This window comes from Phalacrocorax carbo, chromosome 1 (genome assembly GCF_963921805.1).
Source record: "Phalacrocorax carbo chromosome 1, bPhaCar2.1, whole genome shotgun sequence".
Lineage (NCBI taxonomy): Eukaryota > Metazoa > Chordata > Aves > Suliformes > Phalacrocoracidae > Phalacrocorax > Phalacrocorax carbo.
In genome coordinates, this window is record NC_087513.1 from 30,108,368 (window position 1) to 30,252,546 (window position 144,179).

Consider the following 144,179-nt stretch of genomic DNA (forward strand, 5'->3'; position numbering starts at 1 on the left):
TGAACCCCTTTGCTCTACCACTGCACCTGGGGTTTACTTCCCCCACTTTCTTAACTTTGTAAGCAGTTTTTGTGCAGCTCTGTCTCAGGTTCACATAATATTTTTTTCCCTGCTTCCTTCATGCACAAGTGGATTTCCGTATAAAAGTCTGCCAAGTCTTCAAAAATCCTCTGAAAATTCTCCTCCTCAGCAAAGTGCATGTCAGTATAAAGGTCTGCAAAGTTTTCTAAAACATCCTAAAACTTCTCCTCCACAGTGATGCCCGCAGAACCCAGATGTGCAGCTGGTTTGGCCAACAGACACATCGCTGTCTGTCATGCTAACTAGTATTTTCTCATTGCCACCTTGTGCTCCCTGCTCTTTTTTATTTGACTTCTGTGCTGTGCCTCATCTTACACAGAAACTGTTTGCTTCACAGGACAGGGGCTGAACTTCTGTTGTTTGAATCATACAGATTTAATACTTGGGTTTTCCTATCCACCGTTTCCTTATGCCAAAGGGAGTGTACTCAGATCCTTCCCTTTGGAGGAAAACAGGGTTTGTGGACCAAGCTCAAGGTATGTTTGAAAGGACAGTTAGTCCAACTGAAGGCTCGCTTATACTGTGCCTGGTTTGAGAGGTACAGGGAGATCTGCATTCACTCCCCTCATGCTTACCCCAGTGGCAGAAGTGCACAGGAAGAGCTGACATAGCTGGACATGAGCCAGCATAGCTCTGGCTTTAGACTAGACGCGCTTGACTAACATGGGCACAGCAACAGCCTCAGACAGGGCTCCAACAAAGAGGTGCAGATCTCTGAATTCAACCAAATTGCGGTAGTCATATGCTGCCCTAAATTCACCATCTTATTAAAATTAATGCACCATACTAACATATTTATCTAATACCGGTAGTCTCATGTTGCCAGTGCTGTCATGAGCAGGAGGAAAAAAGGCTGTAGTCAAGAGAAACCCTTTAGAAAAGTGTACAAAGGGGATCATATTTCTTAAATGTCATCACCTTGCTCTTTGTAATGGTTGCACTCACATGCCCCAAAATGACAAGAGAAGAAAACTGGGACAAAACTTCCCCAGAGATATGCCTCCAAAGCACTGAGATATATTCCTTTTCACTCCGTTGCTGTGTAGGAAACCTGGCTGATGCCCATGGCATTAGTGCCAGGTCAACCAAGCACACACAACAGAAGACTGGTGTCCCAAAGCTTCCCCAAGCCAGACTGCTTTTTTCAGAGCTGATCTTTGTGATCCAGTTGCTCTCCTGCTTTGGAGTTTCTAGAAATGTTGACATTCACCCTGAGCATGTTCACAGATCTTCTTATAATGTTCTGTACTTAATACTTAAGAGATCTCTGGAAAATTCATTTTACTTTTCTTCCACGTAGCCAGGCAGAGCTGGAAGATAAGTTTATGGCTACAACTTCTCTGCTTCTTGGAAGCAGCCTGAAACCACTTCTGAAATTTCCAGGGCTGCTAGTGCCACCACATGCTCCCTGCTAAAGCTGCCAAGAGCCACTTGTGATTGTACACAACCTCTGTTGTGACCAGGAGAGTGTAAGACACAGATCGGTCTAAAGGAATAAAGACTAATACTTCAGTGAGGGAGAGCTGCATGACAAGCCCAGCTCCGACTGGACTCTGCCTCTGCCTGAAGTAATGAAATTCTTGTCCCAAGATCCTCAGCTACAAAACAGATATCTGCTCGCATTGGGCTGATGTGATACTCACAGCACAGCATGAACAGTGTAACCCCTCTCATACCCCTAAACAATTCCACTGACTTTATCACTGATGTATAAGGTGTGAATCATAGTGGAAATTAGTTCAGTATTTCTAAATCATTACAAATACTGAGCAGTGGAAAGAAAGGTCATGCCTGACCTCAAAGAGGCGATGCTACAGAGACAAGGGCCTTTCAAGGTAATGTTACTAAAGTGGAAAGGAAAGACAAAAGCAGGAAAGGGACAAGAAAAAAATAGTACAAAAAATTAACTAAGAAATTAAAAAAGCCAAGAAAAGGAAAGCCTTTCCAGAAGAGAAAAAAAAAAAAACAAATTAAAAAGAAAAAAAAAATAGGTTGAGGAAAACTAAGACTCAAACAGATTTAGAAAAAAAAAAACCACAAAGGAAAAAAACAGAAATAAAAAAGTCCTCAAACATTTCCAAGAGGTCTTCCCCACAACACTACTCTTGATTCTTCCCGTTATCACTTCCTGCGCCTTCCTAATGTACTTTTAAAAACACAAGACCTCATTAATCAAATACGGGTATAATATGGATATCCTCCTTGCTAAAAAGCCCAGGAAAAATACCATATAAGGTCTAGGTTAGGACTGTTATCTCCTTTCCTCATTGGCCCCATGGATTTGAAAACTAAATTAATAATGTCAATACATAATGATTTTATTCCTTCTTATTCCCAACTGATCATCCATTAGAATCTGTAATATATTTTGTAAGACACCACACTTAAGATTTGCAACACTTGACAAAAGAAGATATTAATAGCATTTAAAATACCACTATGAGATTAGTCTCAATTTTGAGGCTGTTCTCCTTTATGATTGACAAGGTTAGCACTTCCATGGTCCCTCCTCTTTGTTCATATTCTGATTGGACTAATGACTGTGACATGACATAGTTTTTCTTGTCCTACTTTCTACTTCAGATGGCAATTCGCTTCCTCCTCTGACAATTAAGACACATCTTGGAAAATTACTGTTCTATACACTACACTGAACATAAGTCAAAACAATTTTCAGTTCAGTTTGCAGGCCCCAGAGGAAAGTGCTAGCATGTGCATATTGCACCCTCTATAAACGAATGCATGAATTATACATCAACATTATATGTCTCAATTCGTTTTAGATTATAAGTTGTTTATAGACTGCACTAAAATTATACAGAATTTAACATGCAAAGTGACCCAAAGCCTGTCTCGTTGAGTGCATAATAAAGGTACCAGATCGCATCTTCAGAGAATATAGTTATGCCATTTACAAAAAAAGAAACAATGTAAAGCTTCAAAAAGCAAAATACAAGGAATTCACCAGCATCTCAGAAAGGCTCCATGGCTCCACCGACAGACCACCAACAGAAACCAGAAAACATAACTGTATCATCGTAGGCCTTAAGTGCATGAGTCAGCACCATCTAGTCTAGTCTATTAAAAGATCTAAAAATCTCATCTTTCCCTGGAAATCTGTGAAAGTTGGCATTATATGTGGGTTCCCCAACTGCATGCTTTTTCTAGTCATGAGTCAAAGCTAGCGTAAAACTTTGAGAAGACTAAATTACACAGGCTACAATTTTATGATCCTGAAATCAAAGATTTCAAGCATGGAAGAATCCACCTTTTTAAAGAACTAACCCCAAAGATCACAGATTTCTTGGTATAACATGAAAACTTTTGTGGCTATATGCCCCAAAGTGAATTTTAAGGAATTCAGAAAGAGCAAGAACATTAAAAAAAAAAAAAGGAATCCATGTTAGTAATGCTGGGCGAATGGGTAAGAGGATTATGAAGAGTTTACCAAGTACATATGTGAAAAAGTAGGTCTAGGACTGGGGCAGAAATTAACAGTGATTCAAAAATGACTACAATATTGAACACAGTCCGGAAGTCTAAGCATGTGGTAAGAGAAGATGAGCCACTAACACAAGTAGATACATACAAGCAAAGGAAAACATGAGGACCTTCACATTTGGAGGAAGTGCTGGGAAAAAAGCGTTAGACAGCTTTTTGCACTGCTCAGCATTTGGGGAGACAACCAGTGAAAGGAAGAACCAGAAAATAAAGCAAAAATATAAAAATGGTTTTGAAAATTAACATCGGATGGAAAAATACACTTTCAAGCTATGATCCTCAAAAGCCTATTTTTAGTATTCATAAAAAATACTGCCATTAATTTACCAGCACAGTTAAAGTAAATGGATATACTGAACACAACACTAGAGGTAGAAGACATTTTCAGTGATCAGAAATTATGGTGAGGAAGGAATTACAACTGGGCTGAATTAAGTGAATAATTTTAATGCTTTTTTAATTAAAACAAGTTTTATTCCAAAATTACATTTTCATTTCCGGTCACAATGATACATTTAACACAGAGTAAGTCCAAACAATTTTACATCTGATTTTTATGCTTGCCTCATGACAAAATCCATTACTCATACAGGTCTGGTAAGTACCTTTCATTCAGACTAAAGCAAGGAGTAATTAAATATTCCCATGTGTGATGACACCTGAAACAGAAACTCCTGCCCAAGGTTAAAGCCAGTATGGTAAGCAGTTAAGCCAGTTCAGCCAATAGGCTTCTCTGATTTCTCATTTGATTGCAAGGCAATGGGTTGAGGCATAGATGTTTTTTAGCTCTGCATTATTAGAGGCTGAGGGAATCCAAAGGGCTAAAAGCAACCCAGCAGACAGCGCAAACTCTATTCATCAGGAGAAAATGTGGGGATTAGTGTTGTACAGGACCAGTTGGAAAGTCAGACTTGGCTACCGTAAGCTAAAAAGTTGGTTGTGAAAGTCTATTTGTGTACTGTGTTAGGGCAATTAAGCAAACAAAGTTGCAACAAACAAATACCAAGGATGATCAAATTCTGCTATTGATAGAAAGAAGCCAGAAGAGCCTCCAAATATTGGCAAACCATTTGTTCCAAAGAACAAGAAATTACTATGAGGCCAATGTTCAGGAAAAAAAAATCCATATGAAAAGGCACAAAACCAATGAAAGAGAATCTTGCAGTACTCATCTGAACTGGCCTCCCAGGGCACAAGACCCTCATGAAAATGAACACTGAGGGGGGGGAAAGACATCTATATACATAGAAGATATTTATACATATATATGTATGTATAAAACCCTTACTACTGTCTTTGACCAGACCTTTGGAAAAAGACAATTTGCATTAACACTAGCCCCGGCTATGCAGCACCATTCAGGTTTCTACGCCATTTTTCATGCCATGCTCTCAAATCATAACACAGAAAGAAAACAAAAGAAAAAAAACCCCACAGCATCTGTCATGTACAGAGCCCATCCTATTTCTCCTGATAAAAGTTGCATATGCGTTCATTCATCATCAAGCCTGTGAGTGTTTATACATGAAGGCAGGCCTGGAGTTCCCCTTCTACCTGCCACAGAGAGTAATGAGATCAGAAGTGATCCTGAATCAGTCTCCAGGAAAGTGCTGCCTCATCCACTGACTTCTCTGTTGTGATAGTCAGATTCATTGTACCTGAGCTGACAGCTGCTGTCTTAACCCAGATGCATACCATAAAATGTCTTTAAGGGCCTTATAGAAGAGGAAGGTGATCTTGAACACAATATTACATTCGTTTGGCAGAGAGAAGTGTGAAGGTAGGACAGGTCACGTGGAAATTTCATGAAAATTTCTGTACCTGATGAGGTATATTTGTGACAGCACTGAAGAAGTCAGGAGAACAACCCAACCTGCATTACAAAAGGCCCCCCTGTCTGGGACTCAGCCATCAGCAGGGCTGGAAAGGCACCTCAGGGGCACAAACACTGAAGAGCAGCAAGGCTCTTTACTCTCTGCAAGCTCCCACTCGTATCACTAAAAACAGACCTTTCACGTCATTATCCCTGGCTTTCCTGTAGCTTGTGTGTAGTAGATTAAATGCTAGGAAAAGGATGGCAGTCGAGCTTGAATACCTCTGACCCAGCCTAATGTTGCTTCTTTCTACAAATACCATAAAAGAAAGCTTATGAATATGTTCATAAATAATTTTTCCCTCAAATATCCTTAGAAGGAGCAGTTAGTAACTGAAACTTTGTTTGGCTTTTCAACTTTGTTGTCTCATGTAGAGACCCATAAAAATAGTGTCTCTTAATTCTCTCATTGGATATTTAATACGAGTTAATAATTATTTACTAACTGCTTATGCCTAGAAGCAAAAAGTTTTACTTCCAGTTATCAACTCTCTCAGCTACTTAGTCTCCCCCTGGTTTGGAGGAAAACTGGGTTATGATATCATGCAATTTAAAGACTATATGTTTTTCTTGGCATTAGCCACACAGCCTCTACTCATACATTAAAGCAGCATTAAAATGTACCTGACATCCTGTTGATATTTGACACCCACAGTGTTTCTATCTACAGACGATGAGTTAAAGATGTCACATCCAAGGACAGAGATCAAACTAGGTAAGGGTCTGCTTTTCCCAAACTATTTGTAAAGCAGTTGGACAAATATAGAGATCAGCTAATTCATACACATGCTTATATAAATTAATGATGCCCTTTTTTTTTTTTTTCTCACGTTATAGACAAATCCAGCATTTTTATGCAGCTACGTACTAAAAACACCGTAAACAAGCAGCCTGTGAAAACTTTGAAGCTCTTTGGAGTTAGTAGGTGCATCCACTCTGGCAACTCCTAACTACTTCATCAGCTGTTTGCCTGTTTTTAATCCAGTATCTTCACATCTTACTATACTAAGAAAATGGCCCAATACCTTGAGCTAGCAAACATATGGGTCTGTAGTAACCTACCTGTCTACTAATACTTACATCTAGGCTCATGTTTTTTAGATAAAGCACGTTTCATGAACGATATACTGATATCCCTGTGCATGGCTATACATGGAAAGAAATACGTATTCTTCATTTAGGTTTGCTCAGAAGTAGTAACTCACATGCTGTAAAATTCTGGAAAAGAATAACTTGTATTTTTAAGACATGCTGGTGGACCAGCTGATATGGGGGATATTAGTGCCTACCACCATCCTGGTTTTGATGCATCTGACAATCTTCTGTAATGCAGGAAATACCTCACTGGCCTATACCGGTACATAAGGCAACTCTTGAAACAGGAAATCACCAGAAGCTCATTTAGAATTAAATAGCAAGACAGTTATTTTGATTTCAGGACATTCCCTTGGTTTTATATCAGTAATTATCTCACATGACTGAAATATCATAGGTTATTCCAGGCTGAGGAACAGACTGTAGCCTCAGATTTTCCTTTTTAGACTTAAATTCCTTTGTTATTTCAATAGGAATGATTCCCCAGAACCTTAGAATTACTGCCCACTGCCTAGGATTCCATCAAATTTTCAAAATATTTTTAAACCTGGGCACAGTATTCCCAAGTGTAAGCAAAACTGTACAAAGCAGAATCATTTTCCTGTCCTTAAAAGTCATACCCTATTTATATACCTGGTACAGTCCTCATTTTTTTGCAACTTCATCATACTGTGAACTCCTGTCTCATTTGCTCTCCGTCACCCTCAGGTCTTCCTCTGCATTACTGCATTTTAAAATTTATGATTAGGGAACTGGTCTTAAGTAAAAATAACCAATTCAATCACCCCTTAACCAGAATTTTGAGAATTCAGGCAATGAAACGGAATATTCCTCTACTCTCCTAACTCCATCTTCCCTAGTCACACTGCAAATAAGCACATTTACTTCCACCACACACTAATCCTATTACGATTACTTCTCAGAAAACCTTTGGCGTAGGTTGAGAGGAAATGGAGAAGAAAATAAAAAAACTGTGCCAGAGGCTCCAGTCCTATCAGGAAAAGATAAATGTTCCTTACAGCACCTGGTGTGAGCCTATCACTCTTTACACCTGAGGGTGGAAACAAGAATTGCCGCTTTGTCATAATCACCTCTGCTCCAGCATCTTTTCATTAGCAACACCTCCCTGAAACATTTCTCTAGCATTTCTGGGTTCCCTCAAAGCTCCTCACAGCTGGAAAATTCCTGCTTGGTGGCAAGTGGGCATTTTCTTCTGCTTGGCAAAGGGGCTCCAAGATATTAAATATGGGAGTATGCTGAAGTCACATTTTACATTACATTTCTGCAATCAACCACTAGAAACTTCCACATGAAGCAGAGTAAGATGACATTCTTAGTTGATATGATTCTAAAAGTTGACACTTCATGAAAATCACTGAAATAAAACAAAAACCATGCACCACATTACAGCATTATTAACGCTGTATCAACAAGGTTAACTGCTGCAAAATTAGCTTCCTGATTTGAAAGACAGGTCGCTCAGCCTCTCCTCAGCTGATTGCATTCCGGCCAAGCAGCAAACTTGTGCAAAAGGAAAGCCTATGGTCGGCTTCTGTTTCTACTCATGTTACGCTGCACATACATACTGAGAGAGGCTAAGGGACATTCATCCCTGGAATTTTGCCAGTCTCGGCTAGACAAAGCTGTGGCTGATCAGATTGAGTTCCAGGATGAGTTCTGCTTCAAGCAGGAGATGGGGTAGATGATGTCCACAGGTTCCTTCCAAACACTTCTGGGAATCTGGCCTATGAAAGCAGCAGGAAAGACAGCTGTATCTCTATGCTTTTTAGATGTCAAATACTGAATAAGGGAAGAGGAGAAAATGCATCTAAAAATAAAAAGAGAGTCAAAGGATGCCTTGTTTTTCCTGTCTCACAACAGCAACAAGAGCCAGGAGCAGGCAGAAAATACAAAAGATCTTTTTCTCTCTGGCAACTTGGACGGGTGACTCACAGCAAGTAATGAAGTCTCTGCATACTGCTCCTGTCAGTGCCGAGAGAATTCGCCTTCTGAGTCCTGACCTGGGCCATACTGCAGATAGAAAGAGGGAGCTTGGCTTCTTCCTGGCAGTTTTGTCAATAAGACATAATGCCAAGGACAGCTGAGAACAGCAATCACTGAAACTTAGACTTTGCAAAGCAGCTAAAAACCAAGCGACAGGAAAGCAGGTTGAGAAAATCCCAGCCCTCTCGCAGCCCACAGCGGCTCTGAATTGCAGTAAGCTCAGCCTCTCCCCAGACTTTTCTTCTCAGAACTCAGAGTGCCTTTGGATCTCACTAACCTTCACACCTACCTGCTGCCAGACAGAAAAATTATCATGCAAGTTCTTGTACTTCTCTATCAGCTAAATTCCCCACCAAAAATTGTAGTTTTCCTTGTGACTTCTAACTTGCAAACCGAACCTACAGATTAAACACAGGCAGCATTTTCATGTGGGGAGCAGGAAACAGAATTTGGGGATGATTTTGCAATTAACTTATTTTTGTCTACTTACTGTATATTGTAAATGTTTGCGAACACTGAGGCACTGATGACATATTTCCATGCATTTTCACAGTACTTATATAGGCAGAGAGCACCGTTCATGTTCTTCCAGAGTAACAGGAAGACAAAGTCTTGCAGTAAATATTTGTTTTTAAACTTTAACTTGCGTTTTGCAGAACCAATGGATTTGTATATCAGCTAAATTTGCTATTACATTTATTAGACCCAGAAAGTTGAATTGTATTTAATTCGACCTTCAGCTATGGAGACTAAATTTTAGTCTCCATAGCTCAGACAGCACTATACTAGTGCCTTGCTTCTCTACGTAAATAGGTTTTTTCATATATCTTACACCTAAAGGCAATGAGCATTATGGCTGTGACATCTGCTGCCAGTGCAGCTGTGGCTCCAGCCGTTTTTCTCCCCTGGAGTAGACAATACTTAGATTCTGAAGGGGGTTTAATTTATTGTAGACAATATCATCGTAATCACCAATCATATCAGTTATTGTTTTTGAAACAAGTTGTTTCACAAGCAGTAAGATTTTAGACGCATTCCCAAGATTTCTCAAGCTTGAGAATGGCCCACCTGGTTTTTCTTGTCTTTACTGTATACAATGTGTTACTTCTTACTTGTACACCAGGCAGAACAAGAGCATCTTATGCCTGCTTCGCACACAGCTCAAGATTAAAAAGAACCATCTCCACATTGCACAGGCTTTACGACTGGAAGTTTTTCCTGTTGAATTCACCAGCACAAGGACCAAAGTGACTGTTAATATTAAATGTAGGGTTGGTGGAAGCTTTCAGGTTCATACCCTGGGAACGGATCCTTCCTGGCCACGTCCTAGAAATGACTCAGGAAGTGGCAGTGCACCTTCCTCCTTCCTGAGGTCTTCCTCCTTTATTTTAAAGAATAAAGTCCTTTGATACTGCAAGAGGTACTTTTATTCCATGCCTAAACAGTCATTCCTAAGAAGTCACTTCCTCCCTTATGCTTTCTTACCTTCCACTCCAAGTCTAGTTTAGTTCAGTTTCAAGTGCAGAGAACTCAGAGTTGCTTGTGAAGCAAGATGATTTGTGGATGCTTGTGAAGTACACACATATCACAGGATCTCCTGTGACTGTGGTGGATTAGTCCTAGTGAACGTGGTGGCTCCCTTCACCACTCCTAAAACAACCCACAGATGCCATCAGTGATCTAGCTGCCACACAGGCACCTGTCCATTACAAACTGTCCCTGACAGAGAAGAAGCTAGTGGAAAGCAGTCATGAGAAATTAATTATATTTCATTCCAATTAGGATATATCTGAATCTGTGACTACAGGGTGAAGAAGAATGAGTCTGTGAATGAATCTCCTGCCGTTGGATGTCCTGAGGAAAACTGCATGATGACAAGAGTCGACCCCTTTCTGACAGCCAGTTTCTGCTCAAGGTCAGGTAAGGGCAAAACAAGTGAATGAAAAAGTAATTATTTAGGGAAACAAAGAGGCAACATCAACAAGACTTGGAATGTTAAGTGACACGAAAGGAGGTTATTCTTATCTTAAAGATGCAAATGTTGTTAAGTAAACACACTTGTTTTCATTTGAAGATAGAACCATTGATCTGTTTGCCCTTACTCTGTTGTATAATTGATCACCTAACTGCCTGATTGGATTAAAATGTGTTCCTTTTATGTGCCCTTTCCTCCTCTTAGTTTCTATTCCCTAAATTTTTAAAGCATATTAAAAATCAGTTTACAATTCTTTTTTTCTGATTGCCGACCGCCCTTATACTATCTTCTGATATTTTAAACACACTGTGAGCTTTAGAAAAATGTTATAATCCTCTGCTATGTCTCTCTCTCTAAGTGCTGTATTTACTTGGTCACTTCCCATTTACTGGTAACTGGTTTCTGTGAGTAATCTACACTTTTTCCTCACAGGAAATCTGCAAGCACCACAATTCAGCTTCACTAGTATAAATCAAACAATCTTTGTAAGACTGCAATCCTATAGATATTATCTTCACTTAGACTATAGCCTTAAAATAGATCTGGTGAAATCTAGAAAGACAGGTATTTACTATGTTTTAATTTTTGCTTTTCTTCTGTGATTCATTAGGTCACGTCCCATCACATACAACGAATCTTGTATAGATTTTTAAAAAAAATCAATACTCAGCTAAAGTTACCATTTCAAAATATGCAGTCTTCAAATGAAGTATTATTTTGCAATTAAAATAGCGAATTGGGAGCCAGGAACCAAACAGTGTCAAGACCAAAAGCCTGACTTACAGCCCAGTTCTTCATTACCTTGCTCTGCCTTAAGGGTCTCTTGACAGACAGCAACTTCTTTCTCAACCCCTCAAAGACGGATGGCTCAAAACTTGCAGTGCAGGTTAGGCCCCTTGGTTAATTTTGGAGCGTGACCTGGGAATTACAGGATCTCTGTGGCACTCCAGCAGAGGCTACCCTGTGCCAAAATGGCTGAAAGATGAGAGTCTTTGCTTCATCTCCACATTGAAACCAGACAGCAAGAGGAACTTAAGGACTTAAATGGTCCTCTGAAATAGTAGGTCTAACACCCTATATAATGCAAAGGGTCGTTTTTCTTCTTAGCATGCAAACTGTGACTTGTGTGAGTCACACAAGTGACTACACAAAGTGTGTACCTTGACAAGAAACACATGACTCAGTTCTCGAGTTGTAAAAGCTGATGGAACTGGACCCAGTTCCCCCCTGGTTACTCTTTAAGAGATCTCCTTTCTTAAAAGTGATATTCTGATCAGCATTAGCTTGAGGCATAGATGCTGCAGGCCAATTTACCTATGGCTTGTGAGATGATGCATTTGCACCAACATAATATTTTCTTAGAGAATATATAATTTAAAATATGGTCTTGCTCTTTATTAAGAAATTCTTCAAAGTCTGAATCAAACAAAATTAACGATCTGTGATCTGATCTTTTGCCTGGAAATAATCTCAAAGGACAGTACTGAAGAGGGGAACTGCACTTGAGCTAGGGCTGTAGTGTACCTAGAGCCCAGTTTGCCCTGATCCTGGTCTAGCTGTAAACCTCGGTTTATTCATGGACCTGTCAGATTTTCTAGGTTGTTTGTGACCTTCACTTAATGGGTCTTTGCCTCATGCTTGCATTGGTATCCAAATTTCATTAATTTACAGCACAGTGCTTCCCTTCCGTGCTGGTAACCTCCATGCTAGACAGAGCTGTGCAAGCTGTGTTTGCTGTGCCGGCATAAGAGGTGGTGGAGCCAGGGAGGGACCACAGTAGGATGGCAGGGGGTCATCCTTCGGTGAGGCCAAAACCAAAGAATTCTTGTTACACATCAGGAATTCTCCCTGAGATGGGAGAGATGCCCATTTTGAGGCTTATGAGTTGCTCCTACAGCACTCTCAATCACATTCAACGCAATTACATGAATGGTAAAAAATAGTGTAACTTTCCAATTAATTTATAGATAAGATAAAAAAATTAGTTCCCTATTTTTGGCTTTATTCAGTTTACAAATCTCTCCTGGTCTTATTTAAGGACTCAACTCTACAAGTATGTTTAGAAAGAAATTTACATCAGACTTCTACTTATGAGAAATTATAAAATCACACAAGAAACAGTGAAGGACTGAAATGATAAAATAAGTCCTCTGAGCACATTGACTACTATTCCTGCAGCCAGAATTACAGCCTGTTCCAAAACTATTGCAGCTATTTTGCTCATTTATCAATCAAGATTTGCATGTTTACATACCAGATGCCAACATGCGATCCAATGGCCATTATTCTTTTTGTGTTAGAGAAAAGACAGATTACATTAGGCCAGAGCCAACTGCAAAACTATTGTAGAAAGAGTATATGCAGAGTAACAGTGATCACAAATCACTTACCTAGCGTATTCACCCAAGCCTTGCCACTAAGTTTAAGAGATTCAAATTTAGGCCTGATAAGCAACTGCTGTCAGAAGTGGTAGCCACTAGTGGTAGAATCATAGAAGATCCTGAGCTGGAAGAGACCCACCAGGAACATTGAGTCCAACTGCTGTCCCTGCACAGGACAACCCCAAAGTCACACCATGTCTCTGAAGGCGTTGTCCAAGTGCTTCTTGAATAGCGTCAGGCTTGGTGCCATGACTGCCTCCCTGGGGAGCCTGTTCCAGTGCTCCACCACCCTCTGGGGGAAGAACCTTTTCCTAATATCCAAACTAAACCTCCCCTGGCACATCTTCCTGCCATTCTCTCGGGTCCTGTCATTGGTCACTAGAGAGAAGAGATCAGCGCCTGCCCCTCCTCCTCCCCTTGTGAGGAAGCTGTAGACTACCATGAGGTCTCCCAATTTTGTATCATCAGCAAACTTAATTATTATTCATTTCAGTCCTGCATCTAAGTCATTTACAAAGAGATTAAATAGTACCAGCCCCAAGTGGATCCCTGCGGAACCCCACTAGTGACTGGCCACCAGCCTGATGTAACCCCATTTACTATGACTCTTTGAGCCTGACCCATCAGCCAATTGCTCACCCATTGTATTACATGTTTATCCAGCTGTATGCTGGACATTTTGTCCAGGAGGATACTGTGAGAGACAGTTTCAAAAGCTTTACTGAAATCCAAGGTTACATCAACTGGCTTTCCTTGGTCAACCAGGTGGGTGACCTTGTCATAGAGGAAATCAAATTTATGAGGCAGGACTTTCCCCTCGTGAACCCATGCTGGCTAGGACCAGCTGGCTGGGTAGATGTCAGTCATCTCTGAGACCAAGAAAGCACACGTGAACTCAGCAATCCCCAGCAGCATAAGAAGACTTCAGACTACAGCCATTTGCTTGTCACCTTCATTTAGGTGCCAGGTTCTATAGGAAGAGGAGTCTCAGAAACATTCACAGATGACCTGGTAATTTGAAATATCAGAACAGCAAGTATTATAGTCACTGAGCATTTACCCCAGAGAGGAGAGAATGTAGAAGATAATTTATTTAAAAATTTATTTAAAATAAAATTCTATTAAAAACATGACTCAGTGAGGATTAGTTAACTCGTTTGGAAGTCTCTTACACCATATCAATAACAGGTATTTTGGAAAGCCCCTCTCTTCACAGTTTCAAAAACCTCAAGTTGCTCAGATTGCAGAATGGAAACCCTAGCACTTCTACAGAAGTCTCAGCAATGTAGAGCTTTAAAAGCTCACCTTTGTGTTGGTATTTTTCTTAATCAGGATAAAAGAGGAAATTATGCTGGAATACAATTCAAAATAATAACAGGATCAAGCTCTGTATTCTTTCTCAACAGTCCAAAGATTACATGGTCCCATTAATTTGGGATGTGTCAGAAAACTCCCTAGTGTGCAATTTCCAGCTAAGCTTCTTCAGGAAGAAATCTAGTTCCTGTCCTCCAAAGCCCTTAAGTGATGAAACTTAAAGAACATTAAGCATAGCAGATTCACAGGTAAGGGCGATTCACATTATAGAAACATTTATGTAGTGCTCTTAACCGCTAATGAAGGCAGACCCATTCAATCCCCAGGAGCAAAAGGTTCTTCCAGCAAAAGAAAATTGGCCGGGGTCCCATTCGTTTTCATCTGCATGAAGAAGCTATTGCAAAACAAACAAGCCAGCTATGAATTTAAAGTACAATAGCCATTGTCTTGTTTCTCACTAGTGCTCTGGCTCCAGCAGGTTACACTGGGGTGGCTACAGAAGCTGCTGTTTGCAGCTGGACATGTGCCCCTTGTTCAGAGGTTTCTGTCTCCATTACAAGGGTAGTTCATGAAGCAGCTGCTGAGCTGCCACAAATTACAAACTAAAATTAAGGAGAACCATCAGGCATAAAATATGACCAGGATGACCTTATCCTAGGCATCCTAAGCAACATCAAGGCCATAGAATAAATTAGACTTGTAGGTAGCCTGAAAAAAATCTGTCAGCAAGGATTCACAGGATGCCCGGTGCTGGATCTGGGAACAGGGTGAATTTCCAAGTGCCCCCAGGAGTCCTTGTCAAACATGATTTAAATATAACCAGTCCTCATACCAAAAACAATGCCTTTCACACCCTTTAATTTGAGCTGCTTCTCTCATAAACAAGCCTTGACAGACCAACAGAATTCTGTTTGTCCCACCCAATTGGGTTTACAGGCAACTTCTTTTGAAACAGTGAATTGTGTAAAAACAACTACACACATGGGTATCCTCCAACAACTGTAAGGCCAGCTAGATCTTTCTATATATTTGTGGGTCCTTAGACTTCAGCGTCAGTGGCAAAAAAATGGAGGTAGCCTTTTACCAAAGGGAAGTACAACCTGAAATACTTTTAAACCAAAAATTTCTTCCCACCTTTTCACACAGGCTTTAATATTGCTCAGGGGAGAAAAAGTTAATGAAAAGGCAGACTTTTAATTTTAAATTTTTTTTTTTATTATTTTAATTTAATTTAAAAGACTTTTTAAAAAATTACTTTTAAAATTTATTTTTGGTCATGCTTTTAGTTCTGGTTCGGGGAACTTTAAGTAATGACGGGTAAAGTTCACCTTCATGAGTACAAATAGAGCTTGAAAGGTCATGAGTTATGTAAGAAAACTGGCCACAATTACTTTTTTTGATGCTTCAGAATGATTTCTATGTCTCCTAAGGAAAGGCTGTTTCTATTTATGTAGAAAAGCCTCCAGGAGACCATTCTAGCTTCTGAAAAGGCAAGGACAGCAATGCTTCAAGTACCTGTTAGGCTGTGTGCAAAATGCCTCATGCTGCATTTTGCTGATCACATCAGGCTCCAAGAGAGGCAAATATTATAACTTTATAATATGAAATTGTGTTCCTGCTGAACATATGACCTGGGAGCTGACAGCCATTTCACCTGGATTTAAAGGAGTCATCCAGCAAAATCCACCTTTCACGTTCCAGCAAGCAGGAGTTCTGTCTCTGGTTCTTACAATCTTCCTACTTTACCTCCTACGGTATAATTTTCCCCATTTTGTAGTATGTTGTCATTATGGCTTCCAAAATGATGTCTTTTCCTTGGTCATCAGTGCAGAAAAGCAAGTAGCCTAAATAGACATTTTTATTATAAAAGCATTCTTAATGTAATTTCTCTGTAATGAAGCCATGAACGTTTATAAGGAGTGTTTGCACGAGTTTGAAAACTTTTCTGACAAAGGGTATCTACATGCTATGTGTTTCAAGGAAGAAGTCAAAATGACAAATGTGAGCACACCAATACTGGATCCCCAGCAAGATTTAGCTGCTTTTGAAAAGCAGAATTACATTTTCTGTAAAGACATAGGTTCCACTTGACAACCACAACCCTGAAGAAATTAAGTATTTGTAGTTAGCTCTTCCCCTTCCCTACTTTTTTAATTGATGAAGAAGACACGGCACCTTTAGGGGCTGAAAAATATGTTGTGGTTGTAATTATGGAGCTATTCTGGGATTCTGCCAAAGCCAGATGAAGGTGCAGGCTGCCATGTGGCTTGGAAGTGCTTCTTTCCCCTCCTGTTAGGACACCAGTGAGATTACAGTCATGCTCTGAAACATTTTGAAGCTGCCCGGGGAGAAAGCACAGAAGTTCTGTAGGTCTCAGACTCCAAAGGTTCATGCTTTGTGGTGGCTACCCTAACTTTGTGTGCGTCTGCATGCGTGCGTCTTCCCCGTGGTTTGCTGGATGTGTGTCTCAGCCTGCATTTCCACATCACCCCATCCTCCCCAGATAAATGAGCCATTCATGTTTTCAGCGCTGCCAACTCTCCTGACGGCAGCAGTTTGAACCTTGCCATGAGGCAGATGGGAGCTTTTCCTCAGGTTTCCTCCTTCCTCAACATGGCTGTCACCTTCCATTTTGGACAAATGGGTTAACAGCAGCCATTTCACCTCCGTGTTTCTCTGTGTGGAGAATATGGTGGGAGCCATGCAGGACCTGCTGAGGGAGAGAAAGGGTGGCAGAACAGCAAAAACTCCGCATGACAGCCCCTGGTCTCGTGTGGGACTGGGGCAGAGGTGCTGCTGCAGCCCCCTGTGCATGAAACAACCAATGGGAACTGAAAGAAGGGTGTTTGAAGATAGATATTTCCTTCCTTGCTGTTTGACATTTTTTTTTATCCTGCATTTAATGTGCTGATTTATACTATATGTAGCTCAAACACACATATTTTAAATTCTTATTGAAAAGTTTTCAGCGTGTAAGAATTCATTATTTTAACAAGACTTAAGATTGCAACCCTAATTATAGTACCCATTGAGGGAAGCTTATTAGTCTAAAGTTTTTCTAGGAGTTAACAATATGGTTAATGTTCAAGAAAGCTCTTACACATAGAGAGAGGTTATAGACATTTTTATTAGCCAGAAATCTGAAAGACTTCTAGTCTTAACTCAAATCTGAACACCAGTATGAAACGTATGTCTCCATTAACTGCCACAGTACCTTTCTGTTCTATTTCCTGGTTTCTGAACATAGCAGTTTATCAGTGTATCCTCAACAAATTGAAATGGTTATTTAATTCTATCACGACTCTACCTATCTTTAAATAACCATTTCAGAACTGCTCTCTTCTTCTGCAGACTGTAGTCCCACTCATACCTCAGGGCAGCTGCTATCAGATCATTCTTAGTCCATAGTAATAGGAGATAAAATTTTTAAAAAATCTAGTGTGGAGAATGTTCGCTTCATGGTATTTGTGTCACAGTTGTTTTATCAGATGTTCTAGAGAAGAAAAGACAAACCATTCTTCTAACAGTAGATATTCTTTATCTGTGATGCTCACATGGGAAAACTATTGCAAGCCTTTGTGTACTTACTGTCAAAAAATCTGAAACAGCATTAGTATTCGTGGTTTCATTTGTCCTACCACCATTCTTTAGGCTCCCAAGTCCTGATCCTTCAAACCGATGAAGAGAGTACTAACCCTTTTAATTTCATTGGTAATATCTCAGACATTAGCATCACTGAGGTCAGACTTACCCAAACCTAAAACATGAAATGTGCACAAGCCAAATACCGTGTGTGCAGGGTAAGCAAGAGCTTTGGTATTCCTTGCTCTTCCTGAAGTATATTACACCACCTGCAATATGTTGTCCCAAAGATAGGGCTCTGTTTGATGTTGTGTGAATAGACTTTGTTGTTGTTCTCTCATGTTCTTAACTGAAAACTTGACGTGAACTTCAGCAGAGTCCCAAACAAACCACATGACAGCATCCGAGAGGCAGGAGAGATTAAAAGGGGTTGAGTAATCTTTGGAATAGACAAGAACAGTTTATGCATACTAGAGATGTATTCCTTTATAGGGCATATCTAATGATACCCAAAACATCTTCTCCCACACCCTCTCAAGACTTAGAAGGGGAAAGAAAGAGAAAAGGTAAATGATGCAGCATACCCTGCTCTATCCATGGCATCAGAGAAACAGATTATTCTCCATAGATTTCTTTTTCCTGTCTCAAAAGTTCACATGCAGCTTAGTCTTTCTCTCGGTGATTTTTAGCACCCACAACTCCAATCAGACTGTGAGGTCATCTTAGATTATGAGTCAGGCTATCATACCTGCAACACAAGATTACAGGGATACTGCAGTATTTCCCAAGTTGAAAATGACCTAATGTATAGCTACATTGCTGTTGAGCTGAACTGGAATTATACATACCTGACCCATACAAGAAGACTGGAATTTGAATCCCAAGAATTGAGAACATCTTTAAGGCTATCAGGTTCCACAGATGCACAAATAATCAAATATAAAAGCTTTCTACTAGCACTGAAGTTTTTTTAAAGTTACTGTATCAGAATTGATTACTCAGCAAGTTTATGCACAGCAGCTGACAGAAACATGAATCAGTGCTAAAACCACATACTATTTTGACTGACATTGGAAGAAAACCTGTTAGACCTGCTGGATGTTTTGACATCTCTTGCTAAATCAAAGTGATTTTATGAGTTAATCTTTCATGGCAGCAAGAAATCAGCTAAAAAGAAACTCAATCTAGAAAGAGTAGCTAGTAGTCTTTGTTAAAGCAATCATTATATTGACTCTCTTCATTTAATAATTCATACATTCCAAATACCGGGGGAATGTGCTTAGACTAAAATCAATGAAAAAACAGATTTTTAAGGGAATTTGGGATTACTTTTCAATATGATATATTTATATTTAATGATCTTTGTTAATAGACTATTAAGTATGTTTGCGATACACTGCAAAGAAGTTGTACAGTGAAGTACAGCATTTATTAAAAAAATGCATTATCTGTTCTCAGCATTAAAGGATTGTTTAACTTTCTATGCATGCACTTAACATTCAGAATAACTCAGGTATAAAGTACTTTGTTAGTTTTCAGTAAACATCTCAGTAGGTACTTGGAATTTAATTCCCACTTTACTATTACACAAGTGACAGACTGAAGGGGTTAACAAATTCTTAACTTTTCCTTCCTGTGTCAAAAGAAACTGCTCCTTTCCATGGACAGACACAGGTGGTATCTGCTGGGCCCAACAGAGGCTGTGAATGTATTTATCAGAAATGCTGGCTACTGTTAAAATTATTTCTGCTTTATTACAACACAAGCTAACAAACAAAAGACATGATTTCATCAAAAATTTTCTATCAGTTTCAATCAAAATTTTCTATCAGCATCTACTTCTCATCGTCTTGAGGATACATCATTAAACTCCACAATAGGTCCCCCTGTGTGAAGGATTTTTCAGCCTTCTTCTCTAAGTTGGGTGTGTCTGCCTACTTGAGGGGTAACTTTAACTGGTCCTCCAGTAGAATAATCCTCTGTTTTCCAAAAGCAAAATGTTTGTTTCTGTAAATATTGGGACTTCAGATGCAAACTGTAGTCAATACCAAGCCTATTTTTCCACTAAAATACACAGGGAAGTAAGTAAGGGGACTGCTGATGTAAACTTACTTTTAGAGGTGTCAACCTCCAGGAATGGAATCCAGGATCTGTAGTTATAAAATTATTGTTATGGGGTAGCAGTTTTAATTACTATGTAATTTTAATTACTAAATTACTGAAGTGTGTAGTCTGAGGAAATGTAATAGTGGACCAGCTCTTAATAATTATGTCGGTGGAAATTCAGGGATGTGACTCCCACTTTTTAAATCAAATTATCTTATTTTCATGGCTTATAGGACTCCAAAATTAATGAAGAAGAAAAATCTTAAATTTGAACCAAATATGCTATTGCTGCCTGTTTGTCTTACCTTTGGATACACATAGCAAAAACAGTCCCTCATCTAACGAAGAACCTTTTATTCCATTTAAATTACCACAGTGTTTCAGTATTCCATTAAAATCATTACTTGCTTTTGGTAATATTTTTGCAGATTACATTGCATTAGATACTCTTATGATGACGTCATCACACTGGAGAGAGTGTTGCCTAGAAAGGTTTCTTCTCTTTGATGCTGTATCATTTTTTGGTTCTTTTTCAAACAACTGGCATCTATAAGATAGAAGGGGTGAAGAGGCTGAGAAGACTTGATTGTCAAAAGTGCCACTGACATAGAGATGGAAGCAGAGCACTGCTGATCTGCACCGCTCAGAAAGCTTTTAAGTTACTTTTCTTCCACAGTTTCCCTGGGGAGAAAGACTGAAAATATATGCTGCTGCTCTCACCCTTCCATCAGGAAGGAAGAGCACTTCCACTTTGTATAATTTCCTAGTGAAGATGTGGGTTCAGATCCCCTCAGGCAGAGCAGGGATGTGAACTGGTTTTCCTACATCCTTAGTGAATGTTCCAGCCACCCGAGGTCTGGAAAGGGCTGGCATTATTTCTCCTTCTGGCCTGTGAATCGACACTTTTGTTTCTAAGACAAGTAATGAAAAGTGATGGGCACTGAAATATTGCAGAAATGTCAGAAGAAACTGTTCCAGTCTGCCCTAAATCAGCTTTTATTTTATTTTTTTTGTTTAGAAAGTAACTAATATTCAGAAGATTGATTGGCCATTTTCTACATTCATGATAGTAAGTTCAGCTGCTCAAAACAATTCTCTCCCAGATGGCCAAACTCCATTGTCCCCACCAGGACACAGGTAGTTTATTGTCTTATCCCCTTGGAGTAAGCACACACATCCATATCGCTCATTGTGCTCTCGTGCCTCAGGGACAACCACAAGATTTATGTTCATTTTCATTTGTTCTTTGACTCTTCCTGCACTGTGTTCAAGAAATGTATTGAGCACAGATGTTTTTTCTGCACCTCAACAGAGCACTGGGTCATCAGTTCCAGGCCTGCCAGAACCGGCCCTGCTTTAATCTGCCACTCCATCAGGGCCGGTATCTCTATGCAGCACTCTGGGGAAGTGCCTCCTTCGATTGCTTTGCATTCGGAGTCCGTCGCTGGGAGCCAACTCTTACCACGTGTTCTGAGGTAAGTATCCATGTGTCCTGAAAGCATGAAGCCTCTTCCTTGGGTATTCCTTAATTTTTGTTCCTACAAAAACTTGACGTCTGGTAATCACTGTTTACTTGCTTATTGAAACTAAAATTCTTAGTTAGTTCCTTAGGAAGGAAGAATGTATTTTTTTATCTAGGTCTATTTTCATATAGAATCTCTTGTGTTAAAAATTGAACACTTCTCTATTTCCTGTTTTTTCATAATAGATTGTACACCTAGATATGAAAGTAGTCTGTCCATTAAAGTACTGAGTTGGATTTTTCCCTTGTTGACATATTTCTAAAATATCAGAAAATAATAAAAATATTGAAAATATAAAGCAACATCATTAACTTCTATTAAAAGAGGAGAGTCATGTAAAAACTGTACAGTGTAAACTCATAGTAAAAAGTATGCCTAATATTAATACTGTAAGTTTCAAAATCATTGTGATAATTAAAACACTTTGTACTTAAAACCACTTTGTTAGTTTTAGAAAGAATTCCTGAGAACTGAAAAACAACAGTGATAACATAATTCAAATAATTTTTTATTATTATTCTGAGAAAGTATGTTTCACACAGGTGCAATTTCCCCCAATTTTCCAGTTCTAAATTTTCCAAACCACAGAAACACTCATATTTTGATGGTGTACCCTATACTTCTGAGTCTGGAGGCTCACAGCTGAGGGGGGTTGATGCCAGAGCAGTATCTGCTAGGCATCCTCCAAATGCCTCCATCTCTTTTCTGTCACTCTGGTACTCCTACTCTTCGGAGAAAGCTCCCTCAGTGCTCTCCTAGTATCACTCAGAAGACTGGCTCATGCTTTTCCTCTTCATTCTGTGCTTCCCCAAATCCTACACAACGGAAAAGTGGAAAGAACATTAACCACTGTGTAGGCTGCCCCTTAACCAGAAGGTTCCCAGTAGTTATTAATGTAACCTCTTTTTACACCTTCTTAATTCTTCCTATGTGGACTTGCATATAAAGCTAGAAAAAGAAATATTTCAGAAAGCTATCATTAACCCCAGAGTCAAGTCTTCTTTATAATTCAGATTTAACTTCCTGGATCAGTTTGGTGAATATGAACTACAATAACCCATAAAAGAAGCTGATTTTCAGATGTTTTCCAAGTCAAAGTAAAGTTGATATATATTGGTATTTTTTCATTAACACATTAACATTTTTTTCAGTTTCACAAGTAAAAGAAAAATGTAACTAAAAGAATAATTCAGTCACTTCACTTCTCTTTCCTTTCTTAGTGCTGATGTCAGTAGCAAAAATGTAAATTCTCCTTCCATCATTCTCCTGTATTTTGAGAAGAAAACCAAGATGAAACAAAAATACAACAAAATACATAATGGTGTGTAAATATAGTGATGGAAGATCCAAACTACACTGAAGTTTTTTAAGCATTTACTGAAAAATAACAGTACTGAAAAAGCTGGACCTTTAGGCATAATGTGCAACCCACTTTCCCGGTGATGGGAGCAATGCAGTATTTGCCTGCATGGCTCAGAGTGTAGTGAAAAAGGGGTGTCTTTACAGTCAACAACAATGAAAAGCTTTTGTTCGGACATAGCTGTTTCGTTTTGATCATTGCACCTTCAGAAAAAAAAGTTTATCAGAAAAGCAGAACAAGACTGTGCTCTGTGATTAGCTCTAAAGTGTTTTTGGCAGGACTGACACAGTGCTGATAGGGACCTGTTATACACCCCACTGCATAAAGTCGCATGTGTCACTGACTTCTCATTAGGATGAAATCTTGGCCCTACCCAAGCCAGATTTGTCACAGATTTAATTGTAGCCATAATTAGCTCCTTAATGTTTTTTAACATCTTCAGGGACAATTAGCTGCTTCTGGCCAAGTCAAACAAACAAGCAGCTTCATGGCAGATTTCCCTGCTGTGATCCTGTGATGAGTGTGGTTTTGTCTATCCTATTTCCAACGACAACTGAAAGAGAGAATTGAAGTACTTTGGGTTTGGTGTAAAGGCTGAAGCCGGGTAGAGAGAGGTGCAGGCAAAGGTCTTCCCCTGCGAGGGGCAGTTTTGCCGGCTGCAGGTGCTGCTCCTTGTCTGGAGGTGTATTTCCACCCAGATAATGTCAGAAACCGTACTCTGCCAAGAAACAGGCCCAGCAGCTCCGTGAAGACAGCAAAAAGCCTTTACGAAACCGTGGTCTTCAGATGCTCATGTCCACACCACGGACACCAACCTATCAAGCTTTGCTTTACTTTGAGTTCAGTTTGTTTCTGCAAGGTCTTTTGTGGGTGGGGAACGGTTTTTACCACCCTGCTTCAGAGGGATTCACACTCAGACCTTTTACAGGGGTCTCTGGGTTAGTGCATGAGCTGGGGAATGCCAGGGAGAGGAGCCCCCACTGCAGCAGCGCTGCCCCAATACCCTTAGCATGTTTTCCACCTAATTTCTCCCGCTAGTTAATTGAGCGCCACAGGGTGACGTACTCCAGATGTGGGCTGTGGAGAGTTTTGCTGAAAATAACGAAGCGCGGACCACGGAGGCGCGACCAGCCCCGTGCCCTCAAGGCCGAGAGAGGGCAGCAGACGCCCCGAAGGCCCCTGAGGCGGCGGGGGCGGTGGGAGACTCCATTTCCCGGCATGCCCGGCGGGGCGGGGCGGGGGCCGGCGCGCATGCCCGCCCCGCCAAAGCGCCCGGCGCTCACGCCTCCCCCTCAGCCGGGCTGCGCGCGGCGGAGCAGCGGTAACACCATGGAGGCCGTTCCCCAGTCACGGCCCCGCACCGGCGGAGCCGCCGCCGTTGTTGCTGCTGCTGCTGCCGCCGCCGTCCCCCTGCCGCCGCCGCTGGAGCAGGAGCGGAAGCTGGAGCAGGAGAAGCTGTCGGGGGTGGTAAAGAGCGTCCACCGGCGGCTGCGCAAGAAGTACCGGGAAGGTAACCGCGGGGGGAGGGGGCTCCCCCTCCGCGCCGCCCAAGCCGGGCCGCCCCGCTCCCCTCGCTGCGGGAGCCGGGCCGGGCGGTTCGGCGGGGAGACGCCGTGCGGTGGCGGGAGGAGGGGAGCCGCCCCCGCGGGGGGCTCCGCGCCGATTGGGGTGGGTGTCCCCCCACCGGCCGCCCGGCCCGGTCCCCACAGCCGGTGGCGGAGCGGGCCGGCTGGGCCGCGGGCTGCTGCCGAAGGGGGTGTGTCGGGGTGGGGGGGGTGGCCGAGGGCAGCTCGGGGCCGGCTTCCTGCTCCTCCCCGGGCCACCGGGGCTGCTGCCGGCTGTCCGCAGCCCCGCCGTGGAGCCCCGGTCGGGGCTGCCGTTTCGCTCCTTTCCGTGGGCTCTTGGCAGCGGAGACCCCTTCCTGGCTCAGGAGGGCTCACGGCGCGTCTCTGGGGAGCTTTTCCCGTGGGATGTAGGAGAAAGAGGATCGGCGTGCATGGATAATGCTGCGAAGTGAAAACGTGCGCTTGGCTAAAGGTGTGCTACACCTGTGTGTGGGTGGCCGTGAGTCCCTGCGGCCCTGCCTTCCCGCTCCCTGTGACATGTACATATAGCTGAATGAAGAATAGCTGATAGCTGCAACAAGGCCTTTCACCACAGGCGGCTTCCAAGTTGTACAGCAATGTTTTCCAAACTGAGGATCTGCAGGAGTGGGGAGGACAGTAGGTCACGAGTGCCAAGAGAGATTCAATGGTGATCTGGAGAGGGAAGGGTCTTTGTGAACTGTTTATGCCTCCTGCCTTTTAGACGTGGAGGAATAGTTCAGACTGGAGCACTAAGCAGAACAGTTGGGGGGAAAGCTGTTAAAAAATAAATTACTCTAAGCCCTTGAAAAATCTACTATTATTAGTATTAATGTCCTTATGCAAGGTTCTTATGGGTGGTATTGGAATGCTTAAAACCTCCCAGAAATGCTTTCAGATGAGCATCAGACTTGATATTTGTTTGCTGAAATTTGTAGTCTCCTCAGGTTGATTATAATGATCTGCCTAATCTTTACGAGACAGGTTACAAAAAAATCATCCATTCAATCTTCTAATGAGTCCACAGCTCTTTGCTGACCTGGTGCGTACACCTCAAGAAGGACATTTATGAAATGTGAACTTCTCTTGTTGTAGGCACTAGTTCTTGCCTCTCCTCTATGTCTGCACATGACACTTCTGTTAAAGTAACAAGGTCATTCTGCCTTCTGCACTTAAGAAGTCTCTACCAGGAGCCTGTCTGTGGGATATGGGCACGGATATTTACTATGTAGACAGTGATCAAGAATCACTGTTTATATTGGCCTTGGTGAGCCAAAACTGAAGGGAGGATCTCCCTTGTTCTCCTGACATTTAGCTGAAGGAGCGTAGTACATTTTAATAGTCAAATCCTGGCAAAAGAGCCCAGCTTTTGAGCAGTTTGTATTTCTCTGTTATTTTAGAGTGCCTGGAGGTTAAGACAGACAAACATTAGCAGTATTAACTTTAAAAAAAAAAGTGAGCAGTCTCTGTAACAACTCAATTTTTTTTAGATGAGAGACTAAATTACATGGAAGTCTATGTAAGCCTACTTCTCAGAAAAGAGCAAGTTAGTATGCAAGGGTAAGTTGTGTTTTATCTTTAGTTCAGTGTATACTGGTTAAAAGAAAGAGCAAATAGTACTTTTTAACTTACTTTACATGTCCTGTAAATCGTGTGTGAGTGGAAACTTTACAGTGATTTTTCTAGTCACTCTAAATTAGCAATACTGTATGTATTTTCATGGAGAGGGTTAAAACCCAAACAGTTCATCACATTGTGTCTATGCAACAAGGAGAGCTCCACCCATTACCTACCCATCCAATAGTAGGTAGTCTTTACAAGTTCCTAGTGATAAGTAGTCATAGTACTTCATATGTTAGGTTGTTTCAACTTCAGAATTTTATTTTTGGCGTCTTTGATCCCTACATTTCTCTATGCTTCTAAAAGCAAATTTGAGAATCTCCTCCTTAAATGCCTTTAAAGTAATTCTGAAATTGTAATACTAGTACGTGCTTGACTTCTGAAGGATCTTGTCTTGGGTTTTTGTTTGTTTTGCTTTCCAATACACAGAGACACTGAGTGGCAAATGTTACCCTGACAAAATAAAAAACTGACAGTTTACTAAACATAAGTTAAAAAAACAACATATCATCTGTAACTCTCAGTATGAATTAAGTTATAACTTTGGTATGAAAAGGCAGAGGTAAAAAACGCATCCTCGGTTATATGCTTACAGCTTGTTACATGGGGAAAGCCTCTTGTCTCCACAGTGCAGTGCACTCCCTCCATAGGAAGCAGAAACAGAGCTATCTGTACTATTCCAGAATCTTGTATTGTTTTTTTTACCTCTGCCTCTTCTCATGTTTACTAGAGTTCTATGAAGCTGGTTTCCATTCTGGCTAAATAAGCAAACTGTACTAGAATTGCTGTTGCATGGACTTTGGTGCTTTGTCTGTAGATACTAAAATAGAATTGCATATTAATTTTTTTGGTAGAGGAAAAAGCATGTTGATTACCCTTCTGAAAGCTATATGATTATGTTGCACAGGGTAGATAAGCCTAAGAAAGCCCTTGGTATTGTATTGATCTTGCGTTACTGTCTTCTGTTAGAAGTGTTGAAGGGAAATGGATGCTTCCTTGAGACACAGATGTTTGTTGATAGAAGTTATACAGACCTAATTTTAATAAGCTTATTTCTTTGAGAATTCATTTGCCTTGCTGATGTTAGCAAGCCTTGAGTTTCAATGAGCAATTGTAAAAGGCATGCCAGCGTATTATCTGACTTGCTTATGACTGCACCATTGTTATCATTTTGTTTCACTTCCCACAATGGTTGCCCTCTTTTTTTGAAGATGAGCCAGTGGAAAAGTGACAATATGCTTCAAAACTGCAAGCTAACATATTTCTGAAGAAGTTGCATACTTGTCAAAGTGCAGAAGCAATATTTCTTAACTAGGCATGCATCACAACAAATTTTTGCAGTCACTAAGGAATTTAGAGTAAAGTTTAGTCAGCATTATGTCATCTAAAGGATTTGATGGTTTGGGTGTTTTGCTTTTTGTTCACTTGTTTTTTTTTCCTTGGTGAAAAATGCTAACTCTTGAGATTCATCAAAGCTGAATCTTGGCTTCTTTAATTTCTGCGTTGTTTGAACCACTTTTACATGCAAGTATGGTAGATGGATTTTGTCTGTACTTCTGTGCTGTGACTCATGCCATATAGTCCCAGAGCATGCCAGTCTATTTGACAAGCATTTGCCATGTTCATAATGATTCGGCTCAAATTCTTTTAAGTTTGCATTGAAGTGCATTTTTTCTTCAACAGTTTTCACTTTTTTACTGTGTGACTGGTACCTCTTCCTATTTTCAGGATATTACTAATCTGGTATGACTTCTAGTAGGAATATTTTTCTTCTCCTTTTTGATCTCCTTTTCTTTCCATCCTTTTGGATTTCCTTCCCTTCTTATACCCTCTCTGTTCTTAATTAGTAAATAAAGAAAGGAAGCATGTAATCATAAATGCCATGGCAGATTTTATATTTTGAGATTGCAGGATAGTCTTTTTTCCACTATGGATTCTACAGTAGTAAATATTTTAAAATGGTTTAATGAAGTTTAACAAATGATTGTGGTTTTTTAGTGGGGGGAGGGGGGAAATGTATTTTTTAATTAAGGTGATTGGTCCTTGTCCACACTGAGTGAATATGTCAGCTAAATTAGCTAATCTTTAAGAAGTTGTTTCAGACTACTTTAAGGCAGTGGTAGAGACAGACAAAACCTGTCTACTGGTTCCTAAAAATACACATCATTCCTTAGGTTAGCCTATAAACTTTGTCTTCGTGAAGAAAACTTTCTTAGGTGAGAAGAGAACACACTGAGGTGTAATGTGTTCAGAGTATCTCATTATCATAAGACTCGTGTTTCTCTGAAGTTTTACTTCTGTTTCCTGTCCAAATGGATTAGTTTAATCTTAATTGCTTTACACACCAGGGTAAAATCCAAAAGCTGAAACAGCTCTCAAGTGCTCAGTTACTCACTTAAGAGAAACTTCAGGGTTCTGTATGGTTGATACAAGCACTTGAAAAGTACAGAAATTAAGGTTTTTCACAACACTTGAATATCTACTACTAGTCTGTTACAACATGGGAATGGGGGGAAAAAAGTGTTTGGTTTAATCTCTTGCTTTTGGTTCTGTGGCCTGGTACCATAGGTGACCCCAAACTTCATAGTATTTTCCTCTATGCATCTCTTAGGCACCTGCAGCCATGGGCTGGAGCATGTTGTATTGGTTGCACATGTTGCATGTATGCTGATGTCTGTCAGGCTTGACAGACAGGCTTGTAAAAGCAGATTTAGTGGTTCTTAGGGAACTAAACATGATCTGTTGAACATCTGCTATGTGATACTAGTTTGTTTGTTTGCAGTTGCTTGTAGCAGCCAAGTAGGTTTAATTTTTACTGTGATAAAAATCCCTTCCCCTGATACAGAGGCAGCCATTTTTTTTACTGTGTTTATTGCCTTTGTAGTCATGCAGAGCTGTGTTTATCAAGTAAACATGTTCTGTGCAGCATGACCCTCAGTTATAGATGGCTTTGGGTGTAGTCTGGAAAGATAATTTACAGGACCATCTAATTCTGGAAATCCTGTATTGAGTACAAATGGAAAAAAATTGCTGAGGTATCTATAAAGGTATTTTATAAAATATTTTGCTGTATGTTCACCAAAATGTTTCATTTCTCCTTCCATACACCTGTTAAGGCTGCACGGGCTTAAAATCACGTAGGTGGTTATTGTACTGATATCAGCTTCTGTGATACAGTAACTAATAGGAACATTTCTAAGTGGTAGTTTGATTCCTTAAAGAAAGATTTGTTGCAACTTCAAAGAAATGGATGATAACTTTCTTAAGAGGTTTTTCAAACCCAGAAAATTAGGAAGAATTTACAGGACCCTGCCTCATGGTAATAAGTAGCCTGAGTAGGTAAGTGGTTTAGACATTCATGTGAAGTCTTGTTCTGAAGCCAGTTTTTTTTATGGTCTCTTCCTCTCTCATGATTTTTGTGAAAAACCTTGAGAGATCTTAAGCTCTTCCTGATGTGAAACAGGAAACATTTTGAAATAGTGGCATTTTTCACAGGACAGGAAAACTTTCTCACTGAACTCTGCATGATCAGTTACTAGTTGTTACTCCTTTTTGTTAAATATAACTGGCTTATTGTAGAAAAAAGCCTAAGTTTTCAAGATCTCCATTTGTCTTTCCCCACTTGCGTTCATTTCTTGGAAGAGGGGAGTGTTTTGTAATACTGTTACATTTTTAAGCAATAGAAACTAGATGCCTTTTCATTAAAATTTATGCTATTTTATGACATGGGCATCAAGATATGACTGTCCCTTACTGTTGGCACACCAGTTTTGCAGTGAAGCTTTGGTTAGAAACCCCATAGTATTACAGTTTCAGGGATTTAATAACTGGTATCATTTAGTTAGCCCACAGATTTTGAAAACCCACTGGCTATGGCACCAACTTGCATCCACTGAACAAACAGCTATACATAGCCTCATTTCATGCTTCTTATTGCCTTGGTGAGTAAGGTCGCGTTCCTGTTGCAGGGTCAGCATAATGAAATCTGTACCTGTGCCTCAGCTGCTTCTGACATTTCCTCCTGCATTTGCAGAAATTACGAAAATCAGTAGTTTCTCTTAATGTGTTCATATCTGTGCTGGTGTCGGTAAGGTGCAGCACATAGTCCATCCCACAAAGTCAGGCTGGGGGAAGAGGAGAGGGGTGATAATTTCCAGTAGAGCAAATCCAACACCTGGGGGCAGTAATTGCTTAAACTATCACAATTAGGCTCCCCACTGTTTGTGTGAAAGCCGTCAGAGATTTATAGAGGATTGGAGATATAGATCATTCTTCAGGGTGATATAAGCTGACCCCCAGTGAATGCTTTAAATAGCAGATGAATTAACTAATTATTTTTTGTATGTTTATGAAATAAATAGCTTAAATGGCAGTTCCCCCTTTTAACACTCTATAAAGAAATGTGTTTTAAAAATAAAAAAGACAAACAAAAAATAGGATGGGAGAAAGCTTAAAAACAGGTTCTCTGGAGAGAGGAGTTACTGTGGGACTGTCCCACCAAGAATGGCAAACCTGGTCTTCTCACACTGCTGGGGACCTTTGAGATCTTGTAAATAAATGTGGAATGAGGGGAGTCCTTACTGAGCTTGTACGATTCTTTCTTCTTTATTAAAAATGTCTTCAGTTGTTGAAACTTACAGCTAACATTAGGTCTGTATTACTGTTACCCACAGATAAAACTATCTTGTAATTAGGATTATTTAAAAATAACTTCTACGTGCCTGACCTGTTCTCTCTGTGACAGGATTCAGTAACTGCTGATTACTCTGTGGTTGGGTTGGGGGTGTGATTTGGCTATTCTGCAGACAGTATTAAAGTGGGCGGAAATTATTTAGAGGGATTCATCTGTTTTAGGTAAAAGGTGTTGGATTTTTTTTTTATTGCATTGGAATAGGCTGTGTTACAAAGAGCCTACAAGTTGGTCAGTCATTTGTTTACTGACAGAATTGCTAGAAAGAGGTGGGCTTTGGGCTTTTTGTGCTTTTGAAAGGAATAGTTAATCTTCAAGGTGAAGAGTAAGTACTTTATTTTCTGGGCAGTTGTAGATAGAGAGGAGACCAAACATTAAATATTTTTAAAATGATGTCACTGTAGTGATTTGAGAGGCGTGTGAAATTCCTGTTATGAGCCAGTCTTGTCTATCACGCTTTTCAGCTGGATGATGGCGTAACTGATTCCTTGATGGAGATCTGATGCTTATGAAGATCTCTGAAGAGTCGGTGCTCAAAACAAGTTTTAAATCACATAAAAGATGGTTTCCAGGTACATAGTAAGAGTGTTGAGTAGCCTTAAACTTTATATTATGGTATGGTCATGAGTACATGAGATGAAAAGTTTAATGCACAAAATTAACTTTAAGATGTGATTGAAGTTGAGACACTTTTTTTTAATTCCCTTAAATTAGGCTACCATAAACTTCTATTTAATTTACACCATTATGGATCACTTAACGGAAGATTTTATTTATCTTATTTCTTTAGTAACCGTTAGTTTTGTGGTGAAACCTTCCTGCATATTTTACTGCCTCTTTGGTTACATAAGCAACGATTCCTAAATAAATGTTTATAACTCCACTAGAGTTAATGCAGTATTTGCACATGGATTATAATGTATTGTTTGAAAAAATACATAGTTCTGCTGTGTTTGAAATTGGGTAGTGGAAGACCTGTTGTAGTCACTACCTCAAAATCTCAACAGGTAGGAAGCATTATGTGCATTTTCAACTCAGTATTGGAGCATGATTCTAGAATTAAAGTTCCTGTAAATGTCTAAAGTGCCTGTCTATGCCTTCTCAAAGTTTACCCTGGAGAAGAATGGAGGAAAATCACAAGAACAACTCTCTACCATGGTACTTGCTCAAGGAAAACCAGACCTCAAACTTCGTTGAAGGTCCCTGCACAGTGGTGCCAGTGTCTTAAGAAAACCCTTTACCTGCAGTTGTTCTGGAGCTTACATTAATGGAAGGGGAGACAAATGGGCGTCATAACAAACCCTGTATTGACAGTGGGTCAACAGCAGATGCTTAGACAAGAATATATGAGAAGTGCTGCAGGAATATCACCATAGGCTTGCTTATCATTCTGTCTCCATGATTTCATGGTCTAGGAGCTCCTGAGTTAGAAATCACATCTTTGAATATGGGGTTTGTGGATTTTCTTCCCTTAGTTTGCCCAGCCTCATGATCTTTAAGCTTCATTATACATTTGGTGAAGAAATAACTGTTCTGCTTTGAAGCTGCTCTTCTGTGCTTTTCCTGAATGTCTTCTACTCTTAGAACAACCAGAAGTTGTTCCACATTTACCTTTCCTCTGTCAGTTCTGATCTTGTGGAGGTCTGTCCTTTCCTGCTTTCATACATCTTTTTTTTGTCTCTCTTTAGTTGTTCCTTATATGGAAGCTGTGCTGCATTTGTTCTGTGTTGCCATTCTCTGTATCTCTCTAGATCTGTTGTACTGGTAGATGAAAACAAACCAGAAGTACATGCAGAATTGAGTTGATATAGGATGTGTGACAGAATTACTTTGTGATTATTTTTTCACTTTTGTTCTGCATGTCTCTTCCAATAGTCTGTATCATTCAGTGTTATTTTTCTTGTCAGCCCAGTGCCAAGAAGCTGTTACTGTCATAGGCAGCTCAGTTGTAACCCGAAGTTCATGTCCCAGAGTGCTGGTAGTCAGCCCTGGGTCTGCTGCTGTATATCTAAATTTAAGTTCCCTTATCTGTGGGCTCTTTTGCCCCTCATCTGACTTTGAGCGAGAGGTGCAAACCCCTGCCTTGTTCAGAAGGAAATAAGAAGAGTTGCTACGAGAGCAGGATTCAGTGTTAGGAGGCATCGCCACTTTGCTATATGAAAGGACTGGCAAGTTAAGGCAGAGGGGGAAGAAGAAATTTCTAAAGTTTTAAGGGAAAGTGGTATTTGGAAATAGAGTAATTGTTTAAGAATAGACCAAACAAAGGAATGGATTAGAACAACAGCATTAAACTTGGGGTTTGTATTTGTGATGTTTTCCCTCGGGAAGTGTTCACTTGTTCCTTTTTCCTTTTTAATTACTCATGTCTTCTTCAGCTAAAACTTCAGCAACTGCATGTCACTCGAGTGTTCCACAGTTGTCTGGAGCATGTAAGATTCAGAGTACTGTGGCAGAGAAACTATGAAACTATATCTAAATTGGACCAGAATTAATTGGCTATTGAGAATACATTTTGAACTTGGCTACTGCTTTCTGGCTTAATGCTGTGTAGCTTCTGTGCTTTGACACAAGAAGTAAAGATTTGTAAGAGTTATGCTTCATTTGTCCCCTTTGCTGTCTATACCACTTCTTGCTTTCTTTCATCAGTAGAGTATATTCTGTCCTGAATGGTTGTTCCTACAGAAGGCTCCCTCGAAAGCTCTGGAAGAGTGACCTAGAGGTCTTAGCCAGAAACCCTTGTGGGGGCCTGCCTGTGACTTGGGTGTTTCTCTGCTTTGGCAGTCAGTTGGTGACCATTCCAGCACCTTTTCTTACATAGTGTATATATCTCTGTACTTGGATCATTTGGGAAATAATGAGGGATACCACTCAAATATAATACTATATTGTTTTTTGTCTGGTCTAATAACTTTCATATATATGCTTGTTGAATAGCAAGCAGAATATGTGATTTCTTGCATAGCTTTCCTATTTTGTTAAAACTAAATCACATTTACTCACTTCCATCTCAACTGCCACCTCACACAGGGCAGTATAAACACAGCTCACTTTTATGATTCTACAAGTGTGCTAGTTGCATATTTTTGAAGAGGAAAGTTGTTGTGACATCTCTAAACCAAACTTAAATAGGAAGTAACTTAGGTGGTTGGTTTAAATCTCTTAAGTATGCAACTGTCTATACTTGTCCATTGTACCCTGTCTTGCTGTAATTGGAGAAGAGAGGTTGTTACTGCTTTGCACAAGGGGGGGTGGGGAGGTTGCCTCTGGAAGAAATCTGTTAGTTATTTACTGCTGATTAAAACAAAGCACATGAAAGAAATTGCCATGAGTGGGTTAGAAGCAGAAATCTCTTCCTGATATGAGAAGGACAGGTTATACCGTAAGCTACTTGCAGGCTTTAGCAGACATTAAGAGTTAGCTTATCCTTGATACACATTTTAAATATTTCTTTGTAATAGGATAGTGCTACAAAAACTGGTTCTGGACTTGTTTTGTGAAATGCGTATTGGTTCTCCGAGTCAAAGCTTAAAGTATAGCTCTGCTCTTGAAAACTTATTAGCTGTATCAGCCTGTAGGTGCGAAATCACAGATAATTTTTATTCTGCAGATTTATATATATTTGAGATGTGTGCACACGTTTGTGATTAGGAAACACAGGAGGAATTAGTGAAGAACATACCAGTGAGCATGTATTTTTCCTTCTTAGGGCAGAAATGTCCTTTTAGTAAAGTATACCAAGGGTTTCAGTGCTACAGAAACCACAATAGGAATTGTGGCTAGCCACTACTAGCATTTATGTTGTTTTTGTTTAGCAGTACATTATGTAAAGCAAGCTAGAAGTGGATACTTAGCAGCAAAAGAGGGAAAATCATCATCTTTAATTACTTTGAAGTGCCAGAACTTAACCTGCAAGACTTCTTTTCAGCAAGGTGAGGAGCATGGAAATAAATCTCTCCCTAAAGATCAGCAGACAAGTTTATCAGTGATTTCCTGACCATAGTCGGCTTGATTCTTCAGTCCTGTTCTCTAGAAGCTAATTTATTGGGACTGGCTAGACTAGACAGACATCAATGAAGGCTTGAATTCCTTTTCCAATATATACAAAGAAATATATAGTGTGGGTTAAACTTCCATTTCTGCATTTTTGCATGTAGTATCATCCGTAGTATTTGCCAGAAATGTGAATGCTACTAGGAAGCCTTTCAGTCCTTCATTTCTAAAATGTTTGTCATGTTAATGCTCATGCACAGAAATGTGAAAGCAAAACTTCCCAGGGACTTAAATTTCACAGAACAAACTGAACAAAATCAGTATACTGAGAATACTGCTAGTTTCCCAAGTACCCGATAGCCCCTTCCTTCTCCAAAACATGCAATTTTGTGTTTGACTAGAGAAAGGGGACCTTGTTTTTGTTACATGCGGGTAAAGTAATCTCTTGGTGCATTATGTAACTTGTTTTAATTGGAAGATGGGGATTTTGCCATGGAGATAATGAGACACTTTGTATCTAATGTGCAGTTTTTTCTGTTGTTTTGTTTAGTGGGAGACTTTGATAAGATCTGGCGTGAGCACTGTGAGGATGAGGAAACTCTGTGTGAATATGCTGTGGCAATGAAAAACCTTGCAGATAATCACTGGGCAAAAACTTGTGAAGGGGAAGGCCGAATTGAATGGTGTTGCAGGTAAATCTTGTGTATTTGAAAGATGCAATTGCACACTTCTACTTGCAGTTATTTGTAATACAAGGCTTAAGCTTTTTTTGCTTTTTTGCCAATTTTTAATTTTTTTTCTATAACATGTTAATGATTTATTGCTTTCTAAAACAAATACCTTCTTAATGTTCCAACTTACTAAGGAAATACTTTAAAAAAGAGTCACCTTATAAAAAAATCACATCATAAGCTGTATCTGCAACAAACAAGGGGTTTTTTTCCTCAAATACTGAAGCTATTTGCAAGTAAACCTATGAAGTAATTTTTTATACGTTTGTACCTAAACTGAGCAAATGCAGTGAGTGTAGCTCAAGTTTAATTTTCATGGCTTTGGTTTGATTTGTGTGTATAATAGTGTTTGATCTCTAAATGCGAATCTCTGCTGTGTAATTTTCAAGTCTTAATCTTGACTTTAATCTCTGGTGAAACTTCATTTTACATTGGTTTAAAACTTTTAAAATTCCTGTATGACATAAACATGTAATTTTTATTGGGTTGTCATAATAGTGTAGTCATGAAATGAGTTCAGCTAAACTATTTCAACCCTTGAAAAAAATAAATTCCTAAAAGAGTCACTCAGTATTCCAACACACAGTTGGCATTCAAGGCATACCATGGAATCCATAGAGCAGAATAAACCAATATTGAAGTCTGTCTAGGAAGAGAATTTATCAGTGGTCCTGCTCTTGGGAATTACTTTAGACCGGCAAAAAGTAACTTGTGTGTAGGTTCTGCAGGTGAGTGTTGCAGGGTGATGAGCAAAAGGCAGCAAAGAAAACCAAGCATGGTATACTAAATTTAAATTTGTTACATGGGTCCTTTGTGCCCTTAAAAACAAAGAGGGGGGACAATTGTGAAACAGTTGATCTATAGTACATCTTGGTGGCGACTTGAGCTGTTCTGTGGCTTCTGGAAATGGAGCAAGTTATAACAAGCTGTTTTGCTTTTTACCTACAACAGGCACTTAAATACTTGAAAACCATTCCTTTACGTATCAATATTGTATCCTTTAGCTTTAAAAAAATCCAAAAACTAGTTGAGTGTTTCTCTATAGACCTTCTTACAGACATGTTTTGTGTATCCTTATGCCGGTTACAAGGGAGGTGAAATCAGTTAAACAGTTGGAAAGAACTGTGCCCAAAAAGGGATACAGCATTCCCCTGGCCTTGGCAGGGTTAAATAAAATGAAGAAATCTTATTAAGGTTGTAGTAAATTCTTATGCTGCTGACCTTGTTTGGTGGGTTTTCTTGTATTGGTGTGGCATTGATTTATGCTCACTTTTGATCCCCAACTGCCTGTTTCTTTTTTACAAGCTTCTGAAGTTGCTGGTTGTTTTCTCATACTTCTGCTATTCATCACTTCTGTGGAAATACTAATATTTGTACTTCTCTTTACTATATAACACACTCTTGAATCATATTGAATTCTAATATTGTAATTTCTTGCAGCATTTACCCCTCCCCCACCTCAGAATCATTCACAGATCAGTTAGGAGTACTGACTGTTTCAGTGTTCAGGTTATCTGTGAAAATACTAATTGTACTGGACCCAGGACAGATTCCAGTGGAACATTGCTCGATATTTTCTTAGACTTTGATTGTCAACTGATACGTGAAACTTTTTTCAGTAGAGCTGTGTGCAGTTACTTTAAAGTAATTTCAGGTAAACAGTATTCCTTTAGCTTGTGGCAAATTTGTCTGTTGCCATGTAGGACAGGATAGTGTTCCTTGTGGACAGAGGAGGAACAGTTGATGGTCTGTGTATTGAAGTTTTTTTGGCTCTGTCTCTCACTTGGTTTCTGTTAGTAGTTACTACAAGATTTACAAAGTAAACATTTAAAGTGTCTGGGTTGGGCCTTGCAGCATGAACCTCATACTGAAAAGGGAATCCACCTGTTGAGAGATACTAAAATGCTCCGTCTCAGCATAAAGCTTCAATTAAAGCATGTACCTTTCAGTTTGCAAAGTCAAGGGGTCAGAAGTTTAACATCAGTAGAAAAAGAGGGGTGGTTTTCACTTTTGTGTGCCTCAGATTAAACTGAGGCCTGGATGGCTAGATATCAGAACACACCAGATTGACTTTGTGTTCTGCAGTTTTTTTGTTCCTTCTCAAAGGGCCAAGAGGTGTGCCAGACAGATGGCAGGTCCCATTGTTGTTACTCCTCCTTGTGTCTGGTTGTATAATTACATACGGGAGAACTTGACTTGCATGAGACTTCACTGAAAGCTTTTGTTTCAGTGCTTTAACTGTGTCACCATGACAGCAGGAAGGTAGCTGATGTATTAGTTGAAGGTTAATTTGGGAGTGGAATGCTGAAAATACTTGGGAACCCCTGGCTAAAGAAAGAGTCTAAGGTTTTTTTGTTTTTCTTTCAAGGAAGATCTTTTCAGAGATCTGAAGCTGAGAAGTGTTTTTCCACTAGTTAGAAACAACTTTTTTTTCTTCTTTTTCCTTGTATTCTCTTATAAACAAGCACCGGATAAAGTAAATCAGAGAATACAGAAAAACCACTAGAGAAGCCACGTGTACTTCTCAAGATCAAAAATAACAATTTTCTCTCAGTGCTCTCCTTTCAAAAGTCTAGCTGTTTAGTTGAAGACACTGGAAAAATGCTTGTTCTGATGTTAATTCTTAAACCAGATAACTTACTATTTTACTTCTTCACTAGTTGATTTAAACAAGCACATAGCCAGGCTTTAGAAACCTTAAAAGCTGGAAAGCAGTACATGATAGACTGTGCTGATGACCGTGTGCTGCATGGTATAGGGCAAGCTTTTATTGTTTCAGGGCAACAGTATACAACTGTCAACTGGGGAGAGGGGCAGGGGGAACGGGGATTAAAACTTTGTCCCCTTTCAGATGTAGGTTAACGATCCCCTGAGTGGCATTGTAAAAAGCCTGGGCAACACTCAGCTGTCCTTCCTTGCTTTCTTTTTATATCTTTGGAAAACTGAATACAGAGTAGCAAATCATATTTGGAAATTAACACTTCCATTCCTCTTTCATTTCATTTATGTTACAACACAAAACTAAAACCTTGAACCAAAACAGGGTAAGATGATGTCTATCCTGAATAATTGTCCTAACTCTTAATTTTTGCTGGCATGGGTAGGCTGGTGAGCCTTTGTATGGACAATGAATGCTAGCCTGTTCTAGTTCGAACAAAAAAAGCTAGACCAGCAGGTTTGTTTCTTTCTGTTGCTTTTGCATCAGTGTGAAGATTTGTGTTGACTTGGCTATTTTTTAATAACAAAAACCAAAATCTGCACTCCTAACGATCATGACAAAGCACTGTCTAAACCTGCATTTTTTAAAAAAAAAAGTCTTTTGACTGTTTCAAGAGCAAACTGAAGAAATATAGCCCTGATGAAGTTAATGTCAGGTGAGTGCAGAACGGTTTGGAAAAACTTGCAGAGAATAGCTGTTAGAAGCTTATCTTTAAAATGCGATTTACTGATGACTCTGTCCGTGTCTGCCCCTGCATCCATTACTAATCCATATTTTCATTAGCAATCTACTAGAATAAAGTCTGTTTATTAAATTTGCAAATGAGACCAAACAGAAAAGGATTGTTACTCTGAGAGCAGGATTAAAATTAACAGTGTTGTTAACTATACCAAATATTATCAACTTTACAAACATAGGCCAGGGAGTAATTGGTTGTGTCAGTTTTCTAGAAAAGCATTTGGATTCTGTAGCAGGCCACAAGCTGAATATGAAACAGTCTATTGCAAAAGTATCTCATTAAGGTAAATATCATACTGGAGTGTGTTAATGAGATTGTCCACCAGATATGTAAAATACTCATCTGACTTGATTTAGTATTGCTCTTAGCCAAGTTATTACCTTGGCCACTGCGTTTAAAAAATAACAAACAGCTCAACACAAAGACAGATAAATAAATTATCAAAAATATTCTAATTTTTTCCACAAAAGCCTTGGGGTTGGGTTGTTTGGTTTTTTCTAGAAGCTGGGACTGCGTAGTCAAAAGAAGAGAAGGCTAAGTGATCTCTTAGAAGAACTTTGAGAATAACAGGTCCCTTCTAGAACTGTAAAACTGATCCTGTTTGGGTTTGGAATATTGAATTAATTACTGTTGAAGGGACTTCAAATGTTGTTTTGCAGCTTTTTTGATGAATGCAGTCAGTTGAGCAATTACCTTTCTGGAGAATGGAAGTAACAGGGAGGTGTGTAAACAGGAGGAGGGACACCATTTAAAATAGAAGAGAGACTTAATGATCATTATTCATGTTTGTATGACTGTCTTAAATTTTGCTTTTAAATAATACTTTGTTCTGACAAAATCGTATCTGTTTGTTTGAACACCAGAGCTAACTAGAGCAGTGATCATATGATAACTGCTGCCTATTTTCAAGTTCTTGGAATCCTCCAGTAACAAAGGATATCACCTCCAGAAGCTGCCTTGGGGTGAATGGGTAGGCACCACTCTGGAGAAACACTGATTACAGACCTAATAATGCTTCTTAAAAGGAAAATATCTCAATCCTAAAACTGAGACAGAGTATGAAAAATAAAATGGAAAAATGAGAAACTTGTGTAGAATACAATGGGAAGTTTAACAAAATATAATTATGATAATAAAAAAATCATAATACTTTACACTGAGAAACCTAGTGCTCTCACCTGTGCTGAATACAGATTTCCATAACCTAAAGCTGGGTGTGCATGACAATAGCAAAATATTTTTTGGTCCAGAGGCAACTTTTCTGCTCTTCTAGGTATGATTAATGTATATGAGGGAAATTGAGAATTCTTCTTCCTTGATTTTCTTTGGAGGTTGTGGGTAGGTGGGTTAAACATGTAGAAAAGTTTATACTTTTTCAGCCAGCAGCTCTGTCAGTTGACATTCATAAACTTATTCCTCAATGCGTGGGAGGAGGGGAAAAACATTTTGCAGACAAACCATGATGAGAAAGCCACACTTTCCTTCAGCTCTGAAGGGAAATATGTTATTTCTCTGTACCCTTACTGAACTTCGTCTTCAATATTAGGTTTTGGTTAGTAAATATTGTAAGGAATGTAAATCAAGCTTCTCATTATAAAGCAGAAGGAAAGAAAACCAACACAGTCCATCTATCTTGTAAAACTGGTTGCTTGAAACCCTCGAGCACTGATAACAGCTATCAGAAACTGCTTTTTGCCATGATAAAAGCTGACCACACCAGTTTTTAGTCATTCATTATTACTTGATGAGAAGAACTACCTACTGATTGTTTCATGGCTTTGTAAATCTCATGTGGTCAGTCTTTGGCAATTTCACCCTCCTTTTTTTAACTATATATTCTATTGAAACCCTTGGTTTTGGTCAATGTATTTGAAAAAGAAGCTTCTCGTTGCTGGAGAGTATAACAAATGAATATATATTCATATTGGCTTTTAGTGAAACTTCCTGTAAGTATCTGGCCCAAATGGTGAAACAGGAGGGTCAACTTGAACAGGTTGTTTACCATTTGAGATGTGAAGTATGGAAAACAAGTTTCAATGAGGAAACATCTAGATTTCTTTGTTTGTTTCAAAGCAAAGATATGAACTGGGCACTTCACCTGTCTCTGCCAGCATAGTTAAACAGTTTAGAGGTGAAATATTTATTTCACAGTTTATGTAAACTGTAGCAAGTGTTTGCTCAGGTAGCATTTACATTGCACAATTCTTCACAAACATGTATGTTAATTGCAGAGCTATTATTGTATCATTAAAGACTGAAAGCTTAAATGTCAGTTAAAAATGGAGCCATGTCAGTTCTCAGAATTATAAAATAGATTCCTTAATTTTATTTCTCTTTGTAGATAATTAAGGGTTGTTATCTTCATTATGTGAGGCAGTTGTTAAATGTAGTCTTATATAGCGCATGCTCAAAACCACAGTGTGATCAATGATGGCTTTTAATGGCCATGAAGTTAAACATGTGGCTACCTCAAAAAGTTACCATGGGGTAAACTAGTGCGTGCATTATCTCTGGTTAGCTACTGTGCAGTGACTGCCCGCGTGCTCACTGCTACCCCACGTAGGTGTGAGGTCTGCTCCCACGAGGGGAGTACAAAGACAGCTCGTCTGAAGCCACAGGAACAAAGAGAGCAACATGTGGTAATCCTTCCAGAATTGTTGTAACTTCAGAAGGGTGTAAAATGGAGATAACCCTCAGTGGTTATGAAGTGTGGCGTCGCCTGAGGTTTTTTGGTTGGGTGGATGGATTTGATATGGGGTTTTGCTGCCTTGTAGTACTGCACAGGCTTGCAGGCTGGGAGCTGAACATAAAGAATTTTACCCAGTCTTGGGCCTTCTTGTGGCTCTGGTCCTCCCGCCCATCAGCAAAAAGCCAGGAGTAGACGGTGCTTCTCCTTTGACTCCATTGGCTCTTTGCTGACTTTGCTAGTGTCTTATGTGCAGACAAGGAAGGTCAGTTAGGAAGAATATAGAATTATGAGAACTCAGCTGATGTAACAGACGGGTAGGGTGATGGAAAAAATACTGATCTGCACCAGTACCAAGAATGAGGAAGAAGTGGGTTCTCGGTGACAAGAGGGGCTTATAGTACACTTTACAAGTAGGTGATTCTCTTGTGCAACAGCTCATTAAGTGTTAAGCTGGACAACATACAGCTTCTAGTGAATTAAAAAGTTGATAACACCAATAGTTGAGGAAAAAAAAATATGGTCCACTGAGGTTGGGAACTTTTTGATGCGTTCTGACTTAGATGTCAGCATCGGTGGCAGCGCAACACTACTTAAACTGCTGTTGATTCTGGAGGTACAATGAGAGAAAATACTTAGAATAAAAATAAGGACTGAAAGATCCTAACAGAGCAGTAAGGTAGCTGAGAAATGGTGGGAAATATCTTTTTTAGTTTAATTTCTTTGACTAAATGGCACACAGAACTAAATAGTTAAGGAAGACATTATCCCTAAATTGATCATATGCTTATAAACAAATAATACAATATAGTGTAAAATACAACTTTTACTAGCACACCAGCAATAATTCATGTTTTCTAGGGTTCTCTTTTTATTGCTGTTGTTTTTAATCCCTTTCCTGCTAAGTTAAATGACTGACTCCTCCTACTTTAACTTTGTTAATTTCAGAATTGTTGTCTTTCCACATGTGCAGTCTCTAATGGATGGAGTTGGTATGGTTTCACAGTCTATATGGGAATATTGCAGCCTCGACTGCTATTCATGCTTCTGCATGTGATCTTGCTTCATACTGTTAAAATGCGGATTTTATTTCTTTATTCCACCTAGATTCTCTTTGGTCTGAAAATAGGTTTGGTTACTGAGGGTTTATAACAGTAAACATTAAACTCTATAAACTTGTTGATTATAAATATATTTCTCATATGGCTGTGTGTTCTGCTCTAAGGTTACTGTATGCATTTTACAGAATCACAGAATGGTAGGGGTTGGAAGGGACCTCTGGAGATCATCTTGTCCAACCCCCTGCTTGAGCAGGCACACCTAGAGCAGGGGGCACAGGAACGTATCCAGGAAGGTTTTGAATGTCTCCAGGGAAGGAGACTCCACAGCTTCCCTGGGCAGCCTGTTCCACTGCTCTGGCACCCTCAAAGCAAAGAAGTTTTTTCTCATGTTTAGCTGGAACTTCCTGTGTTCCAACTTGTGCCCATTGCCCCTTGTCCTGTCATTGGGAACTAATGAAAAGAGCCTAGTCCCATCATCCTGACACCCACCGTTTAGATATTTATAGGTATTGATGAAATCCCCCCTCAGTCTTCTCTTCTCCAGGCTGAACAAACCCAGGTCTCTCAGCCTTTCCTCATAAGGGAGATGCTCCAGTCCCCGATCATCTTTGTAGCTCTCTGCTGGACTTGCTCAAGGAGTTCCACATCCTTCTTAAACTGGGGGGCCCCAAACTGGACACAGTACTCCAGATGTGGTCTCACTACAGGGGGAGGATAACCCCTTTTGACCTGCTGGCCACACTCCTTTTAATGCATCCCAGGATACCGTTGAGCTTCTTGGCCGCAAGGGAACAGTGCTCGCTCATGGTCAGCTTGTTGCCCACCAGCACTCCCAGGTCCTCCTCAGCAGCCTGTACCAGTGCATGGGGTTGTTCCTCCCCAGGTGCAGGACCTTGCACTTGTTCTTGTTGAATTTCATCAAGTTCCCCTTAGCCCAGCTCTCCAGCCTGTCCAGGTCTCGTTGGATGGCAGCACAGCCTTCCGGTGTATCAGCCACTCCTCCCAGCTTGGTATCATCTGTGAACTTGCTGAGGTTACACTCTGTCCCATCATCCAAGCCATTGATGAACATGTTGAACAGGGCTGGACCCAGCACAGACCCCTGGGGAACGCCACTAGTGACAGGCCTCCATCCAGACTCTGCCCCATTGATCACGACCCTCTAAGTTCTGTTGTTGAGCCAGTTCTCTGTCCACCTCGCTGTCTACTCATCCAACCCATACTTCCTTAGCTTGCCTGTGAGGATGCTATGGGAGACAGTGTCGAGGGCCTTACTGAAGTCAAGATAGACAACATCCACTGCTCTCCCTTCATCAACCCAGCCAGTGAAGCCATCATAGAAGGTTATCAGGTTGGTCAAGCATGATCTTGCCTTGGTGAATCCATGTTGACTACTTCTGATAACCCTCTTGCCCTCTACATGCCTGGACGTGACCTCAAGGATGAACTGCTCCATCACTTTTCTGGGGATGGAGGTGAGGCTGACTGGCCGATAGTTCCCCAGGTCCTCCTTCTTGCCCTTTTTGAGGTGGACTTTGTGTATTTAGTGCAAGAATGCCTAGGGCCCACTTGAGCAAATAAAACTTGCTTGTGCTTTGAGTTACTCCTATCAGTTTTGATCTTGAGGTCCTATAAGCATGCCAGCGCAGAAATGAGTCCAGGACAACTTTTTTCCTCCTCACAGCAAGAATTAGTAACCTGGACGTGATGTGCTACCATAATTATATATTTACTGATTCAAGGTGTTCATTTCATACCAGCATGGAGGAAAGTGACTTTTTATCTGTACCTGTTTGATTGTGTATGTTTCCCTATAAGAAACTTAACTCCAAAGACACCCCCCCGCCCCTCTTACAGAGTGGAGAGGCTGCATATATTTGGTGTATATAAGATCACCAGACATTAGATAAGACCTGTGTATTCAAGTCCTTGTCTCTATTTGTGATTTAAATTCTGGATTATACCAACATGTTCTTCCCTTATTCTGTGATGTGGAGCACTGTTACCTTGATCCTGCTTTGTAGAAGGTGTTATTAAACTACACTTGAGTTTATTTTCTGGAGTGTTTTCTTCAAATCTCTGCAGCTTTGTTAGAGGAAAATTGAGTTTCAGGAAAGCATCATAAAAATGGGTTGTTATGAAAATATCATTCAAATTAGTACTATTTCTGTTAACTTTCCATGCAAATACTTAGCTGGCACATCTAATAAAAAATACTGCTTTGTGCCAGGTGAGTCAGGCTTTTTAATTTTACAGCAACAAATGGTTTCCAATTCTATTTCTATTTTGTGGACAAAATTCAGTTATTCTTGAATATAATATTTTCTTCTCATACACTAATGCTGACTACTGGTTGAAGTGTGCAGGTTCAATTTAACTTTTTTGATAATGTTCATTCCTTTGAACTGGTTAACATTTCTGTTTGAGTATGATCAGATTATTTTGTTCTGGTTCTTACTAGCAAAATAATTAAGTATAGGGAAAAAAAATAAAGCTGAAGTCTTCCACAATAATACAGCTACCACAGATCTGTTACTTAAAAACAAAAAACACCTCAGGCAAACTCAATTAAAATTAAAAACTGGTGTGTATAAGTTAGCCCATAAGCCTGGATTATGTTTCTTTTCTCCTACACTGCATACCTTGCAAGACGCATATATTTCAAAAACGCCTGCATTTAAGGGGAGCTAGTTAATAACTGTTTGCACCTTAGAAGAGAACTGTGGTGCTTAGGTGACAGCTGAAGTTTACCCTCTGGCGATGTTCTGACAAGACTTCTGCTGTTCTGCTCTAAAAGTCTATCCAGATGAAACTATTCTGAATCTGTTTACTCAGCTGTGACTTACAGCCTAATTTCTGGAAATAAAACACCAATCAACTTCAAATGTGTCTTTGGGTGTATTGCATCTTTCTTAAAGCTGATTTACCAAAGCTGCAGTAAACCCCAGATTTGTTTAAGAGCTAACAGCACTTGTATCTTTTAAACCTCTGTCTTCTGTCTTATCTATTGTAATGAGCAAAAATAGCATTCTGTTTTTCTGGGGAATTTTTCTTTTTTTTGTTTGTTTTTTTTAGTGTATGCAGAGAATATTTTCAGAACGGTGGGAAAAGAAAAGCACTTGAGAAAGATGAAAAAAGAGCACTACTTGCTTCCAAGACCGCTCCAGCTTTAAATGTTCCCCAGGCTCCCAAGATCGAAGATCCCTTGCCAAACTTTGGCATGACAAATCATGAAGCTATAACAGAAGAGTAAGTCTTACTTGTCTTCCTGACTTCCCCGCCCCCCACCCCCACCCCTGTTTGTGATAAGACTTACCTGGACATCTTTTACCCATAACATATTAGGTCAGTGTGATGTATTTTTAATAGTTAAGAAAGGTAATTTTCATGTGAATGTATGTACCTGTTTCAAGAAATATTTGTTTTAGTATATTTTGGTGGATGCCATAAAAAAATATTACTTGAGAGTGACAATTTAGTCATCTTCATTTAAGTGTTAGAGCAATTTCACTCTTCTATGTCATTGGTGTGCAATGCAATTTCTATTAAACCTTGAGGTGAAATAAGGGAGACGTTAATTAAGTTAGAATCTAATGGCTGTTCAGCATTGTTGAAAAGTCAATTGCTTATGTAAGTACAAAGTGCCAGATGTAAATATCAGAGTACTTAAAACTTTCTCTTCATAAAAACATTGCAGAGAAACTCTTGATTCCAATTATACACTTCAAAAACCATTTTGAATTATAGCCCTTAATTTTAAATGTGCTAGCTTTCTGATGACTGGCTCTGCAGAAGTTGTAGTATCCTTGAGGTATTTTGGTTTTGACCTTCTCACATAAGAATTTTACTTTTGGCATTCAGGAGTAGCTTCATTTCAATTACAGTCTCACCCTCTTTTTTCCTAAATAATATGGGTCATGTTTATGGCTATTCCATGTGTGATGGAAAGAATTTAATATTTTGCAAGTATAATGGAATAATGAATGCATAAGCATATTATTGTTAAATGTTACTTATGACTTGCTTCATGTTCTTTATAGACTAGTTCCTACAACTGTCTGCAATAATGTTTTTTCTGTTCTGTGAAGAGATTTTTCCTCATTGTACCGTGTCTTCTGTGATCAGCACTTGCTTTGTTAGATACAGTATTAGTTAGTAGCACGTTGCTAATGTTCTTAGATGTCTGTCCCTACAAGCTGGCATCTTTTGTGGTTTCTCATGTTTGTAAAGTAACTTGCAAAAGGCATAAAGGTCCCAAATGCCTATATAGTTGAATAGTTACATGCAAAATGAAAACACTTTCTCCATTGTTGTCCTATTATGACAAGACAGAACAGATGCTTCCAAAATTAAGGTGGTGGCTTCTCATAAGCTGACTTCCACCACCGACTCCTCTTTTTAGTGTTCATTTTGCTAAGTCAGCCTCAAAAGGAGTACCTGTTTTTAATGGGAACTGCCAGGCACTTTCACACAAAGGGCTGATAAGATACTAATGCCTTATATCTCAATAATGCTGGCATTTGTTAACACATAGTCTTAAATAGCTATTTGTTGGTACTTGTTTCAATCAATAGGTGTGATCATACACCATTTAAGCTGATTTGTCTTCAAGTGGACGGCCTTGTCGTGGTAAAGCATTAGCTCTCTCTTTGTATGTGCTCTATCTTCATACTTTGTACAAAGTTTATAATGGCCGTTGCGGAGCTAACTTCACATGAGTTTCTTCTTGCTGCCAGTAGTCTGTAGCCTTACCTTTTGTTCTGACCAGGTGTACAAAAGTAGTTAATAGAGAAGTTTTTATTTAATATCTTTAAAAGTATTTGTTAATCTAGTGAGTGATGATTTTTATCTTCATTCTCAAAAATTTAAAAATACATTCATCCATAAAGACATACCTGGCAAAGGCAAAATTCATAATTTTTACCAGCAGCAAATGGTAGTAAAGTTTAATAGCTGCACAGACCTTAAGCAACAAGGCATAGCTGTTCCAAGTTATTGCCCAGAGAAATCAAAATTAAACTTCTTTCTCTACGCCTTATAGAAGAAATCAGAGTATATCAGAATGAAAATGGATTGTGTATTACACAAAGCATATTTTTCTCCTGAAATAATTTTCTACCGTGTCTACACTGGTGAATTGGTGAAGTCTTTGAATCTTGGTGAGTTCTTGGTACAAGTGCTATGGGGGGACCTACACACACACACTTTTTCAAATACTGTGACTCCATTCTGGTAATGTAACGCTACGAGTAAGGGTGTGGAGTGGTCTATAGGTATGGCTAAGCCTGTGACTTTTTGTTTTACTCCAGTAAGTGTGAAGGCAATATTTTTGTTCTTCTCATATATAATCCTCTCTCAAGTAGCATTAAAACCAAGTTGCTTATGTAGGAGCTCTTTCTGAGCTTGCCTTTACTGGCAAGCCACTGTGTTTGGTAAGGAGGAAAGCTAGCTCAGGAATAAAATGTTCCACAGGTAGTGAAAAAGACACTGGGAGATGTGGAGAGAAGTAGGAAGCACTCAGCCAGTTCTTAAAGGTGATGGTAGGAAAACATCACAGAAAACAGAAGTGCAAAGTTTACTGCAACTCAGAAGGTCACTCAGCTACTTTGAATCCATTTCTAGTTGCTCATATTGCTCACTACTTTGCCATATTAAAATTGGTGAGTCTCACAGAAATAACTAATGTGAACAGTCATTTTTTTACTTCAATCTATATGAAAAGTAATGTATTGCCCACAATACTTCCTTCCAACCCAGAGTGAGGTTTTAATGCCTATCTCTAACATTACAACCGCACCTGTTGCAAAGCTGGACATCAAAGTAGCTCAGTTACACAAGACAGAAGTGGCTGTTATCTGCTGTTTAACAGCTCCTCCCTTCAATAAATCAGTCCCGGCTTTGTTCTCTTTTTCATTATTGTTTCTCCTCTTTTTTTCCATCAAATTAAGAAGTCTTGGTTTTTATCCTTAATGGTAAAAAATCACAACCTTTTTGGTATGGATTCTTCTCAGGTGCTGGTTTGACTGTCTCAAGGTGGAAAATATTATTCCTTCTTTCATATAAATCTCAGCAACCTTGACCTTCCCATTGGATATCTTTACACATCAGTCTTAAGACAGATTTGAGGCATACCAGTGTTGCCAGTCAGAACAAGATGTATAGCTCTGTTCTGCCCTTCTGACAGTAGCATAAGGCTTCTGAATTTTTTTTTCCCCTCCCATCCTTGATAAATAGAGTAATTAAACTGTAAACCAGAAGATCAGCACTTCAAGTGATTAATTTCAGGGGTAACTTTCCTTATGGTCATATAACTGCTATATTTCTATGTACTTCCGAGAGACAATGTCACTTACCTGTACAGCACCTACTTGAACAATAGGTACACTTTTACAGTGGCTAATAATCAAGAGCTGCAGTCCACTTAATAAAGTTCTTGAAATAAACAAATGTGGGGTATTTAAAATGCACTCACTTCCCAGGTTATGAACACTTCTTCACCAGTTCCTGATCTTTTACTATTCACACTTTGGTTTTCTCCAGTGCATTACAGTACAGGTAGAACTGTGGATTCAGGATGTGCTTGGAGATTATGTACAATGGCAAAGTATTTCCCTTGCTTTTAATGTTGCCTTGACTGAAAATCATTATGAAACAGGGTTAGAAGGGTGATTGTCAATGAATTCAGCACAATTACGTGTCTAACAAAGTCACTGGCTGGATGGATCAGTAATTATCACCTAGATTACAGTTTTATTCTCACCGAGGAATCTGACTTACATGTTCAGTGACCGAATCTAAGTGCTTCTGAAGAGCTTCAGAATTATTTCAAGCACCTAACTAGGATCCTGCTCCTACTGATAACTGGCAGCCTGAGAATTGCTACTAAGTGATTCACTGCACCTGTGTCTGAGAGGCAGCAGAACCTGACAAGCAACAGGAAGTCAAGATACAAGTGAGCATCTGAATCTCTGCTACTTTTTACATTTCAAAGTACATTTGCATTGAACTTAAGACTACAAGGTTCCTTGGATGTGACACACCTGTCAGAGTGAATTTGCCCTGCATCAAATGCCTTAGATTTGTTGTCCCTTGGTGTAGAAGAGAGTTTCTGGCTTCTACTCGGCTTGGAATCCAGAGTTGTTGCTTTCCAGCAGTGTGCCCCAATGTGGTGGTAGTCTGAAGTTGTGTTCCCCTTCACCCAGTCAAAAACAACACTGCAGCCAAGAATGCAGGTTTTATAAGAGGAAGACAAAATACATTGCAGTGATTTATTATTTTTTTTGCTCTACTGTAGGTGAAGTGAGCTCTACTGGAAATCAGAGGGTTCCGGGTTATGCTGCTTAATTTTAATCTGTACAAGTATTTCATTGAACACTTTAGATGGAAAATGTTGAGATCTCTAGAGGCTGTGACTCTAGTGCAGATAAAACTCCCTATAAACAAGTCACGTTCCCTCTTGTGTTTCCTGTGGTTTCATGTGCCTATTATATTGCTGTTACCATTGGAATCTTAGGTAGAACACAAGCATACAAACACACATACGTTTTTGTGTTTAAATGAGAAAGAATCTGCCTTTAGTGTCTCCATTTGCTAGATGAGGAGACATGCTGGTCTGAGAAATGTCATACTAGCCTTATGTGGAAAAAGACACCACTTGACTTCAGCCCATGCTTGTGACTTATGGCCACAAGGATCTGAATGGTCTGTCTGCAGTATTCAAGTGCCTGATGTACAGGAGTTGGTGCCACTGTGATTGGCATCCAAGCTCGGAAAAACAATGTTGCTGCTATCTTCATTCTGAAATCTCACTCAGTACTGACTGACTTGCAGGGTAGCCTGGTAATGTGTGTGGTTTTAACTTAAAGATAACTGTTGCACTATTTGCCTTGGTGATGCTGGTATTTTGACAGAAGTAGCCCCTGGATATCTTCTGTTCCATGTAGAAGCGAAATCAAACTTGTCACTATTATTCTGCCAAATGCAACAAGAAATCTTCTCTTGCTCCTCCAACATCCCCTCCATGGTAGATCTCTGAGAGTTAAGGAGGAGCACAGAGGGCCCAGATTTCTTTATCGTTGCTTAAAGGTATTTTTTTTCCTGCAGTATTCCTTGCTGCTTTGTTGTTGCTGTGAGTACATCCATGGCTTTGTTGGACTCCATTGGCCCTGCAGATGAAAGTTGTCTGTCTCTCTAGGGCTGAATCTTTCCCAGAAAGATGACAAATTATATTTTGGAGATATCAATTGGAATTGGCTACAGAAACTTGAAGTGAAAAGCAACATTTCCTTTCCAGAAAGTTGTTATTCTCCTACCTGTGAATTCACTATGAAGGCTGTGAGTTCGTGTTTGTTTTCCTCTATTAATGGATTTTGGGTATTCTGAGATCTTACAAATCATGATAGAAACAATAATATGCAGCCCTGTAAATGATCCAATGGTGGAAAGAGCTCAAACTGTTGGGTGCTAGTGGTGCTGTATATTTCTTTTGTTTTTGATATGTGGATGCACTCCTCAAGTTGTGTTTTAAAGAACAGGTGGATGTAAAGTCTGTACTTGTGGACTTGAACAGAATTGTTTAACTTCACCATTTATTGGTTTGTTGCAATTGCAAAGAAAGCACAAACAGCAGGGGTCTCCAAATTCAGAATGCAAGGAAAATAAAAACCTGAAGAACAATGTCTTTGATTGTAGGACATATTCAACAGCTGAGTCCTTTATATTAGTGATAACTGAATGCAACATTCAAACTCTAACTCTTTTAAGAGGGACAGCTTAACAGGTTAGGGAAACTGTGCCAGGACAAGGCAAAATCTTTAAATGACAACAAGGTACCTGACTGCCAGTACTTCTGTACAGGTGCATTGATCTTATCTGATGCTACGTTATATATACTGGTAACTGTCTTAGTCATGAAGAAAATGCCTATGGTTGCACACTTGAAGACCACAGCATTGGTCAAGGATACGATCATTTGGAAGATAAGAAGGCTTTCAGAGGCGAGGAATTAGTCACTATCCTAAAGTTGCCAGGCATCTTTTTCTCCTCTGCTTTTTAAAACTATATATTTAACTTAAAGAAAAGAGCTTATCTTCATAAAGGCATTTCAGATTGCTTTTGAAGTTGATCACAGATTATGTCAGAGCTTCCCAAGAAAAGAAAAATCTCCTCTGCCAGCCTCTAGAATATCTTCTGCTGGGCTACAATGGGAGCTTTTACCAGTCAGTACAAGTGTGTCCTCTCTCTTTCTTCAGTCTGCTGTTTTCTCTCTGAACTCTTCCAGGTTGTTTTTTTTACCCCAGGAAATTTTGGAATCTGGTTGAGAAGATAATGGGCCAGTTATTCAGTGTGGGTGTTTTAATTTTCCATGGTGTTTTTGAAGGGTATATGTGCATCTCTGCGGCATTCTGGAACTGGGTATTAAAGTGTCTTCATCAGTCTGTCAGCCTCTTTCTATCAGTCCAAGCAGTAAGTCATGACTTCTCAAGTTCATCTCCCCTCCCCATGCCCTTTTTTCTTTTTCTTGTGTGTGTGTAACCATTCACCTTTTGTTGTTTGGTAGCATAGTTACATATTTGGCATTAAAGCCCTTGGCTGCCTTTTCAAGGTGACATTATAGATCACGTAAGGAGACAGATTTTTGGCTTATGTGCTGGTTTCAGCTGGGAAAGAGTTAATTTTCTTCCTAGTAGCTGGTATAGTGCTGTGTTTTGGATTTAGGATGAGAATAATGTTGATAACACACTGATGTTTTAGTTGTTGCTAAGTAGTGCTTACACTAGTCAAGGACTTTTCAGCTTCTCATGTCCTGCCAGCAAGAGGCTGGGAGGGGGCACAGCCAAGACAGCTGACCCAAACTGGCCAAAGGGATATTCCATACCATATGACATTATGTTTAGTATATAAACTGAGGGGAGTTGGCTGGGATTGGGGAAGGGCAGTTATCGCTGCTTGGAACTGGCTAGGCAGGCATTGGTCAGCGGGTGGTGAGCATTTGCATTGTGCATCAGTTGGTTTGTATATTCTTTCATCGTTATTATTATTATTATTATTATTATTATTTAATATTAGTATTATTATCCCTTCCTTTTCTGTCTTATTAAACTGCCTTTATCTCAACCCATGAAACTTAATTTTTTTTTCTTCCCGATTCTCTCCCCCACCCTGTTGCGGAAAAGAGGGGGAAAGTGAGCGAATGGCTGCATGGTGTTTAGCTGCCAGGTTAAACCACAACAGCTTACTAATACATGTAGTATGTTACTAATGTAGTTGATGTTCAGGTGTCTAGAATAATTCCCTACAACTTGAGCAGCCAGTTTTTGAGTTTGTGGCTCTGCATGGACTGATCTAACTCTTTCATAGCATCCATTGGAAATAGATTTGGAGTGAACCTCCAGCATTTTAAAAAATATTAGCTAGCATAAAGCAAATAAAATATTTTAAAATTTTTGCAGGAAATAACTAAATGCTTTCACTTTTAGATATTTTTTATGTTTACCTTGGAATACCATTATATGTTCTTTTGTCTTTATTAAACCAATTATGGCACTTGACTTCAGATGCCCTTTAAAATGGAACCAACAAGTAGGTAGGTCATGGAGTGTTGTCAGTTTCTCTTTCAAACTCTTGAAATTTTAACTCTAACTTGTGTGACTTCAGCATCAATAAAGACCACAAAAAGGTAAGTGGGAAGCACAAAGCAATAGAGAAAGCCTGTCTAGTAGACACAGTAGTTGCCATTTTAGTTTCTTACTAAAAGTACACAACTTACTAATATTACAGCTGCTCTGAATATAAACTCTTCTGCTCGAGGACCATCTGCTTTACCAATGGAGCTTGGTTCTTTAGGTATCTTAACAACTCAAATAAGGCATTCACTTCTATTAGTCACTGCTATGGTGTTCTATGAGAATTTTTTTGCATTAATTGTCTGAAACTGTAATTCAGAATACAGCTTCAAAAATAACATTTGATAAAACTGAATTCTTGCTGCTTCTTAGATTGCTCCACTCCTTGGGGAAGATCAGATTACTTGATGTTGGTAGCTGCTTTAATCCGTTTCTGAAGTTTGAAGAATTTCTGACAGTTGGCATAGATATTGTTCCAGCTGTTGAGGTATGTAATGTTTGCTGAATTTAATACAACTTTGATTCTCAGATATTTTAGAATGCTTCAAATGACAGTAAAAAAAAGCATGTTTAATACTGAAATATGTATCTTAAATATCTGTGCTTTAAAAGGAACTGTGGCCCTCCTACCTCCTTGCCTATGAACAGGCCCTAAGCTGTAGTTGTGTTTTGTCCTAAAAGTGTAATTATTATTCAAGCGTTATGCCTTTATAATGCAGTTGTGAATCTTAAAATTGGAAAATTTTAGTAGCCATCTTTTAATGGCATTTCAGATGAGTCCTTGCATCTTAAAAGATGTAAATAAAAATTGAGTAGGCTTATGCTTAGGCATGAACCTCTTGGAAGTTGCATTTGCTGACAGAAGGAAAAGATCAGCGATGGTACTTGGTGGGTCTTTCTGGGGAGTTTTAATAACCAAAAGTGCACTGTAAGGGGGCTCTTGAGTTTATTGCTAACCCATATTATTGAACTTCCGCAATCTTGAGGACAAATTTATCAGCCACTTCTAGGGTAAATTGCTTCATTTTCTCTAGGTAGTAAGGTTCTCAAATGCATTAATTCTGCTATAATCATATGAGTCTTTTCTGTCTTTTGCTCTTGACCCAACTTTTGTCAGTCCTAATAGCATTTATCAACCAAGCAAAATGACGAAGTAGAATGAAAATGGGAAGATACAGAAAAGAATGCATTTCTGACAGAAAACAGAAAAACCTTTGAGCATATGCAGCTTGACCACTTAGAGTTTAAAATGAGGCTCTATTAAAATCAGTGGCCTATGGTAACCCAGTCTAGAAGAGGAAAGGTGAGAAGTGTAGGAGTACAATAATGCAGTTGACTTGAAAGTAATGTTCTCTTGGTTTTGCTGCATTGTGGTTCACGGTATTTTGTTGTGATCACCAGGTCTGGTTCGTTAACACCTAGTTTACATTTATGCATATATGCTTAGAGATAATAAATAATACTCTTTAAAAAAAGTCTGAGTCTGATAAATTGCTTTTTAAACCAATTCAATGTTAGTTTCATCTAAAACACAAAAACTTTGAGTGGACTCAGTCTTGCTTAATTTGAAGAATAGGCATCAGTTGCCCAAACATGATTTATCTCTACCACTTAAGAGACTGTAGGACATCTCCATGGGGCTGTTGGGTGTGACACAGGATGTAAAGGAGACATGTGCCACTGAAGCGGCAGCCTACAGCATCTGAAATGGTAACACATGGCAAGTAAATTTCTGACTAAGATACACAGAGTGTGGGAGTCCAATGACAACTGCAACATAGAACCTCAGTGGAGATCTATTAAAAATAGTCAGTGAAACCTAAATGTCTGCTGTTTCACGGTGAGGTGAATTGTGTTCTGACCTCATGGGATGTATTAACTGGCTTTCCAGTGACTGCAGAGGGACCCCAGGCACCTGAAGTTACATCAGCTGAATTTAACCATTAATTTTGGGGTATGGATAGCTAATATTTTGTCATCTAGAATGTCATGCTGTTTTCATAAGAAAATTACTTTCGTTCTCATGAAAATCAATCTAAATGTCAGCAACCAAAGCCATTATTGGAAGAGTCCCAGAAATGTTACTTCTCTGGATGTAATGGAGGAGCATGAGTAATCCAGGCCAGACAACAGGAGAAGGAGTAGTCAGGTAGCTGCAATTCCTGTGTACTAACCAGTTCTTCAGGCTCTCTCCCAGTACAAGAGAATTGATAATTTATTTCTTGTCACCTGACACAGTAGCATAGCTTGATGATGGGAACTCCATGGAGTGCTACTGTACAGATTAACATAGTTACTGTGAGGCCTGTCTTGGGCTCACCAGCTTCTGTTATTCCCATCCTTTTGGATACTTTGTGTTCAGGGCACCTTGCAACCTAGCTAGCAAGCGTCCTTGGAGTGACATGGAGTACAATTTGTGCACTGAAATTCATCTGCTGGAATAACCTTAAGCCTACCTCCAAAACAGAATTAATAAGCCATGATGTATTCAAGATGACTCTACTTGAGCTGCATCAGCACCATAACCTCCTGAATAGATTTATCTTTAGGCCAGCAGTTTCCTGCGCTGATTTAAGACTTCAGAATAACAGCCAGGGAGTTCTTATGGTAGTTAATGTTGTCTTCTGACCTGAAAAATGGATCTGATGGCTTAGTGGTAGAAGCTGAAAATAGAAGAACAGGTAAAATATTCTGATTTAGCAAATCTTTATATGAGATCTTTTATATAAGATACCAAAATACTTTCTGAAACACATTGAAGCGTCGAGGCTTCTTAGGAAGTTAGTATCTTCAATAATATTGAATAGAGGGTTAAATAATTCCTTTATTAATAAAAATAGGTTAATCCTCTTTCTGCATATGGAAATGCTTCGGATATAGATCAAGTAGCTGAGTAAAATACTTTAGCTAACTTTAATAAGAAGGATGTAATTGTGGAAAAAGTAGGAGAGGAACTGAAATGTTAGCTATATAATAAAAGAATGTCTTCGAACTGTTCAGAATCTGTATGCTTCAGAGTGAAAATGTGAATTGTAGAGCTACGAATATGAGAATATAATGGGGAATATGGTAATCTGGTTTTGTGTTTTAATTGGGGTGGGTCTGCACCAACGAAAGATTGGCATTTTCTTTAATTAGGCATTGTTCGCTCGTCACTCTCATTGTCATGGTGTAAGGTACACTAAGGGAAACACGGAGGACTATAGAACTAGGATGAAGGAACTGAGATGGGTAAGCAGAGCAGGTTTTGTCCTGTCTTGGTGTTTTTGGCCATTCCTTCAAACATTCTGCATGTAATGCAGAGATTCTGGAGTATAATTAGCAGTGATTGTTTTCTTGGACTTTAATTTGTCTATACTTGAAGAAAAAAGACAAAATTGGAGTGAAGGGAGAATCTCCACTTTGGGAAAATCCAAATATAATTTCACACTGCTGGGAAACATGTTGTTGTATTGGAATAAATATAGTCTGAGAATTCCAGTAATCTTCCAGTCTTTTTTTAAATCTGAAAATACAAATAGGATTGTGCTCTTAAATGTCCGCAGATGCACTGCAGTATGCCTGTCTGCTATTTCAGTGCTGAGAAGGACTTTAACATCAGTTTAAGACTTGTACATCTAGAGTTTAGTAGCAATCTCCAGTTCAGCAGCATTTTTGTCCTAAAACTGCCTGCAGAGTTGCAATTCCACTGGAAACATACTTTACTCCTGAAATTCTTTAACATTATTGCAGAAACAATGTTTTTTAAATATTTTTCCACCACTGAAACCACTTGCAGTCTAAATTGTTTTCTTCAGCTGTGTATATATAACTTAACTTTTTAAGTCTTACTTCTAAGTATAGTTAGCATGTTACTCTGAACAATTAGTCTTCAAAGCACTTCTTTATTTCTTTTAAAACTTATTAGAGGATATAATGAAATTACTACTGTTAATTTCCTGTTCTAAATATTACAAGGAAACAAAATATAGCCCTGCAGGTATAATCGTTGCAATTAAAATTTCTTGATTATAGCCACGTAATGCAAGTATCTCTCTTGATTTTTGCAAATTGGAGGCCACGATCAAAGCCACTGAAAAACGGATCACGGTTGGGTGGTGGGTTTTTTTAATGAACATTGATTACTTTTTCTAATTTAGTGCATATTATTAGAAGATAATGATTTTTATATAAACAGAAATAACATTCTGTTCTTGGAAACAATTGTGCATATCAGTTGCTTTATGAATACCTTAACAATAATGTCCTAGTATTCTCTTTTGAATATTGTTTGACAAAAATGCTATAAATATTTTTGCATATGAAAACACAACAGAACTGACTCTACCTTTCAGATGTGCTCCACAGAATGTTTTGTCGCTGCTTTCATGTTCACTTACCTGTTCAGAAATCTGTTGTTCACTGCATGGTCTCTAGGCATTAATAACAATTTTTGTTGCTATCGTGTTGAAGCCTTGTATCTTAATATCTTTTTATGAGAGAAGTCAGCCCAGGTTTTGATGAATATAAAGTACCAGATCTTAAATGTAGTGAATAGCATACTATTACTCTTAGTTTTTGAGTGCTCTGTGATTAAGGATGTCAAGAACTTATTCCTCTGTATGTTGTGTTGTGGTTTTATTTCCAGTCTTTGACAGCTTGAGCACACAAATGATCAACAGATGAATTTAAAGCCCATACCTTACTTTGATAACTGCCCAAATGTGTACCGCTACACTTTGCATTCAGAGCAAGGTTAAAACATGCACCTGCATCACTGCTGCAAAGCAGTTAGTGTGCCGCAACTTTCTAACATATCTTGCCTTGCTGTGACTATTCTGTATTTCTGTGCCAGTAAGGAATGTTGCTTTTTTCCAAATGACCAAGCTACTAAGTTTCCTGGATTCTTTAAAGAAGTGGTAGAAATACTGAGGTATCAAATTTTGTAATTATTTATTCCAGGTTTATATAATAAATAAAATTATAAAATACTACAAAACGAAAATGAAAAATAAAATACAAAATTAAAATTAAATAGAAACAAAATATAAAGTAAAAAACCTTATAAAATAAAAAAATCACCATATAATATACATGTAAATTTTAAGAATTCCACTGTTTCATGCTATTGCCTCATTTTAATATGCAACTATCTGGACAATGTATGGTATACTAGGAAAACATTGAATTTTGGCAGTCAGTAGGGGAAACTTCTGGCCTCCAGCATCTGGAGAAACAAAAACAATACAGGCTTATCAGAATTCTTTTAAAAGTATTTGGGAGATAGTTGATTTGATGCTTTATTCTATTTGGGGTAATTTTTTTTAATAAATTGTTTTCAGCTATCAAATCTCCAGTAAATTACAGCAAGTCTGAAATCTTTCTTTGCAACTGTAAAAGCTGGAAATATGCATTGTATTCAAATTGTTGGTTTAGAATGTTTGATTTAATAACAAGGGGGGATGTTCAGCAGGCTTGCATTTTCCTGAAAGGAATGAAGAGGTTATTGATCATTCTGTAGGTTTGAATTGTATTTGCTCTTTAAACTAACCTTGATGGTTTTTTGGGTTTTTGTTTTTCTTATTCCACCAGAGTGTCTACAAATGTGACTTCCTAAATCTTCAAATTCAGCAACCTCTTCAACTGGCACAAGATGCTATAGATGCCTTTCTTAAGCAACTGAAAAATCCCATTGATTCTCTACCTGGAGAACTGTTCCATGTTGTCGTTTTCTCGCTTCTCCTTTCTTACTTTCCATCACCTTATCAACGATGGATATGCTGCAAGAAGGCACATGAACTTCTCGTGTTAAATGGTTTATTGCTTGTAATAACTCCTGATTCATCTCATCAGAATCGCCGGGCTATGATGATGAAAAGCTGGAAAATTGCCATAGAGTCCCTGGGTTTTAAACGCTTCAAGTATTCCAAGTTTTCTCACATGCACCTGATGGCGTTTAGGAAAACTTCCCTGCAAACAACAAGTGACTTGGTTAGCAGGAACTACCCAGGAATGTTGTATATCCCACAGGATTTCAACAGTATAGAGGATGAGGAGTATTCCAACGCTTCCTGCTACGTTCGATCAGATACAGAAGACGAACAGCTAGCTTGCGGTTTTATGGAGCTACCTGACGCTCCTTATGACTCAGACTCTGGAGAAAGCCAGTCTAGTTCAATTCCTTTCTATGAGCTAGAAGATCCTATATTGCTTCTAAGTTAATGTAGTCGCTGAAACGCCCTTTCGGTCAAACCTCTTGCTTAACTAATTTTGCTATACTAACATGGGCTCAACACACAAAAATGGTTTGCATAAAGAAAATGCAAAGGTTTACAGAGTTTGCTATTTTTTTCTACTTTTGAATTTTAAAATTTATTCTTGTATGAAAGTGGAAAAAATACAAGTTTTATGCAGATGACACATGTCATAGCATAAATAGCTGTTACTTTCTCTAGATTTGTATCACTAATTTTTTTTTTTCCAGAAAGGTACCATTCTTTTCTTTAGTGCTGTGAAGTGTGAATTCTATTTAATTTGCTAAATGTTGTTTCTATATTTTTAACTCAATGTGGTTGAACTTAAGGCACTGGAGTTGGTGGGCTTCTGAGAAGTATATGTAGGAAGAAATAATTTGCACTTTAACTAAATGTGCAGATAGGTTAAGACACTTGGTTACACATGTCCCTCCTTCATTATGGAACAAAACTTTTTCCAAATTTCATCTGGTTAAGCCCAGGCTGGAGGAAGTACAATGCTTGCACATTTGATTTTGTTTATCACAACCCTCTTGAGATAACACCAAATCGAGATAACACCAAAACACTGGAATATATTAATCCATAGTTAGACAAATTGTGTAATTCCATTGCATAAAAAATAGTTAGACATGAGATTTCTGAAGAGGGTACCCCCTGCGCCCCCCCCCCCCCCCCCCCCCCCGAGTATGGTACGTCTAGACAATTAACGTTTCACTTCAAAGCTGGAACATGGTTTTGCAGTTTTATGAGCATACAAGCACTAACATGCATCAGTATTTCCCCAGTGATGGTGTTCTGTATTCTCTTCAAACTCTGTTTTTTGGGGGACAGGGTGGGTTTTGTCATGTTTTAAAGTAAATTATTTATGCATTTTAAAAACAAACATATTTTTCTTTAATTGTCCTTACTTGTAGATCTCCCAAGTTATATGGTAACTTGGACCAATTTTGTAAAAAGGAACATAACTATACAAGTTTTTCAAGGATACAGATATTTGCATAAAAATGTGTTCAGACCACACCAGTGAAATTAACATACACTGTTCCTTACTTGGAGCCAAAAATCTTCTGTTTAGTTAAATAAAAATTCCACAGCTGTCTGAAAACTGGTCTGCACTGCAAGGAGATGGAATGGAAGTGTTTTACATCTATTAAGTTTTTAACTTGTGTAATAAATTTGAGTTTTGCAGGAGAAAACAATTGTGTTCAGTGGTAAAAATAGAGGATTCAGTATTGGTTTTGCTTAGATTTCCCTCCATTTAAAAATAATGACCAGAATTTGCAGATTTGAATGTTAGGCTGTTAAATCTATATGTAAGTGCCAACTAGGTGCCACATCATGATTTTAAGACTGACTTGAGCAACATGGTAGAAAATACTAATACCTAGTTTCACAGCTGGTTGTGATGAAATATACCTTACACCATATTAACCTACCACGTTGTATTTGTAACACAGAAGTTACCAGATAAACTGAAGCTGTAGTATGGATTTTAGTGGTTGCTACAAAAATGAAACTTACCCCTTCCGTTGAAGTTTTGCACTGAAAATGTCACAGCTTGACCTACCTGTTTTTCTTTTATACTGTTTCCTATGACGAGTCATCCCACATTTGTCCTGCTTACACTCAAACATGAACTGGACTGCAAGACTTTATTCTTTAATGTAAGCTTTTTGTGTCTCGATTCTTAAATTTAAAGCATCCACTAACACCTGGTTCAAATCTGTTATTCGGTCCAAACAATACAGTTCTATACAAACCAAGCAATTTATATTCTGATGTGTTTTTAAAGAGTTTAGACATAAAAGTACCATGGTTGATCTTTAAATTTTTTTACAGAGAATACTTCTCTAATGAAATACACAATGGCTTCAAAATTGGCTCTAAGTTAGTATTTGCATCTAATGATTGACCACTTCACTTCCAGTAAAATGTTTGTCCTTCAAAGCCTTTCTTCTTCCCAGTTAACCACTGACTCCACCAGTGCTCATGTTAAAGCTAAAATATTGGTGCTATAAATTCAGCTGTTCATGGAAACTTAATCTGTGCATACTTCAAAGTGTACCTAACATTTTAACTGATACCCCCTTTAAAAAAAAAGTTATATACCAGTGAACATATATGTTGGCATTGGTTAATGTAAAATGGTTTGTGATTCATACAAAAATTAATTCAGACCAAGATTTATCACCCCAAAACAGTTTAAAATATTAACATTTAAAATTTAAGCCTTTTTGACAGGTTGGTGACACCATTGTATTTGTGGTTTAGGGACCTGAGATTCATAACAGCTTGGTTTTCTTGCTGCTCATTCTAAATACCTGAAGTGTTCTTTTTTTGTGTTTGGTTTTTTTTACAAGGGACAGTAGATTGTGGTGGAGGAGGAAAGTGGGATTTACGTAAATACTTACACCTCCCTGAACAATAAAGTGGTGATATTGGGAGTTGTTGGCTATTTGGCTTTGTAAGAACAACATTCTAGGTTATGAAATATTTGAAAATTATGACTGTGCAAGAGATCTCGCGTTCTTAATGTGCTGGAGAGGAAAAAATGTGTATTTGCATTTCTGTTGTCTTCATGTCACTACTTTTTGTGAACAAAGCACATTTATTAAAATAAAACTGAAAACCTTTTCTAAAATTGTTTCCTTGGGGTAGAGGTGTGCTTTTTTTCTAGTCTGTGTATGCTGAAATCCAATGAAACCAATGCATAATTCTTTTCCTTATGTCAAGAAAAGCATTGTGTTGGGTTTATTTTATAAACAACTGAATTACAGTAAAGGTGCCGAATTTGGTCGTTGGGTTTCAGCTTCTATATCTCAGTTGTGGTCTTTGCTTTACAGAAGGACTTTTAGAGTTCTTCCAGTTGATCCTGTATCATGTTTCTTTGCCTGCCTGCTTAGGATGCAACCATTCTAATGTAGTTCCTCTTTTCTCTGTAGCTGTTCTTGATTTCTCCTCTATCTCCCTGAAATATCTTTGCAGCACCTGTTGTATGTTGGCCGTTTGAGGTCATTGCTGTATTTTTCTACATGATTCTGAGTACTGGAGGTGTCGGGAAAGGATGGCAATGAGAAAAGAAACCCAAACAACTGAAAAGGCAAGGCTCCTACTCAGATCCAGATTCTAAGAAAATTCCATTTTGGAAGAACTGAAGTGTGTCTGTAGCACTGCAGAGCCTCGCTGGTATATTCCGGTCTCTTACTTGACAGTGAAAATCAGAAAATGTGATTTTACAGCTGTTCTCAGTATTGCTTCCTGCAGAAACTTTCTGTCCTTACCTTCAGGGAGAGTTGCTGACTTGCCTTTAAAAGTGTGATCATTCTAAGTCTTTTTAATTGTATCTCCATGAATCAGCAGCATACCTTTGATTCCTTGAAGTTGGGATATGTATATACTCAGGTTTTCTGCTCCTTTTTCCTCATTTCTTCAGTTTTTCTCAATTCATTGTTTTGTACCTTTACAATAGCAGGAAGACTTTTTAGAAGGGTTGCATTTCACAAACTTGCACAGAAACTTAGGGGGTTTTTTTACTTTTTAAGTAAAATATTCTTGAAGTCGACCAACAAATAGTTGCTTGAAGAATATTCCTAAATCACAGTTGGTGAGATAGAGTACCAACTAAGTGTTGTCCATGATGCTAGTAAAGCATCTGAAGCAGGTGATGTTTACCTGAGCAACTGAGATTTCTGCTTGTTAACAGAAAACCTCTTAGTTTTTTGGGGTTTTTTTGTTTTGTTTTAAACCCATTTAACTTTTAGGCCTGTTGGCCAGTTTTATTTAAAATTTGAAGAGTGGTAAGGATTTTGGAGATGACTGAGGTTCTTGTAAATCAGTTGTGTAAATAATGGAGGCAGGAAGAACAGACTGTCAAAGTTTAGGTGTTGGTGGGCCAGCAGCAGCTAGATACTCAGTAGTCCTTCTTGACAAAGAGATTGAAGGGGCTGGTTGTGATGATGGGATTATAGGAACAAAGGACAGAAATCCTCAGCAGGCCAGCCCTTTCGCAGTTCAAAAAGTTCCTGTGCAGCAGCTGGCTAAACCTACACAAAGTTGACCTGCCCTTGTTTTGCCTCTCTAAGCAATGGAGCTGTTAAGATCCAGAGACTTGCTGCTCTTGCCCATCTGCCTGCGAGGGCCAATTCAAAACATGCGTTTCCAACACAAAGTGGTGTGAAACACTGATGGCCAGGGAAGGGTGTCCTCTGTATAATGTGAGGGTGGTGAAAGATTTTGTTTGAGAAGAACGAGTCAGTCCAGGACCAGTCCTGTCCCCCAGAAGGCTCCTGCTAGCAAATGGTGGGAGAGGGTAAAGAGGGTTCAGTCTGTCTCACAGTCCTCATTTAAACACAGCTTTTCTTCAGCTGGTGCTTAGGACACAAGAGAATGTTTAGAGGTTTGGGGGTTGGTTTTGGGTTCGTTTGTGAGGGGTTTTTTTTGTTTGTTTGTTTTTTCAGTCTCCCACCCTGTTAACCTTGCATGGGGGGGGAGAATGCATTATCATCTAGATGCTACTGCACTGCCTGAGCTCCAGGCAGCTGTGGGGCCAGAAGGGGCGGATGGGAACACTCTTGCATTGCTGCTCAGGCCCATCAACACCAGGCGAGATGTAGGTCACTCTTACAAGAAAATGGCTCTGGGCTCCGGGCAGCTGCAGCAACGCAGCACAGCCCAGACTGAGGCCTGGCCCGGGCAGGGTGCAAGGCCAGCACTGCTCTGCTCTCGCCTTACATGCTGTGGACCGGACTCCTCAGCGCTGGGTTCAGCCCCAGGGGCCGGGAGCCCTCGCCATGGACCTCTCCCCTCTGCCCCAGGCACCCGCCGCGCCATCAGCCCCTCATAACGCCCCTCTGTACCTCGCACTGGCACAGCGGTCCCCAGCCTAAATGACAGCAGAGCTCCCCTCAGACGGGACACAGTGTGCAACACAGCAATAAGCGTTTCTGTTAAGAACACTTATTCCCGCTGAAGGCGAGGATGTTTTTCATCCTTTCAGCAGGGGTTACCCGAGGCACGGGGGCGGATGCCCCTGAGCGCAGGCACCGTCCCCACCGAGCTTCTTGTCGCCCGGGGCAAGCGCGGGCCCGGCCTTGACCGCTGTGGCGAGTGGGGCTCCGGCAGCGCCCGGGTCCGGGCGCTCGGGCTGCGCGGCGGCGTTTGAGCCTTGGCGCGGCCCGTAGGCGGGCGGCCTCGCTCAGCCCCAATATGGCGGCGGCGCTGGGCGGGGGGCGGGAAGTTCCCGGGACGTTTGTTGAGGTGAGTGTGGGACGGCGGGGGCCGCGGCCTCCCGGGGTTGGGGCTGGGCTTCCCCTGGCGCCCTGTGCCTGCAGCAGGGACCCGCCACAGCGGCGAGGGGGTCCGGGGGGATGCGGCCTCCCCGGGCCGGCTCGGGCCCGGGCCCCGGCGGGGCGGGGGCCGGCCGCACCGAGCCGCTCCCAGGGGCGGCAGCTGGAGGCGGGCGGCGGGGCCCCGGTCGCCACGGGGCCAAAGGCCCTCTTTACGTCTCCCTGGCCGGGCCAGCCCGGCAGCCGGTGCCTCGGCCGGGCGCCCTCCGCTCTTCTGACACCGGCAATCCGCGGTGCGGGCTCGGTGTTAACACCTGACAGCCGGGGGAGTCTGGGGCGTAAGCCTACTCTATCAGTGCGTTAGCTAAATACCACTTTTTGTTTAAAAAAAGTCTCATGGAGTTGCTTTTTTTAAAAAATACGTACTAAACTGGAAGAATTACGCTGCAGGAAAGCGGGTCTGGTGTTTTAGATAGGCCTTACCTGGACTTTAAATCAACTGCAGTTAAACTATTGAACCACCTTTGGCTTTTGGTTCTTTTTTCTACTTTCTTGGACAAACTATGGTAAAAACTATGGGAATGTTGTTCCTTTATGTACAGGAAAGCTATTGGATGGTTTAGTGTCCAAATCCATAGTTAGACTCCAGGTTTTACTTAAAATTGTGTTTGCAAAAGTTGTTAGATATTTATAGGTGTATACATTCTGTTTCTTTTGGATCTAAACATGGTTTGCTGAGATATGTAACTCAGATGTTGGAACCTGAAACTTCAAGGCCGTTAGTTTAAAAAACAAACACACCGCCCCCACCCCGACTTTGAACAGTCTTTGTCTAAACAGTCGAAGTCTTAACAGAAACGAGTAACAAATAGCTATGTTTTAAGGAATAAGTCAGATACTGAAATTTCTCGTTAAAATTGTTTGAGTTGCTGTGTTAATGTTTATTTGGTAATATCTGCGTGATGAGATACATTAATCATGAAAATGCTGCCTTTTCCCAAAAAAGCTGACCATGTGTTTTGTTTAGAGAAAGACTAATGATTAATAGCGTGGGTTAGTAGTACACCTTTTTGCTAACTGGCTGGACGATCAGGAAGAGGATGTTGCATTCACAGTCCAAGCTGTCATTTTGTGAATACTTTGTGATCGAGCAGACCTTGCGTCTTTCTGCTAGGAACAGGCGTGTTCCCCTGCCCCAGGACTCGGCACAGCATGTGGGGTGGCAGCAGAGGAGCTTCTCATTTGTGCTTCTCGCAAGTGATGGCAGCAAAACTCCGCTTGGCATGAGCTGACCCAGTCAGAGTGGTTTTCTGTCTGAGTGGCTGCTCGCCTGCAAGGGAGTTTGCTAGTGTAATGATCCCACCAGAAAATAATTTTGCAACAGTAGCAAAATTTTAACCCAGGCATTAGGCGGCAGTGCCCACATTTTGCATATGAGCCAGCCTGCTGACTTCTGTGAGGCTGGAGTCTGAGGGACTACGTACAGCGTTAGCCCCTTGACTTGGAGGGGTTCCAGAAAGGCCCAGGAATCAAGATAACAGGACAGGGTGGCAGATTCAGGGTAGCAGTAGTCATGCATCAGTACTGTGGGTTGGAAGGAGATGTGAAGTCGTTCTTCTACTTGATGAATGTAAAGGTCTTTTCCAACCTGAATGATTCTATGGTTCTATTCACAGTTTGAACGAGAGATAACTGGGGTGGGGAGGGCACACGTAGGAGTTGAAATAAATGGCTCAAGTTGTCCATAAAGTGAATGTTGATTGTAGTACAAGAAACGGTGAGACTGCAGACAGTGCTATGATACCTGATATATTGTAACCCGGAACATGATAGTTACCTTTGGGCTGTCTTATCTGTATGAAGTAGAAAACAAATAAAAGGTTGAGGGGAACAGTAAGTATATTACCAAGTGAGGCAAGAGATATTATGAGATCTTAAGCATCCAGGCAACTCAGGATTGACTTTATATGTATAAAACAGTAATAATAATGAGTGCTTTGAAAGTGCATAGTTGAAATACAAAGAACTTTTAACTTGCAACAGCATCATGTAATAACCATTTGCTTTAGGTATATGTTATGTATCCTGTTTCAGTTAAACAGATTTTTTAATGCACAGTTCCTTCCAAAGTAAAAACTGCAGTGTTGTTAGGTACGTAACATAGTTTGAAAATATACGTTAACAAACTTAAGTAACTTAAACAATAGGATTTCTTAGGCCTAGTTTGTCTCTCCACCGATTACTTAAGCTGGTTTTACACTGGGTGTCAGTCTTCAAATCAGCCAAAGGTTATAGGCAAATCAGTCAATTCACTTTTTTCTTTTGTTCTTCACTGGTTTAAAAATGAGAATTTAAAAATAAAGAGAGAAATAAAGTCTAAGTTTTGAGTTTCAGTCAAGGTGTCCTTTCATGCCTCCCCCAGCATTATAAACAGAAGCAGTAAGCGATAACCTAACTCTCAGTGTTCTTGCCACAGTAGCTGCTCACTCATACTATTAACTCTTCAGAAGTCTTTGCAAGATGGGCAATTAGGTAATTACTTCCAAAATGATAGATGCTACATATGAGGAGTCTTGGGGATTCTGCCTATAACCTGTATAATCATATTCTTCGATAAGCCTTTTGTTAATAAGTTTAAAAAGAACAGTTATACATAAATATAAATACTACCTAGGATTTCAGTAAGTTTTAACTAAGAGAGTTTGGACAGCTGGTTGTTCTGGGGCTCTTTGTAATTTGTGATACTTCTTAAGAAAATCGGAGATAAAAAATATTGATGCTGATTTTCTTGTTTCTGTATTTGCTTGTGATCCACTTGTTTTCTGCCTTATTCTCTCTGGAGGTATAGGCTCTGTTTTATTCATTTAGTGACTCTGGTTTAGAATTTCTAGGCACAAAAGGATCAAAAATCAGAAGTACGTGTGGTTCCCTTCACATGTAGTTTCACAGAAAGCTTGTTCTCTGAGTAATTTTTATGAATTTGTGACTTAGAACACATTTTGCATCCAGAACAGGGTTGTGGCTTCAAAGTACAAACCTTTTTTGCCTTTAACTAGAGAGCTTTGGACTAGGCCTCTGACATCTTTGTGACAAGTAGGAAAGTATATAAATACAGTGAAATAGAGATTTTCAAGGAAATAGAATTTCCTCAATAACTTTTTTATTTCTAATTATAGCAATTAATAGTATTGTTTATGTGTAAACTCAGTAAGATTAAACAGCAATAGGATTACAGTGATCCTCGTGTTTCAGGACTGAGTTCAGACCAGGAAGAAGCTTATCCTGTAAAATAGTCATGATCTCCAGCAAGATCCACCTAGCCACATTTTCTTATAAAATTCCCACTAAAAATGTTACTATCTGTTCCTATACTGTATTAAAAAGAAAAGCATGTTAGTTAAAAGGATCTGAGTAGGGGGAGTTTATGTTCTAAATATATTTATCCTGATCATTTTTTGCTGTTGTTTTTGTGGAGAAGAAGGTGGCTTGGAAGGCTTTGATTGTACACGAAGAAAAGTCTCTGAAGAAGTTGCCAGATCAGTTGATACATCCATGTGTCCACTCTTCTTCTGTGAAATGGATATCATGTTAATAACCTTTTTCATGATCTACTGTGGTTTAAGCTTGTTAATTGATTATGGAGTTCTTTTTGTAAATCCTGTAGCTATTTGACTGCTAAAAGAAGTCTTCCAAAGCATCCTAAAAAGATTTAGTATAAAGTGAGAACTTACCAAATGTAATGGTGAAGTAAAACAATGTTTTAAAACAATATTAAAATATTTTAGAAGGTAATGGGTATCATAGGAATATTTTGAATACCCACAGATATCCAATATAGATACCTAATGGGTGGGTTTTCTGGAAAAACTGCACAGGCCAGGTTTGGTTTACCTTTTCCTCTCATTCACATTATAAACCCATTTAATATTGGTTTTAGTAATGACCCCAATTTGAATGACCTTTAACAACAACACACTTACTTGATGTGTTTTTTAATTTAAACTCCTTGGTGAGAAAGGCTGTGTCATGTTTATGCTGCGTACAGTTAAAGGGAATTTTTTGCCACTAACACTTCTTTTAATTCTTCTTTCAGGACTTCAGTGATTCCGGACCACTGTTACAGAAATGATATTACAGAAGGCAGCTATTGCATTGTGTCTGTTGGATGAAGACCAAATATTTCTTTTCAGTCAAGAGGGTAAAACCCACTAACCGCAGTTTACATGTGTAGGTCACTGCGTTACTGTGTTAGTCATTGTCTCTATGCAGCAATGACAAGGCTAGAAGAGGCAAACAGAGAAGTGAACATGCACTCGTCAGTCAGATACCTTGGCTATCTTGCCAGAATCAACTTACTGGTTGCCATTTGCATGGGCCTTTATGTCAGATGGGAAAAAACTGCGGATGCACTGATTTTGGTAATATTTATTCTGGGGCTCTTTGTTCTTGGAATTGCCAGCATACTGTACTACTATTTTTCAATGGAAACAGCAAGTCTGAGTCTCTCCAATCTTTGGTTTGGTTTTTTGCTTGGCCTTCTCTGCTTTCTTAATAATTCTGCCTTTAAAACAGATGTGAAAGAAGAAGCTACTAAATATTTGCTCCTTTCTGCCATTGTTTTAAGGATATTATGTGCTTTTGTTGAGAGGATTTGTGGTTGTATTCATCATCGACCGACTCTGCTGACGACAGTTGAATTTTTGGAGCTGGTTGGATTTGCAATTGCCAGCACAACTATGCTGGTAGAAAAATCTATGAGTATTATTCTGTTGGTCATGGCTTTGGCTATGTTGATTATTGACTTACGTATGAAGTCTTTTTTGGCAATTCCAAATTTGGCAATTTTTGGAGCCATTGCATCCTTACTCTTTTTTCCATCGCTGCAAATCCCCACAAACCCATTTGCCTTGGCATGTTTTTTCAGCTGCCTAATTTCAGATCCCCTTCTCGACGTTTACTTCAGTGGACTTTCAGTTACTGAACGATGGAAGCCCTACTTGTACCGTGGTAAAATTTGCAGAAGATTTTCTGTCATCTCAGTTGGAATCATTGAACTAATCTTTTTCATTCTCGCAGCCTTTAAACTACGTGATTTGGATCTCTGGTATTTTGTGATACCGGGTTTTTCTATTTTTGGAATTTTCTGGATGATTTGTCATGTGATTTTTTTTATAACTCTTTGGGGATTTCACACAAAACTAAATGACTGTCACAAGGTATACTATACCCACCGTGCAGAAAACAACAGCCTTGACAGAGTTATGGCATCTAAAGGAATGCGCCACTTCTGTTTAATTTCCGAACAGCTAGTGTTTTTCAGTCTTGTCGCAACTGCTGTTTTGGGGGCCGTTTCTTGGCAGGTAAATAATAATCTCTGTATCTTGATCTCCCTCTTGAGAATGCCCCTGAGAATTTTTGACTCTGTAAAATTCCTGTGACATTTGATGGTGTGCTGTAGCTCAGCAATTCAGTGTTAGAACACTTGGTTTCACCAGCCTGCTCTTTGAATTTAACACTTTGTGCTGCCTTAAGGCAGCTGGAACTCACCAGTTTTCTTATGTGGGCAGTACGGGAAGAGTTAACGCTTCCAGGGCAAAAGTGTGTGAATTATTTTAAGTTTGCCAACCTATGAAATTATTTTGCTTTTGAATTCATTGTGCCATAAAATTTGTTTTCAGAGTAAATCACAGTGTTGAACCCAGTAATGCATGCTATGTGGAGGGCTTTTCTTGTGGACTATTTTAATTGAATCAAGGCAAATTCATGTTTTAAGAATGTATTTTTCAATAACTTTGCTTTGCATTTAACCACTAATATGGAGTTATGAGATCAGCTGATAAACTGGTAAATTGTTGGTATAGCATGTGCTCTAAGTGTCTTATTTTCAATTCTGGTTATGCACCACAGGATATGTCCTCTGAAAGACCATTTCTTAAATCACACAGCATTCTTTGACTTTTCTTTCCTTTTCTGAATTAAGGGCGTTGCCTTTTCTTTAGCAGAAAACATATATTTCTCTCAAAATGTTTGTTCAGTGCCAGAGTTAAAGTACATTGGGTGTTGTCACAGTTGCAGCAGGGTGAAAAGGGGTTTGGGGTCTATTTTGGTTTTTGAGTTGATCTAAAAGAAGACAACAATCATTTTTTTACCATTGCGTCTCTTAAATGAATTACATCTAATTTTATATATACATAAAATTTTATATTTATAGATATTTAATATATATATTTAATTATATATATAATTAAATATCATTTATGCCAGATCCAGTTTACAGAAATGTCTCTGTAGTGTTTCCAAAACAATTTGCTGACATTCCTGCAGATTTTCTTAGATTAAATAACCTCGTGGATGAAAGGTGTTGAAGAACTTGGTGGAAAAGGAAATTAACGGTTATTTTGTGAGGTTTGGGCGGGTTTTGTTTTTTGTTTGTTTGGTTTGGGTTTGTATGTTTTTGGTTTGGTTTGGTTTTTGGGTTTGGGTTCGTTTTCTTTGGTTTTGGGGTGGTTTGGGTTTTTTTTGCATGAAGAGCATTAGAGGTTAATGCACAAGCCTGGGTAGTTTTGCTCTTTCTTTGGAAAAGTATCAGCATGCATAGCTATAATGTGTGGGCATGCAGAAAGGACAAAAGGAAGAAATAATACCAAAAAGAAGTAGAGATGAAAAACCTCAAAATGTATTTTCAGAAAGTGGAGATGCTGATGCACCAAAAGGAATGGAAAGTGGTTTGGGAGACCGAAACAATAACGATGGAATACCAGAATGCTCATATTTCTAACTTCCATACTTTTTCTTCCAAGACTTGCGTGATTTAATCAAAATGCAATCTTTAATTTTTATATGCCAGGTGACTGTTTTTCAGTAAGAGCAATTTTTTACCATCTCTATCAGAGCATTTTATTAATTTCTCTAGCCTTGCCCTCCTCCTTTAACATCCTGAGACACCTTAGTTAATAATTACATAGTTTTAAAATTACTTGGATGGAGTGTCCACCTAACAAACCAGTCAGAACAGCCCAAGTGTGTAAGTTGTCCAGATAGTCACTGGAGAGAGGCAGTTTCTTTTGGAGGCGCCCAGAGCCTGTCTGCAGGGAGGGGAGTTAACCACCAGACTTGACAGGATCTCCTGTTGTAGCCCTTCGGGGGAAGGGCTCCCTCTCCCCATGCCATCTGTTTAAAGTACACAGGTATTTCCTTTCGTTGCTGCAGGCTGTCTGCACAAGCAAGGAGGATTGGATTCATACTCATCTTGTTACTTTTTTCTCTTCACATTGATTGATAATTTGTTGTAATTTTTTTTTCTGTCTCTGTCTTCTGCCCCAAAATAACTGCAGCTGTTACGAGTCTGAAAATTTTCAGGCCTCTCTAAGTCTGAAGAAGTATGGTTGTACTGTGGAATGCCTTGTGCATGAGCGTTCACAAGAAGCAAACTGGCAACACGCCTAAAAATCTTAATATTTGTTATTGCATAATTTCAATTTGCAGCATCCTATGTGTAAATGAGATAAGCTGTTGCTTACCACCTCTGTGTGATAGGTTGCACATTTGCCTGTTCAGGGGGAGAAGAATTAATTGTAGTGGTAAAAGCAAAAGGCATCAGAACAAATGCTTCTGCTTGTCAGGAAATTATTTTTTTCTTATAATATTCTGGTTTTAATAGATAATTATATTTACATTTATTTTACTGTATTTATATTTCTTTCATCATGTGTTTATAGTAATGAATTAGCTTAAGATTATGAATGTAGTTGTCTCCAACTAAAGTAATTTCTATTTCAGAAGGTGTTGCGATGTTTGCCTTGCAGATCACTGTGGCTATTCCATATGTTGTCAGAAAATTAAATACTTTATCAGACCTGGCCGGAACATAATTTAGTAAATAGATGTGTCATTTATTGTAGTGACCGCAGGAAACTCTGGCCTTCTCTATATTTTTCTGGATAGTGTCAAGTTTCAAAATAATTAGAAGAAAGCAAGCAATTATGCACAAGCACACAATTTACCCTTTTGGAGGGCATTTGTGGTTTTTTTAATGGTTTAAGGAAACTAGTATTTTTACTTCTTTGTAGGGGGAATTCAAGCCCTCAAGGCTCTAATTTAGAATCCTTTGCTGGATTTTTGAGTCTGCTGTTTCAGGAGGTCTAAAAAGCTCAACAGTAATGCATAAAACAAGCTTCTCCAGTGAATATGTACTTTCTTTATGGTGATTTATATGTATTGTAATGGTTAAAGAGACAAAATAGACTGTTAAAGAACACTGACTGCCTTTCCTCTTTAAAAAGTAATAGTAATTGCTAAATACTTAGTGGGTTGGGATTTCAGGGGTTTGTTTTTAAGAAAACTTTGCTGCAGAAAAAAGCTGGTGACATCAGTATGTGGCGGAAAGATCTTAGGGCTATGTTAGATGCTTTTCTGCGAAAACATCGGCTTAATGATTATTAGTGGTCAAAAAAGCAAATTAAATATTGCGAATTATTAGGAAAGTACTGGAGGTATTATTATGCCACGGTATAATTCTGTAGCTTCCGTATTTTGAATAACAGTGCAATTCTTACTTGCCATCCTATAGGTAAGAAAACAAGCGAAGGTTCAGAGAAGGGCGACGAAATTCATTATAGACATGAAACAGTTTACATGGAGGGAATGAATAAACAAGGATGCTTCAGTCAGGAAAAGAGAAAAAGAAAAATACTAAGTGAGAATATGATGAACATATTAAATATTACGTGTGGTGTAGGAGAAGGTAAACAGTAAGAGGCAATTAACAATCAGCTCCAGTGCAAAAGTTGAGGGTAATCAAGTTGGCAAGAAGCAGGCTGGAGCCAGACAGATGGGAATAGTTCCTCCTACAGCACTGAGTTAGCTCTGGGGCTGTGTATCGTGGCGTGCTGTGTGTGCTGAGCAGTTGTGGAGACTTGGGAGGAAGCTGGACAAGTTCATGGAAAAAAATTCACTGAGGTTCACGTACTATACAGAAGCCATGTCTGGTTCAGCAGCTCCTTGAGCCACCTTTGTTTGGAGTACTCAGGAAACATAAGTGCTTGGTCTGTCCTTACAGTCTTTCCTAGGCATCCATTTGGCCTCTTTGGAGACAAGATGTTTTTCTAGATGGATTTTTGGTGCAGCCTAATGCAGCCACTCTTACATTCTTATGGAATTTTTTTTTTTAACTTAGATGTCCAACATGTTTTTTCCTTATATCCTTAGGAATGCCAAGTACTCTGCAGTCATGAGTTTCTGAAAATGTGTTTGAGCATTTGAAAATTTTTTAAAACATTTTTCATATATGTAAGATTAACAGTTTTCAGTCTTTGCAGCTTGCAGTTTGGGATTTATGTTATAATTTTAGTAAGTGCTAATTATACTTGAAATCTGTTAAGTGTCACCTAGAAAATGAAGGGGTTTTTATTTATACCTTTCTTCACTCTGAAGATGTACTGAAAGCTTGTTTAATGATACTACATTTGATAAGAGAGGTGGCTTGAAATTACTTCCTGGCCTGCCATTTGACCTCCTATCTAATGAATAGAATTGGCTAAAAACCTAAGCCTTGGAAAGGTACTAAATAATTAGTCCTAGCATATAGAAAGTCTAGCTCAGCTCTGTGTGTTAGGTTATAGCCAGAAATGAGGTGGGGGAGGGGAGGGGTTCTGCTTCATGGAAAACTTTTGTTACAGGCACATTATATATGCCCTTTTAATGTTTTTAATAACTGTAATATCTGTGCATCATACAAATCTCAAGCGTATGAAAGGTCAAGACCTAAAGAGACAGTTGTCTGCTAATTGGTGGCTAGCAGTATTCTATTTGATTAAAATTGCCAGAAAAATATCAAATCTCCTCACGTGGAAAGGCTTTTAAAGTGAGGTCGACTAACTTGCTGTTGCACACACAGTGGTTTTCTGACTTACGCAGAATTGTTGAGGCTGGAAGTCCTGTTAGCCAAGGACCTTTCTTAAAGGGGAGCTTTGCCCTTGTAATAAGCCAGGGATTGAAAGTCTCTGTTCCTAATGCTTTGGTATGTGCTTGGGAAGAACTGTGGCTTCTGAAAGCAGTATCTCTCTCCAACAGATCAAGCTTTAAATGTGAAGAGCAGAATCATCAGGTCTGTCTGAAGCTAGAAGATGAGCTCAGGAAGCATAAGTGTAGAAGTAATTTGTTAAAGCTGGTTGCGTTCAAAAATGTAGTAAGAGCTATTCAGTGGGGCATGTTTCAGCTGAGACCTGGTCTGCTTCTGAGAATAATCCCTGCTTTAGCTGAAGAGGAAAGACACCTTGCCTTGTTGGTAGAAATACATTGACCTTTTCCTTGTAAAACCTGCTGGAAGCGTTCTGCACCCGCCTTTACATTTGTGTGAGTAATTCCAGTCAGATCAATAGACTCTTTAACTCCAATTTACTCATTTCAGCAATTACTCATGTGCCTGTCTATAATTAGCCCCTTGGATGGGACAAGATCCAGCAGAAGTCATGCAAATGACTTGGGCATGACTTCTCTCAGAAGATAATAAAATGATGAAAATTTTGCAAGCAAAGATTTTGGAAAGGTTTGGAGGAATCTTTTTCTCAGAAATTTAAAACCAGATTTTGTTAAGTGCTCTATGCCAAGGTAACAGTACAGCTTTTCTGAGTTACTGGCCAAAGAGAATTATTATCCCTGGAAGACCTGTATTTAATATTACCAAGAGAAAAAATAGCTATGTCAGACAGGTAAAGTAATGGAATGAAGTGCTTTCAAGTACATTATTCTTGTTTTTAGTGAATTTTATGGGTTATCAAAATAATAGTCTTCATGATATGCATGAGTACTTGTACTTAGGTGGACAGTCCTATTGAACTCAAATTATTCATGGAAGAAAAGTTTATGTATGAGTACTGTTTTGGGGAGAGTTAGTGATTTTGTAGTCTGTATTGATTGGCTGATGTTTCTTGAAAGCTCATTTTACAATGCCATAATAAAATTGAAGATGGTGACTTTTTTTAACTTCTCTAAAAACTTATCTTTCTGAATAGTAAGAATTTTTCTAAGTAATCTCTATATTTATCTGCACATACTTGGTTTTTCCCCCTCTCTCTGTCTGTCTGGTCATCTCCAGTTGCCCCTTTCTTTTCCTCAGTCAGTTTTTCCCCTCTTTTCTGATTTGACTTGCATATCTGTGTCTCACTGTTTCTTTACAGACTTGTCTGTTCAGCTCCTTTTGCAATAACTCTCTTTCCCAACTGTTTCATCATCTCTTAAGCTGGATCTTAAATCCCCCTTGCTCACTGCTTATCACTTTTTCTCAAACTCATCCATTATCCTGTTTATTTTTGCTGCCCATCTTGCTTTCTGTGGTAGGTGCTCAGCCCTCCTTGCCTCTTTACCTCTCCAGTCCTGTCCTGAGGGCTATGTCAGGTTGTCTGCTCACATCCATAGCGGCAGCACACCTTGCTGCTGTCATCACCACTGCCAGAAGCCCTAGGTCATGAAGGGGATCTCTGGTGACAAGAGAAAGGAGGTATTACGTGTTAGTCTAAACAATCTGATTTACGTGTTAAGCTTGCTGTCAAAGTCTCATTAATTCCAGAATTCAAATTTTTATATTAACAAAAAAAAATCAGAAATCCATTTAGAGTACTTTTAAGTTGACAACCACTTCTGGTTTTGCTCAGACAAATGCATGTAGACTACAGCACAGGCTTTCCCGTGGTTAGAATAGGAGTCAGGGATGGGAAGACACATGAAATCCATCTGCCAGTGAACACCGTGACTATTTTCTGCAAACTGTTTTTTAGATTTTCCCAGGGCGGTTTTAATAGTTAGAAGTAATGGATTATTTATAGTTCTCTAGAGGCTATTCTTTCATTCAGGGATTTGATATAAGACAGTTTCCTCTGGTAGTTGATCTACATTGTAACTTCACAAATTTTGTCTTTAACCTTCTTTTTACCTGTAATATACGTATCTTGTTTTCATTTTGAATAAGCTATCCACCAAATATTTGTAGATTAGTTATCACATCATCCTTTTTCTCCTGAGCCTTCTCTGCTATGGAGCATATACTTCTTTGTTTTTGCAGAATCAGTGCAGAGGAGCTAAGCAGAACTGTTTATTTTATATTTACTTACGTGTGTGTATATGGATATATAAAAATAGGTAAATATTATTCAGCTTGGATAATGGAAAGCAGGGCAGAACTTTTCTTGGAAATAGACAAAGACATCTTTGTAAGGCTCCTCAGTTGTTGGTCTGTTCCATATAATCCCGGGCAGCCTGCTCTAGGTGGCCCTGCTTGAGCAGCGGGTTGCACCAGGCAATTTCCAGAGGCCTCTTCCAACCTCAGCCATTTGGTGGTTCTGTGTTCATCTTAGTTGACAGATGCTTAGTAATTTATTTCTATTTTAATCAGAAGAGCTCTTCTATAGGTCTTTGTAATTGGCTTCCAATTTAAACTAACATTTCTTTTTTTGGTTTGTTTTCATCCTCATCATTATTTTCATCAGTCACACGTCAGTAATGCTCCGTTGTTAAATACAGTTCCAGAATTGTTCCACTTCCAGTAGTGGTTTACTCCTTGCGACTGGAGTTGTCTTATCCATGAATATAAAATTATGTATCTTGGCTGTAAAATACCTCTAAATTCTTCTGGTGTTTTAACAGTTACACTTGAAAATAAGTGTCGCTTGAAAAGCTAAAGAAAGTGGAAAGATAACACAACTAGTGAATCTCACTGATCTTTTATTGTCCATCATTTCAGTCATCAGAGGCAAGAAGTATGGTTTTTTTTACCTTTCCTACATTATTTGAAATGAGAACACACTGTGTATTTCCTAAATATTCATTTAGAAGAAGGCAGACAAAGGCAAAAAAAACCCTCAAAGACTAAGAGATAAAATGGCTTCTCGTGTTTTCAGTGGGATTGCCGAGATGGTCCCTGTCTTCTGTTTGCTTTTTGAGGCTTCTGTCTGGAATCAATGGGCACTTCCAGTACAGGGATGTACTGCAGGCTGAGATTTCTAGTGCAGTCAAACAGAATGAAAATGGGTCGGACAGATGAAAGAACAAAATCCCTTTCTGGCTCTGCCTATGCATCCATGGCCGTCTGCTCAATTAAGGACCAGTCATCAAATCTTTTGGATTTTTAAAGCACTGACAGTCTCCACCTGGTATCTTAGCTGTTATCTTAAAGGAGGAACCTAGCTTCAGATTTACAGTAATTACAATTAGATATTATTTTTTGCTATTTTTATAGTTTAGGTATATAGTTTAAGCTATAGTATATAGTACCTATATATTTAGGTGTTTAGTCTAGGCTATAGTTCTTACAGTTTAGGTATTTTAAAATGCCACCGGTCATTTTTTTTCAGTGCTGAATTAAAATATTTTATCATCTTAATGTAGAGCTGCTCTAAACATCATTAATCATTTTTATATTTGTTAGTGATATATTTCTTCAAAATTGAAACTGATGAGAAAATGCTGAGAGCAAGCGCCAGCACCTTTACATTAGATAGATGTCTGCAAATGTAAAATATCCACACTAACAACACATTCCTATTCCATTGCATAAGGTGGCTGCTAAATGAAGACGAAGTTGAAACTTCAGATGGAGCTCAGTTGATGCATAACACTATGGAGCGTATTTCCCATTCCTCTTTAATGTTTGGTACAAACTCACAGCAGGGTACAGAGCAAGATGGACCACTGAGATGGTCCTTACAGTTTCTGTGTGGGATCCTTATCTCACAAGTACTTGCGAATTTTCTGCCCAGTATCTTTGTATTAGTAGGGTACTTTCGACAATTAAATGTAAATATTTTTTTATCAGAAGTTTGGTGAAAACTATTAATCTTTGTGATGATCTCAGGTTGTGTTATTGGAGAACATGGTGGGTTTAATAACTTGCATGTGTTCAGGGGATTGGGGAAATGCAGGAAGTGTTTAGAACAACATGGTATGTTGCAAGAGAACTTCTACAATAAAATTGATCTAAAGTAATAATATAATAGTATTCTTTAGGATATCATGATTGCTGTAGGTTTTATGGGCTAATGTGTTTTTTATTTGTAATATGTTCACTGATCAAAACACTAACGCAATGTAAGAGCAGTTTGCTCTAACAAGATCCAAGAAAAGTCATATTTATATATGCCATATTTATATATGATGGAAAAGCTGAATTTGTCATAAAAAATGCATTATAATACTTCATGGTCCATGCTTTCAGTGTTTCCAAGGCTTAGAAAATCCCCTAACTAACGGGTCAAGGATAGGAAGCTTTTCCAGATGAGCCCTTCAATTTCTGCAGGATCCAAGTCTTCCTGTTTTTTTAACTTAAATAAAATTATCCTTCTGTATCTACAATTGCAAAAGTAAGTCTCCAAATCTTGAAACTAATTTAGCTAGAGAGCTTTGCTATTTCATCAAAGTCTTGTATTTTACAAGCTTTCTATAGAATAACTAACCAAATCTTTGTGAGTTTTTTTTCTGCTGCTGAGTCCTTTTCATTTTCTGAGTGCATTTGGAAAATTGAGCAACAAAAATGGGCACTTTCTGCTGATACATTTGAAACAAAAGTTATATTGTCTTCTCCTTATTGACAACAGAACAAGTTGAGGTTGCACCATAGTTGTTACAGTGTTCTAAGCTTTCCTGTCTTCTGGTGATTTCAGCTAATTGTATGGATTTTGGGCAAATTATTCTGAAAATCCTTATTCTCTGACACAAAACTTGAGAATCACTATGTGAATGCTTCTCTGCACTTGTCCTAAATACATTCTATCTGCTCACTCACTCATTGGTCCTGACACTCTGAGTTTAGGCAAGACTGGAACGGGGAAAGGAGTATATCTGGAATAATGCGAAGTACCTCCTGAGATGGCTAAGAAAATGATGGATGTAAAAGTGATGACAAATCTCCTGTAATGTATATGTGCTTCACAGGCACACATTGCTCCTTGTAGATTCAAATTATTAGCAGCAAAACATGAAATTACATTACACCACATGAAATCAGATTGCAGCATTAACACTAGCATTAGCACCTGTTGATGGACTTCTTGTATCCGAGCCAGTTTTGTAGCTCAAATGTTAGCAAGTCAATAAGCACATTAAGTGCACTTTTGTGATAATGTGTGCAGGGCTGTGGGTAAAGGGAAGCTCTCTATGGTTGTTCTGTAACATGATTTGATATCTGCTCAGTGTCACATCCTCATGTCCTTGAGAGCTAGAAGCTAAATAAATAAACTTTTCATTTGTCATGAATTATGTAAAGCATAGTAGGAGCTGGATATAGTTTTATAGTGGTTTCAGATATCAGAATTTGAGAATAACGCTATCAGTTAACAGTTACCAGTTATTTGAGAATAGTGCTATCAGTTAGTTATCAGTTAATATCAGATTCTGGTGTTTATTTGTGGTTAGAAGTATTGCTGTCACCAATTCAAGGACACATAGATGAGGTCCTTCCATCAGAAGTGTAATGGGACATTTTTTAAAACCAGGACAGGTAGCAAACAGTGTTCTTCCTTTGGGCAGGAAGCACATTAGATGGGTAAAGCTGTTCTTTCAAACTAAGTCATGTAATATTTGTGTGTTTAAAAACTGAGTATAGTGGAGTTAGCGACATATGCCAACAAGTACTGAGTTGGTTTAGGTGAAATTTTTTTCAGTATAATTTACTTTCCAAATTATTAATAGCTTTTTCTATGTGTCATGCTCAACTACCAGTCCACATCACATCACTGTGTTAAACAGTAAGGCAATATCCAGATTTTTAAAACACATTATATTGTAGATTTATGGAAAAAGGGCAAACAAAACATAGTCATAGTCAGAGGCCACAGGACTCTTCCCAAGATAGAAATCTGTAACTAAGAATTTATTTCCTTTCTACATAACAAACATTAATATTTAATAACTGCACCATGGATATCAAAGCTTTTGCTTAATTATATATTATGATACTGTTTCTACCTTTGCTAAAGCATTCAATGCCTAATTAAACCCATTCACATCATATTAATATAATTAAAATGAATCTGTATCTAATCTGCCTCTCACTGTCAGCTGGCATTTTGCAAGTCCATTTTTATTTTACTAGTGCTAGTGTTTGAGACTTAACTTTTGAAACTTCTTTTTCTTACAGAAATCATCTGCGTATCAGCAAGTGTAATCTTTTCCAAAACTGCTTTTTACCTACAAAACAGGAAAGCTCAGTGTAGAGTATTAGCTGTGTGAATGCTGCAGAGTCCTGTAGTGGATGTCTCATCTGATATTTATGTAGCTGATAAAGAATTGTCTTTTTAATTGCAAAAATGTTCATAAATGTTCTCACAAGTCATCTTTTGTGTGATACATAGTATTCCACAAAGAATATTTTTAAAAACTCTTGGCATTAAAAAGCAGGAATAGTTAAATCTGTATTTTTAACAATGCAGTATAGTAAGCTATCATCTGATGCACAGTACATAATATTCTGTATTGTAATTTACTGAGTAAGGCCTGATCCTGCAGATACTTACAGATATACTTATTTTATGCACATACATAATTTTGTGACATTTGGTTTTCCTGCTTAAATAGGTAAACCTAAGCTATGATCAGGGATTTTAAACCTAAGTCCTGTGCTGTTAGTGTTTTGAAATGCATTCCGTTCAGAAGAGTGATCCCTGTTCACCAGCCACCTTCTCCCCAAACCCCGAAATTGGCTTTTCATTTGTCTTTAGACTACTTCACCATGTAATATGTGGAAAAATAAGTATAAATTGCATATAATAACTTGCACCCAGTTATGTCTAATCAAACACAGGGAATTATTCATAAAACCATAACCAACAGATAAGAAGGATTTTATATGCAATTCCTAAACCTCTGTTTCTTTTTAGCCAACCAATGGGATCTTCATGAGTGCATTTCTCATCGTGTTACCTCTGGAGTCCATGGCTCACGGACTTTTCCACGAGCTGGGAAACTGCTTGGGAGGAACCTGTGTTGGGTATGCTGTTGTGATTCCCACCAACTTTTGCAGGTATAGTTACCATGTATTTCAGCTTCACAGTGGTGTAAGTGTACAGTTAGCTCATAGAGGCAATGCAGTGCTGTTGCTTGTATTTCTCAATAATTACATAAAAATTCAAAAATAGGCAGATTTTGTATTTTTCCTTTTCCTCACCTTCCAAAAAGAATGAGCAACTCCGACTCCAACTTTTTATATGTATTTAATTTGCTTTTAGAAAATCAATGAATGCTTTATGCACCAGTTACATGTAGGCAGATTCCACACTCCGTATCTCATGTAAACGAGGATCGGGGCATTTGACTGAGTGCAAATATTTTATAACAGGAGCTTTAATAAACCAAACAGATCAGTTTTGAATTCTGTTAAATGACAGGGTGTCTACACTTAAAGGACATTGAAATTAGATTTGTGAGTGGACTATGTGTTAATTATTGGTATTGTGAATTCACAGCTGATTTTTGTTCCGGTAGAAATGTTACCACATGAGAAATGTTTGGGGGCAGAGGGATTGTACTATTATAATTTGCCCAGTTGTGTGTTTTTCTTATAAGCCTTAAACTTGCAAATGCTACTTTAGCTGTATAATTGGAATTGTGTGTATGCTGTTTTTCTTTTTTTTCTTGTAAATGATAAACAAGAGCTATGTAAGTTATCTGAGTTACAAGAGAAACAGGGTGGTAACTTGGAATGAGAGGCCTAAAAATAGAACTGCCCAGTTTATGAAAACTGCCCAGCTTGCAGCATGTGTAAAGGATTTAGTGGACAGGGAAAAAAATTAACAGGCAAAGAAACAGAAGGTAGCGTGCTGATCTTAGATGACTGTATCTTAAGTAGTGTAAAATACTGTAAAACCAAATTTTCTAAGCTTCAATCTGCAGTCTTCAGCTATGCACTCTTTTAAAAAAAAAATCCACAGTCAGTTGTTGTTAGGGATAAAAAAAAGTTCAAAATTTACCTTACAATAGAAATAAATTATTTTTGTTTCCATGGCAATAATTTAATTCTTTCATTTTATTATATTATTCCAGCTCTGGCAGTTGCCTCTAATTTCTGAGTGAATGAGGTACTCCTGAGCAACTGTTTAGGTCCTGACAGAGCTAAACTTCCTTATTATCAAAGCCTGACTGTTTTAGTAAGGGGCTCAGTCTTCACTTGTTGAGACAAAGATGATGTATTCAGTATAATTGTAGTCATGGCACGCTAGCCTCCATGAAGGCACTAGGCAGGTGAGAAGGTGCAAAATTTAATTAGCTAGACCAAAAAAGAAAGCAGGTAGCTTTACACACTGACTTCCAAACAAAATACATGAAGAATGCATACATACATAAATATATATATAAAAAACAGAATTCGTATTGTGTATTAATAGAGTAAGACCATCTCTGTATTTTCATCCACAAAATCTGTCCATTGCTGAGGAAACCCAGGGACTCTTTTGTTACGCATATTCATATATATATACACACACATCTCTGTATACACATGGTTTGTTCCAGCTCTAGTTTGTAATTTTCTTAGAACTTCCATTTTCTAAGTGGTGAATACCATCGTCTGAAACATATTTCTTATGCTGAAAGATCAGCATCTAAACAACACACACAAGTAAGAGTTGCTGTATTTGCTTGAGTACCATATTGAATAAAGGCTAGTTTGGAACAGAGAGAAATTAATTCAAAATATCTGAGCAAAATGTGTACTTGGATTTCTATTTAGTCTATTATTGGAAATGAGTTTGCATAGTGTTTTGTGCAGACTAACACTCATTCTCCCTGTGCTTCTTTCCTGTTTCATGTGAACAAGTGCCTGTCTGAAGGCAGTGCTCTTTCAGGGGACTTAATGAAATCATTAAAACCCAGCATGTTCGCATCACAGCTCCCCTCTCTCTCCCTCTGTCTCTGAACAGCAGGAGTAGCATAGAATTGTCAAGGACTATGCTATGAAGTGTGGCAAAAGGGAAGGGGAGATAGTGGTCTCTCCCTCAAAGACAGCATTTTGAATTGTTTATAAACTGTACATTTCAAGTCAATTTGAATTTAGAACAGTGCTACTTCACAGCAGAGCAAATATGCGCAGGGGAAAAAAAACATCAGTTCCTAAAAGTCCACTAAGCATGAAATAATTCTAAATCATAATTATAGCTGTTTTTCTTCTCTTTAGTCCTGATGGCCAGCCAACTCTCCTTCCACCTGAGCATGTACAAGAGTTAAATCTGAGGTCTACTGGCATGCTTAACGCCATCCAGAGATTTTTTGCATATCACATGATTGAGACGTATGGTTGTGATTACTCTACAAGCGGACTGACCTTTGATACCCTTCACTCCAAGATCAAGTCTTTTCTTGAACTTCGGACAGCAGATGGACCCAGACATGATACCTACATTTTATATTACAGTGGTCACACACATGGCACTGGCGAATGGGCGCTGGCAGGTAACCGGTTTGGGGATTTTTTATTAATAGTTTTGTTATTGATGAACTTTCCAAATCAATTAAGTCATTCTTTAAAAAAAATCATACTGTGTTGCAAAACTTTGAGGTTTGGTCACATATTATCTTATAGTCTAGAACGACTGAGAACCACCAGTCTTTGGAGGACAGGTTTTGTGGCAGGGAAGCAAGAAAGGAAAGGGTAATATACAGAGCATGGCTGTTAAGAGATTCAGGGGCTACCAGGAATCATCAAAATAGGCAAGGTTGCAGGCTAACTACCTCTACTACTGGAGAGAATGGAGAAATGCAGAGGCCCCTTTTGTATGCAGTGAACTTGATGTAGAGAAGCAGCTCTTTCCTTACCTTGCTCTGTACGTCAGTCAGGTATGTTTCTTTATGAAATTCTGTGTCATTTTAGTGTTTAGTCACTTTGATAAAAATCCTTTTGCAGCCAAGTAATCTTATACTTGTTGTCTAAACATTGTTGACTCCAAATGTATGTTTACAAGTTTAGACATGATTTCATATTCCCATTACAGTTCAACAAGTTAGCTTTAAAGATAACTTTTTTGCCCCTCAGGAAAGTGGAAAAGAACCCCCTCCTGCTCTAAAGACAGATTTCACCTGTATTTTGAGGAATATTTGTACACTGTAATGAGCAAGCATAATCTCTTCCCATTCCCTGCACATTGCAGAGTGGCATATACAGCGTTCTGTGTCACTGTGTCACTTAGGCTGTCATGAAGGACTGCATTCATGTCCTTAAGATGTGCTCTGGTTTTCTTATAAAAGATAGAATCAGACCAGGAAATAGGAGGCAGGTATACAATCCACACTAGAAAAGCAGGTCTTCAAACATATAGCAGACCTTGTATCACGGATACAGCTGTAGTTTGCTGACATCTTAGAGTTTGAGTCACTGTGGGCGCAGTGTAGCCTCAAGACTACAAACCCCTATGTAAAAGGCTGGTTTAATGCCTCATCATATGCTTGGCATAGACTTCACCATTTCCCCTTTTCTTGGCCTGTTTTTTGATCTCTTTATGATGGGCAGTCCTACCTCAGCTGTATTCTTTGGTAAACCTACTGAAGATTTCAAATCATTGGTAGGTTTTGCCTTGCTCTCCTGCTGTATGGAACGGGGCTTCTGAGGTTGCTGTGTGCAAAAAGTGAATCTTGTAAATACATTGAAAATTTGCAACTTTTTCTCTTCCTGGGACAAAATTAATTCTCTTGGGTAGCACTCTGCCTGGGAGCTCCCGGCTGGCTGTCAGCCGTGCCTCTCCAGGGGCCTGTGCTCTTCAACAGTGTAGACAGATACTAGCTTTGCCTGTGGTCATGCTGAGGTGTTCAGGAGCAGGTCAGTTTTCATCAGGAGGCCATATACCTGTTTTGGTTCAACTCCATGCCTGAACTTTTACACCTGCTGAAGAGCAATGCATTTTTTTTTCTCACAGGCTTCATCTGTATCATTGATTTAAAAAAGCCCCAGCTGTACTCTCAGCTTAGTGCAAGTGATTTACTGCAGGGTATGCCAGGGTGGCTGAATGAATTCTCTGACAATAGGGTCCATAAGAGCAACTGCCACCCTGTGCAGTTGCTGAGTGTGTCCACACATTGTGCGGAGCAGGCTAGCAGCAAAACTCTGCCTCCCACCCACGCTCCGGCCAGCAGCATAGACACAGTTAGCTTTCTAGCATATATAGAGCCAAATGTTGCTGCAAAAATTGAACAGCTTCCAGCCCAGTCCTGGCTTGCATCTGGCCAGCCTGGAGTGTGACAGGGGAGCTCAGGAGCTGGACGCAATGATCCTTGCAGGTCCCTCAACTCAGCACATTCTATGATTCTGTGACACCTGTTCAGGTAACTGCGGCCTAAATTAAACTCTGTCTTTGCTTTTATGATAAGGGCCAAGGTAACTGTCACAATAAAATGAAGGTTTCTGTGCTAAAAGATAACGGTGTGTAAAGGCAGTGGTGTACACCTTTCTCACAAAGTGGCTTTTCGGTTCACTATCCAAGCACATCTTCAGCTTCTACTTGGAGATATGTATAGTCACATAAAGGAGAGGAACAGGCAGCTCTCACAGGTCTTGCATCCTTTTTTGCAATTAATTTTAGATAAATCATGGAGTGTAACTTGATACTCCTTCCACATAGCACCGCCCCGAATGTAACGTGGAGTATAAACTGAAGAGATGAAGGACGTTTGTGCGATTGTACCACATGTATTGGACAGTGGCTTTTTTTGACAGGTAGAGCATTTGGTCATCAGCTCCTGTAATGTGTACCATCCTCCGACCTCTGGAGAGGATGAAGAGAGATGGTAACAATGAAATGCAATATTTGGATCTAATAGAAAAAGTAGTGTCTTACTGACAGCTTATGTCATGATACTGCTACTGCTGTGCTGTATAGTCTTTGCTTTGTAAGGACATCTTTTAAAGGAGGCTTACTGGATTTGTTAGTTCACTGATGATGTTTCTCTGTTTTTGGAAGCTGAGATGTAACACAGTGGTGTATAAAAGAAACTGTTAACTAGTCATGCATAAAGTATGAGCAGTCAAGTGACCTGGGAGGTCATGTTCTCAAAGTGAAGGCAAAGGCAAGAGCTGGGCTAACGAAGCTTTGTCTCTGTTGCTGAAGCTGTCAGCTTAACTGCCTGTGAAATCTGCCAAAGAGCCAGCTGTGGCCAGACGCATAGATTTCTTACACAGCTTGGTGCCTAATCTTGCGCTGGCTGATAAGTCCATGTGTTTGAGGTCAGCAGGGTTAGAAGCTGAGCATGTGTTTGTGTGTATGAAGGATGAGGTAGTTTTCTTTGGGCATTCTATCCATTATCCATTACTGTTTCGAAATTACCTGCACACCTGCATAGTTACACTAAAATAAAGTTTATTTATAAGCCTTCAAAATGTGAACAAATAACTTTTTACTGCTAGTTGAAACAGAAGGCTTACCTAGAAAAGGGAAACTGCTTCTATGTAAGTCTCTGCTGTAAATAACTATAACAATTTGGGGATCATGTACCAAGACAAATCATTACTGTAGGTTTGTATATTAAGATTTTCTTTAGTATTAAATTTTCCAGGTTTGCTTGGGGGGTGGGGAGAAGTTTTAGCCCTATAATTTTGCTTTTACTTCAACTGCAATAGCATGCTCAGAGCTTTAACTCCGAGCTATTAATTTGATAGAAAAGTAAGTGCTGAAATATGCAGCTATTCTGTTCGAGATTCATCTGTGCAGTTAAATTCTTACTAACAAGATTTTAAACGCTGCTAAATGTACTTACATTCTACAATGAAAATCACTATGGAATTAAAATGCAGTTATTTTAAATCACATTTTTCTACCTTTCTTCTAAAAGGCTTCATTTTTTTTTAAAGTTGACATTTTCAGACTAGGGTGTTTTGATTGTAAATCTGTATCATAGCTCCAACCTGCCAACACCTCTGCCTATCAGTTCTTCACATTAATAGTCACTGTGGAGCCAACGGAGATTTATTCACTTGTTTGCAAGATGTTTTCCTTAGGCACTTGAGTAAGTAGTCTCCTTTTCAAAGCTACATAAATCCTGCAGCATCCACTCCATCCAAGCAGAAGGATTCCCCACTATAAGTAACCTTGTTTAATTACAATCTGATTTTTCAAAGCATTGGTGGAGCAAGAGCTGAGATGGAACATGAGAAGTTGGACACTAGTTGCAAGTGTTTTCTGAGATGATAGGAAATAAATATATCGTGGAAAAATTCCTATGAGGTTTTTGTTTCATTGAGTTGTAAATCCATACCAATTTTAATTTTCTTTAAGCTCTGAAGGGAATTGTGTCTATAGAGTGAATCTTTCCATTTCTGGTCATGTGGATTTTTCAAGCCAAAGCAATGATTGTGCCTGTAGGTGGTTTTCTCATTGTGCTTCAAAACTGTTAGCATGTGTTGGGTTCAAAAATCCTCTCTTTTCCTTAAAAGAGGAGTCATAGAATAGAATGGTTTGGGCTGGAAGGGACCTTAAAAATCACCTAGTTCCAACCCCCCTGCTCTGGGCAGGGACACCTTCCACTAGACCAGGTTGCTCAAAGCCTCAGCCAACCTGGCCTTGGACACATCCAGGGATGGGACACCCACATATTCTCTGGGCAACTTGTTCCAGTGCCTCACCACCCTCATAGTGAGGGATTTCTTCCTTATATCTAATCTAAATCTACCCTCTGTCAGTTTAAAGCCATGTCCCCTTGTCCTATCACTACATGCCCTTATAAAAAGTCCCTCTCCAGCTTTCTTGCAGGCCCCCTTGAAGTACTGCCAGGACACAATAATGTTTCCCCACAGCCTTCTCTTCTCCAGGCTGAACAACCCCAACTCTCTCAGCCTGTCCTCACAGGAGAGGTGCTCCAGCCCTCAGATCATTTTTGTGGCCCTCCTCTGGACCCACCCCAACAGGTCAATGTCCTTCCTGTGCTGAGGGCTCCAGAGCTGGATGCAGCACTCCAGGTGGGGTCTCACCAGAGCAGAGCAGAGGGGCAGAATCACCTCCCTCAACCTGCTGCCATGCTTTTGATGCAGCCCAAGATATGGTTGGCCCAGGATGTGGTTGGTGAGGATAAGGATGGAGTCCTTTTTAATATTAATAAAAAGCATATTTAAAAGAGTCCGTTTTTCCTTAAAAATTTAATACAAGTTAAACTTTGTTTCAGGTTTTCTTTCTTTGTTTAGCTATTTCCAGATTGCTTCAATAGGCAGTAGTTCCTTTCACTCTACGAGGGAATTCCTTTTTTTTAATCAAGGGTGAGTTAACAGCCTCATCTGCCACAGCAAGTCAGGTGGAATCAGTTAGTACATCTTCGGATATTTGCAACACCTACAAACAGGCAGGGTCAGTTGAAAACTTCTGTTATGTCTGTCCAGGGTTTTAAAATAAGGGATTCTTGCAAGGGATTCAGTCAAAATTCTACACAGGTTTCTGTTTCTTTGTCCTAATATTAAATTTTTTCTTTCCTTGTGGCAGGGGGTGATGCTTTACGACTCGACACACTGTTGGAGTGGTGGAGAGAAAAGAACAGCACTTTTTGTTCTCGACTCATCATTGTTTTAGACTGTGAGAACTCTCAGCCTTGGGTTAAAGAAGTAAGAAAAGTAAATGACCAGTATGTTGCCGTGCAAGGAGCAGAATTGGCCAGAGTTGTAGACATCGAGGAAGCAGACCCTCCACAGCTCGGTGACTTCACCAGGCAATGGGTTGAGTACAACTGTAATCCCAACAGTAACATCAGCTGGTCCGAAAAGGGACGTACAGTGAAAGCGGTGTATGGTGTGTCAAAACACTGGAGCGACTACACTTTGCATTTGCCAACAGGAAGTGATGTTGCCAAACACTGGATGATGTACTTCCCACGTATCACCTATCCATTAGTACATTTGGCAAACTGGTTTTGTGGTCTCAATCTGTTCTGGGTCTGTAAAGCCTGTTTTAGGTGCTTGAAAAGACTGAAAATGAGTTGGTTTCTTCCCACAGTGCTGGACACAGGACAAGGTTTCAAACTCGTCAAATCCTAATTAACAACCAAAGAGAAAATTCAGTGAGAGTTCTGGGAACTTTCTCACTGTACCATACTAACAGCTTTTTATATGACTATTTTTCTCTGAAAAAGTCTGCTACACTCACCTTATTCAGCTCTTTGAGCAGCTACGGTATATGCAACAGCTAGAAACTGCAATCTTAGAAGAGGGTAGGTCTGTGCTATTTGAGTTTTGTTACTGGTCTGTATGTACATATATAAGAGACTTATTTAATATGACTCTGCATTTTGAAGACGGTTTACATGTTCATATGTGTTACTTAAAACAGCCTCCGTTCGGAGTCACCAGCTTGATGGACAACAGCTCCTGTGAATGTTACAGCATGCTTATTTGTCATTTATATCCACTATGAGGTTCAAATACAGGAAAGGAACCAAACTAATACTCAAGTCAATTTATACGTCCTTGAAATTACACGGTGGGGTCAAGGGTATTATAAAACAGCACTGAGCCAAAAAATGAAAGAGAAGAATGAATAGCCATTGTAGGTAAGTAGCTACCAAGAATCTTTAGTGTTATTTGCTTTTACATCTTCAGCCCCTGCCTCAGCTCTCTACTGCGATCAGTAGAAATTCGCCACAGAAATCAAACAAGGAAATTAAAATTAGACAAACCCCTAATGTTCTGATACTGCTCAGACGATGTTCTCTGAAGTGCAGTTTTTAGAACTTTCAGTGTTAGTTTCAAAATTCAATTTTTAAAATATTCCCAGTAGTTAATTCGTATATAGAATAAAAAGTGCACTGGGAGTTTTCCCCTCACCCATTAGGGTGGTTCTGTCTTTTCCAGGCTCTTACTGCTTTATAATTTGGAAAGCTACCCTGAAGAAAATATAAACAAAACCCAAGGAATTTAATAAAGAAAATAAACCGTAGATAAAAACTGGAAATACAAGTGCTGCCTTGCTTCCATGTTTATCTGAAGTCTTTGCTGTGCTCAAGACCTTGATTCTGTAAAATGCTGAGTACAGGGTTGGACCAATGAGTTCATTATCTATTAAAACCACGAGAAAAGTTTGTCAGAAAGAACAGATTATTCCCTTAGGACAGCACTGAATCCTGAGTATTCCTCAACTCTGTTCCCAGCAACAAGGTCCTAATCTTAATTCTTCCGCTTACAGAGCTGGCTGGGACTCTAGAAATCCTGCCCCAGCCTTTCCTCTTCAGTCAAAGAAGCTGCGTAGCTTTCAGATCTCGTTTTCTGAAGTGCAGAAAATAAGAAGTGAAACAGCTTAAGTGGCAGTACAATTTGTGATGGGTTTTTTGCATGTTTGTGCAATCCAGACCTAGAGTTTAGGTTTTTTCTGTTTCCATCAGTATTTGAATAAAAATGTTAGGCATTGGCTGATATTTGTCTAAAATGTAACTTATTAATTTTTTTATTTAAGTACATGAAAATACTTTAGGAGCTCTTTAAGTCTTTGCCATCAAGGGTTTTTCTAATTCCATTTGAACTTTTTAGCCAGCTGAGTTAGAGAATCTGCTAATACTGATACCTGTTAGTAAATCCAGAAGATAAAACGTGCGATTAAATCATGAGATCTGCAATAGCCAGAGTAATTTGCACCCTCCAACTTCAAAATGGTGATTCTTGTAGGATTTACAAGTGACAGCCACTGAGTTTCATTAGTGTGTTATACAACTTTGTTTAGCAAGACACCACCCCCCCACCTCGCTTTGCCTTTCTCCATCCCGTTCCATAAAGTGAGAAGGGGGTAAAGAAGTGAGAGCTGAGATGAGATATCCTACCAGGACTCAGTTCCATTGGGTCTTCTCTAAGTAAATGCTGTGATTGCAGCTCTGTCACGGATTCAAGAGGTGGCAGTTCTCAGTAAGGACAGAGGGTAATCTCACCATCCAACTTCAGGCATCCAACTTAAGTTCCTGACATGGGAGCCTGAGGTAGGAGTCATCTCATTTCAATCGAGATGTCTGGAAGCTAGACACCGGAATCCTTGCCAATGACTTGAAGTGCTCCACTGCTCATTAACAAAGAGAAATAAGTATTTATAGAGGAAGACGCATTTGGTCTCTCTTTTAGGATTAATTTCCCCATGGTTGTGCCTAATAGATTGGTTTTGTTTTTTGCTTTTGTATGCCAAAGGTCAAGCAGACAAATCCCTTATGTCTGTTTAATAACCTTAGAGCACTTCTGTTCTAAGTCACCCTCTGGAGCCTGGGCTGGGTACATAAGCTCCTCATTCAAGCACGTAAATTGGATACTTGAATTTAGGCTGAACGAGCATCTGTCGGGTTGCAGAAAAGCAGCACTTCCTTCTCTGCAGAAGTAATTTCCAGCCATTTCTGGCCAACAACCCTTGAGTACAGAGAAAAAAGTTTGCATAAAGGCGATCATTTGGTTTGTGAACTCACCATTATTCTAACTGTTATTCCAGTAAAAGTTCATCTGACTGCATCATAAACTCTCCCAACTTGAGCACTAGAAATTTTTAACAAAGCCCCCACTGTAATACCCGATAGTCACCCTGTGAACATTCAAAAGTCAAGAAGTTAATCCTTTTTGTTTTGGAAAAGCTTTGAACATTGATCATAACACTTCTTGCTAATTATAAGGCATAAATCTTACTCTGTACCTGCTACTGTTACATTTTTATGAACATCATCTATAACTTTCTCTTCATACATCAAGGGGAACAGGAAAAGGGTGGGACTCCTGACCTGTCCTGGGACTGTGAGAAGACTAAAACGGAGTATCCCTTCTGCAGTGCAGTGGTGGGCCTAGCTTTGGCCAGGACAAACGCCAACAGTTGGTGCTTATCTTTTGCCTCTGTTTATTAAATGGTTTCCAGCTTACTTATCAATCTGTTAGATTTTTCTCTAGGATAGGCTGGGTGATCTTTAGCAGTTTGCTGAAAGTTAGATAAAGAGTCAGCTAAAAATGCAGCAAAACTTATTTGCAAAACTAATCATGTGTTTGCAGATTTGTTTCCGTTTTCTCAATTGAAGAACTCTAGGTTTCTGAATTTGAAATAGTTTTAACATGAGCGAAGGATTGCTACTTTTGATTTATTTAATTTTTTTTAAATAGCAAAGGCATGGTGAAAATGCTGATTTAAACTAAAGGACTTGTTTACAGCCATTCAAAACTGTAAGGCCTTTTTGGACAAAGGGACTGTCTTGTGTGTTTCAAAACAATATAACGCAGGGTGTGGGATGATAAGCCTCAGGAATTCAACAGTTCTAAGTCCCTCCTTCTACACCAACTAATATCAAGGCGTCCTACTGTGACCCACGCTCCCAGGTGGAGTCCTCCGGCTCCTGGCACTTGTGCACCTCCGTGGCCTCTGCCCAGCCCTGGGTGCGTGCCTGAGGGGCAGCGCACCAGGAGCTCCTGCTCCCACTGAGGAGTTATCCCTCCGCTGTTCCCCGCGTGAAATACAGGGGCAACGCCTCAAGAGAAACTGAAATCTTAATTCCAAAGAATGTTACGTATGGTATCAGTTACATAAGAGTTGATTTTCTGTAGTGGTAACTTGCTTAGGAATTAATTGGCTGGATGGAGAAAATCTAAACTTTGTTTTAGAGGCTTCTCTCTGTACTGTATATCAGGCATTTTGTTACAAAGGTTGTTATAAATTTATATCACGACAGTAATTTTATGTTGACTTCATTTCATTTACCTCCTGTATAGTATCAGCCTTGCTGAAACATGTAGATGCACTAAGTCCTACAAACTTAAGTCTTTAAAGGAATTGAAATTGCAAATTCATAGTAGTGTGTTTCTCTGAACAAGTATTGGGGAAAAAAAAGCCATTCTTCTTCATTTTTGCACTATGAGAGTTACGTATTTGCAGTTTCTTATGCATTGTATGCCTTGTGAGTGTTGTTGTCCCGCCTTCAGTTCAAGTTTGTCCCAGAAATAATTTCTTCACCTCTATTAAGTTTTCCCTTTATTTTGCAAAGGCATAATTAACATATGCTAGCTGTGCTGTGCTGTGAAGCACCTCTATTGCCGGCAGCAGACAATGTAACTGGGTTAAATTTCTTGATTATAAATACTTTTTTGTGGGAGGATTTTTACCGGACATACTGATTTTAGATCTGTAAATAGATTATTTTTTTTCATGTATTTGTGATATTGCTTAAATATATTTTGCTGTTTGGGATGCTCATTTCCATTTCATGTTTTTGTTTATGCCTTGATCATTTCCAAAATTTCTGTGTTCCCTCTTGAATTTTTCTGTACAGCTGGTTTCAGAGTATTTCTTTTAGCTAGAAATTGCAACAGAGTTTACTGAAAATGCTCTAAGGATTATCTGTAATTTAGCAATTTAATGGAAATTAGAGCTATTAGCTTAAATTATTAACACCTTTCCCCTTGTCATTTTTTTTATCGCTTAGTCAACAAGCTAGTAAAAATGTTCTTTATGCTTTGAGACGTTATTTTATAGAGCCTTAATTCAAGACTTCATTTACATGAGTAGTTGTATTAGTCAAACTTGTCATCTCCAGTAAGGTCTGACTCTAAAGTTAATGGAGGGTTCCTGTCTGAGAGACCAAGGCTGGGAGAGCAAAGCAGAAGGACACCGACACTGCCGGACACCGAGGTCAGATCTGCACAGCTGCTCCTCGCAAACTGCCGGGGAGGTTCCTGCACTCCCTACTCATGAAGCAGTCCCAGCATTACTCTTCACAAGCTGGGGCTGAGCTGTGCGCCTCTCAATGGAGACTTCGGTGGGAAACGGAGGAGAAGCAGAGCTGCTGCTGTGACGAGGGGTGACGGGCATGTCGGTGGTAATCCAGTGTCCAGAGCTGCCGAGAAGGGCACTGTGCCATCAGCAGCGCTTTTAACACATCAACTCCCTGAGTACAATGAAGATTTAGTGGCACTTTCTTCTTTTTTTAACAGAAGGAATTCACTTTTGACTTATCCTTCTAATTCATGATTGAAGCCATTACTGTTGCAATTTAATAATCAGTGTTCCTTTTTTATTAAATTTCTGTAGATCCTTTCTGTTTGGTTTCAAATCCAGAGGTAACCTGAGAGGGTGACACAGCTCGCCCTCAGTGGTGCCCTGCAGCCATTCTAAGTCTCTTCGAGTGGAGTTAGGCAACCCAAGGTATGTCTGCATCCATGGAACAAGGGTTGGGGTTTTTGGAGGGTTTTTTGGTGACCTAGGAAATAAAAGTTAGTGTAAATAGACAATTGAATGTTCAAATAATATTTCTTCTTAGGTGCTGTTATATATTAGTGTTGGAAAACAAGTGTAGCAGAAACATTCAAGCACATTGATTTGGAGCAAGGAGTGCGTAAAGGCTTTGATCGGTGTGACCTGCTGTGCCAGCACTGCGCTCAGCCGGTCTCCATCGGCTCTTGAATACATTGCCCGCTACCACTGGGGAGAAAAATACAAATACGCCTCTACCGCTGTATCATACTGGAGACCGGAAAGCTGGATCCAATGAAAGCTGTCAGTATTACAGAGCTCACCTTGAGAGGTTCAGGCCCAGAAAGAGTACAACGTCCTCACACAACCAGATGCACGCCTGAGGCATCTGTGAAGGGTTGGTCACCCTGCGAGGCAGCAGTCAGACTCTTCAGGATACTGAGTAGGAAGCTCTTCCCAAGAGGGGCCTGCAGCATCCAGCTGCTTACAGCCAGTGACATGGAAATTTAAAACTGCACTCCTCATCAGCACCGAATCATTTCATCTGTATAGTAATTATATAGCCACTTCAGTGTATCTTGAAACATTCTGGGGTCCTACCTTGGACACTGCTCTGCACGGAGCTAGGGAACTGCCAGTGCTGACTCATGCCAGTGCTGAAGCTGAGCGCAGCCAGCTCTGTTGATTACAGAGAGTTCTATAGTTAATAGCTGCTAAAATAAATCAACGTGAACCTGACTTTGCCATCCCACAAATGCAAAGCCAGCACACCGTAAGACTGTGTCAGGAGTCTAAAACAGACAACTTGGCTTCCTTTGCAAATCAGAGAGAACAGCCCGATTCAGAGATTGGCAATAGCCGGAAGAGAAGTAGAAACTTCATGAAAAAAACGTTTGCTTTATAAATTGTGTATAAGGTCCCTAGATACCATGGTACTGAGTACATTATAAATGCATAAGAGATCCATTAAGAGAGATGGGGAGGGGGGAAAAAAAACCTGACAAATGAGGTTTATATAGCTGAAAGCCCTAAAGATTTCTTCTCTCGCCTTGCAAAAGAGTATAAAGATTTTTAGCCTGAGAGAAAGGTTACTTCTTTTCCTAGGAAGGAAAGGGCAGAAGAAAAGGAAGAAAAAAAAAAGCAGCCAAGAGGAAAAGAAACACTATCGGAGAGGTCAGATTCAGCACTGTGGCCAGAAGAATGGGCTTTGCAGACCTAGAACTAGAGTGAGGCTTCAGAACTGAACCGGTTTTGTTTCTTACAGAAGCGGCCTGTGTGTACTATCAGACTGTCTTACCTTCCAGACCAGGGCAGCGGCATCCAAACTGCCTACCTAACATGTCCCACACCAGCTCCTAAGGCCTGTCAGGGTAAACTGTCAGCCCAGCCAGAAGTATGCTGTGGCCCTTCCTGACAAACCATCAGGATAGACGGGCAAATTTCCATTCTGGGCTCGTGTCCTGGCACCATTCAATTTACCATTATAAAGATGGCTTCTAAAAAAATTGTAATTATTATGGTTTTAATACAGTGCCTCAAACCAGGTAATGGTCTACAGCTACAGCTGGCCGAGAAGTGAGGTTTTTATAGTATGAAGGCAACAGTGCATGCTACATACCCTCAGGCACTTCCCCACAGCAATATTTGTGCATGAAACATCTGCTGCAGCACTGAAGAAGGTTCCCTCTCTTCTGGCATCGCTGGTGAGGAAGATGGCTCAGACCATTGAAGCCAGGGCTCCACATCGGTTCATTTTTCCTCCCAGATGAGGCTCCAGATGCTTCTCTGGATGAGGGAAAGTGGTACCTTCCCTGCTGCATTTGAAGGTTTCTAATATCTAAAATTACTCAGGGAAGTGAATTACTTAAGGATCGACCACGTTCTGATAAGAGATTTGATGAATGCAGACAGAATACAGTGCTGGCATACACAGACAAGGTATGTCAACTTCAGGAGGATGGAAAGCAGGGCTGGAAGGGGAACAGGAAGGGAACCACATCTTGCTTGCCTTGCACCCAGATGTACCACAAGACTGCTTGATTTAGGGCAGGAAGTCAAATATTTGGTAATGCCTGCTTGTTTGGCATAGGTGTTTAAAAATAGTAAAATTAAGATAACTACCAGGAAGGCTTCAGATGACTGACCTACAGCCTGCCTGACGTACGATACAGAACGTGCATACCGGGCCAGCACTCAGGAGATCACCGCTATCTGAACAAGCCAGAACAGACTGGTTCCACCCAAAGACAAGACGATGTAAGCCATTGGACCTGCTTGCTCTTTATGCAGAAAAATCAACACCAGAATTAGCTGTTGGAGACTTGTAATAGACGTACACAGTCTTCAGGCATATCCAGTTCTGGGTAAGCGGTTTTGTCCTGCTGTCGATGCCAGACTTGAGCTTAGCAAGTGTGGGGCTCCTATGAATCTACTCTAAGGTTCTAATTCATATTACAAAACTGTATTGTTTAGAGACAACTTCTGTGAAAGGGGAAAAAAAAACAGGAACCCAAACTCATCTGAAAGGCTAGTACTTACCTGGAATTCATTGCTGGGCGTCAGCTGCCCTGTGGCCCTTCTGAGGAAACAATGAAAGAAATTGATGGCAGCCAGGAAACTGCTATGCACAATTGCACAGTGAACTGTTGCCACTGGAAAGTTAGTAGCTCTCACGTGTTGTACCCTGGAGAGAAGGTTTGTTGGTCATGGTGTGGTGCTAGATAGCCAGTTGCAGCTGGAGTACTGTTACCGTAGTTCATTTTCTAATTCTTTCCACAGCTCTTCACTAAATAACCGTAATAGAGAGTTAAGCTGCGAGTCCTGCCAGAGGGTGTTGCAGATGCTTATATGGATTAAAGAGATCTAGGACAGACTCGTGGGAGACAGCTGCACCGCAAGCTCTGAGACACAAAGCTAGTAACTCAAGTTCAGGACTCCTCTCAGCTACAAAGCGCTTGACCCATTCTTATGGCTCGTCCCATGTTTGGCCACTATCAGAAACACAGCACTGGACCAGACCCGATGCAGCTGCTTTCACTTTACATTCTCCATCCCTTTAAAAGCCCACAAATGGCCCCCCAAGACCAGCACGCTCTCCGTGGTTGCCAAATAGTGTCACCTCAAGGCTGACAGAGCGTGTGAGAGGGTTCGTAGGTATCTATTTGAGGATCTCACGATCTTTAAGATCAGTCAGTAAAATACCCCAGAACCATAAACTGTGAAACTTTTAATTTTTAGGTCCATACTAGATTGTAGAACAGACACTGACCCCAAATGCCCACAACTGCATCAGTGTGCTGATTTGACCTGTAATGTCAAAAACTGAAGAAAATACCACCACTTTGAGGAGAGAACACATCCCCTTTTTGCTGCCTCTTGTCTTTTAGCTACAGTCGCTGGTCTTCATATTTCCAGCAATCCTAGGATGGTTTCAGTTTTGTTAGTTACAGTTTTGATGTCTTCAGAATTTATGAGGCACTCAGCTTTAGACTGCAAAGAGGAAATAAGTCAAAACTGGTCACAAAGCTGTCAGTTCACAGCTCGTTCCAGCTCATCCATCTTTCACTTTTCATTTATTTATTTGGTTGTCTTTCCCACAGCAGAAATCCCCAGTTTGAGTGCCGTAGCTCAGCTACAGCTCCTATTCAAGCCACCAGATTTACCCCCAGACCCCACTCAAATGAAGCCATGATGAGAACCGTGCCACCAGAGGGCTGGGGAATAACCTCCAAGCTTGCAGGCAGCAAAGTGCCCCAGCACTCATGTGGAAGCATCCTGTATCTGCACAGCTCCAGACACCCATGTCAGTGCTTCTGCCTGTCCTTATAGCCTACAGATAAACATTGGTTTATCTACTGAAAAGACAAAGGGAGACATAACATACGTCAAAACCTCCTGATTTTTAGGATACAAAGTAGGACCCAGCTAGCACACTTCCACCCAACATCATCCTGCCACCTAAGCAAATCCAACCCAGCTTTTAGCCATCTGTTAGAGTTTCCTCAGCATGCAGAAATGGCTCCTTTCCTCACCCAAGCTGTTTGCAGCCTCACATGCATTGACCAGCAAGCCTGCGCATCTGGGTGTGCACAACGCTAGAGGAGAGGTGCCCTCCTGAGAAACCCTGCTGGCCATTGCCCTCCCTTGGGGGGAAAAGGGGGCCAACCCCAGAGCCTCCACCTACTATGAGTGCATGGTGTGAAGATGCAATGCTGCCCCACGCCCAGGATTTCACGCCTTCATATATAGAAGGCAGGGCACGCAAGCAGGCCTCCAAGGCCACCAGCAAGGCAGGGTGTGGTTGATGAACTGTCAGTAGCACCAACTGAAAGTTCAGCTGCAGATGGGTAAGCACCTTGGGACCAGGAACCATGGAGTCCATTGTGGAGTTAAACATTCAAGTTATTTTCTGGAGTCTTGTTTCACCATTAAAATGGTATTTTAAAACCATACTAAGGGAAATAGAAGGCACCAGCAAGAAGCCCAGCTGGCACTACCGGCAGTAAGGCTGTTGGTTGGCGCTAAGGTCGTGGTCAGAGCAGTTTGCAGTGAATGGGCACAAGGTTCAGATCACTGAGGTGATCTCAGTGCTTATACCTCATCTTCCCAGAGCCCCATCTGAACTCTGCGCCACTGCCTGCATTGGTCAATGAAATGCCAGTGTCCCCTCAGTTCTGCTTCTGCTGGAAGCCCGCAGTCCGCAGGGGGCTGTGTAACAAACCGCCCAGCTCAGGGTTATGAGCACCTCTGAGTCTGTAAAGTTTTACCCTGTTCATCTCTGTATTGGATTTGTGTGGCAAGGCTGTGGTAGCAGGGGGCTACAGGGGTGGCTTCTGTGAGATGCTGCTAGAAACTTCCCCTGGGTCCAACAGAGCCAATGCCAGCTGGCTCCAAGATGGACTCGCTGCTGGCCAAGGCTGAGCCCATCAGCAATGGTGGTAGCGCCTCTGGGATAACATATTTCAGGAGTGGGGGGGACATGGAACTTCACAACACCAGCAGCAGTCAGAAGAGAGAGGAGTGAGAATATATGAGAGGAACAACTGTGCAAACCCCAAGACCAGTGAAGGAGGGGGAGGAGGTGCTCCAGGCGCTGGAGCAGAGATTCCTCTGCAGCCCGTGGTGAAGACCACGGTGAGGCAGGCTGTCCCCCTGCAGCCCATGGCAGTTAATGGTGGAGCAGATGCCACCTGCAGCTCGTGGAGGACCCCACGCCAGAGCAGGTGGATGTGCCTGAAGGAGACTGTGACCCCACAGGGAACCCACGCTGGATCAGTGTGTTCCGGAAGGTCTGCACTCCATGGAAGGGACCCACGCTGGAGCAGATCATGAAGAACTGCAGGATTCACATTGGAGAAGTTCATGGAGGACTGTCTCCCGTGGGAGGGACTCCACGCTGGAGCAGGGCAAGAGTGTGAGAAGGAAGGAGCAGCAGAGATGTATGCTGAATTGACCACAACCCCCGTTCCCCGTCCCCCTGTGCCACTGCGGGGCAAGATGTAGAAAAAAAAGGAGGAGTGAAGTTAAGCCTGGGAAGAAGAGAGGGGTGGGGGGGAAGGTGTTTTTAGGATTTGGGTTTTATTTCTTATTACCCTACTCTGATTTGATTGGTAATAAATTAAATTAATTTCCCCAGTCGTGTCTGTTTTGCCTGTGACGTGGGTACCATTAGGCAAGACTCACAAACATGCTCCAAACAAGAGCTAGTACGAGGGAAAGAGACTTCCCCATTTCACTAGTTGACTGGTTCCAGCACTCCCTGAGGACACTGGAAACTAGCCTCAATTGCCAACACTCCAGCTACTTTAAACAGTATTTAAAGATATTTGGGACTAGGTTTCCCCACTCAGGGGAGTGTGATACTCTTGAGTACGGCACATCACCTTTCTCTGAGCCAACCCACCACACCACGTGAAGTGAAACACTTCTGCAATGAGGACTGGAAAAGATGTTCCACCAGAGACTACTGTAACACCGGGTGGGAGGTGCTGTTCTCGCCGAGCAGCCACGGGACATGAACTGTGACCACCCACGCCATGGGGGAATAGCTGTAAATACCACATTTTGGGTAAATAAGAAAATTCCTGTCTCCCTGCCAAACAGCTGTTGATTTATTAGGGCAAGGGGGTGTAAGGCTCCAGAAGCAGCTTGGCCTTGTATACAACAAATCCCATCCTGTACAGCCTCATGGTGTTTGCAGGGAAACCAGCAGTGGGTATTTACTTACCACCCTTTGTCTCAGGAAACCATGCATGAACGCAAGCACAGGAAGCTGCATTTTTAAATGTCAAAATATGCTTTAAAAGCTTTGTGTCAGCTACGCTTTTCCAAGCTAGAAAAATACCAACAGCTTCAAGAATAACACAATGAAAGAAGAAATTAAATTACTTACGTTTTTAATTTCTTCCCTTCATAAACCACACTCTCCTGAAGTCAAACACTAATATATTAAAATGCTTTTCACCAGTGGCACGTTGCACGTCAGGAAGAGCTTATAATTTTACTTTGAATTGGCATTTGCATATTCAGTTAGTCAAATCCATTTCCTCTCATGATTAAACATGCTATATAATTGATATTCTTCTTCCCTGTAGTGTGACACAGCATGTGACTCAAAACTTGCCTTCATAAGGATACTCATGAATGCTAAAGCACAACACAGGCAGAAAAACATATTGCATTCCTGTGTGCTCAGGCTAGAGGAAAATAGCTGTAGTGCTCCATAACTCAGCTTTCTTCAGAGGACTGGATGATGTCTTTGATCTGAGAGAGAAACATTTGCAAGGAAATACCAAGGAAGCTCTCTACACTTCTAATTTCATGAATTTGAGGCACGTTGATGGAAATGAGCTGATCATACCGAGAACATATCCATTTCTTATAAGGAGGACACCAACCCCAAACACTGTTGTAAGGGTTTTTTTCCTAGGTTGCTTTTTTTTTTAAGTATTGAATTCACTTTAGGAAACAAGCCAAACTTACACTTAGTGAGTTGCTCTAAAAATGCACAACCATCCCCGTGGGGTTTTTGCCCCATGCAGAGTCTGGGCAGCCAGAACAGAGCCCGGTGCTTCATCAAACATTTAGAGAGGCATCACATGCCCAGCCACCATCTCCCTGCATTTAAAACTTTCTTCCACCTAACCTAGACTTTTCAAGCTTGTCCTAATTGAAAAGTAAGCCCCTGGCAAGTATAAAATTTTAATATTATGCCACCTGAGACATGAAGAAGAAAAGTTTTTAAAGACATTGAACCTGAGAAAAAGATAACCACTGAAGCAACCACTGGAGTAACCAAAAACCTTAGCAAACAAGGATCCAGGTGTTGAACACAGGCTTAGAAGCGGCGCAATGCTGCAGCGCTGGGACAGCATGCAGTGCAGCCTTCACATGCATATGCGTGCACACCCTGAATGTCAGCTATACATGTTTCTCCACTTCAGAAGTCTTAATTTCTTATTCAGATCAATGTTTCTAATTCTAAAATGATTCATAATTCAGGGTAATGTCATTATATTACAAGATAGCTTAATTTGCAAGTTCATTCTGTGCCAAAAGCAAGGCAGCAGAGGCCCTAATTCTAAATAAAATCTATTTCATGCCAAATATCCTTGCCAAAGACCTCTAATGAGCTGGCACCAAATGGCTTCACGGGAACATCCTACTGTTAGCAGTGCTTTCCAGGCATCACCGGCACCTTATGATGACTCTTTTTTTCCCCCCATATAGCTGTCAGTTTGTTCTACCCTCCTCCAAGTAACAAGCATGAGAATTTCCTCTTTCAACCACCACAGACATTAAAAAAGCAGGTCACTTCAGTGTATTGTACTTCAGCTCTGTCACGTCTGGAAATATTAAACATTACTATTAAATATTTATATAGTGAAGCAGTTTTGTCACTGATAGAGAAAGCAGTCAGTGTTGGAGTCTGAATCACAAATGTCAACAGAAGACCTCTCATTCATACACACACAGAAGAACTTTACGTGGGATTCAATTTCTTCAAGTGCTTACACGAATTATCGTGAAGACTTTGCTCAGCCCAAATGCTCTTTGCCTGTGGAAAAGCTGGAGGTTTCACTTTACTGGCCTAGTGGGAGCTGAGGATATGAGAATATTTTAAGGCCTCTCTTGACAAATAAGCATGTTCCTCTCAGGAGGAAGAAAAAATTAGATCAAAGCACTGCCTTCTCTCTATTAATTTAATCACCGTGAGCCAAATTATAAGCTAGTTTCTTACAAACTCCCATTAGAGGAAGCTTTCCCTAAGAAGTAACTGAATAAACTCCAGAAGAAATCCAAGTGTCTCGCCACATTGCCCAGCACACACAACACATCCCTGCTGTAGCAAAACGCACTGCCCGAGTGCTTTAACACTACGGGTAGGGTATTTATTACTCAGGAGTAGTTACACACATCAGTTGATATGCTTTGTACTGCATTGCCATCCACAGGCACTGATAGCTGGGTACAGCAAAACATTAAAAAAAGGCAAATAAAAAAAGAGAAACAACCCAGAAGAGAACACTTACTTTCTTACCCAAGAGCTTACTTACATGATGGTCCAGTTAGCACCAAGCTGTGGTTTTCCAAACCTGCTAGCACATGTCCATGATCTCTCTGCTCCTGAGGTAGCCAGCCACCTCTGGGTCATTACCAGCGCGCATGTGTCAGACACAGTAATCCACTCCACAGCCCTGCAAACACCCACAGTCTTGTAGAGATGCACCGGACAGCCTGGCCCTTACAGCTTCTGCTCTGCTCATCACCAAGGACCAGCTTTGCTGACAGCTCCAGCAGATCATAGATGAGGAGCCACGGACCCATGCCCAGTAACAAGTTTTCCTGGATGCCCTCAATGCAGCATAAAAAGGTTTCAGGGCTCAAGGAGAGAGAAATTGGTTGCTTGGACATGGGGGTGACCTGTCCTGACTGAAGAACTTCATAATGGGACAGATCACATCTCTAGAGATATGACAAACAACTGGCAAAGCTGGGGAAGCAGCACACCGATCCCAGACTCCTAATCTCTGCAAAAGCCAGTCTCCAGCACCACACAGAAAACTGCTGCCTCTGCTCATCAGCAATCAGTTAAACCTCAGCAGGTTACTTGCTGGCTGGTGGCAGGATTGTGCTCTACTGATGTAAAGAAAGTACAGCTGGTGCAGGTGGGACATGATGTATTTTCAACAGGGTGGAAGCGATTAAAGAACCTTATCTACTCCTCCTCACTCATACATTACATGTCTTTGTTAGTGGAGTCCCTTACTCCAAAGTGTGGTTTAGCACAGCGATATGTTTGTCAACATTAATGCACCATGCTGTAAAACATCTATTTCTCCCACAGCTGCTGTAATTGGTAGAATTGATGGTCTTCCCTCTGGAGACCCACCTTATCCTCCACTTCCCCGATCAACAAAGCCTTTTGTTGAATGGCTGGTGAACTAATGTCTGATTAACTGCAAACTAAGGATGAAGTGTGAATTTGGAAAACTGAAAGGCAAGTTGCAAGGCTGGAGACTTCCATTTAACAGCCTTTTAGCATTACGATTATATACTTCAAGACACAGAGGTAGAAATTATGAGCAACTAGAAAGCTACTTTCTCCGGAAGAACATTATGCAGCCTCTGATGAAGGCTGGCAAAGCAGCCTTCCTGCTATAACAGGAGGGGGCTATTTTTTATTGTTTTTCATTTAAAATAAATTCTAGCAAAGCTGTGGCTGTGCTGTCTTTATGCTTTGTGTAATTTTGAATGGCTAGCCTATGAATGGCCAGTGAGAATTTTAAGACCTATTTGGTGGATCTGCCATGAAACATTGCCTGTCTTTCTTTAATGAAATATAAGGAAAATGAAGCAAGATGACTGTTCTCTTACAGCTTGGAAGGAAGTTTATACGCCTGTGATTTATTAAGTATGTGGCTGTGATGGGTTTTTTATGCTTTGTTTAATTTAATATTGTATGAACATTGCTATTAAAAGCCTTGAATATTGCTATGAAATTTAATGAATATTGTAAAATATGGGGTCTGAACAATTCATTAAATGCAACATACAATTTCATGAAAACTGGGCATGTGTTGTCTTGGAGTCTGCCCAACTTTCAACATATTTCACTGAGATCTTAATTATTTTCTTTATACACTGGCATTTCAGGGAAACATCAGGGAGTCTTTTTAAAGTACTTTAGATATTCCATGACAATTACTGAATATGAGAGCAGAACTTCTTTGGCTGAAAGTTGCTCTTTTTTAAACTTTTTTCAATTACATAGATGTAAAATACTTCTTCATTTCAAAATGAATAAGTAGAATTCATTTCACTGTAATAAATTACACCAAAGAAAAGCTTGTAAACTTAAAAAGAGTAAGTCATTACATTTTTGGTGCTTACAGAAACTATTGCATTAATTTGTCGAAGTCCAAGAGACTACAAGTTTCCAACTTTACCATTAGCTGCCTGCTCTGTTTCAGGTATCTTGAGGACCAGGATCTTGTGTGGGAGGGAGCCCTCAGGTGGATGGCCTGTTTCAGTACGGCCATCAAAGCAAACGTTCAGTTCTTAGTGCTCTATGCTATGCCCTATGCAGAAAATAAGCTGTGACTGGAGGAGAGGGGGCGGGGGGGGGGGGGGGGGAGCCTTGTTTCAGTCTGCTTTCCACTGAAGCCATTTGCCTGTTCTTTGTGTGCAGGAGTGATACTCGCTTATCCCCATGTTCCCAAGTCTGGTTGTTTATGGCAAGGTGTTCTGCACTTATAACATGGCTACCCCCCATCTTTCTCTTTCCAACCTTGAGAGATCCCGAAAACACTTGCTGTCAGCCTTCTTAAACTACTAGATGTTGTTCAAGCACTTCCTCCTTTGATTTTTCTCTCCTTCTTGTTCAGATTTGCAAGGAAGGAGGAAATTGTCCTTGATAGCACTAATGGTTCATGTTCCATTACTGTGGAAGGCAGGTAGATTAACATGAACTTCTTACCTGGATGACTTGAAAGATGCAGTCTTCCACACCCTTCAGTTAAGAGATGTTTGCATCTTCCCTAGACTGGAGACAAAAAATTGTTTCCTCACCTTGTTTTCCTCAAGTATGACACCATGTGGTCGAGAGCCCTCGCTCTATATTCCTGTGGTGTGTGGCCGGTTGGGGGTAGGTGGGTGATTTTTTGCTGTGGACCATTGATCAAGAAGAGCTGTCAGCAGCAATCATTCCCATCGCTGCAGTGGGAAGGAAGAGCTTTCAGAGGACATTGGCAGGGAAATAACTTGGAAAAGCCGTGGAAGAAATGTCATGCTTTGAATGCCTGCAGGAAGTAAGCCAACAATTGTACAGTCATTTCCACTGGCAGACTGCATCTAGTATTAAAAAGCACAGATGTACTTGTTTAAGAAGGTAAATGGAAACTCAGCAAGACACAGGCAGATTGATTCCCTCACAAAATGCTGCTGGCATGTAAGGGTGTAGCTTGATGTAGCGGAGCAGATGAGAAGGGAGTGCTGCCTGGCAGTGTTACAGCTGTGCCTTCAGTGTATCCTGCAGATAGGTACAAAGTTCGTTCACTGGTTATAATAACCCCTGTAGGATTTCCTTGTAGAATTGCCTTGTTAGACAATTAAATGCTCTATCACCATGACATAATTCTGTGAGTCATCTGTCATAAGTGTCATCTCGACAACCCAATGATAAAACTGAATCAAAATGTTTTAAATGATGTCTCTCTTCTAGACTGCTCCAGAAACTTTCTTGACTGTAAAGTTTTATTACCTTAAATCTAGTATGTGGCACACTAAAAACACCTCCAAGGTTGTTGATGCCAGAATCCTCTTGCACCTCTCTCTCGTCAGCCCTGTGAACCAGAAGCTGTCCTTACCTTGGCGGGTCTGGCTTTGTTGGCAGCTGAGAGAGGCTCGCTGCAGGCTGGTCTCTGATGAAACACCATCCAGTCTGTCAGAACATGAATATGACAGAAATACTGCTGGAGGTCTGGGCTTTGCCCAGTTTCCTATGCAGATGACACATAACAACCCTGTGTGTGCATGCCTGTGTTCCCAGTAACTTTTGAAAATAGTGATCAATATAAATCTCATTTCACATCAGGCTAGAGAAGTTAAAGACGTTAGGTTCCTACAAGCTTCATGAATGTATGCGCAGGAGATTGAGAGGGGCCTCCCATAAGCATCCCTCTTGAATGAAAGGCTGAACTCACTTCAGGCGCTGGTTACTGCATACAAGAGCAAATACATCGTGAATGTCCTTATTGCTGTAGTGTAAATCATGGCTAGTGCCATTAAACACCAGAGAGTCCAGCTAGGAGATTCAAATCCACAGGTAACTCGTTTCTTTTGGGTTTTTTTGCTACTCACGAAACCTACTGTTTGTTCTTTGGGTCTTTTCCAATTTGTTTCTACCTCTCTGTGTTAATGAAACAGGCTAGGCCAGATGCCTCCTGGTTCAGGTACCCCTCCAGGGGATACTTCTCAAGCCCATCCTGAATGTTTGCTTCTTCCCCGAAGTCACGGAACTCTACGCCTCACTGGCTGACACAGCACTGGAGTACCACAGCCATATTCTGCTTATAACGATGCCAGGGATGTGCAGGTGAAAATGCCCACAATTTCCCTCGCAGTTGGATAAGGCCTGAAGGCAAAAGGACTACCTGGTCCTGGCGTGAAACACAAGGGAAGAACTGCCACACATTAAAAGCATATCATTTGTCTGTATATCAATAAGCAATGAACTTAAAGCACCTTCAAAACAGACTGAGGAACAAACACTGTCTTGGCAGTCAGTACACTCTAATTATTTTGCATTGTTAGTAGTTAGCTGCAGCTGCTTTCATGAGCAGTAGCTAAGCTTAATGTGAAATAAATACCCCTGTGAAGACACATCTTTATTTTTGGACTTGTCATCTCGTCCAAACTACTGCAGTGTCACAGGAAAATAGTTGTTTTTAAACATTCATTCTCTATACCACTTTCTTGAACTGTTTTGTAAAGTAATCTCCAAGACACATTTGTGAGGCAGTTAATGGTATCCAGTGAAACAACTCAGCCAGACAAAACAGGTACCCTCAGGTGGGGAATTTTCACAGAGCGGGTGATGCAGTATCACAGTCCAAGCTCAGGAGAGCCCAGAACAGCCCCCATAACTGAGCAGCAGACCCCTGCCCTCTGCCCCGCAGCTGGCTGGCTGCTTTTGTGCTGAGCACCTGCAAAGGAAGCAGGAAGCTGGAGCCTGCCAGCATTATTCTTTACTGACAAACAAAAAGTGGCTGGCAAAAGTTGAAGGTTGCTTTGTGGTGGCTAGTGCCCTCCTCAGCTTGCTTAAGATGAAGGCTGGGACAAGAAGACTGAGGTGATTAGAGGGTAGGAAGCCTCATGTCAGGTCTTGCAGAAGGACCCGAGGTTTGCACGCTCATGAGAGATGAGTTCCTCAAAGATCCTGGTACACAGTAAGAGGCAACTGACCTCTATCCCCTATAAATCCAGTTCGTCCTCCTTCTCCTGTTCCCCCCCCACCAGCCATTCTCCCCAGAGTTGCCCCAACACTTCACATTTTCTCATAATTTCCCTTTCTTTTTCATTGCAACACCAAATTTTTTCCTCCCCAGCTTTTTATCCTGTAGCCTCTGACCCTGACAAACATTCACGCTTCACTTCTTTTCTGAACTAGCTGAATTGTAACCCATATAAAGCACATAATTTCAGAAGATATTTCCTTTAAGTAAAAAGAACAGAAACACAGTTTCTTCCAACAGTCATTTCTAAAATCAGCACTTATTTCTGTCAATGAGAAGCAAGCATTTTACATAGACTGATTGATGTTGTAGTTCAGTGGATGCAGTATGTTACCACTACAGTTGGTCTCAAATAGCAACGTCACAAGGCTGCATTTTGTTGGCCCAGGATATCCCCTCCAGTTTCCCTAAAGAGAGAATTAACCTCTCCATACAGGTCTCAGAGAGGTGCACAAGGTGCTTTGCTCTGGCTAGGCTAAGTGTAGAGTAACTAAGAACATTTGAGATATAAATAGATTAATGATTTGCAGGGCACACCTTCCCAAAGGATGTGACCTTCACTTTCTAGCACTGAAAAAGTCCCATTTTATGAAACGGAAAATTTGTTTCAAGATTCTTGCCTGTATGTGAGTCATAAATGCTATTCCTCATCAGCACAGGACATGCGGGATTTCAGGGTAATCTGGAGTACATGTGTGTAATATAGACTTCCAAAAGAGCCAATGTTTACATTTGAAGGGCATATCAACTTCTCTACAGCACAGTCAGCACCGTAATATGATCCCCAGGTGAAGATGAAGGCTGTAATTCATGAATGCACAGAGATTACCTAGGAATTCCTGTTGCAGTGACCTCAGCCTCTTGGAAAATCCTACCCCTGCTCCAGGTATGCCTCTGCTTTTCATGAAGCAGCTGCTAAAATGTCAGAGATTTACAAAGATTACCCATGAACCGCAATGGTTCAGTTTCTGTGACAAACACATCTGAGACTGCAAAAAAATTGGAAGAAGCAGGGCAGAAAACAGGACCATGACAATTCCTCTGCATTACAGTGAAAAACTGGATTATACTGACCAAAGGGATACATGCATTTCAAAGAGGTCTTCTTGTAAAGCTGGCATGGTGCATTGCAAGTAATTCTGCCTGACCTCATCAGAGTCTGCATTTTCCTTCTGTTTAAAGGCACAACAAATCACTACAGTGAAGTAAATAACAGTCACAGACTTTTCTGGAGTATACACCACCGTTAAAGCTGGTAAGGTAAACTGCTCTGCTTTTAGGTCATTAAAAAGGGGTTTTAGTAATTGCACTGAGTCAAAGCCGCTCCTGAGCTCACTAATCACAAGGAGTCTCTTAATTTCTCCCTGCCATGTTGGACTAAATGGGATTTTGCTGTCCTCTTCTGCCTGTACTTTCCCCACAACCTTTTAAACAGAGACCTTTCCTGTAAGGACTCAGCTGTATACATGAGAGGCAGACAAGTCTCTAGTTATGGCTATACAGAGCATCCAAGTTGAAACATGGCTTTTGCATCGAAGAGGGAAGAAATACTGTCATCAGTGTTCCTTTAAATGCCTCTTCTACATCACAGATGTAATCAGTATTTTCTTAATAAAAATCCAGTTGGGTCTGCAGAGTCTCTGAAAACTAGGCCACATGTTTTAGTGACTGAATTTAAGAATGCGAATACCATCCATTTCACTTAAGTTGGCCATGAAATTTTACCTTCTTGTACTAGACAAGCCTAGCACAGACCTACTGTCTTAAGACCACCTTTTTGGCTGCATTTTTTGAAAACAGGCTGGCTCAGGATTCTGACCAAAATCGCTGCGATATAGTTTAAAATTTCCCAGCTGTATCTCTGAGATCTCCTCTGGACAGGTGACGCTGAGGGGGAGGTACATGTGCACCAGTGGGACATACCCTGGTAAAATGCTTAAGTATTAACTGACACATGCAAAAAGGCAGCTAGATTTATTTCATACTGTGATTCCCAAGACCTCTAAAAGAGTCAGGCCTTTCTCTTCCTGATGTCACCAAATGAAGCTACGATTCACAAAAAGGGGAAAAAAAAAAAAAAAGACTTCATGCTTACCACTTTGGTTTATTGATTGAAAATAAAATTAGTCTGCTGTTTTGGTTTTATCCATCCAGTACTGAATAGAGTTGTTTTATCTATAGCAAAACTCTGTCATGCTCTTTTCATATGTTAAAAGCTATGAAATCTGCATGTTATGAACCCTCTGTTATGTGTGCAATCCTAAGTTTGCTCTTTTTGTTTTCTGGAGGTTTTTTTTTAAAGCAGAACTAGTATGCTGCAGGACAGGAAATTGGAAAGCAGATCTTCTGCTTATGAGAGAATCAATAACTGAACAAGTTGTGCAGGCAGTTAGGCTGGAAAATTGCTTCTCCTTATGTTGTCCACAGAAATATAAAAGAAAATTAAAAAGTTGAGGGAGTGAAAACAAGTGTCAGTGTTGAGTTTTAAAGCTTCAGATGAGAGGTTTAAAGGGCATGCTTTCTCAGGCAGAACAACCATCTTGGTTGTCAAAAGAGTCCAGGTCTAGATCAAATCTCCCAAAAACACTCAAGAAGAAACTAGCTGTGTAAATTCTACTATTTTGCAAAGCTCTGGACATCCACAAAGGACTAGGCTTATGTAAGAATATAGCGTAACTGCTTAGAAGTCACTATGTAAAGCTCATCTTTCTTATTTCTGTTGCCTGAAAGACTTCAGAACTTCTGCAGCAAGCTCCACTGCACAGTGCAGCTATTTCCCAAGTACATCGCTGTTTGAGAGGAAACACTCTGTAAGCCCCAAGCGAATGTGAGGAGACCCTGTAGTGAAGGGAAGCAATCCTTCAGAACGACAAGAACCCCCTGGTTTTGCTGGCTAGGTCTGGGTAACGTGTGTGCATTGTCTGGGGAGGCAAGGCTTGTAGCTACAAGGTTCTGGATTAAGCTTTGGGGGACAAGACAGCAAACTTCTGGCTCAACCAAGGTGCTGGCACACAAATTGCCTCTTGGATCTAGGGCAAGTTGGGGTTTCAGATTGTGGATTCTGCTATAAAGCACCTAAAACCAAATGCTGCAGGATCACCTTTATTTTTACCTTATATTCTTGGGAGGATTCAGATCCTAATTGTTTTACTAATATTGTCTGAAATATATTTCATACATCAAGATGTATTTGATTCTGGCAGAGTAGCACTTTGTCTTGTCCTGGTCTTACCATTTGGGAAAACAATCCTTTTTAGAATCAAGGTCTGAAGTCTGTGAGTTATAAAAACCTGACCCAAACAGTAAAGACCAGCTCCTCCTGTATTACTGTTGGTTTTGGAAATACCCCAGTGCAAATGGCCTTTCTATACATTGAGGCAGCAGACTGAAAATCCTTAGCGTATGAATCTTGTAATCTGAGCAAACCAACAGGAGATCAGAGGGGATTTTAATACAGGTTAAAGGAGAACATGGGTAAAAGTTCTTTAGAAGTTCACAAGACGTAGATGTAGCTAAGCTCACAGATGTCTGACTGCTTGGCAGGCCCAAACAGATAAAATGTCATATTATCTGTACTAGAAGCTAGTGGTTCAGTGAACCAGGGCAGCAAAGCTGCCAGCAAAGGGGCACAGTGCAAAGCCACGTAGTCAGACATGGGGACCAAGACCTGCAGAGTTAGCGCAATGCCTCTGTCTGAAGCAATGTGTTTTGCTGAGGAGGTTCAGTAATGTAGCATTATGCAACTGCACAAAGCTATGCAGCTGGTCAAATGCTTCTTCCTACTTCTACTGCTATTTATATATTCCCAGACTGAAAGCTAACATGCAGACGCTAGCTGGCCTGAGAGTTGCGTGTGCTTTGTTTTCATAAAAAATTAGCTTAGCTTCACCTCAAGAGCTTTGGAAACTTCCTAGGCAAATAGATCTGTTAAATTTAGGCTCTGAGCCAAACTCTGCAATCCTGGGTTTTCTGGGCACTACAGCTGCCAAACAACGTTGACAGTCAGGTCATATATTCAGTAGCTTTTCTTTAGATAACCATAGTTTAAAAAAATCCCCCAAACCTCGGCATTAATATGTCATACCATTAAAAGATAAAGGGAATTTCAATGTAAACTAAAAATGCCTTTTGAGAATGTTTTTAAAATACAATACCATGGTGCTCCAGCAAGTTGGATTAAAGCCTGAAACTTAAAAATAATACTAAGATAAAGCCTTTTCACCATAAAGTTTTAGTGCTGCTTAAAAGAGCAGCTAAATACTTGAAATAGATTGAGGTGATACAATAGGCCTGCTAATATTTTTTAAGAATTACAAAAGCATGAAAAACAGAACCATGCCAAAATTCAATTTAACCTTTGTTTCTTTTTGTTTCTACTATAGGGTTGGCACATAAACAAAAGAGGTTTCTAATCTGTGCATAAAAGAGAGCAGGATGGTTTTAATGCAGAGTTAAGGGATATGTAAGCATAGCTGCAGAAGCTATTCCACCTAGAGCAAACGCTGTACGAGAGCTCTCCAGAGCAAGAGCAGCAAGAGGACACTGGTCATCAAGACCTGCAAAGAGTAACTGTCCCTGCAGGACCCAAAGCAGATACCAAGGTAGTTGCAGTATCTGTCTGAATAATCTACACTGAGAAAATTAAAATCAAATACTACAGTGCTACAATAATGGCTCTTTTTAACAAGCTTAAATAACCACTAAGCTTCTGAAAGGTCGACAAGAAAAATATGAAGACACTTACTTTATTGATATGGCCTTGGTAAATCTGTTCTCTTTACCATTATTTCTCCTCTGAAGGAACAGAGGATCACCTCAAGATTTTGCTGCAGTATGGTCATAATTATGCTAGTTAAAACAAGGTATGTACAACTAGGCTTGGATAAAAATAAGTGACTGAGACGTTTTTCTTGCTTGCTATCATTGTAGATGGATGTGCTGTCACAGGGACTGTTAAATGTAGAAATAGTTTTCTGGTTTTCTGGTTAAAATCTCTTATTCTGTACTGGAAAGGGAAACTTGCAAAGATTTTATTTTATTTTTTTTTAAAATTAGCAGTAATTCTAAATACCCTAACAGTGCCACACAGAGAACTGAGCTAAAAATGAGTAAATATAATGTTTGAATATAATTAGTATAATGCTTTTAAGAGACCATTTTTTCAAGATTGCTCCTCCTCAGCTTGCCCAAGTTCAATAGGAATAAACAGCATTCAGTGCCCGCTTAGGAAGGTTAGCTCCACAACGTACAATCTGGGAATGCAAATCTGCAAAGCACTAGCACCTCCCAGAGGACACTGACAGCTATCAGCTCCATAGCACCCCAAATAGTGTTTTCTCCCAGCTAGTAGTCTCATTCTAGGGGCACAAATGTTGACACAGGTGTGAGTTAAGATGCGAAGTATCTTGCAAATATGACCCAGGAAGTCCTCAGCTGAAGCCCTTGCACAAGTTACAGTCACAGCCAGTGAATGATCTGGTGAAACAGAGCTCTTCCTGCTGCAGGAACAAGACCTAAGAGCCGCAGAAAGCTGGGACATTCAGCTCAGTTTGGAAAGAAGAATATGAAAGAAGACAGTTTCACTTTCTAAATGGAAAACATTTTAAAATAAATTTCAAATAGAAAAGAACTCTAGATGTATAGATTTTATGTTCAATGGGAACACACACTTCTTGAAATCTCAGCATTCTCAGGAACTCTCAGTTTTGATTAGGCTGCTTCATCAGCAGTAGTATTGGCTCCCCAGACTGAGGCTGCAGTACTGGATTATAACACTTTATAGCAGTGCTCTCCATTCAAGGAACAGACAGAACAGAGCGCTGAGATACATCTTCATCCCACAGCAACACACTGGTACCTTTGATCTAAAAGCTATCATCCATTCTCATGAAACCTGATTCACTTTCCATTGAGATTAAAAGATAAAGACACTTCTGGCCTCAGTAGCAGCTAGATGTGGTCTCTGTTGTTTACAGAACCATCATTACCACAGAGAAAGTAAAAGAAGCACCAATGGAATTATCAGGCTTTCCCATTTTGTGACTGAGAATGTAATAGAATATTTCCAATCCTACAAAAATCAAGGGGAGGAACAGATTCCAACTCCCTGAACAAAAATGTTTCCTGAATAAACACAGGGATGTCACTGGTTAAAAAATTATATGTGGAGAATAAGAATTTTTTTAAAAAAAGTTAACCCAGAATCAGAGAATATTTTAAAAACAGAAGCATTTTAATACACGTCATAATCAAATAGATTGTATTAGATCACAAAGAAGAAATATAATTTAGGCATTGGTGCCTTAAATGTAAGACAAAGAAAAATAATGCAAAAGAAACTTTATGTATTCCTCCATTCACTATATTTATGATAAAAGTATGCAAGCAGTATAGGACAACATTATTTTGAAAATCCATTACACCAAGCCTCTTGACAAATATTTCAAAGTGATTTGAGACAAACACAATCTTTCTTTGACACTCTAGTGAAAAAATATACTGTATTTAGAGAAACTTAATATGATGATAAATTTTTACTGAAGTGGTTTTGGCTTCCCCAAAAATGAATCAATACTGCTACTGATGCTCTGAGAATTAGATAAGCCTTGACACCAAGAGCTGTGGCATCATTTAAGTTAATCTTTAGCAAGGATAACTCGTGCAAATGCCACCAAAACGAATATGAACCAGAGACACAAACATAACGCGCCTCTTGAAGATACATGCTGCCATTTCTTAGGCTCTTTCCACCTGCAGTATGCAATGCTGCTTCTCCTTTGCAAGTCTGCTGCTAACTGCTCTGGAAAGTGACTGTCTGAACTTCTACATGGATGCAAAGTTGTTCTAAACCACTACACCAGACAGCCAGACCTCTGCTAACACAACAAAAGCACGGCACAAGGTTTCACCAAGGACAGCAACCTTCTGCAATTATTTGATAAGTAACTATATCTTGAGTCAGGAAGCCTGGTCTCTCAATGCAGGGGCACATGCTTGTAATTCCAACTCTGCACGGTACCGAGAGTCTTCAGAGGAACTTTTGATACTCCACCTCACTTCAGTCCTAGTTGTAACTACAGGCCGCAAAATTCAGATCACTTTTGCAGAAGTCTGAATGTGTCAGAAGTTAAATCCTCAAATTTGGAAGGAGTTAGGCTCATTAAACTGCACTTCAAATTGACATGTGACTAAGCATAAAGTAATCTCAGTCTGATCTAAAACTGATACATATCACTGCAGGAAACTTTTGTTACTTTCCTAGTAACGACTAGACTGAGCAGTAAAGTATAATAATTTATAACCCTACGATTCCACAATATTAAAAAAATCTTCACCAGATAATCCATGCTAATAATACAGGAATTGGTTCTGTAAAAAAACTGTTAATCATCTTTCTTTAGCTGACTGACGGCACTGTGCCACACACATGTCAACAGTCTCGTCTTTGTCTGCATAACAAAGTGGATCTAAATAAAGACACAGACTTGAGTTTCATGGAGTTTCACCTAACCCTGAGCCACAGGTAGCATATTCTATGGTGAGATTACAAAGACTTCCTGTTAGAGGATGATACTTCCTAAGAGTTAAGTCTATTAACCTTTAAACAAGTACTTTGAAAAATAGCTTGGAAAGTCACCAAAACACAATAAATTTAAAGGAGTTCAAGAAACTCTTTCTTTAAATTAAAGAAACAATTTTTTTGTAATTCACACAAAATGTGGAAACATTCCTATTCCTACAGCCATTGACTTAAATAGAAATAAGACAGCAAGCTGAAATGTGAGGTGTATGTACGCTGAAAGGGTGCAAGTTCACAACAGCTTTCTCAAACTTTAAGTTAGGTAAAGGAATCAAAATGTCTGATGCTGATTAATCAAATCACATACTTGAGCTAAATGGAAAAACAGTTTAAGCTTATAAATAGTCCAAAAGGTCACACATGCGTTCCAAGACAAACCATCGCAGCATTTAGGTACCTCCACTATGTGTCTTCAGTACCAAAGTTCAAAATTCAGATCCTAAAATGCTTGTTCAGCTGTTGCCTAAGTTGGGAAGCATTCAACTCCAGTTTCATAGAAGGTTGTAGGTGCCCAAAGTAGAATTTAAATCAAACACATGCACTGAAATCCAGCAGTGACAGTCAAAACAACAGACCCCCACATTTGCACCAACAGAGGAGATGCACACAGTTCTTCCTGAGAGAAAACACTGAAACAATCAAATGACTGGGGATTAAAGCCAAAGTCTCACCTTATGACACACATTCTCTCTTTCCAGCCCAAAGAATATTTAACTGTGCCATTTAAAAGTGGAGCATTTTCAAGGGGAGCTTGAGAGTACTCTCTCACTGAGCTAAAATTCCCTGCTTCAGGAGTTAAGTCCTATGAGTTCAAATCCTCTTCAGGAAAAGCGAAGATCTGAAAGAGTTCTCCAACATCCAAAGTGAGTGGCCCAAGCCATGAAATAAAACATTTGACGTTTTCAAGAAGACGGATCTCTTACTGCATCGTTTCTAAGAGTATTCCCAAAGATATCAATTTCTTGCTTTCAGGGAAAAATATTTTGTTAAGTAAATGTAAGGTTACAAGCATTTATCAGTGCTCAGAATGTATATTGTCTTCAAAAGAACCCACTTAATTATTCAAAACTGAGTAAATTAAGGATAAGCGTGCTTCCTACAGAAATATCAAAGCTACTTTAAAATAAAAGCCACAGCCTTCATCTCATCTAAACTGAGAAACACAGAATGAAAACTCATACTGGCGCAGAAGGTCAATGGAAGCAGGCTCAGAAGGCTTGAGAGAGTAAGTCACAGTAAGCCTACATGTCAAGTAGACAATATTAAGTGTTGGTAAATGCAAGGTAATGCGTGCAGAAAGGAAAATGTGTCAAGTTCCAAACTGACTGTACCTCTCACCAAAGAAAAAACCTTGAGATTAAAACCACAGTTTAATGTGCTGTGACAGATAATAATGCAGTGTTAGAAACAATAAAGATGCTGAGAAGAAATAAGAGTGTATTTAAACATTTTTTTATGAATCACTGAGGTATCCAACAATACTATTCTGAACTCACTAAGTGAAAGAACACATAAAGAACATACATATGCAAAGACAGAAAGGAGCATGATTAGAAAACAAAGCTGGGAAAGGCATCTGTATGAGAAGACAACTGAAAGACTGTAACACTAATTCAGAGAAGAGAAAAAACATTATAGAGGGACAAGAAATAATGATATAAAGAAGGAAAACTGTGTACTTCTGCCCACTTGTTCTTAAAAATACAAGAAATAATATATATTTTAAATAAATATCATATGCAAGGCTTCTTATTCCAATTTAATGTACCCCACATCCTTGTCATCTTATTCTCTTTGGCTTGTAGCAATCATGAAGAACCTCAGCTGAATTCTGAATCCCTTATGCCTCATGTTAGAGCAGTCCTGTTCCTCTTGCAATATATAATGCTTTGCAAAATTACAATGGGAAGCTGGTCTGGTCATGGAATTCATACTGACAACATGACTTGACTCATCATCCTTTCTGTGAATTAAATACCTATTCTTTTATTTTTTTTCAAGTGAGTTCCTGCAAGGATTACAAGATCAGCGGACAGCAGCTACAAAACTGCTGTTCAGGTTTGGAGATTAGCAAAATGAATCTAAAATTTCACTTACATTTGTGAATCTACAGAAGCAGTCTGAGTCACAATGGAATGGGCTCTAGTCTGTGTAATTAGATCAGTTAGTTGTCTCATAATAGTATCTACCACAGTAAGACATACATTTAAGCAGTATTAAATATAAAAGTCTTAACCTCCAATCCATTTGTAACAGGCCACAAAGCCAAAGTGAGCTCCGAAGGGTTCTGCCCTGTGCAGGTTGTCTTAAAGATGCCTGATCACGTCACTGGATAGAAACTCAGCATTTTGCTAGTTCAAATTGAGCTTTGTCAAAGAAAAATGAGAAAGTTAATCAACAGTGAAATTAAAGATTAAAGAATATCTTTGGTAAGATACAAAAATAGGAAATTTGTGAGGAGGAATCTGTTTTGCAACTAACAATGTCATTTTTTCCAAAAAAAGTTATATTAATTGCTATTTTCCTCCTTTAACTATATATTAATCAAGTCTTGTATAAGCATCCCTCATTTTGCCTTAGACCAATGTCAGAGAAGTCTTCATTGCTCTATAGAACATATCAACTAATAAAATAATTTAAAGATGTTACTTACAAACTTTTACTTTTTTACATCCTCAGGCTCCCACAGCTACAGTAACACTATTACTCGATAACCCACTTCCTACAAAATACACCATTTTCTTTACTGAAAGAGTGGTCAGGCATTGGAACAGGCTGCCCAGAGAGGTGGTAGAGTTGCCATCCCTAGAGGTATTTAAAAGACATGTAGACGCGGCACTTCAGGGCATGGTTTAGGAGATGTGGTAGAGTTGGGTTGATGGTTGGACTTGATGATCCTAGAGATCTTTTCCAACCAGTATGATTCTATGATTATCTATAAAGAATATAAAGTTGTAGAGTCGGAAATACAAACGGAGCTTGGTCAAGTTGAGACTGCGCTTTAAGAGTTGGAAAGAAAAAGCCTGAATAAAGAGAGAGAGAGATGCTGTAGCATCTCACTGGGGTGGCTGTGGGAGGGAGATGATGGAGCTTTAGAACTCACGCAACAGAATCTCATCTGCATTTCAGAGCTGCGCATCGCAGCTGTGGAGCTGTTGCACTGAATGACACTGTTGCTTCATTGCAATATTTCACTAGAAAGAGAGAAGTTTATGTTCAGGAAATGGGTATAAGGCCCACAGAAAGAATACCTGGAACATATTCAAGTGAGCTGAAAAGACACAGAGATCCAAGCACTTTGAGCTAACTAAATTTCAGGTATTATTTTTTTGTAGTATGATTGTTCCATATGTTATTTGGGTAAACAGATACAGACTGGTCTGCTTTATGCCTCTTCCATTGATGATTATACCTAGTCACTAATTCTGTGCTGAGATAAACAGTTCTTGCCTAAAAAACAAGATAGAGCAATAGAAAAACATTCCTCTTTTTCCAAATTTCTTTTGTCTTTGAAACCAACACAGGTCTGGTAAGCAGTCTCAGTCAACATCCATGCTTATAGTACAGGGGCATCTGGAGAAGCCACATGCACTCCAGCAAACCTAAATTGGGATGACTGATGTTTATGTCTAATCAGCCCCACAGATGTGACAGGATAATTCTGCCTGAGTTGTTTACTCTCAGCACTCTGAGTCATGTAAGGTGTCAATTACACTGAAGTTAATAAGAAAATATTTCATTTACTATCTGCAGGATCATACAATGAATCAGCCTCTGAAGAAACAGGATTAGTTAAAAAACCAACAAACAATAATTGCTTGTAATTTTTTTTAAAAAAAAACCACACTATAACAATATAAAATCTAGTTGTCTGTTCTTCCACATGCAAATCACATTCTTTAAATTCATGAATAATGGATATATCCATTTTATAATGTCTTGTTGCTTTCTATAGTGTGAAAATACAAGCGTTATGCAAATATAACATCCTCAAAAACAGTCTCTTGTCAAATAGGCATTGTTTTCTATTTTTCTGCTGCTAATATAATTGACAAAATACTTTATACTACTGATTATGCATTTTCTTGTAAACCATTTCTTTTATGGGCTTAAACAATTGTGGTTTTGCCTCTACAAGCCTATGATTTTGTTATAAAGTTGTAACCATGCTGTGAAAGAGGAACAGGCAAAATCTTAGGCATACTATCCTATCAGCTGGTAAACAGCATTTGATAGCAATAAAGGTAGAATTCAATCAACATAGGTACATTGCTAAAAAAGGGAGGTTAATATTATTCTTCCCTCCTCCTCCTCAAGCAGTTAAACTCACATGAAATAAACAGTGATTTAATTTGTAGATGTTCTTGATTTATATAGAATCTCTTCAGAGATCTGCAAACATCTGTCACTGTTAACAATTCTAGGTCTCACCCTAGGACACCTTGAATCAATTCAGCTCTCTTCAAAATTTCTTTTAGGACTCATCATATCTGCTACAAAATTAGACCACAGACTAATTCAAACCTAGTGGCTCCAAGATCAGAGAAAACAAGGTTACAGTTAAGGCATAAGTCTTGTTCATTCTTACATTACACCATTTCTGCAAATGAAGCCTAACCTCTATGGCAATAAAACAATTACAATGAAGCAGCAAATTCCAGACAAAGATTTTGTTTGGAAACACTTTGTTATAAAGTTATTTGACACTAAAAGTATTTCAAACTTTTCAAGTACCACACCAGATTAATCCTACAGTGTTACCGGCATTGAATGAAAACTCTATTCTGAAAAATATCCCTTTCAGTTCGGTGAGATATTGGGGTCCAAGCCATTGGAAACTTCATGAAGGTCCGCAAGAAGTGCAAAGTTCAGCACCTGAGGCAGAAAAATGATGCATCGTGGCAGACTACGAACCAACTGGCTGAAGAGAAACCCTGCTGAAAAGCTTCCAGGGTCATCACGGTGGATCTCAAGTTGCATTTAAGCCAATAGACATATAAAGCAAACACCACACACATTAGGTGGATTATGGCCAGCAAACTGCAGGAAGTGACTACATCTCTTTCCACCTGGCATCGGTGAGGCACACTAGGAATAGTGTATCTAGTTTGAGCAGAAAATTAAGATAACTGGAGAAAGTACAGAAGGCGGCTCTTGAGGCAGAGGACACGTGGCCTACAGGGAGAGGTTGAGGGAAAAAAACACATTTAGTCTGACAAGGAAGAGATGAAGGCTGAGAGGAACCAACTGCAGCCTACAAGAACTAACTGAAAGGGAGTTACAAAAATGATGATGTCAAACTTTTCAGACAATGGCCTCAAGTGGAAGTTGAAAAGGCATTAGGAAAAACTTATTCACCAGGAGGGTACTGAACCTTGGAACAGGTTACCTGGAAAAGCCATGGAAACTCCATCTGCGGAGATTTTCAAGACTCAGATAGACAAAGTCGCAGCTGACATGACTTAGATTTGGCAACAGTCTTGCTACAAGTAGAAGGCTGAACTAGATGACTTACAAAGATCCATTCCAACCAATATTTCTGTGATGCCCTGTGAAGAACTGAAAACCAGCATGTAGTCTTAAACATGCTTATCCCTGGAGAAATAACAAGTGTTTTTATTTTTTTAAACTAGAGAAAATGGACTGCAATTTGCATTACATAGCAAATTGTAATTAAACCAGTGCCATCTTTAGAGTTACCTTTCAGTTTTTTCAGCTACACTACAATGAAGCTTCTTCAGCAGGGAGAAAGTCAAGATCTAAGAATTCCAACCGGAGGCAAGCACCTTTGAGAAATGGAATTCAGACCTTATTTCACTCCTCTGCATTTCTCCACTCAACTTTGCAGGTTCTTTGAAGTCACTTCTAAGGTGCTTCATTTTCCCTGCTGTGTGTTAGGCACTGGTGCTTTCAACAATAACTGGTAGAGGTAAGGACTGCAACAACCAGGCACTATTTGCTAATGCAGCTTCTGAACCTGTGTTGAAAAAGATGGGTTGAAGACATAATGGAGAATGTGTTTTTATTGTTAGCTATTTTGTAAATACAAAAAATAATAAATTGGAATACTGAACACAGTAAAGATCCACATGATGTATTTCATAAAAGGATAGTCTCTAATTACCTGCCAGCTTTTTCACTAGTGTTAAAAAATTGCAGGACCACCCTGATTTGGTTTCTTTTCCTTCAAGTGTGTACCATGGGTGGGAAGGTATGGAAGGTGAATAATAAGCTTAAAACTAAGACAAACTTTTCAGTTTCTGGTGCCAAAAGTTTTTTTTAAAAGCACATAGCTCACAGTTGTTGGTGACAGCTAAAGTCAGTCTCTGCTGACTGTGGCACAAGGACCCATGTTTTGCCATCATTTGTCTGGCTTATGAATTTTATAGTCTTCCTTCTCCTGGGGTGAGGCTTTTTCCTTAGTGATGAAGCAACATAGTTTTGTCCCTGCATGTGTATGTGTGTGCATGTATGTATACTGACCACAACAATTTAAGTAATCATTTACTTCACAGATCTGGAACTAACAGTCACCATGCAGGATAACTTTATCCCTGTGATGACACTTCTACTGCTATTACCATGTTTGTTTTTTCTTCATGGAGCCAAAGACTGCCTTCTTTCCTGGCCACTCTGAAGCAGTCTTGGTGATTCACAGAATCCTCCTTGAAAATTCACCTTCTGAAGAAAATATGGCCAAGTAATTTTATGTTTGAACCTGTTTGTACCCATGCAACAGTTTAGGAAGTAAAATCGATTTGAGCTTCTGTTGTACATTTTTAAATATAATTCTATCTAGTGAACACTGAAACAAATTGGGATGTTTCTTATTCTAGTTTTACAATACATGCTTTTGTGTTAAGTAAATCTCATTTGTATTTAGTTTTATGCTCTTAGTCTAGCTGAGCTCTAAGTACAGTGACACCGGGCATGCTAGGATTGCATCAACAGCTCTGAAGGTCACCTCCCTTCACCACTAGCCTAGGAATGGCCTGACAGCACAGCATCAATGCCAACACAGGTACATTGAAGCTATCTTGAATTTTGTCTGGGTTCCCAGCAATGATCCCTTATATCTACAGAGCTGTCTTGTGGTCTGAAAAGGCTGGCATGGATCGTGTGCATCTGCTTATGCCAATGCTGCTGTTCCCTCCTTTGGAATAGCAAATTTTCATGAGGCTATTTCAGCCTCATGAAAACAAAAATCTCATCTTACACACCACATTAGTGCTTAGGTAAACAAAAAAACAAAACAAACAATAGAGAAACAACAAACAGAAATGAGTTTACATTTGCACTTCAATTAGTTTTAAATTTTTTCCCTGTGTTGTTCCACTGTTTGACCTACACATGCAAATATACTCTATATTTAAAAACGACAACAAAAAACAGACAAACAAAAACCCAAAAACCTAAAACTCTGTTTGGAACCTTCCCTGTTCTGATTCAGTTTAATCAATCTGACGTGTTGGGGGGGGGGGGGAACGGGGGACATCTTTCTCAACCTTTCAACTTCATAAGAAGAACCTCTACCCCTTCTAATCAGCAACCCAGTATTATAACTGGCAAGTATTGCTGAAAAACATTAATTTAGATGCTTCTAGCAAGAAAATAAAAATCCATGTCTAGATTTAAAATGTCATAACTTGGTCATTTGCCTGCAATGTTATTTTATTTGCAAAGTTTTGCACATATTATATTTTACAGATTAATCAGCAAGCATAATCTACCTACCTGCCTTCAAACTTCACCACTCTACGCCTTTCATTCCTTACCTGTCCATTCTTTCCATATTGTCAATTAAAACATAAAAACAAACCCAAAATAAACAAGGTCATACTTTGGGTAGGGACTGAGTAGAACTCTGCTTTATGTTCCATAAAAGCACTATGTACTTCTCTATTTCTATAGAAGTGCTTCTCAATAAAATTAAGAAAACAGAACATTCTAGAGGAAGAGAAATAGGCCTTTGGGATAGATTTTCAGCCAATAAGAACGGATATATTATTACCTGCTGATGTTGCATCCAGTTCCTTCATTGTCTCCATATCTGATACCCTCCTTAAAAAGGCAGTGCCATCTGGATATCTATTTGGAGTACCACACCTAAAAGGCTACACTTTTTAATGTGGAAGTGATTCAGCTGTAAGCTCTTTTCTTAATGCCGCACTGAAAGAAAACAGACTTTCTCAAAAAATGAAACCATTTCAATATTTTAGTAGAGAAACTTTTATGGGTCAGAAACACGTTTCTTGAAAAAGTATGTAATAAAATCTTTAATGTGTCCAGAACAACAGCCTGTACATAAATAACTTTAATGACAGGGTTGAGAACATAAACACACTGATTTGTATGGAAAATGTTAATTACTGTAAACGCAATGGTATTTTATACTGGCACTGTTGTAAGCCTACCTCTCCCTAACCACTCCCGAAAGCCAGCCCCCATCACCAGAGCTGCCTGTGACCAAAGATCCAAGGCCCAGCTGTGATACAGTCAGTTGTGTAACCTTAGCTCTGACTGCTAAGCAAATTGCAAGGTGAAAAAGAGCAACGAGAGGATCTGTAGGGTAAAGCCAGGCAAGATAAAAAAGGTAAAATTGCAAATAGAGAATTGCTGAGACAGAGGTCCTCTAGCAGTTTAAATGGAAAAGAAAAACAACATATAAAGGTATAAAAACTTTCAGGAAAAAACAGGGAACCAGAGGATGACAATTCAGCACCATCAAGGTTCTGTTGCAAGGAGGAGTGGAAATCAGTCTTCCCCCACTTGACTAACACCTGTCTGCCCAGCAAAAACTCTTCAGGTGTCTTACTGGGGCAGGGACCATACTAATGCTTAGCTGAGTAGCTCGTTAATCTTTGTGATCGTTTGTGTGTTTGAGCCAATAAGAAACTGATTTCTGCATTTGACTTGGATGTGTTCTGTACACAGAGTGCTCTTTGTGCATGGGCTCCTCCATAATCACAGCGGGAAGGTAACTTATGCAATATCAGGTCTACAAGTACAGTGCACAACCTAGTTGCAATAGAAATAAAGAGGTCTGGCTATATGCAGTAGAAATATCTGACTTTAAAATAGTGAGGGGGTGTTCTCTGGAGAAAAAAATGTAGTTTTACCTTCAAGAAAATAAGCTATTATTTTTTAAAATAATAATTAAAAAATTAACTATATTTTGAGGCCTGCAAAAAATCTTAAGACACCCAAAAGGTTACATGACAATTACACGCAAAGTTACATGCAGTTCCAAGTATCCTGATCCAATGACCCAAGACATCCCCTTCCAGTCTTAAGTTTAGATTTTTATCATATCTGGTTCCATTAAATTTAGATTTTTATCATATCTGGTTTGGTTTTGTGGTCAAGCAAACAAAAACCCCAAGCTTTGCAAAATCAGTCCAACTTAATACTCTAAATTTTGTACTGTCAGGTGTTAAGAATTGTAAGGCGGTAAGACATGCATATCAAGTTTTGCCTTTAGCTTGAAGTTTATCTACACAAAAAGGACCTAAAAAGAAACACGCAGGTCAGGAAAGGACTATCAGTTGTAGCTAGTTTTTTGAAAGGAACGCTTAAACAACCCCTGCATCTTTATTTGTAGCCGTGCATCCTGAAGCCTAGGATAGGGGCCATAGGAACTAGCTCTGCTGGTCAATGGAAGAAAAGGATATATCTGAACTACTTATTAAAGTCAAAGTTACTGATCAGTGGAACATCAGATGATCATTTCATTATTTTAAGTAATAACATTGAAAGAATTAGGAAAAAAGGGTCTGATCAAGTCCATATTTATGTCATTCATAATCAGTATTCTAGGGCGAAGTCTGAGCACAGGCATAAAAATTCCCAGGCACCATCTTCTGACTAACAGAAAGTCTCAAACGCTGAGTCTATATTAGAGAATTAAACAGGGCTGGGACAGTCTCAAGCACTGTCTTGCAGTTCTTTATACTGTTCAGTATATTTAACTCTTAGCACGCTCCTTTACTATGGCTTTGCTGTGCCAGCCACCACTCTCCCAGGTTATGCCATATTGCATGGGCTTATGGCATATGTGCCAGCATGGGTCAGGCAGTTAGACAGTATGATATGGCCACAACGTTTAATGTAGATAAAGAAGAGAAAGGTTGGTCATATGAATGTAAGTCATAATGTGATATTTGCTTTGAGAGCCAGAGAACAAGCTCAGATGTATCTTATTTAGCCCTATGGTCTGGACTAGCAGAGGACAGGGGTTTTGCAGAGACTGCATGCTGAGGACTGTAAGGTACCACATTTTCCCAGAGCAGGCTGTAGAGCTTTAGAAACTAATATCCTTCAGTATTCCTACGTTTCAATGAAGGCAATAGAAAGGTAGGTTTTTCATAGGGATAAAGAGTTGTAACTCTCCCTAAAGACATAGTATTTGTAGGACAAAATGATTTTATTGCACTATTGACCACAAGTAATTATAATGATCTATATTACAAGAAACATTGCTGATACATAGTTCCTGTTGAATCTAAACAACAACACAACAAGTATCATTATAACTAAGTTGTTAAACTACTAAATCCCCACTACAGTATAAGTAAAGCAAATTCACGTAACATGCTAATGTTGATTTTATTGCACTATTGACCACAAGTAATTATAATGATCTATATTACAAGAAACATTGCTGATACATAGTTCCTGTTGAATCTAAACAACAACACAACAAGTATCATTATAACTAAGTTGTTAAACTACTAAATCCCCACTACAGTATAAGTAAAGCAAATTCACATAACATGCTAATGTTGACATAGACTTTTTCCTCCAGAAGGAATGGCAATAGGCCTTACTGGTAATATGCCTTCACAGCATAACTACATTCACACTGCAATTTGTACCACTTACCAACTACATTAGCTAAAAATAAAATCACATTCTTAGTGGAAATTATCGTGGCAAGCAAGTACCCTATTCAGCAAAATTGGCTTATTTTCTAAACTAAATGCTTGCAGTAATAAATAAATGTTTCCTTCTGGGGTTGAAGCATCTGCTAAATAGCAAGTGAATTATCTGCCTTAAGCAGTGTTAAGACACTTGAATTTGGGGTACTTTAACTTAGACCTATATTCAGGTCACTTAATTGACTAAACTGGAATGCACATGAAATGTCTGTGACCAAAAAATTTTCACCGTTTTCAGAACAGCCTTTAGATACTTAATTTGGGAAAGCAGGGAACAAGACAAATGTTTCCATCTTCTTTTTTTTTTTTTTTTATTTTTGTCACTATACATTTTATAATGTCAAAGAAACCTATAATCCAGGATTATAAACTGCTGTAAATATGGAATGAAATTGCACTCAATATGTTTGGAAATACTTTGGGGTGAGAAAATTAGTAGACATGATGTCATGGTCTTAGCTGGGATAGAGTTAATTTTCTTCACTGCAGCTGGCCCAGTGCTGTGCTTTGGACTTTGTATGAAAACAAGGTTGACAACACACCAATGTTTTAGTTGTTGCTGGGTAGTGGGTAGTGCTTGTGTTAGTCAAGGACATTTCTAGCCTCCCATTCTCTGCCGGGTGCACAAGAAGGTGGGACGGGAGGGGGCACAGCTAAGAGAGCGGATTCAAACTGGCCAAAGGGATATTCCATATCATGTAACATCATGCCCAGTATGTTACCTGGGAGGGGCTGGCCGGGGGAGGGGGGCAGCAATCGCAGCTTGGGGACCGGCAGCATCGGTCGGCGGGTGGTGAGTGGTTGCATCGTCTGTGATTTTGGGTTTTTTTCCTTTTCCCTTTTCCTTTATATTATATTATCATTATCATTATTATTATTATTATCATTATTTTATTTTAATTATTAAACCGTTCTTATCTCAACCCACAAGTGGTTTTTTTTTGCTCATCCAATTCTCTCCCCCATCCCAGAGGGGTGGGGGCAGTGAGCAAGCAGCTGCGTGGTGTTTAGCTGCCGACTGAACCACGACACGAGTTGTCTAAAAATATAAAATGTTTCACAGTACTCTAAACAATTCATTGATTCTAGACAGGGAAAGGCAAAATACAGAAGATGGTGCACTAAAATAAACTCTTTAATAATTATTACAAAAGAATGAGGACTGTGGAATAAATGACTGTCCAGCCCACAAGCTGTTGGGTGGCCAGCCAAAAAGCTGATTTCCATAATTGTGTGAGGTACACTTAGTGACCATAGGTGTCTGAGAAAAAGAAAAGCCATTGAAAACATTTCTTTTTATTATGAGGATTCAGTTTCTTGCCATATTTCAGACAAGTTTACCTAAACAGAATTATTCTTTTTACTACAGCCCAATCCATTCTTTAAAAAGAATTTAGTCTTTCTTCTTTAAAAAAGTGCTGGTGTAAGAAAATGAAAATTAATCTTACTTGGTATTAACATATATTTACTTTTATATTCATTCATGGATGTGTCATTGACAGCATAGGTTTGTTCTCTTTGCATTTCCTTTTTACTTTTAAAAAAATATTAATAAGCACCAACTGAAGAAAGACCCCAGCATCCTGCCTATCCCACCTTCTTTATTAGGTTGCTAAGATAAAACACTTAGGTTTTTTCAGGCGTTCTCTGCCTGAAAAGCCATAGGTCTATGATACAAGTTTCTAAAATATACTTGCATGTACTGCATATCAGATTAACTTTCCTGTAGGCAACCACTGAGGTACTGCTGCAAAGTATGTCAGCGTTACAATATTTTAGTGACTTTCTAGAAGCAGTTCCTGCACATCACAGATGTTCACAAGTCTTTGAAAATGAAGCAGTATTTGCCTAAAACTTAACTGATAAATTAACTTATTCAATGTAAAACAAGATCAAGATACAAAATATGGACCCGTAGATGTTTCTGTGTTTCACGGAATTCCATCTGTTTACACCAAATGCTACAATTCTTGGTCTGAATATTCACTTCAGTTAATCTCTCTGCTTACAGAATCTCCCCAAAAGAGAATGTTTATATATGCTTTTTTATACAAAGGTTAAGTTGAATAAACAGAAGATGTCATTAATTATTCCTAATTCCTAAATCTAAACCATTTTTCACCTATAGCTAGATTAGCAGACAAATTAGAAGTATAAAGATCACAAAGTAGGAATCCAGTGGTCAAATAAATGAATAAAGACAAAACCAGATAATGCAAAATTAAGGTCCCAATTAGACGTCCAGCAAGTTGAAAGTATGGACATGCACAAATAGCAGTAACCCACACATTTTTACATTGCTTTCTGGCATTGCTTGCCTATCTCCTTTTCTTTTAGCTTCTTTAAGGTAACTGTAAATTTTGGATCAGGAATTCTTTCTTTAAGGGCTCTTTATTGAAAAGTTACTGCAACAGAACAGCAAATTTTACAACAGCACAATCTTGCTTAATAATTTTTCATAAGAAGGTAATGACTGTAGAAACCTAAATTGGAAGACAACATGCTTTTACAGCCTGAGAAGGGCATTAGAAATGTGTTAGCACTGCTTTTGTAGCCAAATTCATAACGTGCCTTTCCTATGCCAATACTGAAATTATCACCAAGATAGACTTTCATGAGAGTACCATAACTTCCTATTTGGAAGTATCAGGTATATAAGCTCAATTGTATGAAATCTGTTTGCTGCACAGAGAGGGCCCTGTTCCATGGGCATGGAATCTGCCATGGAGTTGACATGTGACTGTGTTTCCTTCATTAGAATAAAAGAATATCTGTAGCTTTCATGAGCCATGTATGAACATGCTGTGGATCCACACAATAGTATCACTGTAAAGTTTCAAATGCCTTAAACAACAGCTTTATCACCCAGAGATTATAATTTCAAAACAAATATTTTTAACTGTTTTACTATTGATAACTTTTAGCAACTATCTAATTAGTGCCAGAGTTTAATGGCACAATCCAAGTTTCTTACTCCCACCTACCAAGGAGGCAAAAACTATTCCAGCCAACCTGCCAAATCTTCAGCTACGGCTGATAACATTACTACAGTTAGCTGTTTTCAATATAAAATCTACAGCGTGTCAAAAACCTCAAGATACATAGAACATCACAAACTGACTCAAATTAAGAGTGAAAACAGACGATGAGGCCCCTGTAGCTATGTTTCCACACTTAATAACTAAATCATTCTGAATGGCCTATTGCTGTGTATTTCTCCAGCTGAAACTAAAAACACATCTGAAGTAGCTACAACATATCCACTAAAATGGTACCATGAAAATCACAAAGAATATGCCTTGTCTGACAACGTGCATTGGCCCTGAAGTTGAATGTTAATGAAAATGCCTTTGATGTGCTATTTGTTTAATGTGACACTGCATATTTTTCCCTGTTGTGTCTATCTTAATCCAGTACTTGTAAAAATCAGCAGTTGAGGCCAATGAGTAAATTAATTTTTGTAATAGCTGAAAAAGAAGTCAGAATCCTCAGGTTGAGTCCTTAATTCCCCTGGCAATTAAATGGAAAAGTGCATGAGTGTCCTTTTTAGAAAACACAGGGAAAACACCTTACAGATACTCCCCCTCAGTATGAATAACCTTACTCCAAGGCCACAGAATTAAGTTTCTCTTTGAATGCCATTGGGACTGATGAGGTTTGCACTGATGTCAATGCACGCTAAGCAAGAAGTAGTCTGAGCTGACTAATGGATTTAGATTGAATTAGCCATTTAGATAGAATTCAGTTGCTTTGCTGCCTGTTATTAAATCATAAGACATCTTACAGAGGACCTATGTAACTGACTCCCAGGTCAGAATGCCTCAAGGCTTACTCCAGCAGCCATCCCGAGGCAATGAAACTTTGTAAATCAAGGTAGAGGAATGAAAATGCTTTATTTCGTTTGCTTCCACAGCTAGGCAATGCCAGAGAACAGTCAATCAATCTGTCTGAGACTTGACCTTTTAACAGTAAGATACAAGTAAGATACAAAATGTATTTGGGCTATCTCAATCTGCCCCCAAGCCTTGAATTCAAAGGAACTACGAGATTCTTCTGTGTGTAAAGACCCATTGTTCACTGGAGACATCACCAAGTAAAGATGCGTTGTCTGCGAGTTCAAGTTCAAGAATGAGGACAGCACTCTCTGAGATATTCTGCCAAGAAATAGTGACCACACCATCCAAGAATAATGAGCTGTAGTCTAGATCTTTTATTTCCTAATTGCAGAATACATTTTATTAATGGTACAAAACATATTTGTGCCATAACTATTGAAAGAATTCAATGGTAAACGACAAGACCAATACCTAAGTAATAGAGGTGATTCATGTATTGGTATAGCTAAATTGTAAAAGAGTAGTACTTCAGGTTTTTATATTTACCACAGGATGCTTTGCAAGATACTGTGTGAATTATAGTTTAATGATGGTTTTATTTACCCCGAAAGTGATACTTGTGGTGCTGTTTTTTCAGAACAGCATTATTTATAAGCTCTTCTCAAATACAGGGAGAGAAACAAGTGTACTTACTTGGAACAACATTAAAACGATAGAATACTCATTCCTAATTTAGCTTTATTTTAATTGCTCACAATCTTGCCATAGTTTCTAGATAAAATGGTAGCCATAGCAACTACATAGCATGTATCAGACAGAAATCAGTATCAAATCCATTCACCATGTACAAAAGTTTTAGGATAGAGCTAAGAGAAAACAACTGAGGAATATTTGGGCATCAAATTTGTCATATTGAGAAGCTAAATTCATATACATTACCTCAGCAGATGATGTTTTATGTATAAGGAACTGTTGTGACATGTTCCTCTGATGATCAAAATCCAGATCTGAAACCAACTCTGAACAATAAAAGGTAACAGCTGAAGTACAGATCTTCCCTTCAGGACAAAACAGCATCTGTCTCCACCAAGTGACCATTTTACTAAAAAGTAATTTTACTTATGTAAAAGCACTGTCAAATATACCTAAAATAAATGTAAAACCACTGTCAAATATACGTAAAATAAGACATACTAATTCAACCTCAGTGTGGCTATATATTTAAAAAAGAAAAAAAAAGGGGCTTACCTAATGCTGTTCTCAATAAACAAATGCTACAATTTCAGTTTCAGTCAGATGTGACTACATTCAAGGCCGGCACAGTGGTAGATGAAGTTTTATTGTAAACAATCAGTTTTCTGAACAGAAATTCTCAGTCGTGGGAAGCATGAAAAGAACAGTCAGCTTAAACAGAACAGCTTCCAAGACCGTTCTCAAGACACAAAAGGACAGTATTTTTACCTAGCTTTATAAAATGACTTTTTATCACTCTCTGGCATAAGCAAAAGACTAAGTGATTCTTAAACCCTTGCTAGTGTAACAGCCTGGCCTGGCTTTTTTTCATAACACTATTCCTATGGGAGATCAGAACTATTCATTGTTCCATTTTGCAGCCTCATTTATGTCCTTTTAACACAACAGAGAAGTTACAGGAGTATTAGCAATCATTCCCTTACCAAACTTTCATTTAAAGGTACCAATTAAGTAGCTTTTAGTCGAAGAGTGTGCTTGTTCTCAAAGAAATAATGCATTTTACCCAGCTAGGCAGCTGCACAAAAACCCATCTCTGAATCAGGACTCAGTATCTCAAAAACTGAAAGACCAGTTCTGACCAGTTACAAGAACTGAAGACGGTCACAGCCTTATTTCAACGCTCACTACAATTGTTTATCTACTGGTCTAACTGGAATTACTGAAATGCAGAGTGCAGCCACACTGAAAAAGCAGCAAGCTATTAGCAGACCAGCAACGCAGTTTTTCTCATCCTTCTTTCTTGTATTCATTGCTAATCACAATGCATGTATGTGATAGGTCAAATTCCTTAAGAAGCAAACTAAATGGTCAAGCCGATGCACATCTCACTTTAACCACATTAATCTTTGAAAAGTTCATCACATCAGCTCACAGGTAGCAAGTTAAAGTGAAAGCTTTTATAATTAGAAACAATAGTTTTTATCATGACATCAAAGACAGGTCTTTTAAATTTAGTCCTGATTATAGCATGTATTTTCACACCTTTGGACTCTAATCAGATTGGGACTGGTACTTTTCCAAAAGCTTTGGTAAACACTCTACTGTTATAAACCTAAAGTTAGTTAAGGATACTGCTAACTTCAGAGGTGTCATTAATCTTTTTCAGGGAGAGAAGAAATTTTGAGAAGTTACTACATGTCAGCTCAGCAGCAATTTCCACTTGAGTTGATGACAGTCATATAGAGCTAGGTTTCTACCCCTTGGATTCACTGCTTCATCATTAATATCTATCTACTTTCAGAAGAAATTTTAGATAACCAGTTTTACTAAAATTTCAATAGATTAGTCTTCATCTGTGTCAGCTTGCCCCATATTATTGCTGTACTAGTGGAATTTTACTAGTTTATTCATCTCATCTAATTCAAAAGACACTATCACAAAGGGGCTGGCATGCAGATCATTCATTTTTGAGAGGTAATGTCTACCCAAAAAAAGCTATATGGCACAGGAGTCTGCATATTCTTTGGGTTAGAGGTCTGCTCAGTTAGAATAATCCCTTCTACATCCAGTAAAACACCAGCGTTTTTCCTCATTCTGTCTCTTAGCACTTTCATAGGGGAAATTCCCATCACAAAGGAATATCTGAATAAGCAAAGGGTGAATTATCTTCTTCAAAAACATTTGAAAATAGTGTGTAGCACCTAAGTCACATCTCTCTGTCTCCTCACAGGTATATACTTAGCCCTTGATTATCCACTGCAGGATCTGCACTGGAGAAAAGTGGTGCTGTAAAGTTCTGCATGTGAAAGAGTTACCTACATACAAACCCTGGGGGGAAAATCCTATAGGTGATTCTACTATGACAACCCCATGGTTACTGGGGCTCTTATTGCCAAAAAGCAAAACCATAATGGACCAAAGCTTGTTCTGGCCGGTCATTTCAGATAAGCTCTTCTCTGTACAATCAGATGAGTGCTCACTTATCACAGATATATGCCATTTTAAGACTAGGGAAGTCCTCCACATCAAAAAACTGCTGATTTTTCTAGGACAGTTGAAAGGCCTGTTAATAGGGAAAGAACTGAAATTTTAACTAGGTTATCAGCAGTATGGAATTAAATGCATAATAACATAGCAATGATTCTCTGAGTAAGCTTGAGCATGTGGAGAAGCTACAGATAACAGATTCCAAAAACCATCACTCTCAATTCCTTGAGGGGTTAATAACAAGAAATAGGTGTCCACCTGGCCAGTTTTAATACACTTTACACTTGACGTCAGTGGTGATCAAGAATCACTCAACCTGTGAAAACTAGCTTGTTGCCTGAGCAAATCTTACAGCCTTAATCAAGGGGTCCTCATACCGCACTGGCACTTTGAGTCTCTGCAGTCCCACCAAATAACTACCTATGGGTGCTAAGTGGACCTTACATTTCCACACCTTTTGCCTCCAGACCAAGGACAAAGCATTTTTGCAAGGAAAGGCATTTCTGGGAAGGCAGAATACATGCTCACTATGCTACATCTGTTCTGTGAACTAACGGAGGATTCTCTAAAGATTTTCTGTGCTTTCATAGAGCATTAGAAGTAAAGTGTCTATTTACTAATTGCACATTAATTACCAGAGTACTTGCAACACAATCCTATACTATAATCAGCAGCATATGAAAATTGCAAGCTAGCAAATTAACTTGAAACACTCCAGATGTATGTGTTAAAGTCCAATTGCAAAAGATTAGAGTAAAAACATTGGTTCCAGGAAGCATATAATTAATTTTAAGTCACACTGAATTCTATAAAATTACTTTTGTGTTTAAAATTAAGCATATTCTTCAGTGTTGCTCCTCCACAGCTTTAAGTGTAATCATCCAGTTTGCTTGGCAAGATTCTTTGAAATCATATCTTCAATTCCCAGCCAGCAAGGTGACTTCATTCCTCATTACTATTCATTCCTTTAACTTTAAAGAGTGATTAATTACATTTCAGATACTTTGTCATCATTGGCCATGCTGGTAACGTAGAAACCAATGTTTTATCTGCCCAGCATAGATATTAACAATCTTATAAAAATAAATTCGGATGGAAAAGGTTTATCTTGCTGTTGGAATGCCATGATCTGTCTTATAAGATCTGCTTGTAAGAACTATTCCAGAAACCAATTATTCATGCATGAAAGAAGTATAATCTTCAGTAAACTAACTTGAAGTTTTCCTGAGGGACTTTCCAAATTTTCATTTAGTGTATGGCACAGAGTTGCAACTTGAATTTCTCACCTGCAAAAACCTCTATGATGTTATAATATTGTCCCATGCCGAGTAATTTGCATCTAATACAAAGCGAGTTGAAAAGACCTATGAGTCCTTCTTAAAACACAAAAAGGGTGGAAATGCAATTAAGATTGATCCTCATTTGTTTCAAAATGTACTTTCTTCACGGATCCTCAGATGTGTCAGGAGGTGATGAAACTAACTCGGGTTTGATACTTTTCTGATTAAGCATTTAAGTCTGTGAACTGAAACATTGTCTAGAACTGTTCCACTGATGCTGTATTATTATTATGTGCACGCACACATTGCCTAGTAACCATAAATCTTCATATTTCTTAATAGTGTTAATTTTAACCTTAATGATCGTGTTCCGTCTACTCGTAATTCCTTTTTCTCCTTAAAACCAAAATACTGTACTTAGAAACAAAAGACACTCCCAATTCCTTGGCAGTCTCAATTTCTTTCCATTCTACTTTTGCAAGTATTCTTTCAGTCAACCCTAAAACAATTTCAACTTTAGAAAATACTGTGTGCCACAGTGGAGGGTAGTGACAGAATGACAGTTCTTTTGGGGCTGGCATTTTTTCATCACTGATATTATCTCAATTTTTCAGAGGCTAATCAGCTTAAATTTTAATGCCTCATCATATCAGTACATCCTGGGAAATCAGTGTAAGCTTCCCATTGATTTCAAACTATAATAATTGCTCCCTTGGTCCCTCTAAAGGGCTGCATTCACTGTAAAATCTCCACTGGTATCCCTCCTCTGAAGGACAACTGTTTTCAGAGAACGTCTGTGGCAATAGGAAAACATTTATTAAGCAGGCAGACTACACTGAATAAAATGGAGTTCAGAAAGCAGATAGAGATGGTCAACAGTCAGCTAATTCAGTACAGGCCTTCAGCAGCTGTTATATATCGTCTTTCCATTGTTATTTTATTCTACATGTGTTTTTATACCACATTTATCACGGTGGTGTCTGAGTGCTTTCCAGCAGCACACGTAGCAATGTGACTAGCATCTGTCACATGCTGTTTGTTCCCTTATCTTCTCCCTAGGGAGAACTGTATGTGCCGAGGAGCTTTGGTAAGGCTTGATTTTTTTTAACCAAGCACTACTAGTTACTGCAGGAAAGATATGGAATTGTAATTGAAAGGTGATCCAGAAACAAAGCTTTTACTTAAACACTACACATTATGAGAAGATGATTAGATCAAATCAAAACTCAAGAACCAAAAGCATTTGAGGTCCATTTCAGTTTCAGCATAAACAATGACTTAGAAAAGATCTACAAGTCCTTAAACTAAAGCTTAATTTGACCTCATGTTTTCTTTATTTTTAAGCACAGCATGAGAAGCAAAACAAACTAAAATTTCTATACATTTTCATGGTCTTCATTTTCTTCTAAAGGCTGCAGGCTGCCTTTTGCCATAAGAATATTTATGATAGCCCCCCCTTATGATTAAAGCACAGACAGGAGAAGAATCGAGCCTGAGGCTATAGCCTAAATCAACGTCTCTCTTTTTGTGCTTTGCAGTGCTCTGCACAAGAGTTCTGATACAGCACGTATCCTATAAAACAAAGCATAACAGCAGGCTCAGTTTGCTCCATCCTGAAGGTAAGGATTATTTTGCAGTACCTTTCTCGCGTGCAGACTGAAGATGTAAAGACGTCTCTGAAGCAGACGGAAGCCTCAAAGAGCACCATCTAGCAGGTTCTTTTTAGTGCATGAGTATGAGTTCACAGAGCCAGCTCTGATTAAAAACAGTATACATCTGGCCAGCGTGTACCAAGAAGCACAGTGTCACACTTCTGACACCAAGAGGAGTATCTGTTACACCTCTTTTACTTAATATTCCAGATCATTTCTGGATGCTTTGTGTTTTATGCAATCCTGCTGTTTATGTTTTATGCAGTCCTAGTGTTCACGCAGTTGTTGTGCTTGCTGTGACTGAGCCACTATAAACCTACATCAGTAAGCCCATTTCTTAAGTGACAGTGTCACTCAAAGTACGCCTGCACCACAGACTCTTTTATGACTTCGTAGACATATCCCTCCAGGTACCTCCAGTACTGCAGGAAGTTAAGCTGTGCAACCCAGAGCTTAGTATGGGCTGGTGATGCAAAAATATACTAATCTTCTATGTTAAGCCCTGGATTTTCATGGTGTTTTTCCCAGTACCCAAGCTCAGTAGTTTGAAGGTGGCTTTGGCAGATCTACACTACGTAACCATGTTGATATATGTAAGAGGAAAAGTCTTCCATTTACATGGAAAATTTGAGATATATGAATTTAAAACTGAAAACATTTCTCTATCAAAATAACATTTTCCCCACTTCAAAATATCTTCCATAATAAAATATTTTACATTAATATAACTAGGATTATTTTGATTACAGTGCCACTATTTAAAAGCTGGTCAAAGTAGTGCTCCCTTATAACAAATATAGCAGACTAGATTAATAATTTCTAGGAAATCAGTAACAGCTAAATGAATAAACTCAAGCACTAATAGAAATTAAACGTTAGAACATACAGTTCATTCCATGATTACTTACAGGGTTAGTAGGATCAAACTGGACAGCTTTATTAGCATCACCTGTTGCTTCTTTCCAATTTTCTATTACCAATGTAGAATATGTGAGACAAAGCAGCAAATAAAACTGTGCACATTTTTCTTTCGCTTACATGTTTTTCATAACGGAATCAGAGCATTTAATACATGCAGTATGTGTGTGCAATATTGGCATTCTTTACAACATTTCCTTGACAGTAACTGAAAGTTCTCTTCTAAAAAATCTTGTTTGCTTTACCCTAATGAAAACTACATCTACTCTTTTTCCCAAGTGCCTCCTCTAAGAGACTCCCCGCTAGTGTCTAACACAATCCTTTCAGATGGCATTTCCTCACTCAAACATGACAGCAACTTGCTGCCGCCAAGAAGCAAGGTCCCATTCCTGTCACATTATCCCACTATCACGCCTGGTCTCCAGTTAACTCATCTCTTGCAACTGGTTGAGTTTTTAACGGAAGCATACTAAGTCCACTAAGTGAGTTTAATCCTTATAAGACAATACGAAGTCCCAGACTGAGAAGTGATATTACAAACGCAGGAAACGCTGCAACCATAACTTGTGCCACTTTAGACAGCAGAAAATCGACACAGAAATGAAGTTTTGTCTGAAAGACAGATTTTATGCTGTGCAAGCTGGGTACTGATGTCTTTCTCTCATGCCAATTCTTTCATGCCTAATAAAGGTTACACATACATTGCCACCTTAGGGTCCCTTGAATTCCACCAGCCTATTTTCATGAAATTTGTGGGAACTGAGTATCTCTGAGTTTCTGACACTTTGACACTTGGCTGAAATAGGCCAACAGGATCAAATTCCTAGATTGGGGGTCTGGAGTGTAACTGCACAAGCCCCTTTTCCTTTTGGAAACAAGCTACAGGTACTCTTGGAAGAAGACAGAAAATGAATGAACCACAAGTGACAGACATTAGTCACGCTGCCTTCTGCAATACTGGTACCAGCTTATGTACATTGCTGACAGGACAGCCCACAGCACAGCTTGTACATACTAGAACAGAAGATGCCAAATTTTCACTGGCACCCGGTACCACGCTTACTGTGGCTCCAACAAGATGGTATTATACACACTTGCAGCAAATTTTTACTGAATTCACATTTCAAAAACTAATTCCTAGACAATACTCATGGTGGTTTTGCTCACTGAAAAGTAAAATCCAGAAGTAAAAAATTAGGCATGTTTGAGCCTAATTTATAACCTGCACTTTTTAATGAGTTGTGACATCTAGCCACCAGTGTGGCTAAATAAATACTCAGTCTACTGCATCAGAGATATGGGAAAACACACAGTGAAAATGCACACCATTCTTACCACTAAAGCTTGCAGTTCAAATAGAAAAAGCAGACAGCTGGAAAGAAAACAAGAGACCCAGTAAAATGCAGCTACATCTTCATGGTCACAAACTAAAATGAAAGAGAGCAGAGTGCAGAGCTTGCAAGCCCTGCATTCCAAGTTTTTGGAAAGGACAACAGCTGGTGTTAAAATGGAGTCTTTTTACTGATGCATGGTTGTCCCTGACCACCTATCTAGCTACTGATACCTTTCTGAAAAGGCGAGTACTTCCTTCTCTCTCCCCATTGCACCCTCTGCACATCTGCAATGACTTGTAGAGCCAGAATAAATAACATATCTCATCTTTCATCTTCTCCTTTGCCTGGTTTTACCAGGTATTATTGTCGTTATTACTATTTTTAGACTTTAAAAATACATTTCATAAAAAGACAAGTAGATTTATACAGTATTTTAATTTACTTAAAAGCATCAGAAAGACATGCTGAATAAGGTAAGCAAACATAAAATCATGAAAAAATGAAGATAATAAAATTTAAAAATCTGGTTTTAATTAAATTAAACCATTAAATCTGGTATATGAATACATGTTATCATACATAGCAAATACACCTACTATATTTGATTATGAAACAATATGGAAGTAATATGTAACACGCAGACATTTTGAAGAAATTATTTGGACAAGTCAAAAAGTTACATGATGCCTTTCTGAAATGGACTACTCTCTGCAGAGAACACAGACATATGAATACTGAATAGACTCTTCGCCACTGTAACACCAAAGGCTGGGCAAATGGCACAAAATACTTCACTTGTATCAAACCTCTGACCTAAATAACCCAGCAAATTCTCATCTGTAGCCAGCCAAATAAACATACTTAACAAGATTAGCCATGACTGCAAATATTAGCTTTGCTTTGATACCTGTAGTTTTGAGTTCTGAGAGCACAAGGAGAAATGACAATTGCATGCATGCACTGCTGTGTTGCCTGAGTATATGAGTATTTAAAGCTGAGACTTTTGAAGTCCGTTGGAGCCTGGTCTAGCCCATTAGAAAAAACTAAAAACTGTGTGTCAAAATCAAATCTATAGCGCTGTCCAGTGTGTACTGCAATATTTGGAAATCAAACTGCATTGTTGTACATATGTATTCAGTGAGAAGAACAGAACTCACTCAAAGCCCAAAGAAGATTCTAAGAAAAAAGTTTTGCCACTTGTAACAATTGTTGACAATGCAATGATTGTGTTTATGAATGAGCAAAAGCTGCACACAACCAGCCAGTCAAGATTTCCACAAGATAGTCCATAAAAGAGCCGCTATGCTCATAGACAGTAACAAAAGTAGATACGTGTAAGGGAGGATGAGGACAGAGACAGCCTGAGAGCTTGTGTGCCTTTTCTGGAGACATCCTTTATTTCTTTAATTCCCCTATATAATCAATTATTAACATTGTAAAACATAACTTATAAAAAGGTCTGTTCGACAAGCTTCTCGTATAAACTATTTTAAAGTTTCATTGCTGTTTGAAAACAAAAAAAGCCAAATTAAGCAGAATTGACTTCTACTTTCAAAAGGAACCCATGCCAATTTGACTTGTCCAAGCTGCACTGAAGTCCCTGATGTCAGAAGCATTTCTCCCAGAAACTTGTAGACCTTGTACTGGTAGCACTCATATCTCTGAAAAGTAGTGTTGTATCTACATTTGCAGCACATAAATCTATGTTACAGACTGCACAAAGTCTAATCTTGCTCCAGGATTGGTTCAGAAATTATTAAAAGAGTTAATACATACAATTTTTAAAAATGTGTTCTAAAGGTTTGGCTGTGTTTATGCAATGAATGTTTTGCAATAATTTTGTATAAACACGGCATGCTTTCAATTACACAAGTTGATTTATATGGCTGTTACCCAGCATCTGCAAAAAAAAATCTCATGGAAGATCAATTTCTACTTCAAAAAATGTATTTTATTTTTTAAAAATAATTGTATTATACTTTTACTCATATTCCTGAATTTATTCTAAGGGAATCAATTTTCTATTAAAAGATCCTGTTTTCTACTACGTAATTTGTACATGTTAAAAACATAATGATCGATAAAAGTCTGTAGAGTAGTTCCTTTTCAGATTAACTCTTTTTAATTTGTATCATACTCATACTTTAATACCTCTGCTGGTCAAGGACGGAACAATAGCTTGGAGTATCAATGAAAATTAAGTGCTGGTGAAGAGGCTACTGCAAGATAGGAAGCCCACAAGGCTGCCCCACTGCCAAAGGCATACTGTCCTCAAGTGCGAAGCACTCCAAGACCCCTTTGGGACCCGACAGCAACACTACTATATGTGGATGAATGTCAAATGAAAGTATTTTTATTATTACCCAATTTCCCTACTCTTTCTAACACTCTGTCTATGGTAAGAAACAGGAAACAAAGAACAAAACCATCCCTGTAAGCACATTTTTGTACCTGGAATTTCAATATTTGTTGACTAAATTTAACCAAAGTTTTAGAGAATCTTACCACATTTCACATGTGCATATGCTCTTCGACAAAGTGCTGGTGTTTGGAGGACAGATGTGGAAACACAGCCAACCTGACATACTCTCTGAAGAAAAGGAGACAGAATCATTAACTATAAAGTTATGATTTAAGCAGCAGCATTACACTACATCCAATATCATTACACCAAGTAAACACTGTCATTACAAACTTAATGGTATTCTTGAGACATCCACATTAGCACCATTGGTCTTTTATTTATTTCAAATTACTGTTCTTATTTACCTCAGCAGGGCTCTATATGATTGCTCCCCAGACTGCTCAGACTCCTATGGGGATGATTTATGTTCTCATTCCAATATAATGTTTCCCATAATTGTACTGTGTTTAAAAAACATTACAACCCAAGGGGCTAGACAAGGAGTTGTAATATTAACAGCATGCTCATATAAATCAATTTACTCCCTTGGAGGGAAAAAAAATTAAAAAAGAAGTTAATAAGATTAGAGAACTGCAAAGCCAATGCAAACCCACCATTTTAAGCGTGTTGAATCAAGAAATGTAAATGAATCACAGATAAATTCTGGAAACTAAGACATAAGCAGGAATCCATTTCCACATGTGTGCTATTATGTTACTGACACTAGCAGACTGATCACAAAAGGTAGGAAAAACATTATTTCACTGAAAAGATTCAATCCCAGAATGTGTTAAGCACCCCAAATGCTGTAAATGCACAATATTTTTAAGAGTTCTCAGACTCTTGCAAAGTCACCCTAACATTAGTGGCAGACATAATTTCATAATTGCATAATGTCAAAGATTCCAAGTATCTTGCAGGGATCAAGAAGTAACCCATGATTTCAGAAACACTGACCATTAAGGATAAAATCTAATGATAAGAGTTATGGGGGTAGAAAACCAGGGAACTTCAGCCTCTCCTTTCCATTATCTACTAAAATATCTCATTTTATTTTAAAAAATCTCACAAGTCAATTTTTAATACGCTTAATGCAATGTGCAAGCATAAGATAACCTAATATGTTCATAAGATGGATTACTTGTAGCTCAGTCTGATCTGAGCCTGTAAATGCAGTATTGTTTATTATATTCACTGATCTAATTTTGCTGTACTGTAGCTATATTCTAAGATGCAGCTGTCAATCACTTCAGCATAAACTTAGTGTAACAAAAAACTAAAAGACTGAAACAGGACAACGAATATTAAAAACACTATTCTGATCCACTCTGTGGTCGAAAATGTAGCAGCTCACTAATCGTAGGATATTTTTCTCCACACAAAAGAGCGGGTTATTATGCAACATACATACCATAAATCCCACTGCAGATGGGATAGATGAAACTTCTATTGCTTGAGTTCATCCAAAGCCTCTTTACAGTGATTCCGTTTTTGTGAGGCTACAGCTAAATGATCAGAATCACAAATTAGTTTCTGCAGTTTTAGTCTTGCTTAAGTTCACTTTATCCTAATGAAAACTACTTCTATTCTTTTTCCTGTGCAGCTATTATATCCAAGCATCTGTCTACTTCAAACTAAGGTAATCTCAGGTCGTGTCTATCTCAGGACAGACTCTTAGGTTTGGTAAAGCAGACTGCTCTACAGGATTAAATGGAAATATGCTGCTTCACAGCAGCTGAAATATAACCTTTCAGTCATTAACTAGAACAATGAGACTTGCTGCTGATGCAAGAGTTGTATCATTATTTCACACTACAAAATCTTCAGTCCTTCTAATATCATAGAATCATAGAATCATTAAGGTTGGAAAAGACCTCTAGGATCATCAAGTCCAACTGTCAACTCAACATCACCATGCCTCCTAAACCATGCCCTGAAGTGCCATATCTACATGTCTTTTAAATACCTCTAGGGATGGCGACTCAACCACCTCTCTGGGCAGCCTGTTCCAATGCCTGACCACTCTTTCAGTAAATGAATTTTTCCTAATATCCAGTCTAAACCTCCCCTGGCACAGCTTGAGGCCATTTCCTCTCATTCTGTTGCTAGTGACCTGGTAGAAGAGACCAACACCCACCTCACTACAACCTCCTTTTGGGTACTTGTAGAGAGCGATAAGGTCTCCCCTCAGCCTCCTCTTCTCCAGGCTAAACAACCCCAGTTCCCTCAACCTTTGCTGCCCTTCTCTGTACATGGTCCAGCAACTTGATGTCCTTCTTGTACCGACGGGCACAAAACTAAACACAATATTCAAGCTGTGGCCTCACCAGTGCCAAGTACAGGGGCACGATCACTGCCCTGCTCCTGCTGGCCACACTGTTCCTGATACAAGCCAGGATGCTGTTGGCCTTCTTGGCCACCTGGGCACACTGCTGGCTCATGTTCAGCCAGCTGTCAAACAGCACCCCCAGGTCCTTCTCTGCCGGGCAGCTTTCCAGCCACTCTGCCCCAAGCCTGGAGCATTGCATGGGGTTGTTGTGACCCAAGTGCAGGACCCGGTACTTGGCCTTGCTAAAACTCATACAACTGGCCTCGGCCCATCGATCCAGCCTGTCCAGGTCCCCCTGCAGAGCCTTCCTACCCTCGAGAAG

The 144,179-nt window shown here is 39.4% G+C and overlaps 2 protein-coding genes across 3 annotated transcripts; both read left to right on the top strand.

Moving 5' to 3' along the window:
* The first annotated feature begins 24,037 nt into the window (after positions 1-24,037).
* On the top strand, positions 24,038-62,104 carry BMT2 (base methyltransferase of 25S rRNA 2 homolog). The gene is made up of 5 exons (XM_064447322.1): positions 24,038-24,305; positions 35,229-35,370; positions 45,690-45,863; positions 53,612-53,726; positions 58,811-62,104. The coding sequence occupies exons 1-5, from the start codon at positions 24,047-24,049 to the stop codon at positions 59,438-59,440; spliced, it is 1,320 nt and encodes a 439-aa protein (XP_064303392.1). The 5' UTR covers positions 24,038-24,046; the 3' UTR covers positions 59,441-62,104.
* Positions 62,105-64,624: 2,520 nt separating this feature from the next.
* On the top strand, positions 64,625-93,898 carry TMEM168 (transmembrane protein 168). Of its 2 annotated transcripts, none has more exons than XM_064447308.1 (5): positions 64,625-64,731; positions 68,854-70,120; positions 81,626-81,768; positions 83,917-84,191; positions 89,195-92,692. In XM_064447308.1, the coding sequence occupies exons 2-5, from the start codon at positions 68,984-68,986 to the stop codon at positions 89,740-89,742; spliced, it is 2,103 nt and encodes a 700-aa protein (XP_064303378.1). In that variant the 5' UTR covers positions 64,625-64,731; positions 68,854-68,983; the 3' UTR covers positions 89,743-92,692. The 2 variants fall into 2 exon arrangements, 1 of the variants encoding a protein (XP_064303378.1); XR_010372207.1 differs by lacking the exon at positions 64,625-64,731 and having other exon boundaries at positions 68,855-70,120; positions 89,195-90,254; positions 92,416-93,898.
* The last annotated feature ends 50,281 nt before the right edge of the window (positions 93,899-144,179 follow it).

What these genes read in the sequence shown, in the direction of transcription:
- BMT2 (XM_064447322.1), top strand. Translation starts at nt 24,047, where the DNA reads ATGCCCGCCCCGCCAAAGCGCCCGGCGCTCACGCCTCCCCCTCAGCCG. An exon ending in CATGAAGCTATAACAGAAGA is followed by an intron (nt 45,864 to 53,611) that starts GTAAGTCTTACT and finishes GCTGCTTCTTAG; the next exon opens with ATTGCTCCACTCCTTGGGGA. An exon ending in ATATTGTTCCAGCTGTTGAG is followed by an intron (nt 53,727 to 58,810) that starts GTATGTAATGTT and finishes TTATTCCACCAG; the next exon opens with AGTGTCTACAAATGTGACTT.
- TMEM168 (XM_064447308.1), top strand. Translation starts at nt 68,984, where the DNA reads ATGTGTAGGTCACTGCGTTACTGTGTTAGTCATTGTCTCTATGCAGCA. An exon ending in ATTCCCACCAACTTTTGCAG is followed by an intron (nt 81,769 to 83,916) that starts GTATAGTTACCA and finishes TCTTCTCTTTAG; the next exon opens with TCCTGATGGCCAGCCAACTC. An exon ending in TGGCGAATGGGCGCTGGCAG is followed by an intron (nt 84,192 to 89,194) that starts GTAACCGGTTTG and finishes TCCTTGTGGCAG; the next exon opens with GGGGTGATGCTTTACGACTC.